This window comes from Podarcis raffonei, chromosome 10 (assembly GCF_027172205.1).
Source record: "Podarcis raffonei isolate rPodRaf1 chromosome 10, rPodRaf1.pri, whole genome shotgun sequence".
Classification (NCBI taxonomy): Eukaryota; Metazoa; Chordata; class Lepidosauria; order Squamata; family Lacertidae; genus Podarcis; species Podarcis raffonei.
Window position 1 is genome coordinate 29,162,829 of NC_070611.1, and position 144,179 is coordinate 29,307,007.

The following is a 144,179-nucleotide window of genomic DNA, read 5'->3' on the forward strand; positions in this document are numbered from 1 at the left end:
GAACTCAGCTCAGCATTGTTGAACAAGCAAGTTGCTTAGGAACTCTCTCTCTCTCTGGGACCAGAGAGTGGAAAGTTGAGTGGTCTGTATTAAGGACTAAAAAGAAGGCTTCACTTGCTTGTTTAAAGCAATGTGTTACTTTGTACTTTGCAACATTTATTTGTAAAAATTTGTTTTAAGATTGTTTCCAGTAAAGCTTTGAAACCCATGAGCACGGTCATTTCTACACTGCACAAGGTCCAGATCAGGGATTCCTCTGGCAGCAACTTTAACAGCCCACAGATACAACTGGATTGGGAATAGTGCAATTAGGATTAATGTGTCAGCCTGCTTTGTCTAGGAGCAGAAATATTTCAATGAACTAGGAAAATAACACACACACACACACACACACACACACACACACGTTTATATTTCCTATTGGCCCATAGTAGTGATAATGAAGTGGGGGGCATGCAGTCAGTCACTGGAAGTTCAGCCAATGTGATGAAGAAGGTGGTATCTTGTTGCTAAATTGACTTGAACCTCGAAGGCATTGCTCCAGTTTAAGACTTGCCAAGGGGAAATAAGAGGGAGGGGCTATCTAGTACAGGGTTGGCCTCTGTGGTGTTCCCAAATGTGGTTTGACTACAACTCCCATCATCCTTGACCATTGGCCATGCTGGCTGATGTGAATTGGGTGTTGGAGGCTTCAGTGGTAGCAAAGAGGGAGAATCGAGCAACATCCTTTCCAATACTGGAGAGAGATAGCCGACATATTGGATCACCCAGAACCCATAGGATTGCACCCTTGGGTGGCTATCGAAATACCTCAGTTTCTCAGAAACTCATCCCTTTGATGGAAGTCACTTATATTCCCATTTTACAAATGAAGAAGTGAGACCGAATGGTAGCAACTTCCCAGGATAATTTGGAGGCAAGGCTGTGTTTGTGTGAGGAAACAGAAGGTGCGGTGCTATGACACTTGGTTGGGCGTAGGCCCCAGTCAACACAGTGGGTCATAGTTCTGAGAAAACAGGCCCAGGTTTGCGCCGCAAATTTCCAAGGCACATGGGTCCGCTTGCTGTGGAAATGTGGCTTTTGTGGTTTCGACTCTTTTTCACGGAGGAAGGGAGATGTGAGACTGACTTCCTTGAATTGTTCAGCAACACCATATGTACAACCGAATGCTGTCTTTGTTCAGGCTTGCAGCCATTTCACCACGCCGCCTCGTGCTTGATTCTAGACACATTGCACCAATCCGCTTGCTAAATCGAGGCTCGTTATGTCTCCCTTTAGTACTGTGCCAGTCTCCGCCTCGCCTCTGACAGAAGCTTGGCAGCTCCTGCAAAAGACCCAAAAGCGGGGGTAAAGCAGAGAGACCCGCAAGCAGGATCCAATAGCGAGGGAGGAGAGCTGGCAGGCAGAAATGGAGCACGGATAATATCACCAGCAATCAAGGCTTTGCACCGGGTGCCAGGGACATCTCACTGAATTCCACCAGGCAAGTCATTGCTGGATTTCACATCCAGAAACACAGCCTCTGTATTCCTCTCCCAGCACAAAATGGTGGCTTAGAGCCACAGCAAAACATCGTGCATGGCTCAGAAGGTCAAAACCAAATTGAGAAAGGAAGGTAATTTCCAAGTTGTTTGTTTCACCCCGAGAAGAAGTCTGGAAATCATTAGCTTAAAAGAGCAGTCTGGGAGAAAACTATTTATATACGGTATTTTAAAATTGGAAAACAATGCAGCATCTTGTATTTACTTGACATTGTTAACCTAAATAACAGAACAGGTGGTACACAAAGCCTTTAAACCGGATTTAAGTTATGATCCTATACCGACAACTTATAATGTAGTGTGACTTGGAGAGCTTTGTGACTTACAAGTCTAAATAACAACAACAACCTGAGAGTAAGGCTCATTAATTTAATGGGGCTTACTTCTAAGTAGATAAGACTACACTGTTGCATTAGTAAAATGCTTTCCTGCAATATGATTCAGTTCACCTAGAGAGTTACAGTCTATACTTACCCAGTGAAAATTATTGATGTATTTACAATTATATCCCATTTTTCATCCATCATGGAAATCTATTGTTTCCCATACAGACGCTGACCAGACCCAGACCTTGGCTTCAGCAAGATAGTGACCACATGCATATTTAAGATAACAATTCTGAATATTATGAAGCAGATTCTCAGCAGTGGAATAATAAAACCATTTCTACCTGAAATTTGCAAGCCTCTTGGTACATCTTGCTTCAGGCCTTTAACAAACACAGGAGTTCTGGCAGTAAGCAGAACAGAGAGCTAATGAAACTTCATGTTCCAATAGGTTCCACATTGAGAAGAAAGAGTAATTGAAAAAGCAAGCCAATAGATTTGTTTTTCAGAATCTGCTGGCTGCATTTACAGTGGGGGGCATGAACGGTTCTTGATGATACTAATTGTCCCCCTTCTACATATTACAACTCTAGACTAATTTCTTTTGCACCGCAGGTCTAAAGCATATGTTTACAGAGATTTGAAATGTGGTTAGATGACAAATTGTCAATCACAAAATTTGAAAAAGTTCCCAGTTTTTGTCCATCCATCCCAAGCTGAGGTACAGTCTAATGGCGAGGAGCCTGATCGATCATTGTCCCACCTACCCTGCAGGCCAAGTACAGGTCATTTTGAGGTTAAGGTCCTGAGGAGGAGATTGCTGATGAGTCTGCAAGAGGGACAACCAGGCTTTCCTTTCTCTGTTTCAACTATTACAATTTGATCAGGCAACAACCATTTGCCAGAAGGTCAGGTAAGCATATCTGGTTTTGACCTATAAAGCCTTAAACGGTTCAGGACCGCAATGCCTCTTCCCATATGAACCTACCCGGACCCTAAAATCATCTTCTGAGGCCCTCCTTCATGTGTCTCCTCCTCAAGAGGTTCGGAGGGTGGCAACACAAGAACTGGCCTTCTCTGCAGTGTCTCCCCGTCTGTGGAATGCTCTCCCCAGGGAAGTCCATCTGGCGCCTTCATTATACACCTTTAGGCGCCAGGTAAAAATGTTCCTTTTTAACCAGGCCTTTGGTTGACCTGATTGACATCCTTTACCCTTTTAAAATGTGGTTTTTTTTGGGGGGGGTGTTATTGGGTTGTTGGTTTTATTCTTATTATGTATTTTATGGTTTTATATCTTGATTTTATTCTGTTCTGAGACCCTGGGGAATAGGGCAGTATTTACAGTGGTACCTCGGGTTAAGAACGTAATTCGTTCTGGAAGTCCGTTCTTAACCTGAAACTGTTCTTAACCTGAGGTACCACTTTAGCTAATGGGGCCTCCCGCTGCTGCCATGCCACCACCGTGCGATTTCTGTTCTCATCCTGAAGCAAAGTTTTTAACCCAAGGTACTTTTTCTGGGTTAGTGGAGTCTGTAACCTGAAGCATCTGTAACCTGAGGTACCACTGTATATTCTAGTAACAACAACAACAACAACAACAACAACAACAACAACAACAACAACAACTTTTTGAAGCATAGGTTCTAGAAAGACTGGGCAAGTTAAAGACCACATAAAGTGAGGGAAGGCAAAGCTCAGAGAAGGAACGAAACTGAAGCCATGGATTTGTACCTATAGCATCTCTGCTTACAACTGAGGTACTCTCTCATTTTCTGAAGATGTCCTTTATGTTCCCAATATTCCCCGCTGTCCTGTCCTCGACCCTTATGTATCCTTTTGCACAAAAATATGTTTGCTGCATACACAATGCGCGCTAGCATTTGTGCCTAAATATATCCACAAATGTCGGGGCGGATTCTGAGGAGCAAATGGACAGAAGAGGCAGAACAGGGAGCGGAGAGCAGTCAGGGAGAACAGGGGCTCAGAGATGGAACCACCCAGAGGCTTGGGAAGGAAGCTCAGACTGAGGAAGGGAGGGGGCTTTCACATCAGCACAGACAAGGAGGGAAATGAAACGGAAGGATCAAAGATGTCTCGTGCGATTCCCATGCCTAATTTGTTGGTGCAGGAATTGTAGGAAGCCACTCCCTGAATCACACTCAACAGATTCGGGCGCATAATGCTGAACTGTAGCTGTTCTTGTATATATGTAATAAAGACTGTAAATATCATGCTGATTGGGCTGGAGTGTTACTGCGAAGGGGAAACATCACCTTTACAACAAACAAATTTGCAGCCTGAGGCAGCCAAGGGCACCAAGATGGCCGCCACTGAGCCACAGAATTTCATGCTAACTCATGCAAAATATTGTGTTAAAAGAAAGGTCCAAGGGCCTGTAAGCAAAGTTCACATATGAAAGACCTGAAAGTAAAAGAAGCTTGCTTCTGACTTCAAGTGGTCAGCGGTAAAGAATGATACTTTAGAAATCAGGAGATAAGCAGTCAAATAAACTTAGTTCACAGGTGATGTGCAATCAGTGTCATTTATGACACATTCCCATGCTTTAAACAAGGATCTTGAAATGAGAATGTGCGGAAGCAGAAGGAGAAATGAATCAGTTTAGGAGGCAATGAATCCAGAATCTAGCCCTGCAGTAGTAAGCAGGCTGTGTTCCAATCCAGCCACAAATATTAATACTTCTTAGGTTGTTAAACTGAAAATAAGAAGGCACTTCCCACTGGTAGCTAGAGCACTGTTTTAAAAAAGAAAAGTACAGGCACACAGGAAAGACTTCTCTGATTCATTATAAAAGTGATCATGTTACAGGCAAGACAATCACAGCATTGAGTTTAACATAAAGCTTTTTCCAGCCTCCTCACCTCTCTGATACATCATGCATGGAAAATCTCCTTCCAGTAAATGGCATACCTGTTCCACATATAAGGGGAAAGTGTTCGTCTGTGTTTTATCCACCCCAAACCACCTTGTCTTAATCATTGTACTTACTTATACCAAGGTAATAGAGATGTGCCACAAGAGATTTTCATCATGGGCTGTGAAACATAGGAAATTCTACTGCATAAGAACATAGTCAATTAAAAATGCTTATCCACACTCTGTGTTTCATTTGCAAAGTTTTTTAAAAAGCATTTGTTTGTTTATTTTTGAATGGATTACTTTAATTTTCACTAGTTTGGAATAGCATACTCTACTTTACCAGCTTACTATCTGTTAAAAACATATACACTTGGCTTCTGTAAAGTAAAGGTAAAGGGACCCCTGACCATTAGGTCCAATCGTGACCGACTCTGGGGTTGCGGTGCTCATCTCGCTTTATTGGCCAAGGGAGCTGGCGTACAGGGGTCATGTGGCCAGCATGACTAAGCCACTTCTGGCGAACAAAAGCAGCGCACGGAAACGCCGTTTACCTTTGTAGCAACCTGCTTGTGGTTAACGCTTAGCTGGAATGAAATATTCAACGCAGCAATAGAGAAATTAAAATAATAATTTGTCAGACAAATAAATGAGAGACACAGTGGTATATGGTTACCAAAGCTCTGCCCACTCCAGCCCTGATGGCCAGCACTTATATTTCCTCAGCCCAGCCCCCTTGCTCCTCCTTTGGCTGCCTCTGTCCAATCAGCCTGGTTGAAATTCCTATTGGCTGTTTGCTAGAACCAATCATAAAAGATACACCCATTTCCTATTACCTTTTATGGGAGACAAAGAGCTATATTTCCTTCTATCTATAAATGGCAAACAAGTAGCCATATATCTTACATTTGCCTCAACAAGGCACCTTAATTACCAGATCACCTCTTGCCCTTCTTGCCCTATTGCCCTCCAAAACAGATGGTTAATGGTTTTAAATTTTTATCTTAAACAGAGATCAGAGATCTTGGGTTCACATTCTCACACACCATCAATGAAATAAGAATCTAACATAAGAATCTAACATTTCTTACTTTCTAAATCCTTTGCATAATTACATTTAAGCCAATATATTTCATACATAACATATATAGATTTTTAGAAGCAAAGGCCTTTTCAAAGTAAAACTTCTTCAGTTTACACCCCCCTTTCCTGGCCAGCTGCTTTTCCCATTAGCTCTTGCCCTTTAACCTTAGGAAAATATGGCTCAAGTCTAATGGGAGGCACCTAGTATTATTTTCTGTTAAACAATAAATCCTACTATTTACCAACTCTTAATTAGTGCTTTTGCAGCTTGATTGTATTCTGTAGGGTCAGTAACCTAGTAACCTTTGCTCCCAGCCTGTAATTCCCTTTTTACAACTTTGAGAATTTTGGCTCCTGCTATAAATAAATCAGGGGGGCCTTTGTCCAGGAGGATAAACATCTGCCAAAGCCAGCTGGTCTTCTGCCTGGCATAAAAACATCTTTAAGCTCATTTTTAAAATACAAGTCTTGATCACATGCCTCAACTTCCCGCCGGAGCGGTACCTATTTATCTACTTGCACTTTGACGTGCTTTCGAACTGCTAGGTTGGCAGCAGCAGGGACCGAGCAATGGGAGCTCACCCCATCGCAGGGATTCGAACTGCCGACCTTCTGATCGGCAAGTCCTAGGCTCTGTGGGTTAACCCACAGCACCACCTGCGTCCCATGCTTTACCAGCTTACTACCTGTTAAAGACACATACACTGGGCCTTCTGTAGGGCTGGGCAAATCTTCAGTTCCACTCTGTTTCTCATTTTTCCAGTCTTAACATCAGCTTTTCATCATTCTACATCAGTTTATTTGTTTAAGTCCTTATGCAAATTCTTTAGCATTTAGCACAAGTGTATCCTGATGTACATACTTTTCTATGCAATTTTGGTTTGCAATTTTGCCTAATACACATGGGATTATTTTTGCAAAGAGCTTCCCCTGATATAATGTATTTTTCTTTGTTTTCGCAAACAGAGGCATTTTTATGCACCCTTTAACCTAGTGCAGAGCTTTCCAAACTGTGTGTTGCGGTGGTGGCTGTTGCAGGGAATCAGCAGGATGCTGAGACAGAACCTGGAGAAGAAGAAAAAGGAAAAGAAAGTTATGTGAGGAGAGGGAGCTTAGGCAGTTCTCAGCGGCAGCTCCCCTTGCCTTGGTTGCCAAGTAGTGCTATGATGTGGCCAAAAATAAAAGAGCTCAGCAACTTTGGTGTCCGGATTTTCACTTTTCAAAATATGGCAACCCTATAGTTAAATGCATGCTATTAAGATAAGTAGGATCTGGAAACATAAACTATGGTGGGGACCCCTGCTGCTGTTCTTCTTTTATGAAAAAAAGAACAATAATTGGATTATATTATTTCATTATCTTTTTATTTTATTTTCCCTTTTATTATTTGCCTTGTGGTTCCCATGTTGTAGGGAAAGGAAAGGAAATGAGTTAAAAAATATTTTAATAAAGAAAGAAAAAATAAATGAGCTAAGTAATATTCTGCTCTGCATGCCATCAACACCAACACAGTGGTACCTCGAGTTACAGACGCTTCAGGTTACAGACTCCACTAACCCAGAAATAGTACCTTGGCTTCAGGATGAGAACAGAAATCGTGCAGCGGTGGTGCAGCAGCAGCGGGAAGCCCCATTAGCTAAAGTGGTACCTCAGGTTAAGAACAGTTTCAGGTTAAGAACAGACCTGCAGAACGATTTAAGTTCTTAACCCGAGGTTCCACTGTACCTGATAAACTACAGGGCAGCAAAAGCACTAGGTTCCATGCTCCAAGGCCAATGAAAAAAGTTCAGGAAGCAGCTGCAAATGGCTCTTCAGGTGGAACCTTGTGAGCATTGCCTACAATTGGAGCTTATATTGCCATAGCTTTCAGGCTGTGCATCACTACTCAGATCTGGCCAAAGAAGCTTTGGTGAGACTATAGCTACAAACCAACTTGTTCACAACAATAGACTAGACTAGTTCAGGTGGGGGGTGGTCGATTTAGAGCAAACAGGGCACTGCCTCACCAACCTCTGCCTGCTCTTAGCAAGCCCCTTCCTGCTTTATTTGCAACTGGTCCATGTTGTAACATGGCCTGTCAGCTTCCTCCACCTCCATCTCAGTAGGGAGTAGGATAGGAACAGTAATTTTGCTGGTTCTGGCTCCATCTACTCTGTCTTGCCTTCTAACCTAGTGCTCCTAATGGGCACCAGTCAACCATGGTGATAACAAACCTGGGGAACCTGTGGCCCTCCAGATACTGTTGAACTCCCATCAATCCTAGATTGCATGGCAAGTGGTACAGGCTGATGGGAGTTGGAGTCCAACAGCAACTAGACCAGTGGGCCCCCAGATGCTATTGGATTCCATCTTCCATCATATCACTCACTAAAATGGCTGGTGCGGATAGGGGTTGTAGGCCACCAACTTGTAGGACCCAAGCCTGCATATCACAGATTAAGATGGCCACAGGCTGCTCCCCACTGTGAGAGAGGTCCCTATAATGTCTCTCAGGCCAGTCTCACTTATTTGTCTGGCATCTGAGCACTTCAGAGATGCTGCTATTGTCCTGGATAGAAACAAAGTTGGACCTCCCCAACTTTGCTTACCTCACAATCTGAATGAAGCCAGTTATGCCAACATTTTGTGAATAGGACAGCATCATATCTCTCATATATTGTGAGTATATTAGGAAGAGCTTCTCTGGAGCAGCCAGATTTATTAGAGTATATCTCTATTCCTATAAACAGGCATTGCTTAATGCAGCTTTAAAACATAGCAAGTTGTTGAACTATCCATTTATCTGCCAACTGTGGAAATCTCAAGGTTAATATTAGGACTATTGTAAAAGACAGAAAGTAGCTACAAGTGCAACTAGCATCTTTCATTATCGTTGTTTGACAAATGCACCATGAGCTCCTTAATGACACTATGATAAATCAATGGCAAGCTTCCTAAAAGTATTTTTAAGGAAATCAGACGTGACAAATGTCACAACTCCACCCCCACCCCCCCTGAACTGTTAACTCACAGAACAATTTGCTTACTTGCTGCTTTTCTCCAAATGAAATTCTTGCAGATTCCCTTTGATTTACTAGTCTAATTTGCAGCTATAGCAACTGCCACTATCCGCCTTATTTATGCTGCTCTGCGTTTGTCACCCAGGAATCTGTAATTGCCAATATTGTGCTTCTTTGCAAGACAAAAGGTTTTTATTTCTCCCGGCGGAAAACTACTGAGCTGTAGTACAGTTGAGCATGTAACATCTTATAGCTCAATCCTATTGCTTTAGGCCAGAATTCACCAGGAAATTCCCTGGCCACATTTTAAAAAATAACATAAAATAGAGATTGCACAAGATCATTCAGTTCAATGGGGTAGGTTCAAGAGATGTTTGCAGCGGTTTTTGCTCTTGGCTGCAATGCTTTGTGCACTTAGCTGAGCATAAGCCCCAAACAGCAAGATTTACTTCTGTGCAAGCATATATAGAATTGTACTGATAGAGAAAAATAAAACCACTCTTGCTCAAAGCAATAGTATGTAATGGAATAGAGACAGACCAATGAGGCAAGACATAAGAACATAAAAAGGGCAGAAGGCCAATAGCCTGTCTAGACCAGCATCTTGTTCTCAGAGGATATTACAGGATTTTTTTCCAGCTGGAACTCACCGGAACTCAGTTCTGGCATCTCTCAGGTGGGCACCACTGTCATTCTAACAGAACAGGGATGCAGGTGGCACTGTGATCTAAACTACTGAGCCTCTTGGGCTTTCCGATCAGAAGGTCAATGGTTCGAATCCGCATGACGGAGTGAGCTCCCGTTGCTCTGTCCCAGCTCCTGCCAACCTAGCAGTTCGAAAGCAGTGCAAGTAGATAAATAGATACCACTGCAGCGGGAAGGTAAACGGCATTTGCGTGTGCTCTGGTTTCCATTACAGTGTCCCGTTGTGCCAGAAGCGGTTTAGTCATGCTGGCCACATGACCCGGAAAGCTGTCTGTGGACAAACGCCAACTCACTCGGCCTGAAGCAAGATGAGTGCCACAACCCCATAGTCACCTTTGACTGGACTTAACCATCTAGGGGTCCTTTACTGTGGGTTAAACCACAGAGCCTAGGACTTGCCGATCAGAAGGTTGGCGGTTCGAATCCCCACGACGGGGTGAGCTCCCGTTGCTCAGTCCCAGCTCCTGCCAACCTAGCAGTTCGAAAGCACGTCAAAGTACAAGTAGATAAATAGGTACCGCTCTGGCGGGAAGGTAAATGGCATTTCCATGTGCTGCTTTGGTTTGCCAGAAGCGGCTTAGTCATGCTGGCCACATGACCCGGAAGCTGTATGCCGGCTCCCTCGGCCAATAAAGTGAGATGAGCGCCGCAACCCCAGAGTCGGCCACGACTGGACCTAATGGTCAGGGGTCCCTTTACCTTTACCTTATAAGAGAATAAGGGAGGTGTTCAGGGTCAGTTTCAACACCCTCTTTTTCTAGAAAAATAGCACTGGGGTATTATACCATGCACATGATACTCCCCTGTCTCAAAGGGGTGATAGCACTGGGCACCAATAAACTACCAGACCAGGTTGAAGGCCTGGAGTTCAAGACTCTTTACAAACGTTTCCTGTGCTATACCATATAATAGACTAATATAGCAGTTCCCAAAGTGGCTGGTCCCACCCCTGGAGGTGGCAAGGTTACCCAGGAGGAGCACTACGAGACAAGAGGACAGCAGGGGCAAGTTGGAGATGTAAGTGGCTATTAGATTTTGAAAAGCTGGGATCACTGGATCAAGTTCATTAATTTAGTTGCCTTAATCAAACTTATTAGTTTTAATTGGATTTTGAATAAATGTGGTGATGATGATGATGATGTTCGGTGTTTTATGGTGTTTTTATATTTGCTGGAAGCAAAATAATAAATAAAAATATTTATACCCTGCCCATCTGACTGGATTGCCCCAGCCACTCTGGGTGGCTCTTTTGAATTTCTCACGTCAAATTTTATCGTGTTATCATCTTCTTTTATCGTGTTATCACCTTAGTGGGTTGTGCAAACTGCTATTCCGAATAATGCTTTTTATAGAGTAGGGTAGAGGGCGCTGGGAATAGGCTTACTGAACTAAAGGGTTGGTGGCCCCCAAAAGTTTGTGAGCCACTGGACTAATATTCCCAGCAAAGTACCAAGGCACAGTGGCTAATAATAACACATGTCAAATACTCGCCAGAATCAGGTAGACTCTTTATAGGGAAGCAGGTCGCCACAGCAATAAGAATAGACTGCCAGCTGCATAATTAGCATTAGCTTTGCCAAAAACCATCCACCTCTCCAAGAGTTCTATTATGGATGGGAAATAATAGCTGAAATGCGCCAGATGAGCCAAAAGGATTCAGGAATAACCCGTGTGTGATATTTGCGTCTCATTTTCATTATTTGCTCCAGCCTGATGAAGGTCTTTGTTACTTTTTTCTATTAAAATCTGCGCGCTGGCTGGAAGTCTTTAGCACACACAGGCCATTCCTTCAGAGGCAAGAACAAAGACATTAAATGTGATTTTTTATTTTTGTTTTCACAAAATCGTTTCACTGTTTATTCTATCTCGGTGTTTTCAATGGAGCCACTCAGTCTACTGAAAGAAGGCTGCCAATTTCTTAACCATGAACTGACATTTGAAATGGTTTATTAGACGGGAAGGAGAAGGGGGGGGCAGAATACTAAAAACATAGCGATTAATTTTCAGTATGTTTTAGTTAGTAGTACACCTCAGAGGATGTGCTAAAATGTTCAGCTCATAAATTTGGGAAAGGTTAATTAATATAAAGTGTCTAGGTTTGTGGACAATATAAACTTCATCAGCTAGCGGCCGGTTAGCTGAAGAAAAGCTTCAGCACTAAGCCAGCACTGTCCCTTGCTTGGTGTAAAGGATACGTCTGGGGAGGTGGGGTAGAAATTATGACACAAAGCACACCTTTCTTTTTAATTCTGTTGTTTTTAGTTTCCCTTCTCTTCCAGTTCCTTCACTTCCTTCCGGTTCCTCCACAGCAGAAATACAGTGCACCCTCTAAGCACGTAGAAAGACTCTCTGAATAGAATTTGGCTTACTTTTTGGTGAGTTCAAGATGGAACTCTTCAGTCTTTCCCCCCCTCACAGCTGTAAGCAACAGTGACGAGCCTCTAGATCAGGGTTTCTCAAACTTGGGTCTCCAGCTGTTTTTGGACTACAATTCCCATCATTCCTAGCTAGCAAGACTGGTGGTCAGAGATGATGGGAGTTGTAGTCCAAAAACAGCTGGAGACTCAAGTTTGGGGGAAATTGCTCTAGATCCTGGTGGCCAATGTGCTGCTCTCCAAATGTTGTTGGGCAATATCCCTCACCATCCCTGGCCAATGGTTAGGGTCACCTTCAGGGTCCACCTTGTGCTATCCCTACCCTACTAGATACATGTTGCATTTTCTGGACAGGTTATTTTAGGTCATCTAGAGCAGGGATCAGAAACTGGATCTAGCTAGCAGGCTAGATGCGTTGGCTGGATCCTACCTGTCAACTACCTCATGTCACAATCATGTCAGATGAGCCATTTTTGCCAACACAGCATGAAATCAATCAGGCTGTGTTCACAACCTTCCGTTTTGGCCCAACCCCATGTTGCATCTTGCCTCAGGTCAGTAGTGGCAGGTGTCCACTGGGATATGGGGGGGTGGAATGCATGAAACCCAGCAGTAGGTGGAGTCAGAACCTACAGTGGGCGGAGCCAACTCTTTATCATTTTGTCCTCATTCTCCTCTGGCGAGTTTTAGAAGAGCAACGCTGAGGCTAAAAAAAAGGAAGCAGATAGCCAGAGCCTGTTAGTTTCTGTTTGCCACTGAGCAGTGCTTTGGAGTCACAAGACTCTGTTTACATTCCACACATTCCATACTGTTGGAAGTCTCATGGGAGACGGATGTGACGTTACTGGTTTCCTGTTCCTTTGTTCCTTTGTTTTCAGTTGCTCTCTGCTCTCATAGAAAGAGGATGTATTTCTTTCTGTCTGCGTAGCTTAGTAATAAAGCATAGCATGTAGCCATAAATCTCATCACTTCTGCGTGCTGCTTTGATTCTCTGCTGAGTGGTATGTGCCTGAAGCCTTATCAGAGGCTCAGGTCGTTAATTATCATCGGAGGGCGATTCCGAAGGACTCAACCGGAAGATGAGCTTTATCAGCTCGGTCGTAACGGAGATTCTGACAGAGCCAACCTCTGGACTGGTTATAAGTAAGTAGGCAGGTAGGCTTGGATGAATTAAGATGGAGGTTGGTGTGGTGGTGCCCCATTTGCCCCATTGGACCAGCCCCCATTGCCTCAGGTTAAAGGCAGGTGGGCGTGGCTTGACAGAAACAGACTTGCAGTTCGAACAGGGAGGTCTAGCCTATAGACTGGAGGGTCCTCACTGCTGAGGTCATTCTGCCACTATTCTTGGGCAGTAAGGGGATTGAATGAAATGAGGTGGCAAGGCTGTCCTTTGCAGAAAACTCAATGGGAAGGCAGGGCTTTCTTCATAGCCAGGCACACATTGTACCACAAAGCCAATCTTGTAATGTTTAACACGCCTGCTTTCTAGCAGCAGATCTCATAGGAGGATAATTACAGCAAGACAGTTTGTGACTGCCTAAGCCAATGGCTTCGAGCTGTTTCAAGATTCTTTGCCAAAAGGCATTTTCACACATGAGGCTTAAAGTGGTGGTTGCCTAAACCAGTCGGTAATGCAAATGCTTAATCCTCATGTCTTTAGCTTTTTGTGTTTTTTTGAAACCTACCTAAGGTTTGTTCCAAGTCGACACCACCCAAACACTTTCCACTTCTTTCTTCCCCACCCCTTTTCTTTGTCCTGGATCGATGCTTTTTCGAAGCTCACTGTATCTGAGCAAGTTAGAGCCCAAAGATAATATAATGGCATGATCCTGGCTTTGTGTCATATCCAAATGTTTCTGAAAGAGATCAAAGAAGAGTGAAGCAACTCGGCTCATTTGATCTACAGGTGATGGTGCTCTTAGAAATTAGAGCTTTCACTCTATTATCACAGTGCTTAGGGCAGCCTTCCACTTCAGGAAATCTTGGGAATTGTCTTAACACTAAACAAACTATAACTGGTGGAAGGGTGGAGGAGATGTCAAGAGCTGGCAGGCTTCTCAGCATGAGGCTGCCCCATGTGGTGAATCACTGAACTGCAGATGGAAGGCTTCTCAGTGAAGACTCCAGAAGACTAACTCCACCCACCCAGACTGACCATTAGATCCTTCTAGGAGCACTCCTACATCCTTGGTCATTCATTGGTCCTAACTTGTTCCAGAGCATCTGGTTCCAGCTCACAACTCATGTCAACCCACTTCTCCACCAGCAATGGAGGCAGAGGGTGGCTGCCCAAGGCTCAGCAACAGGGAGAGAGGGCCCAGTAGACTAGTCTCATTCCCTCCAACATTTTTCTAATGAAACTAGGGGTGTCATACTCAATAACTACTACTACAACATTAGTTTCATTATTTGTACCCCACCCATCTGACTGGGTTGCCCCAGCCACTCTGGGTATCTTCTAACATATATAAAAACATAATAAACATTGAAAAACACCCCTATACAGGGCTGCCTTCAAAGGTTGTATTGTTACTTATCTCCTTGGCTTAGGAGTCTTATAACCCCATACCCTCCAACATTTCTCCAATGAAAATAGGGATGTCTGGATAAAGGGGAAACAAGGAAACCATGGAGGGGTGAATGGGAAGTAAAATATTGGGGGGAAACCAAATATATAATTAACTTTTGAAAATCAAAATAAAACTGTGAAAGAAAAGGAAAGGAAAGGAAAGGGGGAAAGGAAAGGGAAAGTGGAACATTCTGGAATCAGATCAGAAACTGGGGCAGCTTCTGTAAATCTAGGACTGTTCCTGGAAAACAGGGATACTTGGAGGGTCTGGCTCTGGGGGGAGGGAGTCCCACAACTTAGGGGCTACCACAGAGAATGTCCTTGAGGAGGACATGGCCCATGTGCAGTTTGGGGTGTGCCCTGGGGAGCGGGCAATGACTATGGAGAATCCTGGAGGTCATATAGGGAGGCCCAGAAAGCTGCATTCATCCCTTGAGCCTGCGGCTCCCCTCCCTTGGCACAAACCCTATAGCTGCCATTGTCAAGGACACAGCGAATGGTGTTTTTGTCAAAGCATCTATATTTCTACTTTGCTGATCATTCAGTACTGGCCCTGGAGGCGCCCAGCTCCTGGCACACTTGATCTTTTACAAGGGGAGGGGGGAAGTATTTTGATTCATCTCCAGGTGCTGAACAAGGAGTTTGAGTTGGTTTGCTGCATTGTCAGGCCTTCGTTTTAAAACTTCAGGTGTTTCCAGATGAATGTAGAGGCAAATCAACCAAAGGCTGGAAAAAAGAGGCTGGGGTGGGGGGGAAGTGTCAATCAAATATATAAAATATTATGATGAGCTTGGCAGACTTCTGAAGCTGAAGGCAATGAAATTTCACCACCAGAGAAATTGCATAGATCTCGATTAAAAAAATAAAATGGCTTGCAAATGGATGTGAATAAAATTATTGATTTGCTTATTTATTTAGTAATAGTTTTGCATTTGTGCCCTGCTTTTGCCATTACAGTGGTAACTCAGGTTACGAACTTAATTTGTTCCAGAGGTCTGTTCTTTTTTTAAAAAAGATATTTATTGAGTTTTTCCACCTTTATACATTAAAAAATCAAAAAAACAAAAAACAAAAAAGTTAAAAACACATAAAGTTTACAATCCTTATTTTCAATAACATATTTCCCTGACTTCCCCACACCTCCCCTTCTTATATTCCAATTCAAATTGTTAATTCAACAAGTTCTTGTCCCCAATTTTTGACCTTTTCATATTTAATTCATTTTTAAAAAACCAATTTTAACTTATAAACATCAGTATTTAAACATCAGTGCTCATTCTTAAAACTTTTTTCTAAAGTCGACCCAAATTCCCTTCCACGAATTCCCCAATTTTCATACTAATAACAAAACAAAATAAAAAAAACAGATTATAATTCTGCACCCTTTGGATTCCCAAACCCCACCCCCACCCCTTTCCCGGTTTCAATCCCCAACAAATGTCCATCAGTCTTAGTCTACTATCAGCCTGGAGACCTCACGTCCGAGGCTCTTAATTCTCTTCAATTCCTCTCTGCCGGTTTTTTTGGTAGTCCTTAATATTAAACACCAGATCTCGGAGAAGCTCTGTCCCGATAGGGTCCATATTTCTTCCAGCCAGACCTCCATACTTAAAAGTGGAGCCCGAATCTTGTTTCTTACTCCTTTTAAGTCCAAATATCTCAAAAGCTCCAACTTTCACCTTAATCAAATTTGTAATCCATAGGTCTTCAGATCTCCACATAAGGAGATCTCTCCATTCTTCAATCTTCAATTCAAAACAGATTTTCATCATCCAGTACTTATTTTCCTTTGTAGCCATCATGTCATGCCTCTGGCTCTCCTTTGTCATCTGCAACATTACATCTCCTCCTTCCTTTTCCTCAGAAACAACATATATCTCTTTCTCCACACTCTCAAATCTTTCAAGTTTCTCTTCTTGTCCAGCTGCATGGACTTCATGAGTCAAGTCCTTATCAAATTCAATGAATTTGTTTACTGTTAAGTCCAGAGTTGCAACATTTGTAGCCAAAACATCAATTTGGCCTTGTAACTTTCCCAAGAGAAGAAACACTCTGTCCAATTTAGCTTGAATTTTTCCTCCTTCAGCCATTCTTGTAATGTCCCAAAATCCCCTCTAGAGGGATTTTGGTTACTTTATCTTCCTTCCAGTTCAAATCCAAAAATCAAGTTAGTTTGTATCAGTTCTTCCTTGTTTTCAACAAAATATAACCAAATTGTAGCAAATATATCCAGCAGAGACAGCAGAAACAAAGTTCTCTTTTTCCTTCTTGACAGCTAATTTGACAGCTGTCAAACTCTTCTATATCTCCTCAACAGGCTCTCTCGCGGATCACTCCCGGGTCCGGGGGGGTGGCACTTCAGCTCTCAAAATTAGCTCTTATCCTCCAATGAAATTACTTATACTGCCAAATCGTGAAATTAATGTCTTTTACCCAATAAAGAAGAAGAAATTCTCTCGACCTTAGTTAGCTAGTCCTTGCTTTAGATTATTTATAAGATGGGGAGACGGACTTCCTGTTTGCGCCTTCCCCGATCGTGCCTAATTAAAAAAAAAAAATTTCTTTACAAATCCAATTTCCGTATTACTCACGGGTTGTTGCTTTTAGAGTCCAATTGTTCACAAGAAGAAGTCAGCACTCTCCGACCATGGCATGCGGCTTCACTCCGCAGGAGAAGCAGTCGACTCTCAGCACCGCGCCGCTCACCCCGTCCCCCGTTCCGAAGCCTTTAAAAAGGCTCCTTCGCGGGTCGGGGGGGCGCAAATGGTGCCCGCTGAGTCACCAAGTTCACAGGCTTCAGCGCCTGTGATTTCTGAGGGTCCCCACGTCACCGCAGCGGCAAGACCCGGTTCCTGCGGAGCCGATTCCCTCCGGAGCTCGGAGGGAATCCGCCATTAGCCAATGGCGCTAACCCGGAAGTCTCTCCAGAGGTCTGTTCTTAACCTGAAACTGTTCTTAACCTGAGGCACCACTTTAGCTAATGGGGCCTCCCACTGCCGCCGGCGCGCAATTTCTGTTCTCATCCTGAGGTAAAGTAGTTAACCCAAGGTACTATTTCCAGGTTAGCGGAGTCTGTAACACAAAATGTTTGTAACCCGAGGTGTTTGTAACCCGAGGTACCACTGTATTTCATCCTGCAAATGTAAATCACAAGCAGGTTGTTCGTTTGTTTTTATTGAATTTATATACCGCCCTAAACCCGGAGGCTGTACCAGGCCTGCTGTAAGAGGAGCAAGAGATCATATGTAGCAATGCAGGAATGAATTCTAAGAGGTTGTCCACACTAGAGTTTACTGTGTGGTTGCCCTCTCGGTTAATTTGCATAGTCCACATGACATTACCTTCAAACAATGCCAGTCTTGAAGCTTTCCCCTTGTAAATCTGAGTTTATCTAAATGGGGGTTATCCAATAAATTGAGGGAAATCGGTAGGGGAGGAATTTTGCTGCCTGAGGAGAAATGGGAAGGTGCTACCCTCGCCAAAGCCTTCCTTACCTGGGCCACGCATGGGAAATGATATAATGTGTAATGAATTGAAAATGATGTTGAAAATAATGTTTGTAAAAAAAAAAATCAGAAGCTTTTCTTCTGCGAATTATAGGGACAGAACTACCTAAACTATATAGGAATTTATTTATGTACACTATTACAGAGGCAAGAATGCTACTTGTCCCAAAATGGAAAAAAGCAGAAGTCCCAGCAAAGGAAGAATGGATACAAAAACTGATGGAATATGCAGAAATGGCGAAACTTACCAGAATAATAAGAAATCGAGCGCTGGCAGGATTATTGTAATAACCTGCAGTTTTATAAGAGTATATATTTAAAGAAGGTGAATAAATGGGCAAATTAAGTTAATTTGGATATGCTGAAGATATTAAAAATAAATTTAAGGACCGCAGAAGGAGGGGGAAGGAAGTCAAGCTTTGAAATGTTATAATGACTGTAAACTTAGTGAAATGTATAAAACTGAAAAGTATAAAAAATAATTAAAATACCTGAGCCACACAGAAGCAGCAGAAGCAGTAGCAGCAGCAGCAGCAACAGAGGTAGAGGTGGGGTTCCTTCAGGAGCAACCCCTCTTGCAGTTCTGCCACATGGGCAGGCTGGCCCTGGAAACCAGACTCCAAACTACTCCACTCAGGGTCACAGACAATTTGGAGGGTGGGTGGTTCAATTGTTACTTTCAGGTGCTCCTCTTTCCATGTCCACTATTTCTTCAATTCTTTCATTTCTCTTCTGGCTGCGCTTGTAACTATTTCCAGTAGACTCTTGAACTAATGTTCTCTTCTTCTTCTATCCCCTCAGATTCGCACTAATGCAAAAAACCTGCACATACAAACCAGTGGTGTAGCGCAGGTTGTTGGCGCCCGGGGCATACGTGTGTGCACTGCTCTAGCCCAAGTCTTTACCACTGACCGAGTCACAGCGGTCTGAGCCAGTGATGAGTGAGGCAAAGCAAGGGAAGGGAGAAAGAGGCTCAAAGCTGGCCCGCGGGGAAAAACTGTGTGTGTGTGTGTGTGTGTGTGTGTGTGTTGTGTTTTCTCAAACCTAATTAAAAGAAGTTTGCTAATTCCCATTTAACTATGAGCAACATTACCCCTCAACAACCCCAAAAAGTGCTTTCAGGCAGTCGCCCCCTTTTAGGATATATAAAATTATAAAACAGGGTGGGCTCAATGCTGCAGTCAATTTAGACGGGTTGCTGATGCAGTCTGCCATTTGTACAAAGAGGGAATATGCAGTAGGGGTATGCTTTTGTCTGGTAATGAGTGGGACAATGAAACAATTGGGAACCATTCATTTCATTTATTGCTAGTAAAGAAATGAATGTAAGACTTTCAATATTCCATTCATTAGGAAACAAATGCCATATATTCATTTGGAACTTATTTGGAGTCACTTTAATTTTAATTTTCTTCTAGCCTCTGGAATAGCTCACAGGAGAGACAGGGAGTGGAGTGAGGGGAGATCTTTAAACCAGGATGGCATAATTTGTGACCCTGTTGCTGGACAATAACTCTCCCCTTTCCCACTGGGAATGATGGGGGAAGTGTGATCCAGCCCAGGGGTGTCTTGCTCATAGAGGCAAATGGCGCGAGGCTCCGGGGCGGCAAGTTCTGGAGGGCACCAGGGAAGAGGCAGAGGCCGGGCGCCTTCCGGCATCAGCTCACCACCCTTGCCCGCCTCACTGAAGCAGCGCCTGGAGCCTCCGCCTCTTCCCCGCCGGAGGAGCTGCCCTCCAGCTGCTGCCCGCCTCCTCCAGCCCTGCAAAGCTGCCGGCAGTGCCGTAAAATGTCGGCAACTGGGAAATGGGGGGGGCGGAGGGATCTTTGCACCACGGCGCCACATATACTTAAGACGACCCTGATCCAGCCCATTCTCCTTGACCTCTCAATAGTTTTCAGTACCATTGGCCACAATATCCTACTGGAGTGGCTCAGGGAGATGGGGTTGCAGGCACTGTACTTCAGTGATTGAGGGACGCGGGTGGCGCTGAGGTCTAAACCACAGAGCCTAGGGTCGGCAGTTCGAATCCCCGCAACAGGGTGAGCTCCAGTTGTTCAGTCCCAACTTTTTATCCCACTGTACCAGGAAATTGGACGCGGGTGGCACTGTGGGTTAAACCACAGAGCCTAGGACTTGCCGATGAGAAGGTTGGCGGTTCGAATCCCCGCGATGGGGTGAGCTCCTGTTGCTCGGTCCCAGCTCCTGCCCACCTAGCAGTTCGAATGCACATCAAAGTGTAAGTAGATAAACAGGTACCGCTCCGGCAGGAAGGTCAACAGCATTTCCGTGCACTGCTCTGGTTCACCAGAAGCAGCTTAGTCATGCTGGCCACATGACCCGGAAGCTGTCTGCGGAGAAACACCGGCTCCCTCGGCCTATGGAGCGAGATGAGCACGCAACCTCAGAGTCATCTGCAACTGAACCTAACGGTCAGGGGTACCTTTACCTTTACCTTTTATTTCAGTGATTCTTCTCCTGCCTCCAGGGCCATTGTTCAGCACCATAGAAGTTGTTTGGTGACTCGCAGGATCCCACTTTCAGAGCTTCCATCTCAATCTGAAAATGTCTGAAGAGAAGCTGGTGTGAGGAACGATGTGGGGTGGGGTGGGGTGGGGCTTGCATGTATGCCTCCACCCTGCTTTTAGTCCACATGCATCCAGGCAAACATTGGGTTTGTGAGTAACTTCAGAATAAATAGAATTATTTTTAGAGGCGCAATTCACAAAGACCTGGCCTGAAAACAACAGCCACTGCCACTCATTTTCAGAAGATTTGAACATTCAGATACCCTCCCATGCATCCACCCCCACCCCTCCCAAAAAGACCTTGTCGTCCTATCCTTTTCACACTGGAGTAATAAAACATTTCAGTAGCCTTTTTTTCCAATGTAAGATTTCCAAACGCTGACTTTCCCTCCCAATCCAAGAAGAAAATGTGTGAGGCTAAAGGGTCAGACTTCCTCAGAGGACTGGAAATCCATTTCTTTGGCAGTCTTGCAAATGCTACAACCCTGTTTTCAAAAGGCTGCTTCTTCCCTTTTAGGTTGGTATTGGATTCCCCCTTTCTTTCTATTTTCTTTCTGTGCTTTCACACTCTGTTCTGTTTTTCATATTGCTAGAACCACTCGTCACTTCTCTGCATGATCTTTCTATTGGTCGTTAAGGGTAGGGCATCAATCAATCTTGAGGTCACTTCAAAAAAAAAACACACCACCCCAGCAGTCCTGTGTGGAGTTTGTATTTAATAAATCATTTACCGTAGCTGTGCGCTCAGCCACAGAGGTTCTATAGTTAGTTTACAAGCATTAAAAAATAGTATAAAATAATCACAACAATTTTTTAATGGCTGTGTTAAAATAATTACAAATGTCTAAGGTCTCCTGCTTCTGAAAAGATGATGATGTAGATGTCATGTTCTCTTCCTGTTGAGAATATTTCAACATTTGGGTACTGCAGCTAAAAAAGGTGGTCTCTGGTTGATAGCCTACTCACTTCCAATGGCAGAAGAGCCCCAGAAGATGCCCTTTGTGCAGGGATGAGAAACTGTGGCCCTTCATCTGTTGTTAGATTCCAACCCCTATCAGCCCAAGCTAACAAGGAGTGATGCTCATCCAGCAGTGGTCCCCATAGTGAATGGAAAATCCACTAGTTCTGCACCTCTGCTGTAGATGCTGCAACTTTCTGGTGAGGAAGGAAGTAACCTGGGCTTTATTTTAGGTGGAGTTCATCAAGACAAACAGAGGGGAAGTTCCATTGAGGAGCCACTTCTCATGTAAATGTTTTGGGAGGAGGTTCCATTGAGGAGCCACTTCTCATGTAAATATTTTGGGAGGAGAGCTAGCATTCTTCAGAGGGGTGTGTGTGTGTGTGTGTGTGTGAGAGAGAGAGAGAGAGAGAGAGAGAGTTCTCATTTTTATATTGCAATATATTTACAAGAAAGGGGATGCAGCTGGTGCTGTGGTTTAAACCACTGTGCCGCTTGGACTTGCCGATCAGAAGGTCGGCGGTTCGAATCCCCACGATGGGGTGAGCTCCAGTTGCTCGGTCCCTGCTCCTGCCAACCTAGCAGTTTGAAAGCACGCAGTGCAAGTAGATAAATAGGGACCGCTCCGGCAGGAAGGTAAACGGCGTTTCTGTGTACTGCTCTGGCTTCGCCAGAAGCGGTTTAGTCATGCTGGCCACATGACCCGGAAAAACTGTCTGCGGAAGCAGACAAACGCCGGCTCCCTTGACCTGTAAAGTGAGATGAGTGCCGCAACCCCAGAGTCGTTCACAACTGGACTTAACTGTCAGAGGTCCCTTTACCTTTACTATATTTACAAGAGACTTGGTGGGGGAGTATTTAATTTTTAACAATAGACCATGGGAAGCTCCAAAAAAGTAATAAATATAATTTGGATTATAATTTGGTCTTTCTTATTTTAGTTTTTTTATTTTAATCGAAGTATTATGATTGGATATATTAATTGGAGGATTCTTATAGGAAAATAAAAAAAGATTTAAAAAATAATAATTTTTAACAATAGAAGTGAAAGGAATGGTTCTGCTTCCCCCCTTAGTTATGACAATCGATTTGTATCAGTATCTGCAGCTCAGTAGAAACACTGGATCCTTTCTCTAGCTCTATTCCCATTTCTTCGAAGCATGCAGGCCTTTACACCTGCATACCTGGGTAGCTGCTTAATGTGTAACAAATGGAAACCCTCAGTGGAAGTGAATGGAAGCAGGGCTTGGACTATCTACCCATTACATTAAACAAAACACTGTTGAGAGAATTACTGTAATGTAATGGATCCTAAATAAAGCTACTGACATAATTCAGCCACTCTTTTCTCTTCCAGATTAAAAATAAACTAAAAAATAAACAACCCCTGTCCTCACCTCGTATAAATGTCATTTAATTCTCACGAGGGGCACACGATGACATTGTTATTGTTTCTTTACTCTCAACAATATGCCTGGTGCTCACATCACTCAACTGGAGACATGGGCTCAGGAGTGCTGTTCCCTTCCATGGGTGCAGCATTCTCAGAAATTAACACCTTGCACTTGTCACATCAGGTTGGTAATCTGTTATTCTGGTGTCGCCTGTATAGGCACCGTTAATCACCCCCTCCCCCTTCTTGGCCTCCATTCTATTCGTGAGAGTGACACCAAGGGAAAAGTAAGTTGTTATGGCATGACAATTCTGGGCAAAGATAAGTTATAGTGCCGTAAACACAGCCGAGAAACGAGATTATGTTCCACACAGTGATGGATATTCTGCTCCATGTTTCACACAGCAGGAATATCTGAAGTGCAACAAGGGTGGATGGAAAAGGCCTTTCTGTTTTGCTGACTTTAAATAACGTGCTATAAAAGGTTTTCAGTGTTGTTGCTGTCGTGTTTAATTGCTATCTCTTTGTTCCATTTGGGGCTTTAGAAAACGGGATCCCCGTCTTCCTGTTTTGGGACAAGTCCAGTTTGAATGGGAGACTGATGTCAAGTATTCCTCTGTGAAGCTGTATTCCACAGAGAAAATGAACGTTTTGCTGAAGCCATTACCATAGCCCAATAATCACAGTACTTCAGTTGAAATACTTGATGCATTTTCGACCTTTCCATGGCTGATATTCAACTAAGTTTTACTCAGCTGCTAAAATTAATGGTCCTAATTTATGGTATCTTCACATTAGAAGATTGGAACTCTGTGAGGTCATTTCCTCCCGCTGTGTTTCTAAGCTGCTTTCTTCTGCCGCAGTTCACACCAGATCGGGGGCAGGGATGTCTTCACCCAGTGATTTCTTTCCCCACATCAAGCTCCAGTTCAGTGAAGATTTCATCTGTACACACGCCGACATCTGCACATGCGCAAAATCTACCCAAGCAGTTCACACCAAAATGGAAATGTGGTTTCCATATTGGAACGGAATGGAAGCTGCTTTGAGGGGGGAAAGCACATCATACAGGCATATTTCTCTAAAAGCTACGGGATACAAACAGGTTGCAACTACAGTGGTACCTCAGGTTAAGTACTTAATTTGTTCCGGAAGTCCGTTCTTAACCTGAAACTGTTCTTAACCTGAAGCACCACTTTAGCTAATGGGGCCTCCCACTGCCGCCGCGCCGCCAGAGCACGATTTCTGTTCTCATCCTGAAGCAAAGTTCTTAACCCGAGGTACTATTTCTGGGTTAGCGGAGTCTGTAACCTGAAGCGTATGTAACCTGAAGCATATGTAACCCAAGGTACCACTGTAACATTGTTTGAACCCAGTTTAAAATACTGTGGTGGCAGCACACTGGAGCCACAGTATGCAGTAATGTGAACAACACCCTTAGTTATGTTCATTAATTTCAGTGGGTCTACTGTTCGTAAAATTTAGTGGAATACCACTCCATGCTTTGGCATAGATCTCATTAATTTCAAGGAGAACTGCCCTGTGGATTGTACCCCTACTTTTGCGATCATGTTATTGCACAAAGCTAGCTAATATTAAGAGGGAATGGGCTGGTTCTTGTTCAACTATCCTGCTGCTTCTAGATAATTTCATTCAACTGCAGCTGTGTGCTAGTTGCCTGTAACTCAGATAACCAAGATGATTCTCTGCCACCTTTCTCAAAGCAGCTGCCACCCATCTTGCCCCTTCATGTGGCACGATGAAAACCCGTGTAAATTTACCCAGCTGGGGGGGGGGGTAAATGTGATTAAAAATCCTCTCAGAGACTTCAACCTCTTGAGGCAATTTGACTGCCCTTGAACAAACTGTCAGTAAGTTCTCGCTCAGAGATTACATTACACAGATAAATTACTTCACAACACATGCATCCTAGATTTTGTGTGTGTGTGCTTGAAATAGCTTGAAAAAGGGGGCAGGAAATCAATCCTTTTCTATCTGGTTTTTTTAAAATAGCACTGGCCCACCTGAGCTCTGGAGCTGTTGTAAAAGAAGGGAGAGGAAGTGGGAGAATCAGATAATACTCAGGCCTGCAAGTGGTGTCATTTAATTACTATTGATAGGAAAGAAAGGAGAACACATTGCTGTGTCACACAATCAGATTTCTTCCCTCTCTGAACTGTTCTGTGGGCGCCTCCCCATCAATTGGTCATGTGGAAACTGCATCCATCTGTTGGTCATGTGCCTGAATGTTGAAGAACAATTTCCAGAGAGTGGAAATGGGACAAAATTGGATTCGGTTCACACTTAAAGGCAAGCCTTCCTAATTCCCACTTCCCAAAATTGAAAAGCAGTGAAAACGGCGCTTTGAAATTCGCAGCCTAGTAATGTGTACAAAAATGCACACACTATGGCGACATGTACATATACATTCACATATTAGTGAAAATAACATACAAAATGCATTATATGAGGGGAAATTGATTTGCAAAAATGTGTATATTAGTGGAAATTGCACATAGAATTTTGCATTAAAATGCTGGTGAATTTCCATTTAAAAAAACAAAACAAAAAATTGAAACTGATACGGAGATGTGGAGAAATGAAGAAGGGGAAAATGAGAAACAGAGAGAAACTGAAATTGACATATCCAATTGTCCCTCCTAAAGGGTAGTCTATGGCAGCAAGACTTTGTAGCACCATACAGAGTAACAGTGGAATTCTATAATCTCAACTCAGAAGTCCAGTGGTACCTTGGCTTTCGAACAGAATGCCCTCCGTTCGACTCCCGGAACCGTTCAAAAACCAACGTGCGGCTTCCAATTGGCTGCAGGAGTGAAAACTGGAACATTCACTTTCGGGTTTTGATCGTTCGGGAGCCGATTTGTTCGGGAGCCAAGGCGTTCAGCTTCCAAGGTACGACTGTAAATCCCATTGGGTTCAGTGAGCTTTACTCCCAGCCAGCTGAGTGAGTATAAGAAGGCAACCTTAAACAACTGAAGCATAGAGTCCACCTCTCATTGGTAACTGACAGTATAATATTTACTGGCCCTAAAGGTTGTTCAGAAATCATTGCTGATATGAATAACATGAGCACTTGGCACTCATACAATAAGTTCCATACATAGATTTTTCAGAGTGTTTTATGAGTTACTTTAATTAATTCAGTGCTCCCAGCAAATAAAATGTATAGAACGAACAAATCCTGGAACGCCATCAAAGCCGACAAAGCCAGGATTCTTTAGAATTAATTGGAACCTGTTGAAATTTGCAATTAGCCAGAAGGACTTGTAACAAAATGTTGCAGTATATTCTCATCCCTTAATAGTAGAGCTTCTTTCCAGGGTCCCAGTCAGCTAGTCATGCCCATCTGCATGATATTCCATTTCATCGCTCCATGTTTTCTTTTCCCAATCTCTCTCTCTCTCTCTCTCTCTCGTGTGTGTGTGTTTGTGTGTGTGTGTGTACTTCTGCAAACTTTGTGTTGTCCTGAGAACATACCCTCCAGCATTTCTCCAAATGAAAATAGGGATGTCCTATAATCATTCCATATCTTAGTTTGGATTTGAGAACCTCAAGCCAAATTCTCATGAATTTTCAACTCTGCAACTGACTGTCATTTGCGGTACTAAAATCATGTTAAGGTCAAATATAGTATGTCCAAAACACTAAAACGCCTCTCAGACCAACCATCTGCTCTTGTCTTTAATGTTCAGTCTTTTTTCATTCATCCATACTTTTGAAATATACATTCTCAATTTGACCATGTAAAAACAAAGGGTTAGTTGTGCTCCAAGAGTCCTGAACTGACCCTCATTCTGTTGGGACTTTCCATGCAACTGGTTGAAGTGAGAACCAATTCCATGGATTTCCTATAGGAAATGCCACAGTACTTTGAGACTCAACTTTCTCAGTTCAGGGTTCTCAAAAGAAAGAAATGGAGCAGATAAGATTTCAAACTTTGGAGCTCAAATCCAAACCACTTTGGTCTGGAACTTGAGACTAGAAATAACTCAAGCAGGATTTCTTGAAAGATTTCCAGGACGTTCTGGGGTTTGGCTTGTCCAGTAAATACTCCAGGAATAGCCTTTTGGAGGGATATTTTTCAGCAATGTTTGACTTCCTGTAGCATGCTGAACCAGAATATTCAATTTATTTTCTCTCCCTTTCTTTTCTTTTTCAAAGAAAGAACTTCCCATACTTATTTTAGAATTCTAGAAGGTTCATGCTCAGTTCAGCTAGAGGTTAGGCCACAGATTCCTCTTTGGTCAAAGGAACTGGTCTGCTTGTATGTGCTGCGTGACCTGAAAGCAATTGAGAACATTGCTGAATAGTAATATTTCCAAGATTCAAGACAGGAACAGAAGAATGAGAAGGCAGCTCAGTGCACTTTTTGAATACTTTAAATATTTGGATCCACCACACAGAGTCATTGAGGGGGAGGAACCACATATCCATTTATAGAGCTGTAAAATACAGCTATATAAATAACCAGTTCATATAAACAACAACAGCATGGATTTCCTGCCCCTTAACTGTAATGATGACTCAGTTTCTAAAGCTTGTGTTATTCTGATGCAATGGGACAACTCCCACATATTACATGGTTGTAGTCCTACACCTCAGGACCGATATCTATAGGATCATCAAGGAACTTCCGCAGAAGCTTGAAGTGAAGCCCAGAACACCAATAAAGAGGACAGAAGCAGGGAATAACCAGAAGCATCCAAAATCTGAAACAGGACTACACAGTTTTGTGGCCCACCATACGCTCAGGAAAAGCCACTTCCGAGCTAGAGAGGAGGTGGGGTTGCGGGCTACACGCTGTCCCCACGTGCGTAGGGGCTGAATCACAGCCCCCACAAGACTGGGGGAATCCTCGGATGTGTAATCTCCCTGGCCAGTCAATTGGAGGCATGGCCCGGGCTATTCAGGGCCAGCGCGGCCGAGGATTTCCCTCTCTTCTTTGCTCCAGCTGCTCCGGTTTCCCACCCCGCCCTTAGGTTTGGCTCTCTGACATTGCTATGGACTTCGGTTGGTCACTGTCAAGGGGCCTGGTAGAAATTTTTTCCACTTGGCAAATTGGCAGCAGCCATTTGGTTTTTCGCCTACCTCATAGCAAATCGTCACAACTTCCTCGGCATTGGTGGTTAGGCATTGGTAAGGGTATTGTTATGCAGATGAGGGGGGGAGGAAGCGCCATCACCTTCCCCCAAATCAAAGGGTAGTCCGGTAAAGGATTCCGGGGGACATTGCCCTGTCCGAAGCCTATGGAGGTGTGGGCCTAAGGCACACCCCCAAGTGGTGACCCCGGGGGAGCTCCTAGTTGATGTACATCAGCAGGACTCCCCCTGCTGGCGGTTAATGCTTGCCAGTCTTCAAGCAATCAGGCTGAAGCCCGTTAGTCAATAGGACCAATGCCTAAGCCAATACCGCTCAATTCCTGCAATCAATAAACTTGTGGCCTTTTTTCGCCCATTAACCTTAAATGCTGTCTCTTGTGTCTTTATTTTCCAAGGGGGGAGGCGGGTACTCGCCACACAACTTCCTGGATCTCATGTGCATGCAGAAGGTCCCAAGTTCAACAGCTGGTCTCTCCAGGCAGGGTTGAGAATGTTCTTTGTCTGAAGCCCTGGAGAAGTGCTGAAACTGCCAGTCAGTATCAACAATACTGAGCTGAATGGACCAATGATCTGACTCAGAATAGAGCAGCTACCTCCTTTTCTATTAGGAGGTTACAGGCAAGTGTATCGAGCTCTGTTTTCATCACTGTCACCTTTCAGGAAAATACCTTTAGGCAGCTTCCGACTTGGCTTGTTGCTTCTTCACCTGGGTTAAGCTTGTCCTCCAAGTTTGAGCAGGTCCTAGCAAAATACCTTCTGGTGGACCTAGTGATTGAGCCCAAGCATCACTGTGATCTGCTGTGGGCTGCTCAGATTATCCACAAGGCTCCTGGCTTAGTGTTGCTACCAGGGCGTTCTGGGAAATTTAACTTGCAGCCCCCTTTTGGAGGTTCTGTAGATGACTGAAATGGTGGGCAACTCACAGACTGAACTGCTTGGTGTAGATCAGGGATTGCCAATGTGGTACCCTCCAGATGTTGTGGACTCCCATCGTTTCTGACTGTTAGCTAGGATGGCTTGGGCTGATAGGTGTTGCAACCCAAAATATATGAAGGGCTATATTTGTAGCACGGGGACCAACTCCTGTCCAAAGCTGATAGTTTGCAGTATTTCATCCATTTACGTTCAAAGAGCACCATCTTCTGCCTCTTGGGAATGCCCGTTCTCACAGAGACTTTTATTTGCACCTTGAACAACTCTTTTCTCCCATAGACTGCATCCTTCCTCCTTGTTTTAGTTTTGTACAAGAGAAGTGAAGTAGAAGCAGAAAAATTATTGCAGGTTGACATGCCTTTAGAACAGGAGGTCACCCTGCTTTTGAATATGTTCCACTGAAACCAACAGGTCTGCCTCTTGAAGGACATATATTTAAAATACCCCCAAGCAGGAAAAGCCACACACATGCATCTGAGGGCAGACTTTTTTCTTTTTCTTTTTTTAAAGCAACCCTTACCACATGAATTCTACAGCTGAGGTACCACTGAGTATTAGTCACAGGCTGACGCAATGTGTGGCATTACACACACACACACACACACACACACAATCACATATGTACAACTTTGGGGGTCGCTGATAGTACCCTTTCTAATTTCCAGGACAGGAACAAGAATAAGAGAGGATGGGCTGTGCAGAGGTCTTCAGAATCAGAGCTGCTCTTTCTTGAAGTGAGCGAAGGATAATATTGGCACCAGGTTTCCTTTGACTTGAAGCTAATTAACACACCCACGGCCACACACAAAGCAAGCCTGGCAGCGGATGAGCTCATAAACCACACTCTGTAATCGACGTTGCTGGCAGCGCTTTGCTCTCGGGTTATGTTTGCAAACGGTTCTCTTGCTGACTCGGCTGAATCTTTCTGTGGCTGCCTTGGATAACTTAGCGGGCCTAAACTGCTTTTATTAGCTATAGCTGCCAAAGGTCTGTTCTAAGGCTTCATACAAAGTGCATGTGTGTGTGTGTGTGTGTGTGTGTGTGTGTGTGCATATTTATTGTGTGTTTGTAATTAATTAATTTGTGTATCACCTTCTGCATTAGTCTTAAGGCAATTCCACAAAACAATGGAGTCTAATTCTAATACTATTTTAATTCTATTTGTATTTAATTGCATTTTAATTATGTCTTCTCTATGTTTTTAGCTTGTTCTATTTTATATGTGCATACCGCCTGTTTTAGCTTGTTCTCTTTTATATGTGCATACCGCCTTGCATCCAGACTGGGGAAAAGGTGGGAAAGAGGAAGAGGAAGAGGAAGAGGAAGAGGAAGAAGAAGAAGAAGAAGAAGAAGAAGAAGAAGAAGAAGATCCTCCACCATAGGACAAGGAAAACTAGGTTTAAATACAATACAAAATGACCTTTCCAGCCCACTGGAAAATCATATTTATGTGCTTCTTGAGGTGATAAAGACATAGCATTAGAAAACAGGCATGCTTTGCTGAAGATAGAGGAATAATCCAGATGTTGCTAAACCACAACGCCCATCAGCCCCATGCAAGTCTGGTGGGAATTGTGGCCAGAGGTGCTCCACACCCAATCTGTGGGATGATGAAGGAAGCAACTTTCAGGAGGCAATTGGTGGCCTTAGAAATGTCAGTGCTGTGGCACCAAAGTATGATTTCCCCCGGCCCCCAAAGCAAACTGAAGAGGGATGTTCTCCAGGATCACAGCAGGGAAGGAAGGAGTAACCTCATGACCCATCCTTGCTGTTTATCAGTTTTCCCTCAGTGGATGCATCTTACATTTAAAATAAACACACACCCTGGACTTTAAATGCAAAACCCCCCATTTTCCCCCTAAAATACTTTTTTAGAAGTCCATTTGCTTTTAATGTGGCGGCGGGAGGGTGGGGGAGAGAGAGAGAAGCTTTCAGTTTTGCAGCCTTAGCAAGTAGATGAAGTGGAAAGATGAAATATTTGCTGCAGTGGCAACTTAGACTGGAGAAGGATTAAATCCAAGGTAAACCCTTTATCTAAACAGAACTGGTGTTTGATGCCATCTCCAGCAGTAGCTGGCCTAATCTGGTGTGTGTGTGTGTGTGTGTGTGTGTGTGTGTGTTTCCTGAACTGTTTCCCTCACTATCTGCTTTTGCCTCCAGAAGATTTAGTCAGTGGGTAAGTTTGGCTTTTCCAATTGCCTTTAATGACATTTATCTTCATTTATACCCAAGAACAATCAATGGCTTCCATCCCCTCTGATTTTTCATTATAGTTTTGGAGCACTTATTATATGAGCAGTTAATGACACTTTGAAAAAGCCCCACCTGGGCCTTCAGTTCATACCAATAGTATTGCCCTAATAACAAAATATCAGCAGTGTCTGTATAGATGCCAGGGCTAAATAGATGGCAGGCTGACTGGAGAGATAACAGGGTCAATGCTGAGGGAAGAGAGGCTTTGGAGATGACAACATAATTTGAAAAAAGTAAAACCCGTAATCCAGGATTTCTGCCCATTATTTTTCTTTCCCCTCCCAGAATGCAAGGACATTCAGCTGTCTCTCCCCTAGCTAACTTTGAAACACAGGATGACAAATAAGAATGGTGGCTGCAGAGATTTACATCGATCTCCTTACCATGTCATAAGGACACCAATCTCAAAATATAAGGGTGTCTTCTCTGCTGATCAATCGTTCCCTACTACATAGTGAGAATATGAACGTATCCCCTTACAGACATGTGTGTGAGCATGTCCAGGTCTGAGAAACACCACCCAAAATATTGCTGTGACTTTGCATACAAAAGCATGGGAGTGATGGGATCCATTGTTAAACTCCCTCTTTCTTTTTTGTTCTTCTCTTTATCTTTGTTCTGTTGCATCTCAGGTTCTTTTTATTTATTTTTAATTGTTTTTATTAGATTGGTCCAAGGTCTCATACACACCTTGTGTGTTGCTGCGGCGGAAGCCGCAAACTTCGTTTCCCACGGAAAGGTCAGCCCAAAGTAATACGCAAGTTAGCAGACCTGATGAATCTCTCGTATCATCGAACTGCAAATGAGAATTACAAATGGGGAACTGGATGTAATATAAAGCTAGCTGGCCAACCAGAGCTTTGTAATCACATATGGTTCCAACATGTTGCTCTGCGAAAGACATTTTTAAAATATAACTCATGGAGGAAATGTAATTTCCAAAGCAGAGTCCATTTTATCTACAAATCAGTGTGGCATCTCTCATGGACTACTATACAGTGGTACCTCGGGTTACATACGCTTCAGGTCACAGACTCCGCTAACCCAGAAATAGTATCTCAAGTTAAGGGCTTTACCTCAGGATGAGAACAGTAATTGCGCGCCGGCAGCAGCAGGAGGCCCCATTAGCTAAAGTGGTGCTTCGGGTTAAGAACAGTTTCAGGTTAAGAACGGGCCTCTGGAATGAATTAAGTACTTAACCCGAGGTACCACTGTACTTAAGTGCTGGTTGACTTGAAAACATTCAGATTATGTATCACAATTTGGACCAGGGAAACAATATTAAAACCCATTTCTATTGTTCCAGCCCCCTTCAACGTTCATGAAAAAATGAGAACTAAGCTCCATTAAGTTCCAAATGAAGATAGCATGCAAAAATAAGAGACTCGGGGCCAATGCAAGACCTTTTGCAGTCACTAACTTCACCCTACTCATAGCCCCCTCTCTTCCGGTCACTATCTGCAGGTGTCTTCTGGGGCCTTCCATTCAGCAATGGAAGCAGAGGATGTTTTAACTAAGGGCTCAACCACACTTACATATTGCCCCACACTTTCCAGACACAGGTCTGGGCTTTAAAGCTCTGTGTCGAAACCCCAGATCTTTCCCCGTGAAACTCCACTCTTTAAAGCTGCAGTGCAACAAATGTCAATTTGGGCTTTTTGCAGATTGCAAAATTCAGCAGTAAAGAGGGGTTCAGTTCAGACTGAAACCAGGGACAATGTGCCTAATGGCTAAACTCTCAATGCCCATATGCACATAGGTCAACCTACTGGATCCTTAAGGAAGACATCAAGACCTAATCCTTTGCAGGAATCCCCACTACATTCCTTTGTTTACGGGCACAATTCAAAGTGTTGGTGCTGACCTTTAAAGCCCTAAACGGCCTTGGTCCAATATACCTGAAGGAACGTCTCCACCTCCAGCGTTCTGCCTGGACACTGAGGTCCAGCGCCGAGGGCCTTCTGGCGGTTCCCTCACTGCGAGAAGCCAAGTTACAGGGAACCAGGCAGAGGGCCTTCTCGGTAGTAGTGCCCGCCCTGTGGAATGCCCTCCCAACAGATGTCAAAAGAACAACAACCAGACTTTTAGAAGACATCTGAAGGCAGCCCTGTTTAGGGAAGCTATTAATGTTTGATGTATGACAGTATTTTAAAAAATTTTTGGAAGCCACCCAGAGTGGCTGGGGAGGCCCAGCCAGATGGGCAGGATATAAATAATAATAATAATAATAATAATAATAATAATAATAATAATAATAATTAATATTATTATTAATATTATTATTCCTGCCCATGCCTCTCTGTGCTTCTCTTCTCTGTGGCCCCAAAGCACAGGCCACATGCTTCTCAGATTCCATGCAGTCCCTGCCTGCTCCTTTCCTCAGGCCACCCTGGTCTATTTTTCTGCAAGCATTCAGGCATCTCGCTTTAGTTTGCACTCTCGACCACACATCTAGGAGGACGCCAGTTCAGTCACTAACTGCTCCTCGACATGCTGGACTGCACTCTTCCTACAGTGCGCGTAGAAATGCTAACTATGAAAAACAAGAGTTGCCCTCAGAGTGACATCACCCCTGGAAATCCAAGCCTAGCAGGACGCACCATCTGCGATTATGGGTTGCCCAGGCTTCGTGTGTATAATTATGTAACCCCGGGGTTTTCCACTGATTCGTTTTAGAATGAAAAATCCATTTTGTCACTTTCGTACCTCTAGCCAGTGTATAATTATGAGGGGTGGGGGGAGAGATAGTAGTGGAATCCACAAGCCCTACTCCCGACTTCCCTTAATTTTAGCCCTATTACGTTTCTAAAAACTCAGCAACAAGGGGGAGGGCAGCCCCCTCTGCCCCCACCTGTAATTTGAGCACTGCCACCAAGCAACTTTCTCTTTAGTCCAAAAATGTTGCATTAAAATAGGAAAGCACGCAGCCATCACTAGAAACAAATGCATGAATCTGATGGAATTGTCTAAGTTGCCATGTTCCTATACTACTATTTTATTTTTGCTATAACTGCACATATAAATAACTAAGGGCAGTGCTTTTTTCTGGGGGGACGCAGGGGTATGCATGCCCCTAAACATTTTGTGAATCTAATGGGAGAAGAAACTAATATATATATATAAATTTTTAGTTTCTTCTCTAGCACAGTGAATTGTCAGTTACGTTGCTTCCCGCAATGGCGGCCTTATTTCCTGTCACAGTGTTTCCTGAGACTCAGATGGAAGCAAGTGTTTAATGTGTCAGCTGTGTAATATGAGGTAATGCATGTTCTTTGTACTTTTGTCCATTTACTGTATTTATTTTTCCTGATTTGAACTATAAAATGGTGATTTTCTTCAGTCAAAATGAGAGTATCCCTAACATTTTTAAAGAAAAAAAGCACCGATTAAGGGTATGCCACAAAATTATTGGATTAATTTAACTCTCTGCCTATTAGCTGCTGCCCATAACAAACTTAAGGTATACCAAGGAGAAGGGGGATTATTTGAAAGCTACCTTCTCTCATCCAGCAGGCACATAGCATGGTTAAAAATCTAGACGATTTATGGTCACAAAGAGACAATTGCTAGCTCAGAATGTATAATCTGGATGCCCTGTGGTATGCTTAGGGCCCATGCTTAATTTGTCACAAGTTTATTGTAAGTAGCTTTTCCGCTACCCTGCCCAATTTATCACATCCAACTACACAGTCAGATAATGGGGAAGGGAAAAGGGGAGAAGGAAGAACATAAAGGAGTTGCAGCCCAATGGTAGTTTGCTATAGGTATGACAGTATTTGACAGCAAGGCCAATTATGTGCATTTGGTCAATTGAAAACACTGGGGGAAATGTGAAAGATAATAGCAGATTTTAGTATTGTGCTAGACTCACACACACACCCCTTGCTCCACACACACTTTGTTAATTATGTACAAAATTAAAAATGGAAGACACTGCCAGAAAACATAGAGAAAATACAAAAGATGGTGTGTTCTGAAAAATGAAACTACCTTTAACGACAAAGGATATAAAAATTTAAATAAAATACTATCTTATGGAATATGGTTGTGTCAGCATGAAATATTTTATAACCAAAGAGAGAGGGGGAAATTGCCACATAAGCCAAAAGGGAGGATTTATATTTCAGCATTCAAGTCTCTTCATAAGTGATATGAAGTTGTACAAAAAGCTCTGTTAGCGACACGTGTTGATGACTTCCTCTTGGTTCCCATCATGCCCTGCTTTGCTGCCATGATGGGGTGAGAAAAATCACATGTGGGCTGGGATGGGTACAGTGGGATATTCTGCTGAGGCACTATGTAATATTGCTTGAAATTCGTTTTGGCATTTGAAATCAGATCTGGGGGCTGCACTTCAATTCAAATTAAGATATTGTTTCTAACAGCTTTGTGATGGTATCAGTTATTCCTGGTTGCTACTCAGCCTAGTGGGTCTGCTCGTGCAATAGGACCTTCCTTCCTTCCTTCCTTCCTTTTCCTCCCCACCTGCTGCAAGCCTCATGTCCCAATCTGCCCCCGAGGGTTATGGGAGCAGAAATTCATTGCATTTGTGATGAACATGATTGGATGACACTGTCCTCATTGCCTTGGGAGGCATAATTAACTAACAGCTTTGTCACTGCTGTGTGTCAGAATTGCTTGAAGCAATGTATCAGTTGCTCCTGGTTGCTGATATCTAGGTCCTAACCCAAAGTCCTGCCACCTTCTTTGATAATCCAGCCCTGGCTAAAATGGCCTCAATCACCATTGAGTGAAAAATGAAACTAAGTGCAGAAACAAGTACAGTGGTACCTCGGGTTAAGTACTTAATTCGTTCTGGAGGTCCGTTCTGAAACTGTTCTTAACCTGAAGCACCACTTTAGCTAATGGGGCCTCCCACTGCCACCGCGCCGCCGGAGCACGATTTCTGTTCTCATCCTGAAGCAAAGTTCTTAACCCGAGGTACTATTTCTGGGTTAGCAGAGTCTGTAACCTGAAGCGTATGTAACCTGAAGCGTATGTAACCCGAGGTACCACTGTACAGATAATCTCAACTGCTCCTCAGCCTTCCACCTGGACAGAGAACATGGACCACCAGTGGCCCATCACCATGTGAAAATCTCAGAGGCATCGTTGTCATCATTGGTTGAAATCACAAACAAACCATGTCAGTGGGGAGAAAAAGCAGTGCATAAACAATAAAAAAATGAAGGCAGTATATGATGAAGTGCTAGCTTCAGAGAACAAAAAACAGGGATTGTTTCCTTCATGTCCTGCTTACAAGTTTCCCAGAAGCATCTGGCTTGCAACTGTGGGAAGCAGAATTCTGGACAAGGCAAACCTTTTCCCTAGCGCTGAGCTGAACATTCTCAGCCAAGAATTTCAGTTCTAAAGGAGAGGTGGGGGAGAGAAGAGAAGTGAAATGGCTCCCCTTTCTTCACCATTTTCATTGCAGCTAGTTTCACAGCAGTGGTTGTGACAAAGAGAGCTTTTCTTAGCACAGGGACCAGCTGGCAGCTGACATTTTCCCCACCAGAAGGACCTGAGAAGCATGTTAGGATATGATGTAGCCTCATTGCCAGTGTACTTTGGGAAAGTGTGTCTGCATGTGGTGAAATGGGCACTTTCCATCCAGTGATAATAATAACTTTCTTTTCAACCACCACCAAATCTGATATTTTAGTTGCATTTTCACCACCCACTTTGATGCCCATGAAACTATTATTTTCATAATGATTAGATTTGAAGTTGGTGGTGGTTCTTCAAGGTTTTCTTTATAGATTTGGATGCCAAATATTTGCCAGAAATTCTATGATATGACACACACACACATATACACACTGTTGTGTATATGGTGTATAATTTATAATTTAATAAGTTAATTTAATTTATCATTTAATGTTTTATTATGTTTTTATATATGTTGGAAGCTGCCCAGAGTGGCTGTGACAACCCAGTCAGATGCACAGGGTACAAATAACAACAATAACATTTTTTATTATTAGCATTGAATATGTATTGTATATTGATTCCTGAAGTTCATATTGCAAATATTCATTTAGGGTGATATTCAAATCTATACTCAGAATAGACCTATTTGAAATAAGTGGGACTATGTTACAAATCATTTTAATCCAATGGGCCTACCCTGAGTATGGCTATCATCTATGAGCTATAAGAACTGTCATTTCACGAACATTTCTTTGCCAACGTTTAGCACAGTTCTAACTTATTTAGCACATTTTTTTTAAAGGAAGGTGCATTGCTAAGCTCTGAGAAAAATATGGATTGCACCTGGAGCTTCTTCTATGAGATCGGCACACCACATACACAACAGTTTAAAGCAATCATTAAAGATTTTGACTGGAGTCATAAATACAGAGAAGTCAATCAATAATTCTAAAATATAGCGTCCTTTTCTTTTATCAGCCAAGGGTGAAACACAGGCACATCCACTGAACATGGCTTTAATTGAATCACAGTTGCTTAAGTGTTCTCAGGAGGTGATAAATTAAAAAGTGTTATGCATGAAGGAAATAGGTTTCCACAAGCTGGAAAAAGCAATAAGGCCTGAACTTGGTAATAAATTGCTGGTTATCCACAAAAACCAAGTTGCTACCAATAAAAATTATCTGTGCACCTTTTTCCAAGAAAATGAAAAAAGAAGGCAAGAAGAACATGTTTGCTTCTGTTCTCAAATTAACAAGGCTATCTATAAAAGAGGCAGAATTATTTTCTGCAAACGAATGTTGCCTTTTCTTATCCTTTGTGTTGTTTACAAGAACACCATTTAAATCAAACACAACAACACCATTTAAATCAAGCCATAATTCGATTCAACTGCTGTTCTTTTTCTGAAGTAATTCTTTGTTTAATGATGGCATTGCTGGCTAAATTGTCTGGCATTTGCTATCCAAATAACACAGTCGGTTACCAGAATCTTTTGACATAAAACAGTAAAACAAATACTAAACTATGTGTTTTTATGTTAAATTTCTGTTTGAGAAGGAAATCAGGACATACATTTCAAGATGAATCAATGCAATAACTAAAGGATCTTCCACACTTTAGTTTGCCCTTCCACTTCCCCCAGGAAAACCTGCAGTTTAATACTGAATTGGAACAAACAGCAATGGGATTTTCCGTGGATTGCTGTTTGTTCCGATTAACACTAAAGAACAGGTTTTCCAGGGAAAAGTGGTGGGGCAAAATCAAAACCACGTGAACCTGTGCCTAGAAAACCATTTGTACCCATGCTTTCTAGGTATGGGACAAGTGGAAGTGTGAATGAGCCCTTATACTGAGCAAAATTGTGTACCAAAATAAACAAATTGGGAGAAATGTGCATGAAAATGCATATGAGATTTGGCTATCCTGTTATGAATAGCATCAGATCTTTCCTCACTTTACATATGGAATCTATGTACTATTTACTTGTTAAATTTGTATACTACCTTTGAACCCAGAAGCCTACTTTTCCTCATGGTCAATGCAGGAGTTGCCTGTATGCTGATGATTTGGAGTGGAGTGAGCAGCTAAAAATTGCAGGAAAATGTCTCAAAACCATTGCCTACTGTAGTGTGCCCCCTCCCCTTCTGGCTTAAAATACAGTGGTACCTCAGGTTACATACGCTTCAGTTTACAGACTCCACTAACCCAGAAATAGTACCTCAGGTTAAGAACTTTGCTTCAGGTTGAGAACAGAAATCATGCTCTGGCGGCATGGCGGCAGCAGGAGGCCCCATTAGCTAAAGTGGTGCCTCAGGTTAAGAACAGTTTCAGATTAAGAACAGACCTCCAGAACGAACTAAGTACGTAACCAGAGGTAGCACTGTAATCATAAGAAAAACCTGGCACTTGGAGTCTTAGGGAAGTTAAACAGAAAAAGGATCTATTTCACAATAAGAATGGTAAACAGAAATATTTTGGGAGTTAGAGACTTTCGAAGAATCAGCAAATGTCACAGACTTTTCAATAAGATGCTAAGTGTACACCTTAGATTTACTTTGGTTACTTAAACTTATCACAGAGATGTTCCAGCTTAGGTTTCAATAACTTGTGGGTTCTGAAATAGGCTGGTACTTTCTGTCAGGCTAGTATTAATCTGCCTATTGTCCTTCTGATTCCCCACCTTTAGAAATCTCACACCTGAGGCTCCTCTATTTGACTCAGCAAGGTTTATTTCTTTTAGCTGGAATTCACCAGAACTCAGTTCCAACACTTCTCAGGTGGGCGCCATTGCCATTATAAGGAGAACAAGAGTGGCATTCATGGTGAGTTCCAGCACCTCTTTTTTCTAGAAAAATAGCACTGTGGCTTGGTATATTGGACCAGGGAGACCAGTGCACACTCCCTTTCTAGCTGGTTTGGGATTCTTCTTCTCTCACTAGGAAATCTATCCCCTTCCTATGGAAGTGGGATTTAAGTAGAGTGTTCCCTCAGAACTCCACTTTTCTTCTCCCAGAATTCAGCTTTCTCATGTCTGTATACCCTTTGAAAGACAATAACCACTGTCTTTCAATCTAGCCCCCAGTTCAGAGACTGCCTTCTCTGGCTGCAAATATCCCCTTAGGGTTATACTGTTTTCCCAGCCCAATGCATGAACAGAGTCCTGTCTCCACCCTCCTTCTGGCTAGCTGTACTTTCCGCCAATCAGAGTGAAGCTCTAGCTCAGCATATTCCACTCTGGTGGAATTCCACCTGCATTGCTTTTTCCTGGACTTTCCATCACACCTGCGCATTTGGAAACTAATGCAAACAACACCATTACCCATATGTGTTAACATGTTCAGACGTAGGAACAGAACAAACCATCTGCTTCTGTAAACGAAGAAACAGTAAAAAAACACACCATAGAAATGCATGAAAGGGTAAGTAGAGCGAACATCCCAGCTCCGCAGTAACACAACATACGGGCAACCCAAGGAACAGTAACAGCAACTCATGGCATACTACAACTCTGGAAAACCACAAGACCACCCACCGTCATCGGCAGTGCTGAGCTTAGCACACATTTTTAAACTGGCAAGCCTCTCCTCATTTCTCAGATGGTAAGCTGGTAATTTGTATTCAGCCCATGCACCTCCCAAAATATTCTTTAAAATGCACATGATCGTATGAGCCTAGAGGAGGAATGGAAGGTGAGGGACTTTAGTTGTTTAAAAAGCAAACAGAAATTATTAAGGTTGTTGTTGTTTTGTAATTGCCTTACCCAACTGAGGACATCTCAGAAGTTCGCTGGTAGTGTGACTGACTGGTTCGTTCTACTTTTATGTTTCCAGGTAAAGTTCAGAGAGGTGTGCATTTCTCATGTAGGGAAAAATATCTAATGCATGCATCTTTGTGGAATTGACTGAATGCCAATAATGGGGGCAAATTCACTGTTGGAAGTCTTAGGTCCCATCCACATGGTACATTTGAAGCTGCATCATACCACTTGGCTTTTCCCAAAACATCTTGAGAACTGAGAATGCTGAGAGTTGTTCTGAAACACCTGTTCCCCTCATGGAGCTACAGTTTTGACAGGGTTTAACAATCAATCCTCCTTTCCCAGAGAACTCTTAGAATTGTAGCTGACAAATCTCTCCACCTTTAATGAACAACAGTTCCTGGGATTCTTTAGGGGAACCCATTACAGTGGTACCTTGGGTTACAGATGCTTCAGGTTACAGACGCTTCAGGTTACAGACTCCGCTAACCCAGAAATAGTACCTTGGGTTAAGAACTTTGCTTCAGGTTGAGAACAGAAATTGTGCTCCGGCAGCGCGGCAGCAGCGGGAGGCCCCATCAGCTAGAGTGGTACCTCAGGTTAAGAACAGACCTCCAGAACGAATTAAGTTCTTAACCAGAGGTACTACTGTACTGTTTAAAGTGGTCTGTTACTGCTTTAAATGTCTATATCAGCAACGTGACATCAGCCAACATGACATTCCTGAGCTAAGTTCAATGTATTAGTGTTAGTGTACAAAGCCCTGAATGACCTAGGATCAGGTTACTAGAAGGAGCACCTTGCCTCCTTATACACCAGTCAGGTCATTGTCATCATGCAGAGAAGCTCTCCTGAGTGTCCCACAGGTGTTTGTTTAGCAGTCAGTGGTGTAGCATGGGTTGCCTGTGTCCGGGGCATGCAGGGGGTGGATGGGAGAGAGAAAAATGGATGGAGTACACATGCACATTCAACTGCCTAGCAGAGATTGCAGCCAGAGAGATACGAAGAGTCGTTCTGTTGTCTGAAGAGGTCACTTCCTGATTTGCAAGAAGAAGCCATTTTTAATGGAGCCCGATGACGGAAGCGCGCAACTGTATTGAGGCAGCACCGAGTGTTGAATTTTTGCACCCCCTAACAATTTTGTGCCTGGGGCAACCACCCCCTGCCCCCCCATGCCACTATTAGCAGCTTCTGCTGGAACTAAAGCTTTCAGAACAGTAGCACTAACCCTTTGGGATACACTTCCTGTTGAAATTAAACAGGCACTTGCAAATCCTGATCTGTTCCATTGTTTGCTGAAAACATTTTTGTTCTGTCAGGAGTGTTTAGAGAACGCACTTAATTGAATTCCTTGTTGGATCACTTGATCCTGTCCATTTGCAAAATGAAATGTGACTGTAGATTTTGCTTTAATTTGGGGGAACACTTCCACAATATTTTATTATAATGAGCTGCTGGTTTAGAAATGCCTTTATAAGTAAAAGTGAATATTCACATGTAATGGCGTCAAGGTAGCAGTCACCTTTCCTGTATTTGTGCATTTGGTTCTTCCTATCAAATTTCAAGTCACGTTGACACCACTTTGGATTCATAACCAGTTCAATATAAGCTTCAACATTTCTACACTACCACTACCTCCACAAGTCTTAAAAGCTTGAAAAACCTCTGATATGACAGCATGGGCACTGCCAAAACACGTCTTGTTTTAGTTATTCCATACCAGGACTAGATGTAGGTTTGATGAGGCCCTAAGCTACTGAAGGTAATGGGGCCCTTTATATGCCCAGCTGTCCTTTGTCAACAACAAATTGTCACTGTTTTCTTTGTTGAATATATGCTATATGGTAATTTATGGACCTAACAGGTATCTAAAGCCATTTGCACATAACAAAATATGTATTTTATCAAAGTAATAGTTGAACTGAAATACAATGAAGAAGTATATTAATAGTGAAATAATTATTAAGCTCCAACATAAAATGATTTTTTATTCATAACAAACTTAATAATGCAAACACATTGGCATTACATCATAGGAGCCTACACAGCACAAAACACTGTTGCTGTATGTAGGTTTTATTTGTTTTTTATCTTGTATTTTGGAAATGTACATCCAGTTATTTTTCCTTTAATTTTTTTTAAGGCCCACAAGAGAAGTAGGACCCTATGCCAGGCATCCTCATCCTCGGCCCTCCAGATGTTTTGAAACTACAATTCCCATTATCCCTGACCACTGGTCCTGCTAGCTAGGGATCATGGGAGTTGTAGGCCAAAAACATCAGGAGGGCCGAAGTTGAGGAAGCCTGCCCTAAGCTATAGCTTGTTTAGGTTATACGTAAATCTGGCACTGTTCCATACTACATGCACCAAATTCAAAACTTTACCCATTTCCTTCGTCCTGCAGTATATAATTCCCATAAAATGCTTGGCAGGTTAAACCAAGCTATTATTATCCTAGAATTATCAATGTCTCTTAGCACATTAAAGCCACAGACAATTGCAGAGTTTTCCCCCTTCCTTATCTGTTGGATCTGTCCCTCCTATCAAAATACACAAAGCTCTTGTTTATTTGTTATCATTAATATTTTTTGCTAGGACACCAGTCTCGCCCCGTCTCTTTCCCATGCATGTATGTTTCTAAGCAGGGCAGTATGGATGCTCATCAGACATCCAATATACATTGTAGACCATTTCTAACACTAAAAAATGTAATTAAGATAATGCTAATGACTTTATCAGATTTTTTTTCTTTTTAAGTATTTGAATGAAGTCATGGAATTTGGCTCATAGCAAGAGATCTCTCTATACACTTTTTATTTATGACTTGCTTTCCACCTACGCTGACACAGCTGGGAATTTACAACGGCACCAAAAGCATTACAAGTAGTAACCTCAGAAATTCCACATTTTTATCGGGCTGCATTATTATGGAACGTTTGTCATGCAGCCCAAACGCTGTCAGTTCTGTAAGTGATTTACGGCAACATCTGAAGGAGAAAAAAAATGAAGCAAAAAACACGGGGGAAGGGATAGAAACTCATCCCTGTATTGGACCCTACTGCTTCAGAAGATATTCCTGCCACATCACATTGAGGAACACACAGAACTAGAAAACGCAGCATGCTTACAAGTGCATATCAGGAAAATGTGGCTGAAGAGGTCTAAAAGCAAAGCCCATCTTATGCCTATCTACCCAACAAATTCATTGAGACTTGCTCCAGAATCACAAGTATAGGATTGTGGCTTTAGAAATGTCACACACTAGTTGTATAAAACATCTGTTGAGGGAAATATATTGATTTTAGGTCCTCCCTGAAAAGTACACACAAAAAAGATGCAGCCTAGGGTAATTATTTAACAGGTGGGGCTCAATGAGCACACTGGTTTAATTTTTGATAATATACAGATGCACACAAATCAAAGCAGCAACAAAAAAAATGAAGCAGTGTCTAAGCAGTGTCCATTAAAGCTGGTGAAATTCTAGGTTGCATCCACCGAAGTATAATGTCCAGATCAAGGGAAGTAATAGTTCCACTCTTTGCTGCCCTAGTTAGACCTCACCTGAGTACTGTGTCCTGTTCTGGGTGCCACAATGTAAGAAATGTTAAGTTGTGAGTGAACATATCAGACGACACAGCGATTCTTCAAACAGCTCTTGTTTATTCACAGGCCCAAACAGAACTCAACTGAAGGGTTCAGTCAGCCTGCTTATATAGAGCTCCACTACAACGTAACTGTAACAATTTTCTAAAACTATCCAATCACTGAACGTCACTTTCGATCCCTTATTTGCATAACTATCTACAGTATCCCCCTACGGGCCCAGAGTGAGAACTTCAGTACATAACAAGAAGGATATTGACAACCTGGAAAGTGTACAGAGGAGGTCGAAGAAGATAATAAAAGGTCTGGAGACAAAGCCTTATGAGGAATGGTTGAGGAATGTTTAGCTGGGAGAAGACTGAGAGGTGATATTAAAGCCATCTTCAAGTATCCGAAGGGGATTCAAATCGTAAGAAAAGAGCTTCTGATGAAACATTCTGTCGTTTCAAACTCATGTCTTATCACCTGCACTACACCTGTATGAATATCAAGCCACAAACTTTATTTTATATCTGCGTCAGAAGGAAAAATAGCATAACATAGCTCTGTGTTCCATGAGCGCAGAGTGTCAAGGTCAACTGTTTAGCCTCTTTCTAACTAATAAAACTCAGATGCCAGAAACTGTGTGTGGAAGCAAACTAAAAATATATTTTTGCAATGTTTCTACCTCCAAAAATGAATGTGTGACAACATGTACTCTGGAACTGGTTCCTCCATACAGGCACATATCAGAATGAAGGGTGCCTTGTGAAGAAATCATAGTTCTTCCTTTCAAAATGTGCACAAACAGTGTATTTGTCCAGAGTCAGCCTTCACAGCCAACACAAGCGGCAAATGTTTTTTTACTCAGGAATTCCATCTGTAAGACATCTTAAGAGGTCCTCAGTGTCCAGCAATTGGGAGTTGACAATTGAAATTGGAGCTCCTTTATTAGCTGAAAAGTGTTGCAATATGCTTAACAGCATGATACACTTAAGCACCATTAAGGCCCATTGATGTTAATAGGAGATTTAAGTACAGTATATGCCTATTTGCTCTACTTAAAATCAATGGAAATCAGAAGTGCCCAACTTTGGGTAGACTGGGCCTTCTGACAAGATGTAAAGCCATAATACGAAAAGCAGAATTTTACACTTGTTCGGGTCCCACCCTCCTCTATTTTGGCTTGGTGTCAATTCTTTCTCCTCTTTTCTGGAATTTCCTAGGATTGGAAAGCCAACTTGTTGAAAGCCCTCTTCTAGGAAGAAGAGGAAAAGAATCCAAAAGTCTGCCTATCTGTGCACATCTCACCATGCAGATCTTTAGCTCTTTAGTCTAACTCATGGGTAGGCAAACTAAGGCCCAATCGCCTTCTAAATCCGGCCCACGGATGGTCCAGGAATCAGCGTGTTTTTACATGAGTAGAATGTGTCCTTTTATTTAAAATGCGTCTCTGGGTTATTTGTGGGGCATAGGAATTCATTCATCCCCCCCAAAAAAAATATAGCCCGGTCCCCCACAAGCTCTGAGGGACAGTGGACCGGCCCCCTGCTGAAAAAGTTTGCTGACCCCTGGTCTAACTGTCTATAAAATTAAACTCTGATCTGTCATTAGTGTAATTCTAGACAGAAGTATTGAAAATTGTTGAGTATGAGCATCCGATGAATAATGAGCTTACTCTTAGGAAAGTGAGCATAGGATTGCAGCACTAACAAGCAAATCTAATTTAGGGTTTCTTACATTACTGTCTCGGAGCTGTGTGTCTTAACCCTGGAAAAATTAATTTCTCCCAAAACACCGTTAATTATCCCCAAATGCTGATATCAGTGTCTGCCACCACATAACCACATCTGGCAACAATGAAGACAAATTAACAATAACAGTCAGAAAACCTGGCAATTTGATAAACAAAAGCATGAAAAATCCATTCTGTACAGTTAGACCACCGGTGACTGAAGATGGATTAGCTTCCTGTCTCCAATGCTAGGGCTGAAATTAAAGAGGGAAATTACACTGCAATCTGGATGCCAGGTTCCTGGATGGGGAGAAAAAGAGAGCGCTTTGACTTCACTGGGAGGGGCAATGGGGAGGGGAAAGGACCTTTTGCTCCAGACTTACTCTCTGAAAGATGCAGCCTACAGAGTTCTGTTCCAACAGCTGCTTTCAATTAAGCTTTAAAAAGTCTGACAACTATATAAATTTGCACCTTCAAAGTGAAGGGATTTTTTATTTTTTATTTAAAAAGAGACTCATAATATTAGCCTACAGGGAGCCACATGGGTCTGAGCACATTGTTGAGATTCACAACTTTCAGGAGCCCTCGAGTAATGAAAACAGATGAGGGTAAATTAGGCTTTCAATACCTTGATATACATTTCTTACCACTCCACCATTTTTGCTTAAAAATGGTGTGGTTGCAGGGTTCCCCCACTTAAAACCTGGTCTAGATGAATTGTACCATTTAACTGAAGAATACTTAAATATGTATCTTTAAGACAATAGGGAATTATGTGCTTCCTCCATAAGTTGGCCTCCAATTCCTATCAACTGCAGCTACCATGGTCAATGGTCGAAAATTGTAGTTCAGCAGTATCTGGCGACCACAGGTTAGCCACCTCCACTTTACTTTAGAGTAATACATGGATAACCTCCACTTAATATAGGGCTGCAAATACAATGGCTTCTCTGTAATATATGAACTTTGCACATGCAGGGAGAGTAGAGAACGTTTTCAAGTAAGCCCTCTACTGTGTGCATATTTGGAGGTGATGAAAATTGTATCACACACCCTGAAAAATATTTGAGTCCCCCTTAACGCATTATACACAGGGACGCGGGTGGCACTGTGGTCTAAACCACTGAGCCTAGGGCTTGCTGATCAGAAGGTCGGCAGTTCGAATCCCCGCGACGGGGTGAGCTCCCGTTGCTCGGTCCCAGCTTCTGCCAACCTAGCAGTTTGAAAGCACGTCAAAGTAGATAAATAGGTACCACTCCGGCGGGAAGGTAAACAGTGTTTCTGTGCGCTGCTCTGGTTTGCCTGAAGCGGCTTAATCATGCTGGCCACATGACCTGGAAAAACTGTCTGTGGACAAACGTTGGCTCCCTCGGCCAGTAAAGCGAGATGAGCGCTGCAAGCCCAAAGTCGTTTGCGACTGGACTTAATTGTCAGGGGTCCTTTACCTTTACCGCATTATACCCAATCATTTTTAACAATATACTGAGTGCGGGTGGTCAAATCCACAGGCATAGGATGTGGGATATCTGGCTTGGCAATGCTATATGAGCAAAGAACCTTGAGCTTGTAGTCTCAGGATGATCATGCCAGCAGTGTTAATGTGGCTGCAAAACACAATTTTAGGTTGCATTAACAGAACCATCGTTTCCAAGACTCAAAAAGTAATAGTTCCAGCCAGACCTCGTCTGGAATACTGCATAAAGTTCTGGTCACAGCATTTTGAGGATATGGACAAATTGGAAAAGGTTCAGAGGAAGGCAACAATGCTAGTCAGTGGTTGTAGGAAGTAACTTAAGTCTCTAGAGTAGCACCGAGGAATCTCTGGCCTGCAGGCCAAATGAAGGCCTTGTTTGGTCCATGAGGTTGCTTAGGCCAAACCATGCTCACCTGTCCTGCATGATCTCAATGGGGGACAAGTAAAGACGCAGCTCCCTACCAAAAGGGACCAGCTGACCATCATCACCTTCAAAACCCTGTGCTTTCGCCCTTTCGGTTTGTGGAAAGGTACTTTCCCCAAAGGTATTGGGACCTGTGATTTTTAACTTGTAACCTGGAATGCACTGTGGACATCAAAACTGTTCTGGGTCTTCCCAAACTGGGAAGCATTGAAACGGCAAATGTGATTCAACATAAGCAAGTGCTAAGGGAAGTACATCAGGGCAAAACAGTCTAACTTTCCATATACAGTGGTACCTTGTGTTGCATAACCTCCAGGTTCGGGTTACGGGTATACTTCCAGGTTTTGCCGCTCATGCATGTGCAGAAGCACTCTATTGCGCTGTGCATGCGTGCAGAAATGGCGCCTCTAGTTACGGATTTTTCAGGGTGCGCATGGCACCCCGGAATGAATTAAATCTGTAACCAGAGGTACCACTGTAGCTTTGGAGTCTGAACTGACAGTGACTGATGGTGAAAGTGTTAGGATATGTGCAGTGTAGCCCCACCACAAGTACTTTGCCCATCAGAGTGTTTTGGCTCAAACAGAGCAGGGTGGCTTTTGCTGTTTTCGAGTGAGGATACGTAAGAAGTAATGTTCCCAGTTACTTCTTTACAATTAGAAGACTTCATCAGCTGTAAGCTTTGTTCCGTTCCTAGGTAGGTAACCTTCTGAAAGTGTTATGAAAATACTTTATTGGGGTATGTTTTCATAAAGCAGGGTTAACAGACTGTTGAATTACTTGGTAAACAGGGTTTTAAACTATTTTTCGATCTTTGGCAAAAAAATAATAATTGGACATTGATACATTTTGAGAGATGATTTTGTTTGGGAAACTGAAATGGTAAAATAACAAGCATAAAATGATTAACTCATATTCGTTTGGGAATGTTTTCCAGTGGCACGCAATCAAAGATTCAAACAAATCAAACATGTCTGCCTTAAGGAATGCATCACATGTGGATGGGCTGTTCCTTTGCATGTGCAAAGCTCTACATACAACTTGGAATTAGGCCAATGTATGGTGGGTTTGAATATGCTGTTGCTCATTTCGCTCTGCAGAGCTGTGATGCACATTGGCGAAGCTGCCTAAATCAAAAGTAGCAGCTCAAGTAAAATAATGAACACTATCTTGCAAAGGAGACTCACAAGTGCCTTTGTTCAGATGCCAAATATTCTGCTATGGGCGCTTATGCACTGTACTGCAGACAAATTGGTGAAAAGATGGTTGGAGGAGGGAAACGACTTTTTCATTTCTCTGAACATAAAAAGCCGGCTGTATTTTTCTTTTTATTACAGTGCTTCAAGTGCACAAGGCAGCCCAATGTATTAAAAAGTGATATGGAAATATGACCATTTTACCTGCTTACAACTTTGGAATGACCATTAAATGCACGCACACACACACACACACACACACACACACACCCCTTGGAAACAAAACATGTACATATGTTGGTATTCCTTTAGAACACTTTAGCACCCATTTCAACAAAATGAAATCTGTCTTAGTAACAAATGCATAGTTATTATTCACACCGTTAATTTACAAAAAGGTACCATTCAGTTAAAACAAAGCTATAAAATTATTAGAAATATATTCTATAAGGAATGTATAATCTGCATAAAAATGTATAATGTTTTGGCAATAAAACTGCATCTGTATAAAAAAAATGTATTTCTTTCTTTCTTTTTGAATCATAGCCCTAATAAAAAACAAGTATGGAGTGTCTTCTTTCCTCTCCTTTTTTAAATAATGTCCACTTTGAGGTAGTATATTCCTTTGGTTCATAAATCAGCTTGCAGGGTAGAGGGGGAGCTATGTATCCAACTCAGAGAACCGAAAAGCAGAAGTCCTAAAATTTTCAGCAGCCTGTTTGTATATACAATTGCCACTGTCCCCTTCATGAAACGTCCGGTCTTTTCTGTTATCATCCTCAGACTCTGAGTCAAAATTCAATGATTCATGAGGATGACTTTGAGAAGCTCTTGGCTGCCAAATTGAAGGCTGCCTACAACTTGAGAAGGAATCAAGCTGGTGTCTCCATATAGGTTTCCCAAACGTTCCTGAAAGACACACAAGAGAGAAAATATGTTTGTCAACTGCTCTCCATTAAGAAGGGACAAAAGGCCAAACCACAGACCAGTGAAATGTTCTTAAATCAGATTCACCTTTCTACCTCTGCCTTTTGACACAGTTAAATGTTGAAGTTAGTGACAAGATGCATTTTTAAAATAGTCAGCTCCCTGAGTTTAGCCAGAGGCGGTATACATGTGGCTGCAGATTTTCATTCAACACTGTCGCCAGCAGGTTGGGGAATTCTGTGTGCAAATGGGTGCTGAATGCTGAATTTCCCAACCCAATGTTGAAATAATAATAATAATTTATTATTTGCACCCCGCCCATCTGGCGGGGTTTCCCCAGCCACTCTGGGCGGCTTCCACAAAGACCAAAAATACACTAATAATGGAGACTGCATGCCCATGATTCACATTTATTTGCTTTTTCAAAGCTATTTTAACCACTGAAAGCATACCCATGAAAGTGCCGCTTGTAGTAAGAGGAGGCAGCTCTTGATTTCTGCTCAATTCACATGCATCCAAATTCAGATGCAAGCTTCTTGTTCCACTGTCTTCACGCTGAGTGTAAGCAGAGGGGAGCAATTTACTGCTTGGAGGGTGTATTCCAGAAATGCTGATATACTGGTCAAAAGGATCTTCAGGCGGGTGGGGATAGGGGTAGCATTCCTTTTCCTTCAAGCAGCTTGAGTCATACAGGTCCGCACACACAGTCCTTTGCTCTGGATTGCAGTCTTAAACAAACACCATAAGCAAAAAAACAAGGTTGGGTTAGCTTCGCTAAGCAAAAGAGAGCCTTCAAAAAGAGACAATGAAATGCAGCAAACTATTTTATATATACATATGGAATGAAGATTACCTGCGTGGTATACATCAAACATATCTGGGCCACATATATTGCTTTTCAAATATATACTTCCTGAAGTTCCCAGATAATGACATAAGAATGGATCTGTTACAGCTTCCAAGTCATTTTCGCTGCAGTTATCTGTATGACAAATTCCTTCAAAAGAGAAATGGTGTATAGGTCAGGATCCCTTTAACAGTTATATATGAATACATATTATAAAAAAGCTATGCAGTGAATAATTTTTTATTGATTTCAAAGCAATATTATTTTGAGGTACAGTGGTACCTCAGGTTACATACGCTTTAGGTTACATACGCTTCAGGTTACAGACTCTGCTAACCCAGAAATAGTGCTTCAGGTTAAGAACTTTGCTTCAGGATGAGAACCGAAATTGTGCTCCGGTGGTGCGGCAGCAGCAGGAGGCCCCATTAGCTAAAGTGGTGCTTCAGGTTAAGAACAGTTTCAGGTTAAGTACGGACCTCCAGAACGAATTAAGTACTTAACCCGAGGTACCACTGTACTCGTTTTTTTCTTTATTAAGTGTATTTAGAGTCCACCCTTCACCCAAAGGTCCCAGATATCATACTAATTTGAGAACTTAATGAGATTTTTCAGAGTTAGTGGTTTCCAGTGTTAAGAGTTGTGCACCCTTAACATCCAGTTCCCCAGAGTCTATTTAGATGGTGTAGCACTGACCACGCTGTGGGACATCTCAGCTTTCTGTAAAAATGCCCCTAAATTCTAGAAGCAGCTTGTCAAAGGTATGGAAAAGCTGCTGCTTGGGCAGCATGGCAGCGGAGAGGATCTCCTAACAACATTCGTTATAAAGAACTGACTGTGCAGCCCTCTAGATCACAGTCATTCGCAGGGTCACTGTCATAATGTTCCTTGTCAAGTTAGGTGCACTTATTCTGGCACAAGATTTCCTCAACAGCGAGAGCTAGAACAAGGGTGGGGAATCTGTGGCCCACAAGCTGTTGTCCCATCATCTCTGATCATTAGTTGAGGCTGATGGGAGTTGCAAGATGATGATGATGATGATTTACAGTAATACCTCTGCGAATGTCCGCCTTGTCTAGCGTCCATTCCAGTGAATGTCCGCAGCAAACCCGGACGTACCAGAATGGGTTACTTCCGGGTTTGCCGCTTGAGCATGTGCAGAAGTTCTAAACTGCGCTTCGCGCAGACCACACCATGCATGCGCGCAGATGTGGCGCTTTGCCCTGTGTCCTTTTCGGTTAGCGGCCGGGGCTCCGGAACGGATCCCAGCTGCAAAACGAGGTACAACTGTATTGTTTATACCCTGCCCATCTGGCTGGGTTTCCCTGGCCACGCTGGGCAGCTCCCAACAGAATATTAAAAACACGATAAAACATTAAACATTAAAAACTTCCCTAAACAGGGTTGCCTTCAGATGCCTGTGGCCCCCCCACCTCTGATCTACAGCGTTAAGTAGGGCACAAAATACGGCTGCCACACCAAGTCCTTCTGTTGCATCCCACAGAAAGAACCAGTGGATACAGACTTTGCCTTCTGGATATGGAAGACTTGGGAAAGTACTAACTTGGAAAAAAAGCACCTCTGCTTGATGCTGGGGAATGGGGCAAAACAGAACTTATCCTGTCAAGACAGAAAGGGCTCAGCTGACTCTCTTGCTGAAAACACTTGGTAGCATTTGGATCACTACTGTATTGATGTCCTTGGCCAGTGGTTGAAAAGCATAGCTCCAGGTGGAAAATAAAATGAAATAAAATGCACAAGAAAAATCTCCAATCCATCTCCTGGAAGCACTCTTCAGCAGGATAAAAATGTATGAATTTGCATCTGTATACACCGGTGATCTACTACTGAATGCTAAAAGATGGCAAGTGTTTTGATATTCCAATACCCTTTAAGGGACCATAGCCATTGTTGACAATTTTCTCATCAACAGAGTCTATCTGTCGAAGAAGCTACCCTCCATGAATTAAGGACAATAGTGACTGGATCTCTAGCTTTCGGATGGTACACTTCAACATTTTGAATGCTTACCGCCGCTGTCTCTTTGTTGTAAGAAATATCCTCCCATGGATGAGGATGAAGATACAAAATGATGTTGACTTCCATTCTCCAATGACCCATATCCATCTTGCCTTTCAGCTAGAGTTCCCTGGGATGACAGATAGCTTGGAATATCAGCAGGCAGATTTGTCTCATCTGCGATTTAAGCAAACACACGGAGCTATCAGCATCGAGATTCTTTGCTGCATTTTAAGGCTAATGAGCAACAGAGGGATGTATTTGAAAAGCTATTCGCTCTTCTGAATCGGAGTCAAGAGACTCAAATAAGCCTGGAAGAAAAACTTCTGTAGGTTAACCACAAACATATTTCAGTCTGCTCTTCCGGTGCCAAGTTTCAGTTTACACACCTGTGTTTGTGATGCTGCAATCTTCATTTCTCCTTCTTGTGTGGTATATGATGACCACCCACACGAGGGAAGTGCCCACCACGCAGCACACCACAGCTATGATCACAACGCCCACAGTGGCCCATCCATCATCGTCCAAAGACGGGGCAGCGTTCTGAGGAGAGTCACAGGTTGGCGTGGGAATTACGCTGAGGCGGATGTTGCCTCTCTCTGTCCCAAGAGTATTAGACATTTCGCACGTGTACTTCCCAGCGTCTTCAAAATCTGTGTCCACAATGATGAGCAACTGGTTTCCTGCTGCAAAGAAATGTCTCTCAGTCACCATCAGAGTGCTGTCGTCTTTGGTCCAGTTAAGCCGAGGCGGGGGGCTACCACCGGCGATGCACTGCAAGACGGCCGTTTCCCCTTTCGTCACCGTCCGGTCCAGCAAAGGCCTCAAAAATGAGGGCGTTTCTGAAGGAAAGAGGGGGAGCAGTAAATATATGAATGTTACCAAGAATGAATCTTTATTTGCGTCAGCCATCAGCAAAAAAACAACAATATGATATACAAAGAATAGAAAGAAAAAGTCAATTATATAAAATACATTTTAGGGTTTTGAATCAATAGTCAAATAGTGGATCTTATTCTGATTGCCCCAGCTAAAAACCTTGCAACCTTTGCTGTCACCTGCTCATCTTGATCTGCCAAGAGAAAGGACACTGTGGCAGTGGCTGGGTGACCCAGAAGGGACAATAAAAGAGGGGTGATAATCTCATTCCTCAAGTCTTTATAAAGAGTGCAAGCCAGAAGGGCATGCGCCACCAATTCAGTACTGCCATCTCCGCAAGGACATAAGCGTTTTTCGTGTGGAATCTGTTGGAATTGTCCCTCAAGTACAGCCAAGGGCAATACATTCAATCTTGCGAGAGTAAAAGCACGTCTGTATTTCAGAATTGCTAGGTTATGCAGATAGGGTGCCAGAGAGTCGAAATGGGAAGGTGGAAAATAGTCATACCATGGGCAAAATTTCCTTATTGTGGCCAGGTTGTTCTGACGCTCAATATCATTTAGGCGCTGACAAATTAGACTGTTTGCTTTACTAAAACCCAAAGTGAGTAGCTGTTGTGGTGATAAACCACAAGTGAAGTTTTTGACAGACAATTTTAGTCCAGGCGCTCCTGTGACAATCTTGCAGCACTAGGGATATTAGACTGGGGGGGAGGGATTTAAGTCCAAGTCCAAAAATATCTCTAAAGCTTTAATCATGTTACCAGCAAGCAAAGACAAAGGGGCACCCCCAGTGTTCAGTTGGCAATCACATTTTATCTTACCTAACACTGTTAATGTTGCATTAGCAGAGATGCTCCCAGCAGTGTTCTGAGCTGTGCAGCTGTAGACACCAGTATCTTCGATTTTGACATCCACTATAAAGAAGACATCGTCCTCAGGCATCACGTGCATGCGTCTCTTACGTGCTGCGGGAAAGTCAGTGCCGCCATCTTTCTGCCAAGCGATCTGGGGCACCGGGTGACCGACTGCAGCACATTCCAGCCGTGCCATCGCCCCTGCACGGATGGTGAGGTCCATGGGCATCTTGGTAAATGAAGGAAGCACTACAAAAAACACAAAAGATGCAAAGAGATACAAGTGAGCTTTCTTATTAGATAGCATAAACCACAGTTTTCAGTATGCCCATACAATGTAAGTGGAATCGGTGTCACCATTGATTCATGGATAATTGTTTCCCCTGCTCTCTACCAGCTCAACTGGGTCTAGATTTTTTAATGCCCAACTCCGAAGGAAACATCTGCAAGCTGCTTTTGAAATAAGGACTGATTTCAGGGAAGAACATACAGAAGAAGAAGAGAAGAGTTTGGATTTGATATCCCGCTTTGTCACTACCCGAAGGAGCCTCAAAGCGGCTAACAATCTCCTTTCCCTTCCTCCCCGACAACAAACACTCTGTGAGGTGAGTGGGGCTGAAAGACTTCAGAGAAGTGTGACTAGCCCAAGGTCACCCAGCAGCTGCATGTGGAGGAGCGGAGACGCGAACCCGGTTCCCCAGATTACGAGTCTACCGCTCTTAACCACTACACCACACTGGCTCTCATACAGGGCAATCATTTCCTCATCCCAAGCACTAGCAGCATAACATTACGAAGTGGCTGCTTGCTATGCTATCAATTCCGTTGCTGATTCTCTAGTTTATTTGGGGATAGATGAACCTGTCAATATCAGTTTCTCTCAGTGTGCCTTGTTTCTTCATCATATTTTTTTTATTTAAAAAAATGTCTGCATGAAAATCTGTATTCAATTCCTGCCGATATTCACAATTTGCATTCATACTGTGATTTGAGGCACCACAAAATTTGTAGATGTGCATATTTTGAATGATTGCTGCCTCCTGGTTTACACATTAATTCTGGCAGTGTGAGCTGTGTGAATTTCTCCCCCACGATACTGTATTTCATTTTACTTGAATATTTGACTGAATGGTCTCTTTAACTGGGTATATCTTGGATGGCAATTCTTTGAATCTTTGATGAACCAAATGCAGTCTACTTTATATAAATAATTTCTAAAGAATCAAATGAGGTTGAACAAGTTGTGACATACACAACTCGGGAAAACATATATATGAATTAATCTTATTTCAGACAGACCGTATTCATTCACATTTCACTCCAAGGTTAATTCTGAGACAACTTTGTTGGATATAACCTACTGAATCCCAGATATATATATATATGGTTTTGGTGCATTCAAATATAATGTGCTTTCACATTTGTTCCCCATGCGTCCAGAGAAGGCAGCCAACAGCATCTCAACTTCCAGTATCCAAATATTTCGGGTGATGCCTTTTGGATTACATATCATATGATTTTTGTTTAATATACAGTTAATCTCAAGATGCTTACTGTTCACTGTGAGTTTAGCTTTGACAGAGTAGGATGAGCCAAAGTGATTTGAAATAACACACTGATATTTCCCCTCGTTGCTGAATTCCACATTGCGCAGCCTAAGAATGGTGGTATATTCCATCACTTCACCGCCCTGTGCCCTGAGATGTGCGTAATTCTCCATTTCAGCATCATGCAGCAATTCATTGTCCTTCTTCCAAGCAAAAGTCATCGGGGAATCGCTGCTGCTGGCGGCTGAACATATAAAACTTAAATTGGAACCTTTGATTGCTGACTGAGTTTCAGGCTGTACAGTTATCTGTGGCTTCGGAAAATCATCTGTGAATATAAGAGCAAAGGGGGGGGGGGAGAAACGAATTGCAATAAGCTCAGAGACGAAAGTGAGAGACCAGACTAGACCTTTAATTATAGGTTTGGAAGAATCAAGTACTTAAAAGAGATATGATGCAGATTTCCAATCAGCAGTCTAAATCATGGATGGCGAACCTTTGACTCTAACTCCCATCATCCCTGACCATTTGCTATGGTGGCTGGAGCCTGATGGGAGTTGCAATCCAACATCATCTGCAGGGCCACAGGGTCCCTCATCCCTGTTCTAAATGAGGGAGTACTCTTGAGGGAGGTTCTTTTACCAATAGCTGGGGAAGCAGGTGACGCTAAACCACTGAGCCTCTTGGGCTTGCCAATCGGAAGATTGGCAGTTGAATCCCCGCGACAGGATGAGCTCCCGTCGTTGCTCTGTCCCAGCTTCTGCCAACCTAGCAGTTCGAAAGCACACCAGTGCAAGTAGATAAATAGGTACCACTGTGATGAAGATAAACGGCGTTTCCATGTGCTCTAGCTCCTGTCACGGTGTTCCGTTGCACCAGAAGTGGTTTAGTCATGCTGGCCACATGACCCAGAAAGCTGTCTGCGGACAAACGCCAACCAACAGCATCTGGTGGAACACTAGTTCTGCATCTCAGGTCTACAGAGTAACTTTGTTTGTACTTGAGTTCATCTCAGAAACTGTGTCCGCCAAAGGCACCATCGTTTCCCAAATAAGGAAGCAGCACACATACACAAATGGATCCTCTGTTTCTTGTCTACAGAAAGAGGACGTTGCTGGATTGGCTGGGGCAAGCAAGCTCAGGCCTCCCATTCCCTCTGATGTTTGGCCATGCTGCTTTCGCATGTGGTTGGGGGTAGATGGGGCTAAGAGAAGATAAACAGGGCTCTACTGAATCCCATCGGGAAATTGTTGTACTCCGAAAACTATAACGTTTTGACCAATCAACTAATGTTTAACATTTCACTCATGAAGCAGAAGTACATTCCAACTGCAATTCTCTATGCATTTATCTGGCAGCTGAGTCCTACTGAACTCAATAGAGCTTGTTTCTAAATAGCCTAAGATTGTGCTGCCAGTTTCCACTGCTTGTCAGCTATTGGCTTAGCCACTGTCAAGGGAGTAAGAGGTGGCATGTTAAAAATCAGGTTCCTGGCCTGGTGTAAAATTTCATTGCTTATAATCGCAGCAACTTCCATATTGCCTTTTCACCTTTTGGGTTGTGCAGCTTTGGCCCAGGGAATACCAGCTGACAACTTCTATTGCATAACCATATGGTGATCATACACAACAATGGATCAGCAAGATTATTTTATATTTTAAATCTCATTTTCACCTTCTTCTTCTTTTGAAAAAAAAATGCCTTTAGGTCTAAAATTTATCATCTTTTGATAGCTGGGAGAAGTACAAATTACATCAATTTCGAATTATAAGGACAAAGGAACCGGTAAGCACACAATTTCATTTTGTTAAAATGCCCCGTTTCTGTTTCCTCGGTTTCCTTTCTTCCCAGAACTTTAACCTGGCATGTTGAATTAGCTTCTAAAACCACATACACACAGAGAGAGTTGTTTTCATTAAATTTAGAAAGACATGTGGTATTTTTCTCCTGCTGAGCAATCATTTTAATGAATGCAAGGATGAATATTTAAATTACTGTCATTCAGCTGCAAGATCTGAGAATTAAGGAGCACAATTCTTCTTGACTGAAAATATATCTTTAAGCAACATTTCCCACTGAAACATTAACGTGATAACTAGGCTATGGAGATCAAAAAGTGTTTATTCAATTCAATTAATTTGTTTAGTCCATTAAAGAAACCAAATTTTTGTCCAGTTCTTGGTATATGCTGCAAAGAAAGTTTAATTCAAACAGCAACTCTCTCAATTAGACATGAGGGATTTATTTTAAAAGTTATTAAGAAGCCGTATTGCAAAGATGCTATAGCATATATATTTGTAATGTACTGCATTTTGGGGCTTCCCAGTTGAATGCTTGTAACATTGGTTCAGCTGAAAGCATGTCTCTTTCTTGTAGAAGTGATTTTTTGTGGCTTAATTTCCCATCTCTAATAATGGGGTCAATTATGCTTTTGGACCTACAGTTTCATTAGTTATATTTTACAGCTCTTCAGAGCAAGCCATGGTAGGTTTGTCTTTTTACAAAAGCTGCATTTCTGCTGCCCGTTATGCATTCATAAATCATTTTCTTTTAATGCCAGTGTTAACTGTGTACAAAACTCCAGCCCAAGTTTGCTTAGGGCCACCAACTATGGCCATTAACTGTGGCTATGAAAGAACACTTTTGACAGTGGTTCAATGAGCAGCACATTCATGAGCAGCACAAAAATAACAGAAATTCTAGACCTGAACCTTCCTGCTATTCAGTACTGGTGTGTTTTTCACTGTAAGAAAGATAAACCAGAGTTAACCCCTCAAAAATCCACAATGCATGGCAGATTGTTTGCTCTTTCTGGTCAGTTCCTGTTACCACAGGCTCCCTGCTTCTTTAAAACATGCTCACATTTCATTGGCTGTCAGGGTTGGACAACCTCCCTCCCTTCCATTGTGAACCGAGAGATGCAAAGATATTCTCACTGTGAGTGAGGTGATACAGCTGCCCTCCAATAGGTCTAATGAGGAAAGTGCCCACATCATTAGGGCTGGGCGATATATCGTCCAAAATCAGTTTGAAGTCCATATTAGGATATCCGTTTCATAATTTTTGACCTGGCGATATATCGCGAATCATGATGCGTGTGCTATGCCAAAAACGTAACTTGAGAAAAACCATGAAGACAGGCAATGTCTCCACATAAAGGTAAAGGTAAAGGGACCCCTTACCATTAGGTCCACTTGTGACCGACTGGGGTTGTAGCACTCATCTCGCTATATTGGCCGAAGGAGCCGGCATACAGCTTCCAGGTCATGTGGCCAGCATGACTAAGCCGCTGCTGGCGAACCAGAGCAGCGCACGGAAACGCTGTTTACCTTCCTGCCAGGTATTTATCTACTTTATTTATCTATTTATCTACTTTATTTATCTACTTGCACTTTGACGTGCTTTCGAACTGCTAGGTTGGCAGGAGCAGGGACCGAGCAACAGGAGCTCACCCCGTCGCGGGGATTCGAACCGCCGACCTTCTGATTGGCAAGTCCTAGGCTCTGTGGTTTAACCCACAGCGCCACCCACATAATTCCATCCTTATTTCAGACACTGTGCTATATCAGTATATTGTGACGTTTAGCTGGTGATATATCAACAATGCTGAAAACGAGATACTGCCCAACCCTACACATTGTTTTGTGGTCCAATCTCTTTCTACTCTCTTAGAAATGAAACTATGCCCAAACAAAATTGATCGTGGAAAAGACATTGGAATTCCCTAATTTTGGGGGTGGTGGGTGGAATAATTGTGCTGAGTTGCAAACACAGAAAAGTGAGTCTGTGAGAAAATATTTCCCTAAAGACCATGAGCTCAATAGAACTTCCTGGGCAGCTGCTAACATGCTGGTCAAAATAGAACGGATGGCTTTGTCCCACCTCTGACTCTTCTCTTAAGGAGGTGGGAGCCAGGAATGCTGGAGCTTTGCTAGAGCTCTCAAATGTTCTTAGATGTAGGAGTGCACAAAGGCCATAAAAATGAAATATTGTGCTTAAAGATGACTATGTGGATTTTGTATGTTAACAAAACTCCTGAAGAACGTCTTAACCTCTGCACAATGAAGGTGCTATTCATATTAAACATATTCCTGCATTTTTGCATTTAAGAACACTAAGCATGCATCTGTCTAAACATTTCACAGCATGCCCAAATATTTAGAACAATGCTTACCTAAGTGGCATTCACATTTTAAGCCTAGCAGCATATATGCATTTGCCACCACAAACAACTGAGCCTTCCTTTGTACACAATATGCAACTATGCAGTACACAAAACTTAATCCTAAACTGTCGTCCCCCATCTGAAATAAAACCACAAACTTGAAATAATTGCAGTGCAGAGCTCATGAACAGTGGAGGGGGGGGGAGTATTTTAAACAAACAAACAAAACTATTAACCCTCACAGTTCAGGTAATATAGCTAAAGCTGTTTAAATCTGCCCTGAAACAATAATCTAGACGTCAATGAAAAAGGATTAAAAAAAACAACAACCTTACCACACACAAAATCTTCTAGGCTGACAGCAAGCACATTCCTCCCTTTTAGTATCTGAGGGTGGGCACAAGTGGCATTGACGAAAGCCTGGAAATTGTTGTCCATCAGCCATTCGGGTAGCCATTTCAGCTGGCAGTCGCACAAAAGGCTAGATGTGTTTAGGTACCTATAAAACAAAACAGGAGCAGATTCCATTCATAGGAAGCAGAACTTCACAGCTTCCAGAGCAGGAAAGCAGTATTAAATCAAACTCGAAGATAAGTTAAGCACCAAAACTGATCACAAAAATCAACAGCGTTGCACTGATTTATTTATTCCGTTTGCAGCCTGGCCGGTCTCAACATCTCAGGGAAGGTTCATAGATAGGTGGGATTCATGGGCTATCAGGTGTGCATGTGTTGGAGGGAACATATTACAGGCTTCTTCCTCATTCTGGTCTAACACATACATAAGAACTGAGTGTGTCAGTGTGTACAAGCCTCCTGCCTCACTCCTAACCTACCCAGATGTGCTACAAAGCCAGCACAGAAGGATTAACTTTTTATACGAACATAGAAAGCTGCCTTATACAGAAGCAGACTATTGGTCGATCTAGTTTGTATACGGCTGTATACCTGAAGGAGCGTCTCCACCCCCATCGTTCAGCCTGGACACTGAGGTCCAGCTCCAAGGGCCTTCTGGCAGTTCCCTCATTGCAAGAAGTGAGGTTACAGGGAACCAGACAGAGGACCTTCTTGGTAGTGGCACCTGCCCTGTGGAATGCCCTTCCATCAGATGTCAAGGAAAAAAGCAGCTATCTTATTTTTAAAAGACATCTGAAGGCAGCCCTGTTTAGGGAAGTTTTTAATATTTGATGCTGTATTGTTTTTAACACTTGATTGGGAGCCGCCCAGAGTGAAACTCAGCCAGATGGGCGGGGTATAAACAATAAATTTTTATTGTTGTTGTTGTTTATTATTGTCCGCACTGAATGGCAGTAGCTCCCCAAGGTTTCAGACAGATGCCAGGGATTTAACCTGGGATCTTCTGCATGCAAGGCAGATATTTTATGGCCCTTTCCCTATACTTAGAGGAAAATGAGGGGGACAGAAACAAAACCTTCCCATACCTTACCTCACTGAGCTAAATCCTGTACTGGCTCCCTGGTATCAGAACCAGGGTGGAGGAGGAGGAAATGACTTAAAGAAGCAGAGCCCAACGTGATTAAGGGTTTGGTTTTGCATCATGTACATGCAGCTGAACAGGCAAGTGTCTAGTATAGTCAGTGCCGGATTTACGTATAAGCTAAACAAGCTATAGCTTAGGCCCCCACTCTCTTGGGCCCCCCCAAAAAAAATTAAAGAGAAAAAAAACTGGATGTACATTCCAAAATATAAGATAAAAAACAAATAAAATAAAACCTACATACAGCAACAGTGTTTTTGTTGTGTAGGCTCCTATGATGTAAGTAATGGGCCCTGCCTGCTAGCCTGTTCCCTAAAATATCACTGGTTTGTTCCTTTCTATATATAGGGTGCCTACATTCTGCATGTGCAAATGGCTTTAGATACCTATTAGGCCCATAAATTACCATATAGCATATATTCAACACACAAAATAGCGACGATTTGTTGTTGACAAAGGACCCCTGGACATAAAAAGGGCCCCATTACCTTCAGTAGCTTAGGGCCTCATCAAACCTAAATCCAGCCCTGGTTATAGTTCAGAGTAGCCCTTGCTACTAGGTGGGGAAAGAATTTCTGTCTTATAGGACCAAAACAGAGTATTATTACTTGTTGAGCATGAACTTCTAGAATTATCATTGCCTTAGCTGTATCCCTCAAAATACGTACAGTGGTACCTTGGAAGCCAAATGGAACCCGTTCCGGAAGTCCGCTCGACTTCCAAAAGTTCGGAAACAAAGGCATGGCTTCCGATTGAACGCAGGAGCTTCCTGCAGCCAATCGGAAGCCACACTGGATGTTCAGGTTCCAAAAGAACGTTCGCAAACAGGAACACTCACTTCCGGGTTTGTGGCGTTTGCGAGCCAAAACTTTTGAGTCGCAAGGCATTCCAGAACCAAGGTACGACTGTTATTTCCTTTTTCAGATCCACAACACCTTTTTTCTTAACTATGCCCTATGTTGTTCGACAACGACGTGAGAAAGTTGCTAAAGGTACTGCTTTTCAAAATAAATGCATCGTCATTACTACCAATGTCCATGGCTATCATCTGATATATTCAAACATAACACACGTCTCATTGGGGCAAAGTAGAGACACTTACAATTCTTTAAGTTTCTTCATTTGTGAAAACGTGTTTCCTTGAACTGACATGATGGCATTGTTACTTAGATCTCTGGGGGTGGAAACAAAAGGAAAAGGCAAAATGTAGGATCACAAGGCAAACAAAGTCAAAGCAAATTCTCACATTCTGCTCCAAGGCTGGGTGTAAAATAGAACGTGAAAAAGAAGCAGCTTGTACCGTATAAGTACCACTACACAGGGGCTCATTTAAAAGATAATAAATCATAGAATTGTAGAGTTTGAAGGGACCTTGGGGATCATCTCATTCAAGCCCTGAAGTATAGGAATCTTTCACCCAATGTGGGGCTCAAACCCATTGGGTCTCATGTTGTACCAGCTGAGCTACCCCAGTTGTATGATTTGACTATATTTCCTAGATAACAATGCAATTTGGCAGGGGAATGCCATCTATAGACCCTATGCTGCAACACAGAAAGTCGTCTCATACTCAAACCATCTCTAACTCAGTCTACACTGATAGACAGCTCCCCTGGGTTTCAGAGAGGGCTTTCTTCTCAGCCCTTACTGGAGATTGAAACTGGGATCGCAACTGGGAACTTGGGCGTGCAAAGCTGTTCCTTTGGAGGAAGAACTGTGAGGGGAGAGACTCCATCAGGCAAGGCCTCTTTCCACCTGCCTTGCCCCACCCTCCGGTCCAGGGTCTCCTCATAAGGAAGCTGTTCCTGGAGGAAGAACTTTGAGGGGAGAGACTCCATTAGGCAAGGCCTCTTTCCACCTGCCTTGCTCTACCCTCTGCTTCTTAATGTGTATTGTATTGTTTGATGCACTGTGGCTTGCTGTTGTTTTATTGATTATAGTTTAGATATTATTGTAACTGTTGAGTGGATTTCTGTTTAACTTTTCTATGTTGATATTATTATTTTATACTATTCTAATGATTGTTGAATGTTACTTTTTTGATGGAGGTTGCCTATTTTAAAGTTATGTTTTATTATCACATTTCTGTATTGCATTAGATTGTTATAAGATGTACACTTTTTGTTTCTTCAGCTTGTAAACCGCCTTGAGTATTGTAAGATAGAAAGGCGGTATACAAATTCAAAATGATGATGATGATGAAAGCAGGAGCTCTACCACTGACCTATATGCCCCCTTTGAAGGTTATCATTGAGTTGGCATCATTGCATATTTTAAAAATTGTCTGGTTCAATGTGATTTTCAACTACTTACAGGTGTTCAAGTGCATCCAGACCAGAAAACGCTTTCTTAGTAATTGACCTAATCCGGTTTCCCTGGAGTAGCCTGGAAATATAAAACACTTAACATGTAACAGATGAAAATAAAATAGATGCATGATTTTTAGAACCGTTAGGAGAGACTCTTGATAATTGCTTTTAAGGCATGTTTTACTGCACTGTGTCTGCCTACCTCTCAACACCTTCCTCTCCTAAATATATACAAGTATTTTGCTTCAGTTACTGGAGAGATGAAGGCATGTTCAAAGCCTTTTAATGTATATAATTTGGTGAAGCTTTTTTATTGCAAGGGCTGTCAGCCAATTTATTTCTATATCTGTGCATTGTGAAGAAAATCTTTGCATTCTAACAGAGCCATTGCCTCTGAATGCTGGATTGCCCTGCCAAACATCTGCCACTGCCTGCCTTATGTAGCTTTCCACTAACATGACTGCCTCTAATTTTGACTCTGAAGAACCCTGGGTCTTATGTGAAAGGTATAAGGACTGATTGCACGACACCATGCATGCAGTTAAGATAATCAAGTCTTTTCAACCTAAGAGTATTTGGAAACTTTTTTTGTATTTAATGAAAAGAGAGGTGTACTGAAAAAAAGGCACACCAAGGAAGGCCAGGTTAAATTAAGGTGACTCCAAAGAGCAAATCAAGAAAAAATCCTGGTCTTTCTGGACTTTTGCTCCAAGGTTTCATAGGATGTGTTAATTCCTACTCTGCCTGCCTCCACTTTAGCTACCTTTGTCTTTCCTGATTACCCTTCTCCCTCCAACTATAAGCTAAACAAAGCAGATTAATATGAGAATCAAGCTTCTGGTAGCTTTGTACTGTTGCAGCTCAGACCTCAGCAGAGAGGGCTGTGTCAGGGAAGAACAATGGTACCCTGGAAGTTGACCGGAATCCGTTCCGCAAGTCTGTTCGACTTCCAAAACCTTCGTAAACCAAGGTGTGGTTTCCGATTGGCTGCAGGAAGCTCCTGAAGCCAATCGGAAGCCAATCGGAAGCCATGGAAGTCGTGTCAGATGTTCAGGTTCCAAAGAACATTCACAAACCGGAATACTCACTTCCGGGTTTGCGGCGTTCGCGAGCCAAAACGTTCAACTCGCAAGGTGTTTGGGATCCAAGGTACGACTGTAACTGTTAACGTACAGTCAAGCACCCTAGTGGCCAAATCCACCTTACAGATGACTTCCAGCTTCCCTCAACCACCAATACTAGCAATCTTTTCTTTCCCACCCTTCCTGCCTGGTCCTTCATTAATCTTTACTTTTGCCTCCACTGCCTCTCTCTAATGTGCGAAAGCGGAAAGAGATCTGGAAGGTCAATAGCAGCTGGGGTGGGATGGGAATACAGAATCTGCATTTGAAGATAAAGCAGTAAGTTGTACTTACAGCCACCTAAGTTTGTCAAGTCCGGAAAAGGCACCATTCATATCTTCAATTGTCCAGGAGATTTCATTGTTTTTAAGATCCCTGTTGAAAGAAATGGGTAAGTCAGATCCAGGGTCTTCAAAGTGTACAAGAACGTTTAAATCACAAAAGCAATTGATTCCTAGAAGGAAGCACATTGGGAACCCAGTGGCATGTTCACCCCAAGCCTAAATGTTTTACCCAACTGGAAACCCAGGAAATTGGTTACTCTTTCCACACACAGTGCTTAGAAGCACCCTCTTAAAAGTCGTTTTCAAAAGCAGCAGCTGCATGTCATAAAATCAGCAAAGTAAAGCAGCCCTGCTATGCCATGATTTTACTTTTTGTTCAACTGATCGTATGACGTTTTTATTTTTTTCAGGCCTGTTGTGAGGAATTATTCTAAAATGTGAGGGGTGTGTGTATGAAATAAAACTGAAACAGTTAAAGTAGCTTCAACAGTTGTTGTCAATGCATATCAATGTTAGCAGAGACGAAACCTTCCTTATATCAAGATGTATTCATCGTTTAGAATTCCTTCACATTCATCTACACTAAGATAGTCTTGCTACTGTAGAGCTTTCTGAGAGAAAAACCCTACTATGAAACTTACAAAGTCTGCAAACTCGATAGCCCTCGGAAGGCACAATCAGCAATGTAGCTCACTCTGTTGTTCCCAACATTCAGCCTCACAAGTAGGCTTAAACCAACAAAGCTTGAATCGTCTAGCCGGGTTAAATGATTATAAGTTAAATCCCTGCAAGTTTGAGAGGGGGAGAAACGTTTGCTTTAATCAGAATTCATAAGGAACCCAAACCCAATTCACAATTCGTCCCCTGATTAATTTCAGCCTGATTATTTTTGATATAAGCTTGCACATTATTTTCCATTGCACAGAAAATAGCAGAATGGGTTTCCTTATTTAAAAAATTACAATAACAAAAGACCAAACACAACTTTTACGAAGAGGGGAGGAAAACGCAGTTGGCTTCAGCTCCTCACAACAAAATACCATTGCATTAACTAACACACAAACAGCTGTTGCCACCTTTAGAAATCTTGTTACAAAAAAATTCACAGCTCGCTGGTAAGCTGCTCATGCTTTGGCTAGTACCCTGCTCTTAAAAATGGAAGGGTTTAAACACAAAACTACTACTCACAGCTCACTGAGTTTTTGGCAAAACTCCCAGGCATCAGGGCTGATTCTGCTGATAGCATTTTGGCTAAGATGGAGCTGCTGCAACATCAGCAAGCCATAAAGCCAGCCTTTGGTAATCTCTGTTAGGTTGTTATGATCCAGCTGCCTGTACACACACACATACATACATAGAAACAAAAAAGGGGGGGAAGACCTCAAGTTTCATATGAAAACTTAAAAATCAATACATAACAAGAAGAAATTAAGGCTCTTCCTACTGGAAACAGAAGCCAGAAAAGTTTTACAGGTTGGTGGGTTGTACATTTATATATTGTTAGCATCACAGTTACTCAAAATAAGCAATGAACTAAGGGATTCAAAACTGGTTATTTTTCGAAGACTATGGAAGCGTATACTTACAGGATTTCCATGCTACTTAATCCCCAGAAAGCTCCATCCATGAGCCTAGCTAGCCCATTTCTTTGTATTCTTAAAGATTTCAAAGAAGGAAGTCCTTGAAATGTAAGCCCATCTATTTTTTTAATTTTGTTACGGTTCATTTCTCTGAGGGGAAAATAAAAAGAGTTCCAAGTTAACTAAAATAAGCTCAGACTTCCCAGCATATATATATATACTGAGGTCCAGCACCGAGGGTCTTCTGGCGGTTCCCTCACTGTGAGAAGCCAAGTTACAGGGAACCAGGCAGAGGGCCTTCTCGGTAGTGGCGCCCTCCCTGTGGAACGCCCTCCCACCAGATGTCAAAGAGAACAACAACTACCAGACTTTTAGAAGACATCTGAAGGCAGCCCTGTTTAGGGAAGCTTTTAATGTTTGATGTATTACAATATTTTAATATTTTTTTGGAAGCCGCCCAGATGGACGGGGTATAGATAATATATATTTATTTTCTGTGCAGCTCCTTTCTTGGTACAATCAGAACGTCAAAGTGTGGCCCCACAAATTGTTGATTACGTACGTTGCTAGCGAGATGGAACAGTAACAAATAAAAGCCAGATCTTCCTGATGTACCAGGATAACATTGTGAGCTGCAACAGTATGTTAGCATTCTGAGGGGCATTACTCAGGGCAAAGCAAGCAGATCATATCAACATGAAACCTTAGGACAGGGATGGTGGAAATTGTGATCTCCATTGTGTTGTTGTTCTACAGGTCTCAGCATCCCTGACAACTGGCCACACTGACTGTAGCTGTTGGGAGCTGGTGTCTAGCAACATCTGGAGCACAACCAGTTCCTCATCCTCGGTTTAAAACATGAATGCATCAGGAGAACTATGCCTCTGTTCTATCTAAAGCTCTCCTGCCTTTATGTGGTTACTACTGAGGTTGATGCTCAACCGCTGCCAGAAGCCTGCAAGACTAATTTAAAACAGTTAGGCTGTACTCACAGATGCTGGAGATGAGGGAGTTTAAACATCTTCTGTGGGATGGCTGAAATTCGGTTCCTGTTCAGCTTTAATACTTGAAGTGTGCTAGACAGGTTGTCAAAAGTGCCTGGTTCCATGGAGATTATTCGATTATTATTAATGTGGCTGTGGAAACAATGACAGTTAGCAACTATGGAAATTGTAGCAGAATTCGTACCAATACCTCATTACCGACTACGTGGTAACTGCTAATCCTAACTTAAGAACTTAATAATCGCTTTAAAATATCCCCCACCTCTGTCAACCTCCAATCGGTGGTTAAGGGGAACTTTGAATGGAAACATACGTTTTGCCTTCAGCCAAAGTCTATGGTTCCTAGCAGACAGGAAATAACCAGCACTGATCCAATAGCAAATAGAATTTAAATTCTCAAAATAATATTTCAATGACTGAAAGATATTCTGTCCTCCCACTCGTCGAAGGGACCATTAGATTCAACCCAATGTCTTTATAGGACTATTTTTTTAAAACAAAACAAAAAACACACATACTGAAAGGGCTGTTTTTACTTTAGTCTACTACTTTAACTATGCTTATCAGACAGTAAATTAATATATGATTTTAGAACTCAAGATGTAATAAAAGCCTTGTCTTAAATAAAGTTAAACTTACATGTACTTGAGCATCAGAGAAGGAAACGACTCCGCCTTAAGCACAGAAATATTGTTGTTGCTCAAGTCCAAAGTTTCTAGAGACTGGAATGGTTTCAGGTCTTCAGGCAAGATGTCTGTAATCTTGTTACTTGTCCTAAATTAAAATTTACATGTCAAATTTAAGGCAGTTTCCAGACAAGCAATGAAATGATTGCACTTCTCAATAATTTAAGGAAAAATAAAAAGTTTTGCCAGGATGAAGGTAGCAATCCTATATTCATGCTCCTGGCCATAAGTCCCATTGAACTCCATGGAGCTTATTTCTGACCAGACATGGAGAAAACTGCAATGTCAGAGCCACCCATGAAAGCAAAACAACATAAAGATTATGGAGGGTTGGTGGAGTCTCTGGTGCACATTGGGGCAGGGGGATGCAGGGGGAAATGAATGGAGGGGGAGTCTCAACATTTCCACCCCCCCCCAAAAAAAAATCACATACAAGGAACCATGAGCAATAGAGGCATAGCACACAAAAAGAGAAGAAGAGAGAAGGCAACTATTAAGATGCAGAAAGCTCTGAACACATGGAAAAGCCAGAGAAAAATGATAAAGACATGACAGAACAGAGCAGCTAGTCAGACGGATGAGATTGAGCAATGTGCAAAGAACTAAACATGGGGAGGAAATCAAGGAGAGGAGGACAAACAAAACACGAACGTCTTTGGAATTAAGAAATGTATAATTAATACCACCAGGAAAAGAACAAAAAAAGGAAGAGGTGATTATAATGTGAGACAGGAGAACAAGTTAAGAAGCAGACTTCAGCAGCCAAAGAAGGGGAACACTGTGAACTTGGGAGCCAAAGAAGAAAAACAACCAAAACCTGAACACAACAAGAATAAGGGCTTCCATGTACACATCTAATAACAGGGTATGTGATCATTGCAACTTTGCTGTTCTGCTACAGTGTTCATTGGCATCGTATCTGAAATTAAAATTTAGTTCTTTTGAGGAAACAAATTATTCATAATGACTATTTCTTTATTTGCTTCCTTTGGAAGAGTCAGTTCAGCACAATAATTGTAGAGCTGACCCGGGAGGTATCAGGCACTAGGTCAGTCCCAGTGTCAAACATGCTGCTCTTATTCTGTCAAGAGCACAATTTAAAATAACCACAAGCAAAGCTCTTTTCTCCTCAGCTATCAACCCAAGAAAAGGGCCACCAGTCGCCCACTCTGAACAAAATTATAACAATTTGATCTCATGTTTGTGTGTAGGACAGGGTGCCACCAGCAAAAGAGATACCGTGTGTCACGCTTAGGGAAATAGAAGGTGCTTTAAAGTTTTCATAAAGACTGCATTGTTTCATCCTTCCACATAATTTCAGGATGTTTTTCTCCATTCAGGATCCAACCACGACCCTCTGAAAATTCCTGTCCAAATTGGCAAAGGTCACACAGCAGCAACTATTCCATCAGGCTACAGAACAGATGGGGGGAAATGGAAACACAGCTATCCCATTGCCTCTGGCCTACCCTCAACAACAGCCAGTTCCATCCTACTTCCATTCCAGCTGGTCGTCATAAGAACTGTGTCTTCAAAAACTGGTACCCGAGTTTGCTACCAACCCTTCCTTCCTTCCTTCCTTCCATACATACATACATACATACATACATTCCTTTGGCTGTCAAGCCTGAAAGCAGCAGGGATGATCTTACTATTGATCTTGGTAGCTTCTCTGGGAGCCTTTTCAGCTAAAGAATGAGGGTAAAAATGCTTGAGATCAATAAATGATTGGCAATCCTTGTTGAGATGCCTGCCAGCGGAGCCACCTCCAGGCTTGAGGGAGTACTAGGCAAAGATCTTTCTGCTGGGCCTTCTCCTACATGTGGCCCTTTGGGTATTGTTGGGACTCCCATCAGCCTCGGTCAGCATCACCAATGCCCAGGCATGATGCGAGATGGAGTCCAACAAACATCTGGAAGGCTGCAGAGGTTCCTTGCTCCTATCCTTCATAGATAGATTGTTGGGCTTCTGAGGCAAGATGCCATGAGCTGCCTCTTTTAAATTGCCTTCAGTACTCCAGAGCAATGTGGGAGCCCTCTGGTAAATTAAAAATGGTGGTTCAGAGCCCTAGCTGCCTAAAGCAAGAAACCCAAAGCAGACATTGTTGCTGGCGACCCAGTTGCTGGGCACTGGGTTACTAGAAGTTGCTGGGAGCTGCTAAGTACTGATGCCAGGCCCGTCAGGCTAATTTATGGGGCAGATTAGAAAATATGAAAGGGCAGAAACGTAATGTGGTTTATCATGTTTTAAATCTAAGCAGAGGGAGAAGCTGGCTTGCCCACCTCAATTCTGCTAAAATTATACCATTTGAGGGTACTCTGAGCACATCAATGGGACTGTTCCTTCAAAATAAGTTGTTTCTATTTAAAACAGGATGTCTGGCAACTGAGGTACCCATATAAGCACTTAAGGGAAGTTAGAGGCTGAGATTAATCACCACTCATTAAAACCAAGAAATTGGCTAAAAAGAGAAGCCAGAAGTTGTGGATTAACTAGCCCTCACACCAGATGTGTTAGAAAGAAGTGATATTTTGTTACACCTCAGACATTGTTCTCACTCAGCATCAAGTTTCAGCCCTTGGCCTGTCGAGTCTAGGCTCTTTAAATTTAACTCTTAGCTGCAAGGTCTTATTTAAATCTTTTTTTTAAAAAAACAACCCAACGGATGAGCCATGCGGCAGATTTATGAGTGAGCAAGACAAAGTTAGATAACAAGTTTAAGAGGCTTTAGTTTAGACGTTAGTGTTCATAAGGTAATTACTAATAAGGTACTAAAAACTGCCAATTACTTGAGTGACAAATAAAATTTTCCTTGCAGTAAAACTGTGCTTCAGCCTAAGCCAGCAATTTCCTGAACTGCACGCCTCCTAAATTGCAGTGTGAAAGTATTCAGTTAGGGAGAGCGTACACACTGCAGTCTTTGTGTCACCATTGCTTCATAAAAGAGAAATTTCTTACAACTGGCTGGATAATAGCCCCCCCCCCCATCATGAATTTCAGCTGTTCCTAATGGATCTGAATAATCTCACCTTCAGATCAGATGTTAACTAACTGGCAAATTACTCCAAGGCAGCCTCCTTTACAGATAAGGCTTGCTGGAGCTTTATTGTGGGAATACGGGAAGAGAAAGAACATTCTTTGTTAACTAACAGCGGGCAAGACATTAGTAGTTTAATTACATCTCAATATAGTTCAAAGGCAGAGTAAGTAATTAAACCACACTAAATTTTTGGTGCTGGTTATCTGAAAGATGCACTTGAAGATAAAGCTCTCTCTGCACCGAGTGTTACACTGTCTTAAAGAACTTCATACCTTCAGTCAGAGGTCCTCAATCTTTCTAGGCCCACTGGCCCACACGGAGTTTTGAGAGCATGTCACAGGCAAAAAACCCTTTGCTCCCTTTGGTTCTCCCTCCCCACAACAGGCAAGCTCTCTGCCCTCCCCCTTTCTTTTCCATGGGGCCTGAATAAAAGTCAAATCCAGCAAAATGAAACTGGATTTTAGTAAATTCACGTAATTCTATATCCTCCCCTCCAAAAAAAGCCATAAAATTAAAACTTATACAGTGGTACCTCGGGTTACATACGCTTCAGGTTACAGACTCCGCTAACCCAGAAATAGTACCTCAGGTTAAGAACTTTGCTTCAGGATGAGAACAGAAATTGTGCTCTGGCAGCTCAGCGGCAGCGGGAGGTCCCATTAGCTAAAGTGGTGCTTCAGGTTAAGAACAGTTTCAGGTTAAGAACGGACCTCCAGAACGAATTAAGTTCTTAACCCAAGGTACCACTGTACTGGTAGACTGCACCATTAAAAAATGTGAGTAAATCACAAATCCAAAGCTTGCCAAAACCACAAAAACACTGATCCAATGCAGAGATCCATATGTGTCATCATGATTTATTTATTTATTTTGCAGAGGATTACATCAAAACCTCCAATGAATTACAGAATGCATCTGCGGACACAGAGGTAACCTATAATTTGATGACAGTTTTGAGGGGATCCTCTGAAAAAATGAGGAAAATTCAAGCTCTCACATAAACTAACCTGAGTTAAATTAGATTTGAACATCTCTTATTAGCAGGAACACCAACAAAACTTTGAAGTTTCCTCAGACCTCAAATATTTCCTTATATATAACAAGTATGTAAGAGCACTGTCATGCCATAGTTTGCATAAGTGTCAACAGGTGGCGCTACAAACTACAGGGGGCAACAAACTGGGCTGTCAGCACTGTTGAGCCATCACAGACCAATCAGAGAATGAGGAAGAAGCTTGAGGTATAAGGACGAAGACTATCAGGACAGGGCAGCTTCCCAGCAACCACTGTGCTCTGCTACTGTCCGTCTCACACTGATGACGCCTGTTAGTGGGCATCCTATGAAGGGTCAGGGTGGTTTGGTTGAGCTGTAGGTAGGGGGTTGGAAATTGTGAATGGAACAAGCACAGATACAGCTCTTGGGGCTCCCAGTATCTACACCTGTCTTTCTCTGCCTTGAGTCCTCCAATGCTGTTGGGCTACAACTGCCATCACCTCTAAACTAGCAGAACTAGTGGTCAGGGATGATGTGATCTGAGGTCCAACAACATTAAGGACCGAGGGCTGAGAAAGGCTCATCTATACCGAATATAGCTGGGAAACCGGGGGCATCAACTGAAGTCAATTGGTGAGTGCAAAGGAAGAGGAACCTGAATGACAGACACAAATCCCCAGACACTCTGATTTAATTGTATACGTTTTGTTTCAAAATTAGCATTATATCTGAAACACAAGAATGTGCCAATCATGGCTATAAATCACATCAAAGCTCAGAAAGATTATCAACAGTTGTGACCATTTACAGGATGTCTATCAATACCTTGAGCTTGTAGAGAGGAAAATAATGATTTGCCTAACATACTATAAATAAAACAAATAAACAAATTAAAACATCTTTTAAATCAGGGTTGGGCAACCTTAAGTCCAAGGTCCTATGAGGCCCTCTGTATTGTTTCATGAAGCAGAAAGGGCAGAAAAAAACTTCATGACAGATGAGTGGCAAAATACAGAATATATATACTTAAAAGCAAAACTAAAACCACACAACTATTATGAATGTGCTGATGGTTACTGTATCCTTAATGTGAGCTGGTAATTTATCAGTAGCAGATATTATTTCTTTTCCTTTATTTTTTGTAGTTGGTCCTAACAGGTTACTCACACTTTTTAATAAAGATCAACTCCCTTCTTATTGCATTACGTTTTGCTTGGCAGGCATTCAGATTTGATGCCAGAAAATTTGTGGCTCTACCTATGCATCTTACTGAGAGAGGCAGTGTTGTATATTTTTAACTACTAATCTTATTTATACTTGGATTTTTGTTTAGGCCAACTTGTTTTTAACTTCTGACTTTTACTGATAATTTTAATGTATCTTTTTTTTGTTTCTAATGTATATTTTTGTTCTACTTTTTGTTTAATGTATATTATTTTTGTTCTAAAGCTTAGAGATTTCAACAATTAAACAGTGTATATATGTTTGTTTGTTTTTTTAAAAAAACCCTTAAAAGTAAAGTCATACCTTGGAAGTCAAACGGGATCTGTTCCGGAAGTCGGTTCGACTTCCAAAGCATTTGGAAACCAAATCGTGGCTTCTGATTGGCTGCAAGAAGCTCCTGCAGCCAATCAGAAGTCACGGAAGCCCCTTCGGACGTTCGGATTCCAAAAACCTGAACAGTCACTTCTGCGTTTGCTTCCTTCGGAAGCCAAAACATTCGAGAACTAAGCTGTTTGAAAACCAAGGTACAACTGTACAGTGATTAAATAAATAGAAATTCCAAGGTCCAATAGTCTATTTGGTTTAGGACAGCCTTTCTCAACCTGTGGGTCCCCAGATGTTGTTGAACTACAACTCCCATCACCCCATCTAGCAAGGCCAGAGCTCAGGGATGATGGGAGTTGTAGTCCAACATCATCTGGGGACCCACAGGTTGAAAACCGCTGGTTTAGGACATTGAACATCTTCTATTGGATTGTTTCTCTTGGCAGGGGACTCTCACTATTGTGCAAACAACTAATGTCGCATCTTTCACCTCCACTTCTCTTAAACGCCAAATGGCCCTAGCCCTTTGACAAGGAGGCCTCCAAGCATGACTGGATTTCTTTGTGCCTGGAGAAGGGAAGCAGCAGCAGAAGCAAGAGGAAATGTCAGGAGAGACTGCCGCTGTCTCCTTTCTCATCCAAATTATAAGAGAATCATAGAATGAATTGTAGAGTTGGAAGGGACCCCAAGGGCCATCTAGTCCAACCACCTGCAATGCAGGAATATTCAACTGTCCTACACGGGGATCGAACCTGCAACCTTGGTGTTATCAGCACCACTCTCTAACCAACTGAGCCATCTCTCAGATTCTCTTCCAGGGCTTATATGTTTCATCTGCCTAAGTCCAGAGAACTGCAGAAACTATAAAGTGGACCCCAGCTATATCTTTTGCCTCCACCAACTTCAGCACAAATGAGAGATGCTCAAATGAGAATAAGAGGAATCCTGGTGGACCAGATCAAAGGCCTGTATCCCAGTATCCTTTTTCCCATGGTGGCCAACAAGCAGGACAGGAAGCCAAGAGTTGTTGCTCAGTAACTGGTCCTCAGAGGTACATGGGTGGCGCTGTGGGTTAAACCACAGAACCTAGGACTTGCTGATCAGAAGGTCAGTGGTTTGAATCCCCACGATGAGATGTGCTCCTGTTGCTCTGTACCTGCTCCTGCCAACCTAGCAGTTTGAAAGCACGTCAAAGTGCAAGTAGATAAATAGGTACCACTCCAGCGGGAAGGTAAACGGTGTTTCCGTGCACTGCTCTGGCTTCACCAGAAGCGGCTTAGTCATGCTGGCCACATGACGTGGAAGCTGTATGCCAGCTCCCTCGGCCAATAAAGCGAGATGAGCACCGCAACCCCAGAGTCCGTCACGACTCGACCTAACGGTCAGGAGTCCCTTTACCTTTACCTAACTGGTCCTCATGGCCATACTGCCCCTGAAACCAGTAGGAAGCGTATAGTCGTCATTCCTTACTGATGAATCTTCACTTCCTTCGCAATCCTTTACACTTCTGTGACCTCATCTATTTGGCACGCGTCATACACACTGGTACTCCCAGATCAGCCTTTGCTTTCTGTTACCATTTTCCCTTCCAACTTGCTCTGCCACAGACCAAACATTGAACACGCAGGCGTATTCTTCAGCTTTACCGTGAACCACATTTAAGAGCTTGCAGAACCTGCTCCTTCCTCCCTCTGTTTGCAGTCCTTTGTTTGCTGCCTCCCCCCACAAGTAACATTTTACCACAATTTTCATTCCTGGGCCTGATTCCAAGTGGATTCCAAGAACGAAACCTTGCCTGTAATTCAATAGGTCATGAATGCACCTTCGTCTCAAGTTCACAACTTCTTTTTCAAGGCTCACGTACGCTTAAGCCCATCACAACAAGTTGCTAGTACATGACCATTTAAACATCTGATAAAAACAGTTTTGCTAGTTTCAGATACAGAAGCTTATACTTTTAGGCTTGCGGTCTGAGATCCCACGTATTTCCCCCACCCCAGTTAGCCCAGAAGACCAAAGCACTGGTCATGTTCGCAACACTTGTACAGCTGCAAGAAATGTGACTTCCATATGTGTCACAGCGAACATACAACTTTATACCTTCTCAAAACACACCGGTTGACAAGGAGTTCAGGTTATATCTTATGGCTCAAAAAAACCCCCAAAGGAATGAGAAACCAAGTTTATATATATAAACAAGGGACAAGCTTCTATGTGCACATTCATCACACAAAAACCATGCCATCAAGGAATGACTAACATGTGAGCAATCATCAACAGATGAAGCAACACAGAACTTTTGGGCTAACATCATTTCACTGGGGGTAGTTCATATATTATCTCCAACCCCTCAGGTGGTGAATAATTAAATGCTGCATATTTTAGGGTGTGTCTTTTTAATTTGGGGGGTGGTGGAGAGGGATAGCAGCTAGGAGCAACCTGGAAATTGCTGAGATTTGCCCAGTGCTCATAACCAATGATTGCACATAGTGATCAATATCCACACAACACAACTAGTCATCTGGTCCCCTCCCAAAACAATTTATAAGCAAACACCAGAAGTAACCAAGGTGCCACATCAGATAAGCTCACATGATTAAATAAATTATTTGAGAAATTATTTAAACAGCCTAGATGGTTGAAGTGACTGTGCCAAACTTTGTATTGTAAGGGAAAGACAAATATTAAGTGGGGGGGGGCATTCTTTTCAGCCTCAGATGTGAAGGTTATTTAAATATAAAGTAGTATGCATTCACACCAATGCTCTAGCACAACTGCAGATCAAGGAGTTGTTGATATTAAGTTGTGACTAGCTGCAGCACACAAAGGGAACCAGAGTAGCAGTTACACACTTCCAGCAGTAGGGGAGCTACGCTCTCTGAGATGGGGTGAGGTTGAGAAAGCTCTGGTTTCACAGTGGTGGTACCACAGCCCCTCCACCCATGCTCTCATGTACTGCTGTTGGTTGTGACAATCTCCCAATGTTGCACTGGGGATAATAGGAAAACAAAGTTATGAGGATGAGGAAATGGTTGCTGAACTCTTCAGGTTCCAACTGAAATAGAAAGTCAAAGAATGCCAATCATTAACCAACTGGGCCAGTCAGCTCAACAGCCAAACTCTTGGGCACTTTCTTATTTCCAATGCAAGGGGTTCTTCCAGTTTTTTCTAGGACAAAATTTGTCAGGCAAGAATAGTCTAACATCTTATTTCCCTACCTGGTGCCCTCCAGCTGTTTTGGACAACTTCCATCAGCCCCAGTTGTAGTCCACAACAGCTGGTAGACACCATGTTCCCATCGTTCTGCCCGGACACTGAGGTCCAGCTCTGAGGGCCTTCTGGCAGTTACCTCACTGTGAGAAGTGAAGTTACAGGGAACCAGGCAGAGGGCCTTCTTGGTAGTGGCGCCTGCCCTGTGGAACACTCTCCCAGCAGATGTCAAAGAAATAAACAACTATCTGACTTTTAGAAGGCATCTGAAGAAAACCCTGTTTAGGGAAGTTTTTAACGTCTGATTTTTCTAATATTTTGTTGGAAGCCACCCAGAGTGGCTGGGGAAACCCAGCTGGATGGGTGGGGTATAAATAATAAATGATGATGATGATGGTTTACTCTATACAGAAAGGTGTCCCAAGGTAGCTGCTGCCTCCCATCATGCAAATCTTGTATCAAGAGCAAAGTTAGGATGGAATCGCACAGCTATTTACAGCACAAAGTCCCCTTGAAAACTTAACATGTGGTGACTCTAATCGTGCAACAATCTGACCACTTCTAAACTTCTGTAATGTTCAGAGGCGACATTCTCATTTTCGATGAGGCACGTGGAAGTGCAGGAGACATGGCAATACCCCAGCCCTCAAGGTGTGAGGATACAATGGACTAACTCTACACAGTTATCACTACCATGCAGAGTGTTTCGGCAACCACCAAATTATAGCCATTATATGGTCTGCTTATCTTAACTCTACCACCACAAGATAACTACCAACCGTATTACATGCCTTTCTCAGACATTCATTACCAAGGCAGACATTTCATCCCATTTATGACGGTTAGCAAACAGTAAACCTCACAGAAGCTGTATCTGCCCTCCTTGAGAGAGTATCACAAAAGTATTCAGGAGCAAGAAGACAGCCAGGAATGCATGAAGTGTTTTATGAAATACTTAAAACCACACAACAGATGGCCTCACAGGTGTTTTGTTTCACTCATCACCGTTCTTATTGCAAAACTCCCTTTGTTCATAGGCTTTGTTTGCCGACCATTAGGTGTCTAGCGCACACGGTAAGACTCCAACAAACAATATCCTATTACCTCACAGTCCTCCCTCAGGCTTGTATAAGAAGTAGACTGGACACAAAAGCCAAGTGGGCTGAAATGCTGAGCCACTGCTATGTCATTTTCACAGAGTAACCTTGTGCATGTTTATTCAGGAGCAAGTCCCACTACGTTCAACGGGGCTTGCTGCCTAGGAAGTGTAGGACAGCAACCTCAAGTTTAATGGGTCATCTCATACAACACATATATTCACATCACATTCCCAGCTCTAGCAAGAAGTCATGGTGCAGAAGAAAGTGCATTAGACAACCTAACCAACCTGTGACAAACAGGTCTAATTTATGCAAGCACTTAAGAAGGAATTCCATCAAAAGCAATCCCACGGATGATGATAATAATTATATTTATATGCCACCCATCTGACTGGGTTGCCCCAGCCAGTTTGGGTGGCTTCCAACCAATTAAAACATCAAATGCAGAACATCAAACATTAAAAACTTCAAATGTCTTCTAAAAGCCATATAGTTGTCTATCTGTTTGACATCTGACAGGAGGGTGTTCCACACGGCAGGCACAGCTACCAAGAAGGTCCCTCTGCCTGGTTCTCTGTAACAGTATATTTTGCTAAGAGGGAAGCTCCAGAAGGCCCTTGGAGCTGAAACTCAGTATCTGGGCTGAACAGAAGATACAGTAAGATTTCATGATATGGCAATTTGTAAGTCATTCATTCACAAGGGAGCTTTTTTAAATTCAAAAATGGTTCTGTGCATGAAAATGGAATGGCAAAGACACTACATGAGGACCTTAACAGAGTCAAAAATAAATGAGTGAATTGACCTTTAAATTGGTGATTAACTTGCACAACAGATTGTACTATGCTGCCTATTGAACCACTCGTTGACTCCAGCTTATCTACAGCAATCAGAAGGTCAACACAAATGTTAAATGTAAGGCCCTGGAGCCTTATTAGAACCTGTGGGATTCCTAAAACAAGTGTCCACTCCTGTGCTGCCTGTAACACACAATTCAAGCATGTAAAAGGCTGTCACATGACATGTTTGAGGTGCCCTTGCAACACCTTGCTTTCCTTGTACTATGAACTAAGTCAACCAGACATCACAAATCAGATTTGATAGTGGACATATTTCTAAAGCCTTGTTGCTTCCCTACCTTTGCAGGAGTATCTCTTCTCGAGATATACAGTACTCCAGGAAGAGAAAAACTTTCCACAGTTAACAGCAAAAAGAGAATTTTGGGGAAATGCTTTCACCAAAAGCGCAATTGATTTTTTTTTTCCATAGCAAAAAAATACAGTGCCACTGAACATCTGTCAGGTACAGAATTCTGTTCTTATGAGCATCTGTGTTTTACACCCTACTCCAGGGTGTAAATCCTTTCAATGGAAAAAAAAAGGTCCTAGAGTCATCAAAACACAGCGGCTTTGATTGTGAGAATATATTATCTATCTTGAGTTGTTAATTTACTGCTGGTTAATTGTTCTGAAGAAACGCCATGCGTTCAGATAGGCAAACTACTCCTCTGGCAGGAAAAAATACTGTGCACACTAATTTGAATGAAGATCTTCTATACCAATAGCATACTCCATGTGTGGGTCATTATCAGCCTCCATCACAGGCTGAGCGGGTTCTAGCTGCTCAGCCCCACTCTCTTGCCTCAGAGGACCTCAGTGGGAACTGCTGCCTGCTACCCGCAGAACAAGTCTTGTCTCCATCACCAGCTGAGTGAGTGCCACTTATTTAGCATGACTCCCTTGTCTCAGATGTCATCAATGAGCTCTGTTGCCTAGTAGGAAAGACCAAGGAGGAAGACAGGGAATGCCACCTGCAACCAGGACCGGATTTAGGTTTGATGAGGCCCTAAGCTACTGAAGGTATGTCTAGCTGTCCTTTGTAAACAACAAGTTGTCACTGTTTTTTGTGTTGAATATATGCTATATGGTAATTTATGGACCTAATAGGTATCCAAAGCGATTTTATTTGTTTTTTATCTTAGCTTATATTTTATATACATCCAGGTTTTTTTCCTTTAATTTTTTTGGGGTCCCCCAAGAGAGTGGGGCCCTAAGCTATAGCTTGTTTAGCTTATATGTAAATCCGGCACTGCCTGCAACACTCTCTTGGGAATCTCACTTGCCCTACTGATTTCAGTAGCACTAACCTCCAAGTTTAGCAGGCCTGAGCTGCAAACTCTCTGCAAAGTTCCTAGGGAGTAAGCTGCATTGAACCAAGTTTGACTTAGGCATATTTTTGCACAGCTCAACTCTAAAATCTGTTTTTATCTGTTTTACATTCTTTGTTAGCTACTCCAATAAGAGCCATACTGAAGGGCATGGTATATATATATATTCAAAATAAATAATATAAACAAGTACTCTCACTTCAAGGTAATTTACCATGTGAGGAAGATGACAGCACAGTAATTACTTCAGACTTAATGAATGCTGGCAGCTTGTACCAAATTCATTTGTGTCAGTATTTAACCCCAAATCTCTGGGTCATAGTGTTAAGATACACAAATAATAATAATAATAATAACAACAACAAAACCTAAATTGCTCTATTTTACTGAGTCATAAAGTGGAAAATGAGGGTTTTTTTCATATTGCACCAGATTACAGTAGCCTTTTTATTCTATATATAGTTATTCCAGTCATTTGCAGCCTAAAAGCAAAAAGAGCCCATTTCATTCTGAAATTCAGCAACCTTTGCCACCTCAGAAGTGGTGACCCTGGCTGCAAGTTACACCCATATCTGGCAGAGAATTAAAAAAAAGGTCACACAGACACTGCTTTTAAAGCTGTGCTGCATGAAAGCTCCTAGATGTATCTGCCTACAATCTGGCAAGCTTCATCCACTCTGGAGGGGAGGCTGTGCTTGCAAATTTTATCCACTCTTATGAAAAGTTTCTCAAAAAGTTATAAACCACTTTTAGATTCCCTGTCATAGTATATTTGGGGGGGGGGGGAGTAAACGACTTTGTTTTCAACATATCTAATTCTGTTCTGCATGAGTCAAAATGGAAAGACACAGAGCAGCCCCAAAACAGACTGGGCTGTTTCCCAAAGCTACAGATATAGATACAAGTCAAATCTTGTTGCTGGTGCACACCCCTAGAGAATATTGTCAAAAGATAACAAACTTTCATCCTTATGATTCATGAGCAGTCAACAATAAAGAGATATAATTTAAAGTAGCCTAAGCCACTGAGAAGCATATTACCAGGAAATAAGTGTGTATGGGGATTTGCTCCTGCCTCCAACATTTCTATCAAACAGCCTTTTGCAAAAACCTCCTTGGAGGGACAGGGCCACACATGGGGCTCCTCTAGCAACAGCAACTTCTATGAAATTACTTTAGCGGAAGAGAAAGCTCCATGCCTCGTGGGGCAACTCACAGAGAGTGAATTGGAATGCACACTCACTGAAAGCACCTCTGGGTGTGAACATCAGAATGCACAGCAAGTTCCATGTCAAGTGTCCAGAAGCAGGGGAAAAGTGGCCTCGCCATTAATATAACTGGTATGCACATGGAAGAATGGAGTGTTTATTTTACCATTTACTCAACATTGTCAATCACACATACCGTTGCAAGACAGAAGGCAACTACCCCCTCTTATGCAGTGAAATATAGCACGGATCTGAATTGAAAGCCAATACAATCAAGAAGTCAAATGCTCTCGGAAAATGACAGCCTATTGGATGTACTGCAAGGCTTTCCATCATTCTTCACATATTGGTTGGCTATGTCAAAGCTGAAGGGTGAAACTTATTCGCCGATGCCCTCCAACTAAAGTTTGAGAAGTAGCAGCCAAACTGCACGGAGAAGGCAGTAGGCTGATCTTGCCAGTGCCGCAACGGGCTCTTGGCAAAGCACACTCCATCACTTTCTCTGTAGGACTGTATGAGATACAGGACTACTGAAAAAGTGCAAATTTTCATATAGAAATATAGAGGCAAGCCCCTATTTATGCAGAGGTTATGTTCCAAGGCACTGTGCGCATCAGTGAAATCGCGCATATTTGAAACACCACTGAAAAAGCCTGCAAACGCCCTGCTCCACACTTGTTGAAATATATTTGGAGTCGAGAGTGGATTTCATGCTCTTTATTCAGCTCATAGTGGTGAGGAGGAATGAAAGTTCCCCCAAAGTATCTGCTTTATACACACTATGTACACAATGGGCTGCACGTGATTGGCTAATTCCGGAATTCTCCTGTAGGCCAATCAGGTTGTGGATTCACTTCCATCTGGAGCTGGATTGGGTGGCTCCTGCAGACCAATCAGACTGCTGCATTCTGAATCCTATTGTTCTAGGACCAATCAGACGGCTGCATTTTGGATCCTATTGTTCTAGGATCAATCAGACTGCTGCATTTTGGATCCTATTCAACTCAGTACATAACACTTGTCCTGCCTCCATGCCACTCTAATATTATAAGAGAAGGCAAGGAACATGTCCCAATCCACTTTCTCCCCACCACACATGATCTTATAACACCTCCACCAAAAAAAGTGTTTCTCTTCAAAAACTCGCACCATTTGTAATCATGATTTCTTCAGTCATAACGCTGAGGAGTTGATTAATGGGTTGGGAGTTACCAGAGTTCTTATCATGACACATATTGCATCCCATTCTCATAGAGGCTGTCTGTGTTATGAACCCTCCATGCATATCTAATGGTGGATGGCTTTGAAAGCAGGTGGGGTAATGGCAAGAGAACCCCTCTCCTTCCACCACTCTCAGAAATTTATTGTGTCCAGACAGGGAAACCTTTCCTGAAACTTTTTAAAAAATAAATAAATAAATCAGAGAATAACTTAGGACTGAAACCACACTTACAAAGGAGATTGTCATGGACATACACTTTTAATGAAACAAAGGAAGTGGCCCTCATATTGCCAAAGTATAACAGAAACCAGGTGAGCATCATTCATCTCACATCCACTTCTCAACTACAGGACCAAGGGAAGCCTACAGAGCAGGAGTCAAGCTTGTCCACATTCACAAAAAGTGCCTTTTCCCCAATTCAGAGATTTCCATTCAAGCACAAAAGTACAGAATGGAGAGAGTGAGAGCCTGCTTCTGTGCAGAGAAAAGAGCGTAATGTGCAGAATCTGTTGTCACGCTTCACAAGTGCAGAATTAAGTACCGGACACGGAATTTCTGCATGCTAGAAATCTGCGGATATGTTTGTTTACAGCAACATAGAATGGAATGCAGGTGGTGAGGGCAGGATGGGGTTTTACTGCCCAACATAGACCTGAGAGCGGCAGAAACAGAATTATGCAACAGATGCATGTGCAAATTAGCTTCATTTCCCTAACCGATGCAGGCCACAGACTCCAGCACTTCTCAACACATTGTTTGGGGTATCCTGCTTCAGATTCTGGATTTTTCTTATTAGAACATATGCCACGCCGGTAATGGCAGTCTTGCCCCAGAGTCAAGCTACAAAGGTGCCAGCTGCACTCCTATCCTGCTCCAACTCATCGGAGGGATTAGTAGTAGAGAAAGGAAGAAAGAGAGGCTGCCAGATATGGAGACAAAAAAGAAGTCCGTCTGCTTTCCAAAATAAGCCAAACGTGCTCTGGGAACGGGAAAATCTGACACAACGATGGCAGGCAGCCCAATGCTACACCCATTTCGAGGAGCAGTTATAAAAGCTCACTCAGTTCAATTCCCAGCCCGTATTTACCTTCCTCCCAATTGAAAAGGCCACTAGTCGGACTGGGTTGATACAAGCCATGCAGTTTTGAGCAGAGCGGGGCTAATATTCTGCTCAAGACAACACTGACACAGGAAAGGTACACACACACACACACACACACCTAGGCAAGAAGGAGGTCAAAGGACAATTCTACATATCTGTTCCAAGAATGGGACAACATTGAGTTCAAAATGTTATCTATTATGAAAAACTAGCCTGTTATTCCAGGCAACAGCCAAAGAAAATCCACATGCAGCGGGTGCTTCTATAGTTTTCTTTAGGATGCCCTGATCTCTGGCGGCAAAGTGAATTAAATAGCTTCGTAGAAGCTCTCTCTTTCTCTGGAACAGATCCTCGTCTGGGAAAACACTGTGTGCATTCATCATCCTTAAGATACTCATGGAAAAGTCAAGCAAGGTACAAGCAAGTCAAGCTACGACACAGGTGCCATTATTTAGACTGCTACAGTGCACTCTACATGGGTCTGCCCTTGAAGGTGGTTTGAAAGTTGCAGGTAGTGTAAAATGCTACCGCCCAAGTCTTACTGGGTCTGGCACCTTGCAATCATATAACACCAGGCTTCAAAGATCCACATTGGTTGGCATCAACTATTGACCCCAATTCAGGGTTTGGGTCTGAATTGAAACCCCAAATGACTTGAGGCCCAGTTATTCAAAGCAGTGACAACCCATCCATTTTAACCTGTCCACCCCTTTAAGGGGAGGTGTGGGGATGTATGTGCAAGAGAGAGAGGTCTATTACTTGTTGAAAGGCCTTTATAGGAACAGCACCCAATTTGTGCAATGTGCTCATCCTAGAGTTCCAACTGGCACCAACACTGTTCAACATTAGGGCAACTGTATCAGTCTTGCCTAGATCTCAGACAAGAGACACACTGTGTTTAACTGTGTTTCGGATAGTGTATTTTGTTTCACTATTTTTTATTGTTTAGCCTATTTATTGCTGTAACCTGCCTTGGGAGGTCATAGGACAAAGGGAATACAGTCGTACCTTGGTTTTCAAACAGCTTAGTTCTCAAACGTTTTGGCTCCCGAACACCGCAAACCCGGAAGAGTGTTCCGGTGTGCGAACGTTTTTGGGAAGCCAAATGTCCAATCAGAAGCCGCACTTTGGTTTTTGAAAGTTTTGGAAGTCAAACGGACTTCCAGAACGGATTCCGTTGGACTTCCAAGGTACGACTGTATATATAGACATTTAAAATAAATCAATAAATCTCAAGAATGTTGACCATAGTAGCAAGTTCTGGATGGAAGACCCAATTCTCTTTCATTGTGGGGGGTTTTTTGGGTGGACAGGTGATCAGACACCTGTGAAAGATGCTGACAATCCAGGTCATTCATCCCAAACTCTCATCACTCAAGTCTCAAAGACTGCAATATTGTGTTGTATGCTAGTAACACGCGTTTTAAGAGAACCCTGTGTTCACTGTATGTGGTCCTTCAAATATTTAAGGAATGCAAATAAGCAAATATTTTAAATATCTGTGTTAAGGGATACAGAATATGGCTATTGATAGTCAGCACAACCATTTATAGCAGTTTAAATCCAGAATCCCCAGTACTGTAGGGTGTGGGGGACTGCATTCATTCCGTGCTAATTTCTTCCAAAACAGTTTTGAATTAAATAATTAAATTCTCATTTGTCAATAGTTGAGTGCATAAAAATGAATGGGACTGTGCTGAACCAAAATCTTTTATGGCTAAATTTTAAGTCAAGCAAGGCAACACATTAGTATTTCCTTTAAAATTCCCCCATGAGGTCTAAGAGAGGACATATCTACAAGTACTAGTCAAATAGAAGATGTGGGTACTCTGCCTTGAAAGTAATGCTCACTTTTCAGCATTCCCAAAAAAAAAACTCCCTAAAAGAGGGTACCTACACTGCCAAATAACTGCACTGATTATCTACCCCAGGGGTCAGCAACCTAAGGCCCATGGGCTGGTAGTGGCCCACAGGGCTCGTCTATCTGGCCCAGGACAACCCCTGCCGCCCCCTACTCTTACCGGCACGGGGACCGACTTCCGGGTTGATGGCGCCTGTGTGCATGCGCACAGGCACTCCTCCAACCCAGATGTGTGCTGGAAATAGCATGTGTGCATGCATGTGGCATGGAGAAGCACCCATGCGCACATGCACAAGCTATTTCCGGCGTACATACAGGTCAGAGGAGCGCCGGAAATAGCGTGTGTGCACATGCTCCGGCCCATCCACCAATGGACAGAGCGTAGACCGGCCCATCGTCCAGTAAGCTTGTCGACCCCTGATCTACACAAATGCCCAGCTCTGGGAACCGGAAGCTGGGTATATTTTTGCCTAGCAAAGGTCCCTTGTGAATTGGTGGTTGGGCAATCCAGAAGACAACTCACAGAAGAATTCAGTGTGGCCTCCCCTCAACTAAGTGGGGTACAGCTTTGTCATTTGATAAGCAGAAAAGCCATTTGCCATTTTAATTTTTATTTTGAAAAATCACCAGCATCTATTTTTGCAGAATCGTGGAGTTGGAAAAGAGACCATTTAGTCAAGCCCCCTTCCTCTATCTGCAATGCAGGATGTTTCTATAGCATCTCTGTCAGATGGCCACCCATCCTCTTCTTAAATATGCATAGCAAAGGAGATCCCAGAAATTCCTGAAGCAGTCTGAGGAAGCCTCACCTAATATTTAGCCAAAATCCGTTCTCCTGCAATTGCCACTCGTTGGTTCCAGTTTTGTTCTCTGGAGCAAGAAAGAACAAGTCTGTTCCATCTTCTACTATTCAAACACCACTGTCATATCTCTCTTAATCTTCCCTTCTCCAGACTAAATATACCCAGCTTTTTCAACAATTCTTCATAGGATTTACAGTGGCACCTCGGGTTACATCCGCTTCAGGTTACATATGCTTCAGGTTACAGACTCCACTAACCCAGAAATAGTACCTCGGGTTAAGAACTTTGCTTCAGGATGAGAACAGAAATCGTGCTCCGGCGGTGTGGCGGCAGCAGGAGGCCCCATTAGCTAAAGTGGTGCTTCAGGTTAAGAACAGTTTCAGGTTAAGTGCGGACCTCCAGAACGAATTAAGTACTTAACCTGAGGTACCACTGTAGTTTACATACCCCCCCCCATGCCACCCTAGTCCTCTGGACACATTCCTGTTTATGTAGTAGCCAAACAGAGCACAGATTGACCAATGCAGAATAGAAAGAACCTGCAATCTCGATGATACTGCTTCTGTTAACATACCCTAAGATTGTCTTGGTTTTTTTAAATAAAATCTGAGCATAAAACAATCGCTCAGAACAGCAGACAATACGTGCTGAGTACAATTCACTGCAGAACTTCCTAGGCACACAAGGTAAAAACTTAAAGCCTCAAACTTATACAAGGGTTACTCTTGTATAAAAGTGGGGGGGGAGGGACATTGCCATAATGCAGCCACACTGATTCATAAGATGTCTCTTCCAAAGTGCACAACCTCAAAATCACTTCCAACTTGCTAGATACTAACTTGGCACAACATATGGAAAATTTAAGTTCTGCGATGTCAGGAATTTCACAGTACAATCCCATACATGTCTACTCAATATTAAGCACCGTCGATTACAACAGTTCCTACTTCCAGGTAAGCAGGTACAGGATCACAGCCTCAGCCATTCCTGCAGATTCCAAGCCGTGAGCTCTGGAAGAATCAGCTTCATCCTGGCAGGCCACAGGGTCGATTCTGCTTTGCAGGGGGTTTTGTGTGCCTGTGTGTGGCGGGGAACAGTTAGCTTGCAGAATGTAGAGCGAACATCCCTGATTACATACTCAACTGCCACCTGATCCCTGTCCTTTGCCTTTATTTTATTTTGTGCTCATCCCAAAGTTGGGCCCATGCTGTGCTGACCTAAAGGTGGCTTTCATGTCAAAGCAGCCATAATAAATTGCTACTATTTCTAATTCCAGTCATTCTCTGCAGAGGTCAGGAGGTGGGTGGTACATACACTTGTAACCTCAGCCGAGTTCTGTTGAGCATAATCAGAAGCCTTCGGAGGCCATTCAGAGGCACTGTGTGAGTTTCAAAGGACAATGGTAACAAGACACCTCTTCTCAAGCAGCCCAACTGTGCCGCATAACAATTCCACATCTTTTCAGAAAGCACCTTAAAAGAAATGTGTACTTTTATTTTATTTATAAGGGGGGGAAAACACACCATACACACAACCAAAATCAAATAAAGATCTTTATATTTGGCTGGCTGGCTAAACTAACATAAACTCTCAACTTCAAGATTGTGAGACTTGACTTTTGAAGTCTTTTCACAGCTGCAGAGGAATATTTTTAGGTTTTCCTGAGCTGCAGTGACACTTCCTTGGAATGTAAAAAGTAGAGGACACAACAGAAAGCCGTGGTGGCTGGTGCTGATTGAGACATGGTAGAGTGGAAAACAGGGAAACCAACAGTGGATGAAGCCAGCACCAAACGAAAGGCATAGCCAAGCAATTCAAGTTTTGTCCCTCATCTTCCTCCTTGTGGTGTTCTGTTGCAAGGGCAACTCTGGGAAGGAAGCCAATAGGCAATGCTATTCACTGGATTGGTCATAAATAATGAGGCAAATATTTGAGGCCTTGCTAAGGGCAGATTGAGGTTGGTGGGGCAATGTCCCATTTGCACTAATGGAGCAGCTTCCACTAGCAGAGATAAATACAGGGCTACCTCGGGTTACAGATGCTTCAGGTTACAGACGCTTTAGGTTACAGACTCCACTAACCCAGAAATAGTATCTCGGGTTAAGAACTTTGCTTCAGGATGAGAACAGAAATTGTGCGGCGACCGCGTGGTGGCAGCGGGAGGCCCCATTAGCTAAAGTGGTACCTCAGGTTAAGAACAGTTTCAGGTTAAGAACGGACCTCCAGAACAAATTAAGTTCTTGACCCGAAGTATCACTGTAATAATACTAATACTACTACTAAAGGTAAAGGTAAAGGGACCCCTGACCATTAGGTCCAGTCATGAATGACTCTAGGGTTGCGGCACTCATCTCGTTTATTGGCCGAGGGAGCCGGCATACAGCTTCTGGGTCATGTGGCCAGCATGACTAAGCCACTTCTGGCGAACCAGAGCAGCGCATGGAAACACCATTTACCTTCCCGCCGGAGCGGTATCTATTTATCTACTTGCACTTTGACGTGCTTTCGAACTGCTAGGTGGGCAGGAGCAGGGACCGAGCAACGGGAGCTCACCCCGTCGTGGGGATTCAAACCACCGACCACCCATCTGACTGTGCTGCCCCAGCCACTCTGATGGCTTCCAACAAATCAAAACATCAAACATTAAAAACTTCCATATACAGAGCTGTCTTCAGATGTATTCTTAAAGTTGTATAGTTATTTATCTCCTTGACATCTGATGGGAGGGCATTCCACAGGGCAGGCGCCACTACTGAGAACGCCCTCTGCCTGGTTCCCTGTAACCTCACTTCTCACAATGAGGGGAACTGCCAGAAAGCCCTTGGACCTCAGTGTCCAGGCTGAACAATGGGGCTGGGAGACGCTCTTTCAGGAATACAGAAGATCTAGCCTTGTTCTTCAGAGCCCATGTGATAAGATTTCATGGTATGGCAATTTGTAAGTCGTTCATTCACAAGAGAGCTTTATATATATATATATATAAATGATTCTGTGCATGAAAATGGTAAGGTAAAGACACTACATGAGGACCTTAACATAGTCAAAAATAAATGAGTGAATTGATCTTAAAAATCTTGATTAACTTGCACAACAGCTCAGGCTGAATGATAGGGGTGGAGACCTTAGAAACCGAACTTTTACGCCACAAGTTGATATTTTACCTATGGAATTCTATAGTAATTGGCTGTTGTTAATTTTATGGACCAGCTCTCCACTTCTTCTTCTTTCCCCCCCATAAACCATCTGCCTTTCCTTTTCAGTTCTCTCCTCCACCCAGCCTAATCTATAAGAAAGCCACACCAATATCAAATGTCATCCAGCTCTTTCTCATATAGGAGCAGAGCAGACACAGCGGCTGCAACCAGCTGACTTAGCTGACCTAGGCTCAGAGTAAAAACAGCAGGATAATAAGTCACCAGATGTAAGCAATTGAATACTGATCACTTTCATTAACTGAACGGCTTCCCAAAATTTACCATATTATTTTAACCCTTTAGCGTCCTCTACCAACAGACACCGTGCAACTTGTACTTAGGTAAGTACAGATTTTCACTGTTAGAAAAAACGAGACAACCGTGAAGCAATCGAATGGCACTTCCAAATCACACAAAGAACAACATTTTTTACTTACTAAGGATCAGAAAACTTAAGACTGAGAAGTTCTTACAAACATTCCATTTCACAGGAGCAAAAGGTTATGAGTTGGAAAGTTGCCAAATTCTTGAGAAAAGGGAAATTATTGTGTTCAATATTCAGAATTGGATGTTCAATTCTGCTTTTCTGAATTTCTAGCTAAATATACAGACCTAGAATTTTAAAAACAAAAATATGGATCATTAGAAAAAGGTAAAAGTCTTGACAAAGAGGTGCTCTGTTCAAACACTCAATTCAACTGGTGCGAGTTCAGCCTTTTTTTTTTAAAAAAAAGAAGTACTTCATGTATGCAGATCCATATGTTCTGTTGGACTGAAGTCTGCATGTTTCCCATAATCTCTATCTATGACATATTTTTGGAAGAAGCCGCTCTACGAAAGCCAGCAACCAACTCCAGGCAAGCAGCAGCATAGGAAGCTAACTTACACAAAGTCAGAATGTTGACTCCCAGTCACAGACTATACAAGTGTAGGCCTGGTTTGCACACAATGCTAAACCATAGTTTAGCTCTACATGCACGAGTTAGAATGAGCCCAAGCACACCCAACCCTCCCCTCTACTCCCACGCAACTAGAAGGACTTCTGCAATATTTAGTTTCACTTGTTATGAATCCTAGAAAGTGAAATTAAGCTGTACTGAAGTGCTTTTCCTAGTGGTCCAGAAAGGAGAGGGAAGTGTGCATATTCAAGGTTTCATTCACTGGAGCTCATTTTATCTTGTCGGCATAGTGTTAAATCATGGTTAAACATTATGTTTTCAAATATGAATAAAAATATTTTTAAAATCGACTTACAGAGTCAGGAGAGTGATGTTTGCTGAAACAGGTCCCAAATTTGGTATGGCTTCAAATTCATTACTGTTTAGTTTTCTGTCAACATTAAAAAAAACCCCAAAAACACAAGTCAGCTGACACAGAAACAAGAGCCGATTGGTATTTGCTGATTTCCCCTTGACCATTTTAACCCATCGCACTAACTTAAAGTAGCCTCCCCAAAGGGAAGTGGGGACAACCTACAGCAACACTGACTTACAGATACCCTCTGAAACACCACCCCCCTGGTAAGTTATAGCCTCATTTCACATTGTATAATTTTGTGCCCATGCATCGCTATGAATACCACCACTCAAAATCATTTAAAGGAATGTATCTTACATCATGCATATTATAGTCAAACAGAAGAACATGCAGCCACTTACATTTCTCGTAGTTTACCAAGGTGACTCAAGGAACTAGGCTTGATTGAAGACAATTTATTGTGGCTCAGATCTCTACAAGGATACAAGAAGAAAAAAAGCTCTTGTGTCAACTTTCACCAATATCAGGTACATATCAAAGAGAACAAGCAAGTAGCTTGCACAGAAGGAAATTGGCTCATATATTGAAATATAACACATAAAATGCACACTGGTTTTGTTGTGCCTCTCCCCTCCATCTACAGATAACCTTGTTATTGTTCTTCTAAGGCAGGTGTGAGGAACTTGTGGCTCTCCATATGCTGTTGGACTTCAACTCCCATCGTCCCTTACCAGTGCCTTTTCATTCTCCACCATCTGATCCAGGGGTGAGGAACTTGTGACTTGCCCAACGTTTCAGGTCTACAAGTCCCATCACCCACAATCACTGGCCATGCTGACTGGGGAGTGTTGAAGGCCCACAGGAAGATACTTTTGCATCCGCTTAAGTTAGCTCAATTAATTGCCAATAAAACACCGTCACAGTTCTACATCTCCTATTCAGTATATGAGCCAAACTTTTTTTCCCCCCACCATAGAAGTCTAGGGGGCCAAAGACTGTTGTTATAGTCTTGCGACATCTGGCAAATCCAACATAAAGCTGTTGCTCAATTTATGGCTTTCACCTGGTAAGTCTAAATTTGCAAAGTCTAGGTATATTGACGGCTGGGTGGTACGGAAACCTCTCCTCTCCTGTGTTCACGTGTCTTTGCACCATTAATTCTCACACATAAAAATGTTAATGCAAGCCATATGTGAGTAGTGGAAAACAGGCCTGGATAAACACTCCAGCCTCAAGGCATCGACATTTCGAATGCAAAGCTGAACGAAACAGCCCCATCTGCCACAGATGTGTCTATCCTGCAGCATCCTAAGCCCGCTTCCTCGTGTGCATCAACCATAATGGATGGAGGCATAAGTCTTTCCAGGGCACCCTTGACGGAACTGAAGAGATGTAGGCCAACTAATTCAACAAGACTGAAACGGTGATCTGAATTAAGCTCACTTTAACACAGAGAGAGGCCTTTCTGCTGCCTTGCGCCTCAACTGGAATATTTGGCCTTGGCTCACAGGGATTAGAAGAAACTATGCAAACCCACAGCCAAAATACTATGAAGTCATGGCTGTTAAAAGTCTAATACATTACTGTTCATCCTGCATTAGACAAGAATCAGCAATTATTTCAACAAAGAGCTTTCAAAATCCTGCTGCAAAAAAGTGCTGTTTCCAACAACCTGCCTTTCTTCAGTTCACCTAAAAAGTAAGAAGGCAGGATGGGGGGGGGGAGAGAGAGACACCCTATGAAAATTTATTTAAAACATGCTTGTTTGCCTTAGGACCTACCAGACAGTATCAGACATGAGTGGATTTGTTCTGCTGTAGTTATAACATTGGGGTGAGGAAGGGGGGCGGGAGAGAGAAATCTGGCAGAGCCTTTAAACTATAAAAATCCTGCAATTACAACCACTGCTGTGCATGATCACCAAACTGGAGCCAGACACTTTCACTCAGAGCTCAAGCTCACCATCCATCTGGAGTCCATCAAGGCAACCATAAGCATAACAACATGCATTATGTTTCAGACTAAATTTGTGTTTTCTGACACTGCCGATATCCACAGATTTTCCATGCACTGTGCTGCTTTAAAACGGGGGGGGGGGGGAGAGAGATGCAAATATCCCTCAAAAGCCCTTAAGGTTTTCTTAAACCTGATTCGGAAAATTATGACTCCCATCCCAAAAAAATTACAACGTGCCTTTATTGCTCAACAGCTCAAATCAAACAATTACCAGCGCTTTAATAGGTCTTCTATTTATAGCAATTTTTTACACTATCTAGAATCATCAAGGAGAAGATGACTCTTTTGAAGAGATGAGCATTCCTGCAAAACTGCTAGAAACAGGATGGGAGCTAAAATAATTATATAATCCTTTCTCCCCTGATGTAATAGGTTTTTAAGTGTGCACATTTGTCTTTTTAAAAGGGCAGGAGCAACAAATACAATTTCTTAAACCAGTAGAAAAAATAATGTGAACAGACCTCCTCCTTATAATTTAGGAGCAGAAGCTGGAATCACAAAAGTGGTGGAAACACATTTTCCACTCCCAATTGCCTCCTCCCTCTTTGCCCTTCCCTTAAACCACAGTACATGGAAAGAAAAATCTCTACAGTGGTTTAAGCTTACTAGTAGCACTTTGAAACTTATAAGGCGGCTGGATTCAGGCATTTCAAGCGCAAGCTTCACTTTTGAAAGCAGAGCACATTTTAAAATGCCATGGTGTTGGTACAAACTCAAAAGTGCAGCTTGCACACTCTTCTCACCTTAGAAGTGGACTGCTGGCCTGAAAGCTTTTTCCTGCAAATGGAAAGCTCAGGAAGACCTTCTTGAGGGGAAAGCTTCTGCACATGAAACTTCTGGTGCAGTTTCGCTTTCAAAACAGAATTCCCCAATGCTCTCTCTGTGACGAATTATGAGAACCAAGTGTGTATAACATAAACTTAAAGGACATTTTAACAACCCTCTGCTAAAAGATAGCAATACTTGCTGCTTTAGTGTATAAATGCAGAATTTAAACTCATCAGTTAACATTCTTTTCAGTTCACAAATGAACAGAAATAAATATTTATCTAGAGTCGACACTTGAGTCTGATTGAGGGAGGGATTGACATTTTGGGGGGAGGTACATCAGATAAACAGAAGGGTGTTGTATGCTTTCTATCTCCCTTCTCTACTGCATTAGCAAGGAGGAGAGCATTTGCTTCCAGTTTCAACTAACTATGGTTTGTTGGTATGTGGGGATCTGGTTAGTCTTCAAACTATGGTTTAGTGTAGCAAGTCATGATCAGAAGAACCAAGGTTTGAACTCTGCTTATTTCCCAAAACTGTGGTTAAGGCAAACCACAGTTAACCTGGTTTCAGAAATATCGATAAACTTCAGTTAGTTAAAGCAAAGGCGCTTTTAAGAGATAGCTTATAGGAGGAGGGAAAGTCAGAAAGCAGGACAATCAACATACGCCTAAGGCACTGAAGTATTCCACAGTTCCAACTTTTAACAATCCTTGGTTTACGGAATGGTACTAAGCTGTACTAAATAAGGTCTTCCAAGCCTGTGTTTCTGTGTTTGTCCAAGTAATTGCTCACCATGAAGGGTAGTGTTATCAGCAATATGATTCACAAATAATCTCAACAAAGTGAAGTGGTGAAGAAACAGCTCTTTGGACGTTTTAGAAATGTGTATGTTAGGGATCAGCTCCATGTGTGCCATTTAGGTGCAATCAATATGGTCTTTCTTGGAAATGCCTGAAACTTAATTCAAAATTTTAAAATGCAAATCCAGCAGCAGCTTCTTAATCAATTCCCATTGGGGCCTTTATAGCTGCTAATTCAGCAAAAAGAAGGAAAGCTAAAAAACAAAGAGGCAGGCTGTAGCTGTTTTAAGACACAGATCCAAAGTGACTCATAAATCAGCATGCTATGTTCAGATTTTAGTCTGGAAAATGCTGAAGAACAGCTGTGAAAACTATCCAAACTTTTTTCCTCTGGCAATTCTGGTAAGAACTGGAAGGTTTAGAAAATGTAAATACCAAGATGTAATACAAACATTAGCAGAAACCATCCTTTAGATTTCCCCCTGTCTCAGTGACAGCTTCAACATTCCTAGACAAACCCTGGTACAATAATCTAGAATTCCAAAGAGAACTGAAAAAACAGCAAAGATGTATGGCGACTGTTCAGAGTCTCTCTTCCTCTCCCATCCTGGCTGCTAAACTTTAAACCTAACAAAAGCGAAGTTCTTAAACTGTAGAGTGTTTCTCTTGAGCAACTAGCCTCCTGCCCTGAAAGCAGAGGCAAACCGTAAAGAAAATTTGTTGATAAACTATTACAAACACTCACTAGCTCTGAACAGTCTTGGTTTTATTTAAGTCTGTGAATACCTCTTCAGTGAAAGCCTGTAGTAAAAAACTGTGTTAAAATTGGCCACTTTCCCTCACTCGGAGACTTTTGCTATGTCAACTGCAATTACAAGAGTAACCACAACTCAGACAACACGTACAGATAATACAATTTTGGTCCTTCATCAGCCAGTTCAGAAAACAGGTCTGGGATTCGCAGTTGCATCATTTTTCCAACCCACCACCCAAAATCACATCCAGCAAGAAATCTGAATGTAGGGGGGGGGGGTAGGTTTTTCACTCAGATGGCTACCAGTGTTTAAGATAGCAAGAAAAGCCTGCTGGATAGCCCATCTAGTCCATAATCCTATTCTCACGCGGACAACCAGATGTCTGTAAGCAGCATTTGTGCACAAGAGCACTCTCTCCTCAGAAATGGGGTGGCTGCCTTGAATGGGAAGAACTAAAGGGGCACATGTGATAGGGGAAAGCTCTGGTCAAGTGAGAATTAATCAGCATCTCTCTATAGCATGGATTAAGCACTTCTAGCCCTCCAGATGTTGTTGAGACTCCTATCAGCCCCAGCCAGCATAACCAATGGTCAATGAGAGGTTTACTCACAAAATCATAGAACGTAGTGTTGAAAGGGACCCTGAGGAACATCTAGTCCAACCCTCTGCAATGCAGCTGTCCCATACAGGGATCGAACCTGCAACCTCAGCATTCTCAGCTCCACGCTCTCACTAGTTGAGCAACATCTGGAGGATCCTCACCTCTGCTCTACAGAAGGACCTAAAATTCACTTCAAAAATTTGCACTGCTTAGGGCAGGCATCCCCAAACTCGGCCCTCCAGCTGTTTTCGGACTACAATTCCCATCATCCCTGACCACCGGTCCTGTTAGCTAGGGATGATGGGAGTTGTAGTCCCAAAACGGCTGGAGAGCCGAGTTTGGGGATGCCTGGCTTAGAGTAACTAAGTCTATGAAAAATCTTACTGGAGTTAGCCTGCCATCCCACCACCCTTGAAGTAAATTCTAGTAGACTACACTAAGCTTACTTCTGAGTAGACATGTATGGGGTTGCACTCTTAGCATGCTATTTCGATCATTTTTACATACAGCCTTTTCCTTAATATGTTTGCTCAAAAGTAAGCTGCATTCTGGGAAAGCAAGCATAGGATTGCTCTCTTGAAGTCCACACCCCAAGACTGCATTCCTTACACATTTGGAAGTAAACACTACTGAACTCCGTGTGGTTTGCTCCCAAGTGTGAAAAGGAATGCAGTCTTGGGCCGAAATGCTAAGCACTCTGGAGAACACATTCCTCTGCACAGTTTACTCAGAAGCAACCCCACTGGAACTTACCTCCCAGTAGATGTGTTTAGAATTACAGACTTTCTGGAAAGTAAGATCCTCTGAAATCAGTAGGAACTCTTCCCTGGGAAATATATTGATGAGGTGCCAGAGATTTAAGATTTTTGAAGCGAGTAGTTTTGGTTATATAATCAACATGAACTCCCATCATGAATATTTCGGCAAACATGCTTGCAGCCTCATATTATTCACAGACAAAACTATCTGGGACAACAGTGATCTATGCTAATAACAACAAACTATTTTGTTTCCTTATTGCCTCTTAACTGCCTAGAGTTCTTTAGCAGTCTCAGTTCTGCTGCATAAGAACAACAGGAGGCAAGAGAAGAAGGCCACATGTCTGCCTGCACGCTTTTTAAGGGGGGTGGAAAAGCAAGTAATGAACAGGAACTTCTAAAGGCATTTAACTCAAACAAAAGAAACATTTGCACAAAACCTAGCAGACCACATGGTCTGGTGACACCTACAAAGATGGTAACCCTGTGAGTATAAGAACAAGTGACACAGCTGCCCAATGAGTGATCACAGCAGGGTTCCTTACAAAAGGCCAAGTGCTTATTTATACAAGTGGAGCCCATTTTTCACACTTCTTTTAAAGGAATGCGAATGTACATATGGACAATTTACGTCTCCAGGGGAAATCCAATTAGAAAGCTTCCACTGTGCTAACTGAAACAACAAAAGATCTGTTTGTTTTAGTGGCCACTAAATTAACTGTCACAGAGATATCTTGCTATTATTTCTGTTGACCCAATATCCGTCTTAGAAAACAACCCTTTAAAATCAGTTTTAATTCCTAATTAGCATTTTTTCTATAAATCACTTGCTAGGATTTCCTATGGTTCCACTCGTTTGTTAGATTCGTACTATTGCACCTTTAACTGAGTGTCCTGGAAAACTACCATCATATTTGATAAACTTTTGTTGAAAAGTTTACTGGATATTTTTTTGTTTTGTTTAAAATCAAATCTACAAATAAAAATTGTGACAAATGTTTCTTGTCAAATAATAGCTTGGCCTTTACATTATTCAAATATTTGTGGCTCCAATCATATGCACAACTTAAAGGTAAAGGTACCCCTGACCATCAGGTCCAGTCACTGACGACTCTGGGGTTGCGGCGCTGTCTCGGCTCTATAGGCCGAGGGAGCCAGCGTTTGTCCGCAGACAGCTTCTGGGTCATGTGGCCAGCATGACTAAGCCGCTTCTGGCGAACCAGAGCTGCTTCTGGCGAACCAGAGCAGCACATGGAAACGTTGTTTACCTTCCCGCTAGAGCGGTAACTATTTATCTACTTGCACTTTGACGTGCTTTCAAACTGCTAGATGGGCAGGAGCTGGGACTGAACAACAGGAGCTCACCCCGTTGCAGGGATTCGAACCGCCGACCTTCTGATTGGTAAGCCCTAGGCTCTGTGGTTCCCAACTTACCTGGGAGTAAATGCCATTGAACTCAATGGAGCTTACTTTTGAGTAGGGACTGTTCTGTTAATGTTCCACAGAGTCAAACCCAGGTGTTATGAATACAACAGTCACTTTTTCTCAGTAAGGAAGACCTCCAGAGGAGGCAATTGAACAGAATTAGCCAGAACTAATTCAAAGACTTCCTGTTTACTTTAAAGTTCTTATCTGCACTTGCTTCTGAAGTGCAACAGAAAATTAATAAACCAATTGAGATGTGATTGAAATGACAAGACGTTAAGCTCAATCACACTATTCCAAAGTTTTTCACCTTCTTTCTGACTTTAGAAAATTTCCAAGTCTTTGTGGAGGAATCAGTGTGGATACTAGATAAGAAAATACCAGCTCAATCATGTCCATCTCTCATGCTTGTGTTGATGAGTTAATTTAACAGCCAGTGGAATCAGTAACTTAGCATAAGAGACTGAAACCCACAGCACAATGAATGAATGCTTGTCAAGTTACAACTACTTTACTGTGTCAATAAATCATCACGTGAACAAAAGCACAAGAGACCACAACTTTTCTAAAACTGCTCTCAGCTTGGAGGAATGTTGCTCAGGGACCATACTGGGTCCCATATTTGCTTAAACAAGTATCAGCCAGAGCAGTTCTCAAAAATACACGTTTTTTATATAGCCAACATTTGGAGAAAGTGGAGTTGGAATGTAGGATGCCAGAAACCCTTGTTTTAAAGCAACATATTTAATATACATTTAATTAGCAGAGAGTCAGAGTCCCCTGCCTATTAACACAATGACATTTCAATACATATTTGTATTGCTTTTAATTCTCTATGGAGTCCTGTATTGTTTCCAAGCCATATTTCTGCATCATTCTCCCAATAACAGAGACTCCCAGGGCAATGGTTTCTGCACATGCACTAAAGATGTTACCAACTGTAGATCAGCATCCTCCTTGTGTAAAAAGAAACTATGTTTGGATGCTTCCTAGTGAACATAGCAATTTTCATTGTGTATTAGGCTCAGCATACATTAAGTTATATGTACATGATATAATAATGCAAATTTCCACATAAAAGTGCCACCCATTTCTTTGACTTTTTGATGTGTCATTATAGGATAACGGCATTGAGGAAATGGAAGGGGGAACAAAATTGCATCATTTTTCCAAGGAAAGGTACAGATCAGTGTTAGTAACTGTGTAATGAAAGCTGGGAGCTACATGGCACCTTAAACCTAGGTTATGGGCGCAACAACGGAATGTCTAGGCGCACTTTTTTATAACAGGAATACAAAGCTGAAAATGAACGAACTGCAGCTAAAATATTATGTTCATTTTTCACATCCTCCTCCTACCCACCCCCATAATATTCTTAAGAGGGTCTCTTCTTCAGTCTTCAGAGAGTAGCTGGAAGCGGGGAGGCAGAAAAAGATCCTCCTTTCCTTCCACTCTGCAGTTTTAATCTGAAATCTTAGGCGCAATACTGCGCCGAGCTCAGAAACTGCTCACGCTGATGAAATTCCCTGTCGCAAAATGCGCCTAGAACAATGGGAGTTTCAGACAGAATAGGCCTGGGATATTAACCCTGCCCACTACACTCCTATATGATGTCCATTCTAGACAGAAGAAATCCACTTTGCCCTACAGACACACAACTAACCACATTTACACATCCCTCTGCCTCAGATCCCACCCCCCACTCAGAAGTTTCAAGTTGATTACTTGCGCCAGTCAAGACTGACATCTGGAGCTGGTACCCTTAGGCAAGGCCCCAGCATCTCAAGGCCCCGGCACCTGCCAACATGAGAGGTTTGGACCCGCCTCAAGAAGATGAGCTTCCACCCTCTTTGAAGCAATCGTTCCTCTTCACCTCCTCCTCCTCCTCAGAGGAGGCAGAAACCAAAGCAAGTGGGAGGTGCAAGGGGCAGCCCCTTTCCCTCTCTCTCTCCCCCACCTTTCCCTCTGCACAGCAGTGGGAACAGAACCTAGCCCTGCTTCCAGATGGAGCACCTAGGCAAGGGGGCCGGCCTGTTCAATGCCACCCTGGCTGCTCCTTCACCCATCCAAGCCCTCCCCTCAGGACCACAACCTTCAAAGGAGCATTAGGCAACTTTGTGAAGGCAACCAGCTAATTACTAGTTACGGCAACCGTGCGCTACCTCCAGGAACAGAGGCGGCAGCAGCAACAGAAGAGAGCTATTGCTTTCCTTCCACGCTTAAGGGTCTCCCAGAGGGAGCTGATTGACCACCGCAGGGAACAGGATGCTGGAATACATAGGCCTTGGCTCTGAAGTTCTTACAGTGGGTTGGAGTTGCCCCCACCAGGGCCCAACTTCACATGCTGGCCCAAGAGAAGCAGTGGTATCTGTTTTGCTCACTGATGACCTCCCCATGTGTAGTGCAGCAGCTTGGAGGCACTCCCTCTAGGAAGGCCCAGCAGATTCCACCCATACCTCCCTATTGCATGAGAGAGAGAGGGTAGGGCAGGGCCTCTGCCTTATCTCTCACCTGCTCTCTTTCTAGCTGGCCTCTGGGCAACGCAACAGGCTGAGATTGAGTGCAACAGTCCCAGTTCCACGTCCCAGAGAGAAACAAAGCGAGGGGATTGTGTTGAGGGAGTGGGTTTCCTCCAAAGGAGAGGTGGCTCTCCATTATGTTGGTGGGGCTCCCAACTCCCATTGGCTCCAGCAGCGTGGTCTATGGTCGGGGCTGAAGCACTGGTTTTACACCTCTGCTTGGAAGCCATCCCTGTCACCTGACAGCTCACCCATTTTGGAGCCAGGAACTTCGCTTGGACGCCCTGCCATTTGGGTGGGTTCATCTTTCCCCCCTCCTCTAGTGGCAAAGCACAGACAGTGTGTGGAAGCCACTAATCTCTAGGAATCAGCCTGCTAAGAGAATGGGGAACACAAGGAGGGTCACTCAAAACATGCCACTGCCCCTATGTGCAGCTCAGGGGTGCAGCATCTGTCTTGCCCACCACACAAGGTTCAAACAACCAAGTTTTATTGGCAGACGGAGAAGACAGGAATATATGAATCGAAATGTAGAATTGGCATCTGTTCACAAGGAGGAGATGCTTCGAGATAAAACTATACAGGCCTAATAAGGTGAAAAAGCACCACTCAAATCTAAGTCCTGGGTTCTCCAAGATGCCCAAAATCTTGGTGAGCCGCTGTCAGCCCGCGCAGACAACACCGAACTAGATGGGACTCTGCAAAAGGTTCGTCCCTTCCACACTCCAGCCCATTTTAAACTTATTAAGCGGTGCAGAAATCAAATGAGAACAGGAATAAGAGCACGCGAAAGAATAAATCAAAGCCATTCGCTCCTGGGACGCGGGGAGCCCGGAGCGCCCCCTAGCGTCCCCAAGCCCGCCAGGAGCGAAGCCCGCTCGCCCGCTCTCGCTACTCACAGCTGCACGACCCAGTCCGGGAGAGGCTCGGGCACTCGGCTCAGCTTCAGGCGGCTGCAGTCCAGCAGTTCCCCCCGGCAGCGGCACGGCAGCGCCGGGCACCCTTCGGCCAGCGCCGAGGAGGGGGAGAAAAAGGCGACCAGGCAGCAGCAGCGCAGGAGCAGCAGCGGCGGCAGCAGCGCGGCGCCCATGGCCGGAGCTCCCTTGGCGCGCGTCGGCGCGCCGCGCTTTCCGACGGGGCGGTCGGGCGCGCTCGGGACGCGCGGAGCGAGTCCCGTTTTGGGGGTGCTGGGCCGGAGGCTCCCTTTCATGGCCGCCTGCCCCCGCTAGACCCGCGGGCGAGGCTCCGCCGCTGCACAGCCAACTCCAGACGCCTCGCCAAACTTTCCGCCGCCGCCGCTCCTCGTCGCGGCAGCGCCTGCCTGGGCCCGCCCCCTGCCATGTGATGACAACAAGGCGGAGGGCGGGCGCTCGGGAAGAGATGCTCGACGGCAGAGGCAAAGCAGCCGGCCTCGCCGACGGAGCTGCGCCGCGCAGACGAGGCCAGCAGCCCCGCTGCTGGAGGGACGGGGGGCCAAGACCTCCAGGAAGCGCTCCTGGCTTCCCCCTCTTTTCTACCCGCCTTCGAGGCTTTCTACCAAGACCCGTCTGCAGAAAAGAAACGCGCGCAATTTCAAGAAGTCTCCCAGTCCGCAAACAACTCTCTCTCGCAGCACAGGAGCCAGCTAGCAAAGCCCAAGCTATTTTGCTAGGAACTCACCACGAACGCCTCCCTTGTTTTCTTATCATGGCATTGGCACCCATCCGGCTGGAAAAAAAGAAAAGCCCTGCAACAACGGATGCCACCAGTGCCGGATTTACTTATAAGCTAAACAAAGCTATAGCTTAGGGCCCCACTCTCTTGCCCCCCCCAAATAAAAAATTAAAGGGAAAAAACCCTGTACAGTGGTACCTCGGGTTACATACACTTCAGGTTACAGCCTCCGCTAGCCCAGAAATAGTACCTCAGGTTAAGAACTTTGCTTCAGGATGAGAACAGAAATTGTGCTCCTGCAACGCGGCAGCAGCAGGAGGCCCCATTAGCTAACATGGTGCTTCAGGTTAAGAATGGACCTCCAGAACGAATTAAGTACTTAACCCGAGGTACCACTGTATGTACATTTCCAACATATAAGATAAAAAACAAATAGAATAAAACCTACATACAGCAACAGTGTTGTGTGTTGTGTAGGCTCCTATGGTGTAAGCAATGTGCCCTGCCTGCTAGCCTGCTCCCTAAAATATCACTGCTTTGCTCCTTTCTATATATAGGGTACCTAAATTCTGCATGGACTGGTTGCATGGCAACATGGGCAAATGGCTTTAGATACCTATTAGGTCCATAAATTACCTATAGCATATATTCAACACAAAAAACAGTGACAATTTGTTGTTGACAAAGGACAGCTGGACATATAAAGGGCCCCATTACCTTCAATAGCTTAGGGCCTCATCAAACCTCTTTGAAGACTTAGGGACAAAGTTTCATGGACATCTACTGCAATTTTTGGGGGGAGGGGTTTGAAGTAAATTTTTCCAAACAAAATGATTCCTCTCATCAGCCCAATCCTGTTACACCCTTACGGCCTCCTTACCAGGTCACCCTTTTAGCTGTGAACAGGCAGTGGTGCCACTATTGAGCAGGGGCTCCTGCCATTTTAATTTGCCCAAATTGCAATGCTCCAGCTCATAGATCTGTGAAATACGGTGTTTACTAGGCGTAAACCCTGCTGAACTCAATTTGGTTTACTTCTGAGTAAAATATAGATTAGGATTGTTCTGTTAGGGGGACATATACACCCATTTTTGTCATGTATATGAACAGTAAACAGTCTATAGAATGCTTTCCCCAGCAAGGCCTGCCTGGCACCTACATTAACATCTTCTTGGTGCCAGTTTAGACTTTCTTTATTCCCAGGTATTGATGGCACCTGTTGGGTTTTATAAGATATTTTTCTATTGGGTATTAGCTTGCTCCTCTGCTGAGAGATAGGTATTTGTAATGTGGGATATTGTTCTGTTCCTGTTGCTCTGCTTGAAATTGTGTGTTACTTTTCTGTAAGTTGTCTTGAGTCAGTCTTGATATAAAGCATCTAAGCAATGATACTATGCAGCAATGAAATGAAATGAAATTATGAAAAGCAATAATTATTATTTGTTTACATAATAAAGTGATGCAAAAGCATGCAATACATGTTCTCTTATATCTTAATTGAATGAAAATAGCATACATCAATGAAAAAAGGCTAGCCTACTGACTGCATAATGCTCCAATTCCTGGAGTTCATAGGGAACTGCTTTAAAAAAACAAAAAAGCCACCATTTTTTCCCTTCTTATCTAGAATGTTGGCAAGGGCAGTGACTCACATGCAAGTGTTAATAGAGGCATTAAGCTTTCAGCTTTCACTTTCAAGAAAAAACAGAAACAAAGCTTGTCTGAACTTATCATGCCGACTGAAACATTTTGCATAAGTGTAAACTATAAACGGGTGGGAAGGTTTCAGAAATAAAGAATAAGCATAAACAAACTCTGATCTTTAAGGATCATTTATAATAACAAGGGCTTAATAAAGTGATATATGCATTACAGATATACTATTAACAAGGCATAGAACTCTTTTAACATGCTTAAGATGGAGTGGGAGGCAGCACTGGTAGTTATTACACACTCAAATTAGTGGCTTCAATAAAGTACAATGAAACCCTTGTGCTAATTCAGTTCATGCCCCCCTGATGGAATGACAGTACCATAATCTACAAAAAGATGCAGGGTGGGGTTCCTGTTTAGCAGCCATGAACCATCTCCAACACCAGATAATAATAATAATTGTTTTGGGCAAAAACTGTGTGGCCCAGAACTGGGCAAACACTGGATGTGTTTGGAACTTGTAACTATTTTTGTTATGATGAAATATGGCATATGTTAATTCGTTTCGAAAGCTGTGTTTTGGTGTATGGGGGCAACATCTTCATTAGGCCTACCAAAATGTCCACAGAGTAATGTGCAGGTTTTCAAGTGCGCCACAATTCTTCATCAGGCTAGATGTAATAAATGTAGTCGGGTAAGGGAGGAGAGAGAAAGGCTGTTCTAACCATCTGGAGTGAGTCTTTAAGATTGAGTGTGGGAGGAGGTAGCAAGCATTCAAAGGATGCTTTGCAGTTCAGGTGGCACCCAGGCCTCCCAGGAAGAACAGAAGATAATGGCAGGTCCTCTCTGTAAAAACAGCAGCCATATGTTAGTTCTGTATCCATTTAGGCAAAACAGAAACATCCTTTTGTAGGTGACAAGCAAGAATAAAGAGAAACTGGACTGTAAAGGTAGCCATATTCACCCATAAGGAATTATGGCACACAACATTTTTGTGATTCTATCACAGGTATTGACCTGATGATGCATTTTGGAAGTTTTCTCGTGTCTCAACATAGCTACTTTTACCTTTTTTTGTAGCATGTAAACTGCAGGTGGTGGGAGCAGGGGCAGAGGAAGGGGAGTGCGGTGGGGGCAGGCGTCCCGGGTGTCACCACTGAGGGGGGTGGCAAAATAGCGGGTGGCACCACCATGGGGCCTGCAGCGCGCCCGAGCCATGCGTCTCTCTTGGGAGTGACACGGTGGCTTGGGCGCCCGCAGGCTCCGCGCTGCCCCAAACGGTCAGCTGTAGGGCAGCTGAGTGGGACGAGACAGGCAGACTCCTCGAAGGCCCCACGGAGGGTCCTGCCCTGGCTGGCCCTGCCCCCACAAGTGGCTGGCTTTGCTCCTGGGCGCAGTATGCACGCGCCACCCCAGGCACCTGATCGACTTGCTCCGCCGCTGGGTGGGAGGTTAGTGGGATGCGATTTAGAGAAGCAAATTGCCTGTTCGGGGGATCACAATTTCACAAACACAAAACCATGAAATCAATATAAGCAAAGGCTATTTCCTAATCGTTTCTTTCCTGGTTTCCTCCGCACAAGAAACAAATCAAATTTAAGCTGCTTAGGTCACCCAGTGTGCCATGAGGCACAGAATGTTAACTTATGTTCTGCAAAAGCTGAGTTCAAATCAATGGAAGATCATGGGCTAGTTGATCTCTCTCAGTCTATCCAGGGTAGGGCACCTCAGATCCAGCTGCCAAGTGTGGCCCTCCAGGCCTCTCTACCTGGCCCTCAGAACTTTCCCCAAAGCACCTAAATATCCTCCTTAAATGATTTTGCTTGGGTGCAATGGCCCTTGATAATGACTCTTCCTTGCCTGGATGCAAGTTAAGAGGGGTGTGTGTAGAAACTAGCCTAGTGTACAGAGGCAATGCCCCTGAAATGTTGTCTGGAAGGAAAAGTGGTCCTCAGGCTGAAAAAAGGATCCCCACTCTGGACTAGCCTATCTCACAGGATTTTGGTGATGATAAAAAATAGAACAACCTCCATGCATATCCATTCTGAAGTCCTTGAACTAACAGGAGTGAAAACACAGAGCAAATTATGTACCAATTTGTTTGGAGAGGATTTAGTTCCTTATTCTACTCTTGAGAAAATAAGTCATTTCTATTTGAGTTCAACAGGAAGCTTGAATGCTATGAGAGACTTGCATGGAATATAGCACATTCCTAGAGCAATCTACAGAAATGAAAGCTAACTACAAGCTAAGGATGAAACAGCTTGTCCCAATCATCTTCAGAAGGGACTTCTACATGCAATAGATGGACTGACTTTAATCTTATGTGATGGACTTCTTTTAAACTAGAACCCCTTTCCTAGCTCCCACCCAAAACATGACAACAGAGGCTCTTACTTGCGAGTAAGAAAGATAACTTTATTCAGATAAGTAATGGTCCAGGCTCAACAGCAGGCTTAGGAGTCAAGAGTTCAGGAGAAGGGCAAAAAGTTCAGAACTGAATGAAAGCAATAGAGATGTCCCAACAAGTTTCCGTGCTCCTCCCACCAAACTTTTTAAAATGTGGGAATGGTGAGGATGTAGATACACATTGCATCTGGGCAGGTGACTCATGTCCCACCTATGGAGCCAGTGCCTGGATCTTGGCAACAAAGCTGAACCTTTGCCTTCTGCTGCTGTCTGCTGCACAGCCCTGCCCCCACAGTGGTTGGTTGAGGTCCTCCCCAGGCCCCCATGATGCTCTGCATTCTGAAGGAGTGGTGGAGGGATGGCCAGGGTTCCTGCTCCACCTTCCATGGTAAAGGTAAAGGGACCCCTGACCATTAGGTCCAGTCGTGGCCAACTCTGGGGTTGCAGTGCTCATCTCGCTTTATTGGCCGAGGGAGCCGGTGTACAGCTTCTGGGTCATGTGGCCAGCATGACTAAGCCGCTTCTGGCAAACCAGAGCAGCGCATGGAAACGCCGTTTACCTTCCCGCCGGAGCGGTACCTATTTATCTACTTGCACTTTGACGTGCTTTCGAACTGCTAGGTTGGCAGGAGCAGGGACCGAGCAATGGGAGCTCACCTCATTGCAGGAATTCAAACCGCCGACCTTCTGACTGGCAAGTTCTAGGCTATGTGGTTTAACCCACAGCGCCACCCATGTCCCTCCCTTCCATGGTAGCTGGAGTCAAAAGGAAAGAGCCTCCATTTCCCATCCCCAGTTTCCACAATTCACCCCCTTTCTCCCTCACTCATCTGCATCTGAGACTGCCAACTCATGCCCAGTCCCAAAGAGGCCACAGGGATCATGACAGTCCCCTAGGTCCATTAATGCACTTGGAATTTTAAAAGAAACATTAACAACCTAACAACTATTTTATTTAAAGCCTTAGGCATCTATTGCTTTTTCCAGGAAAACAATATTCTCTGTTACTTTCTAGTTCCTTATCTATTACTTTCTCCAAGAAGGACCCACAGCCGTTCCCATGGTGGCTCTCCATTTAAGTTCTGTACTATCCAGAACCAGATCCCGTTAGCATCAGAAGTTCAACTATACCATGTGCTTTTAGAATATTCCCAGGGATGCATTTAAATTAATAAGTGACCCTGAGTATATACTCCTATGTAAGAACATCCCAAGTTCCAGATCCCACAATGGTGTCACTTAACTTGCCAGGATGTAGATGAGGCATGGCAGGGTGGCAATGAGATCAGAGCTGTGCGGACACTGGTGGAGTCAATCCACTATTCCCACGGGTGCACCAAAATAGACCTGTCACCCTTTGCCACAACCCTGACCCAAGCCAGCCCCATAAGCTGTAGCAATAGCAATGCTGGGAGGTTAGCTCCATGTCTTCATCACCCCCCGCCCATCTTCTTTTTCTTCTTCTTTGGCGATCACTCGTAGCCAAGTACAGTTTGGTCAGGCTCATGTTTGTAGCTTCGAGAACACTGTCCAACCATCTTGTCCTCTGTCGCCCCCTTCTCCTTGTGCCCTCCATCTTTCCCAACATCAGGGTCTTTTCCAGGGAGTCTTCTCTTCTCATGAGATGGCCAAAGTATTGGAGCCTCAACTTCATGATCTGTCCTTCCATTGAGCACTCAGGGCTTATTTCCTTCAGAATGGATGCGTTTGATCTTCTTGCAGTCCATGGGACTCTCAAGAGTCTCCTCCAGCACCATAATTCAAAAGCATCAATTCTTCGGTGATCAGCCTTCTTGATGGTCCAGCTCTCACTTCCATACATCACTACTGGGAAAACCATGGCTTTAACTATACGGACCTTTGTTGGCAAGGTGATGTCTCTGCTTTTTAAGATGCTGTCTAGGTTTGCCATCGCCTTTCTCCCAAGGAGCAGGCGTCTTTTAATTTTGTGACTGCTGTCACCATCTGCAGTGATCATGAAGCCCAAGAAAGTAATATCTCTCACTGCCTCCATTTCTTCCCCATTCTATTTGCCAGGAGGTGATGGGACCAGTGGCCATGATCTTCGTGTGTTTTTTTATGTTGAGTTTCAGACCATATTTTGCGCTCTCCTCTTTCACCCTCATTAAAAAGTTCTTTAATTCCTCCTCACTTTCTGCCATCAAGGTTGTGTCATCTGCATATCTGAGGTTGTTGATATTTCTTCCGGCGATCTTAATTCCGGCTTGGGATTCATCCAGTCCAGCCTTTCGCATGATGAATTCTGCATATAAGTTAAATAACCAGGGAGACAATATACAGCCTTGCCGTACTCCTTTCCCAATTTTGAACCAATCAGTTGTTCCATATCCAGTTCTAACTGTAGCTTCTTGTCCCACATAGAGATTTCTCAGGAGACAGATGAGGTGATCAGGCACTCCCATTTCTTTAAGAACTTGCCATAGTTTGCTGTGGTCGACACAGTCAAAGGCTTTTGCATAGTCAATGAAGCAGAAGTAGATGTCTTTCTGGAACTCTCTAGCTTTCTCCATAATCCAGCGCATGTTTGCAATTTGGTCTCTGGTTCCTCTGCCCCTTCGAAATCCAGCTTGCACTTCTGGGAGTTCTCGGTCCACATACTGCTTAAGCCTGCCTTGTAGAATTTTAAGCATAACCTTGCTAGCGTGTGAAATGAGTGCAATTGTGCGGTAGTTGGAGCATTCTTTGGCACTGCCCTTCTTTGGGATTGGGATGTAGACTGATCTTCTCCAATCCTCCGGCCACTGCTGAGTTTTCCAAATTTGCTGGCATATTGAGTGTAGCACCTTGACAGCATCATCGTTTAAATTTTTAAATAGTTCAGCTGGAATATCATCACTTCCACTGGCCTTGTTATTAGCAGTGCTTTCTAAGGCCCATTTGACTTCACTCTCCAGGATGTCTGGCTCAAGGTCAGCAACCACACTACCTGGGGTGCACGAGCCATCCATTTCTTTCTGGTATAGTTCCTCTGTGTATTCTTGCCACCTCTTCTTGATGTCTTCTGCTTCTGTTAGGTCCTTTCCACTTTTGTCTTTTATTATGGTAATCTTTGAACGAAATGTTCCTTTCATATCTCCAATTTTCTTGAACAGATCTCTGGTTTTTCCCATTCTATTGTTTTCCTCTATTTCTTTACATTGCTCGTTTAAGAAGGGCTTCTTGTCAAGAAGGCCTTCTTGCCAAGTAAGATGGTCTTCCATAAACACAGTTTTAACAATGAGTCCATAAGTGGCTGTGGAGGCCAATTCTGGATCCACACGTCCTTCCATAGTGGGGACATTTGTTTCTGGGCGGGAGCTGATCACGGTGTGGATTTGCCAAGTGTGCCTTCCTCCTAGCACGTTTCTCCCTTGCATCCTGAGTCTGAGCATCTTCAAAGTCCACGACACCTTTGGCAAAGGCTGTTTTCCAACTGGAGTGCTTCCAGGCCAGTGTTCCCCAATTGTCAGTGTTTATTTGCCTTGAGAGAGTCTTTAAACCTCTTTTGTTGACCACCGGCACTATGCTTTCCATTTTCAAGTTTGGAATAGAGTAGCTGCTTTGGAAGACGATCATCAGGCATCCGCACAACATGACCAGTCCAACGAAGTTGATGTTGAAGAAGAATGTTGATGCTGTCTGGGGAAGACAGGCGAACTATTATCAGTGTACTGGAAGAAGCAGAGATCAACCCCCACACATAGGATGCTACTGGCTGATACTAATTGGTTCACTATAAACTGGATAGCAACTCACAGGTTAATTGTTGTCTACCACCAATAGATACTCTCTATGCAATCTCCCTCCATTTCCCAGAAAACGTGCCATTGTCTTCACAAAGCCTGAGGTGCTCAGACACGGAAAGTTGTAAGGGGATCATAAACTCTACGAGATCTTGCTATCTCAGTTAGATGAAGAGTGGCACCACGATCTGAGGAAGTGCTTTTCACAATTTATTTACCCTTGCATCTACAGTCTCCTGAAAGAGATAGCGATAGCGATAGACACTTGAAACAAAACAAGACTGGTGCACTGAGCCAACTTCAACAGCAGTTTTTTTCTACAACATATGTGGTATATAATCATTTGTCAGAACCATTGCTGTTGTTCATTTTTCCCCCATAAGAAATCTTGCCTTAGAAACTGGAATATCTATGAAACTATCCTTTTACTCATATATACTCATATATTCTCTAGCCAGAGCAAGGGATACTTTGCTCCTCCTGTTATTCCTGCCTCCTCTTTCCTTACCCTTCCCAACATCTTTTTATATATAATCAAAATAATGCTTTTGCCCCTGCCAGGCATGAAAATATCAATTGATAATCCTTTTTATTTTATAATAACACTAAAACCTGATGACCGTTTACCACAGTTCCTGTGATTACTCATTGCAATTTCACATGCCTTTGAGGAAAAACAATAAAACGTATTTAAATAATTTCCCAGTAATTGCAGTTCCTTTTCGGAGTGTGTCATAGGTCCACAGTGAATGCCCTGAAATGCCTGTAGAATTCTCCTTTGTGGTAGTAATTATACTTGACTTTATGTGATCCAAGACCCAACCGTGAAAACCAAATTATGCATAATTTGAGCTGGGCTGATTACAACTAGCAAAACCATATGAACTCTCTCTGAAAGATTTGCCTAGGGCACCAAATATTCAGCCATTTGTAGCGTTCGCCCAAATGTGGAGTGTTTGTCTCCATTACAAATAAACTCAAGTATCCTTCTGGCAATTCACATTTCATAATGATTGCTAATGTCTTCAAGATATGTCCTGCATATGGTAAATGGCAAGCTAAATGTAAGCTTGTGAGGGTGCTGCAGAGGGAGGGGCAGTCAATTAAACATTCATCATTTAAGATTATGTAACCATATATATTTTTTAATATAGGTCACAGTCCTAAAACCAGGCCCTTTCAACAAGATGCACTGAATTTGTGTGTGTTTACTTTCTGATCCTATAAAGATTTCTTGGAAGCGAGACCCATTAAAATTGGCAGGTTTATGAAAAACAGCAAGATGCCATGTTTTTCGAGACACATAATTTAAATGCAATAAACTTTATAATGCTCCATGGCAAGAAGACACAAATAAGCCCCCATTAATTACAAACATTGTATTATAATTATATCATGTCCTAGCTCTGGTTTTTGTGATAGGAAGGTTGACTTCTGGGTCCCTAAATTTTACCCCTCCTCATCTCCAGGCTGACAATTTCTCCTCCAAAGTCTCAGATCATTGCAATACACTGAGCAATTGGGAAAGAGCAGGGGCCTTCTCCAGGAAACCGCAAACGCAGCCATGGTAGAGACACTTGTCAAATTTTGAAGCAAATTTTGGGCTAGACGGAAAACGAAGGTCAACGAGATTTGCAGACTCATGCGTGTGTTGGGCACCTCAGCAATGACCAGTTCATACCCCGCAAATGTCCTGGAAAAACCATGCCATCCTGTTTTGTTGTATCAAGAGAACAACAGCCATTTTGGTTGCTGTGATCCTGGCATGATTTTTGCAGCGTAATTCCCCCTCCCCGAAAAGCACTTTTTCCAGGGCTGTGATCTCACATGGCACCCCAAAACACATGCTGGGAACTGCTGGGCAAAATTGTGCGAGATTACAGCTACCAATATGGCTACAGTGCGCTTGCAATTAAAAAAATGGGAAGATGGCAGCAGGGAGATGGCGTCCTGAATTTGGACTTCAAAGGGTTTTAGGGTATGTCAGTTAGGTCAGGTTCACATTGGTGGCTGGTGGCCATTGAGGATGGTGGAGCAAAGTTTGGGAGGAACCAACAGCTGGTGCAGTCAGAGCCAATGAGAGGGAATGCCAACTGATTCTAATATTATCCCCATCCTCCTTTGTGCTGAGTTTTACAAGTGCAACACTGAGACTAAGGAAGAGAAGGAGGCTGACAGCCAGTGGCACCCCTGGGCTTCTGGAAGTAGGAAGGGAGAGCAGGTACGGCCTGGCTGTGGACAGACTGAGGGTGATGGGGTGGTGCCTCATTAGCCCCAATGGACCAGAGAGAAAGTTGCTTTCGGAATTACCTCTCTCATAACCCAAAGCAGAATTATACTTTGCAAGCAAGGTGGTACCTTGGTTCTCAAACTGAATCCATTCCAGAAGTCCATTCCAAAACCAAAGCATTCCAAAACCAAGGCACGCTTTGCCATAAAAAGTAATGCAAAATGGATTAATCCGTTCCAGACTTTTAAAAACAGCAATTTAACGTGAATTTTACTATCTAACGAGACCATTGATTCATAAAATGAAAGCAATAATCAATGTATTGTACTATAAAATAAATAAGAAAGTATTGTAGATGATAAAAATTAAAATTATTTTTTTCTTACCTGCACTGATGATAGTTATCGTTTGGATGGGGGGCTTTTATCCATTTCCACAGTCATCCAATCAATCAATCAATCAATCAATCACTCAGTAGCTGAACTGGGTTCCACACAGTCACAAAAACAAATTAACCGAAAAAGCCTCAAAAACAAAAAGGCTAAATAAATAGCGAAAACAAAATCGTGATACTTAATCCGTTCCGGAAGTCCGTTTGACTTCCGAAATGTTCAAAACCAAGGCGCACCTTCTGATTGGTGCAGGTGCCCCGGAAACAATAGCTGACAACTGCATCATATGTTCGGCTTCTGAAAAACGTTCAAAAACCAGAACACTTATTTCCGGATTTTCGGCGTTTGAGAACCAAGGCGTTTGAGTACTAGGGCGTTTGACAATCAAGGTACCACTGTACTGTGCCTTCCTGTATCAACATCAAGAGGTGGGGAGGAGGGAGAGACTGGTCCACTGACTTTCATGAAGCACTACAAGACATTACAAAAATCTATTTTGGGGAAAAATATGAATTCCAATTGATCTGGCATACAGAACAGAAGCAGAGTGAAGAACTGCAGATAAAAGGTAATGGGTCACAGGCGGGGGGAACAGAGCTTCAGAGAGGTACAGTAGTAATTAGTACAATAAAAGATTATTTGCTTTAATTGTTTTCTTCATTATAAAAAAGGATAAGCCACAAATTGCATATCTAGTAATGGAACATTTTATAAATGTGAAACAGCAGCTTTAGTAATACTAATACAGGAAATAATAAGGGGCATGCATCCTGTCCTGGAAAATTAATTAATATTATTACTATTACATTAATTACCCAACACTTCAGTAGCAGGTCCCAGGACGGGTTACAACAATTTAATTTTCAGAAGTCAAAACAGATTACAGTTGTAGGGATACGACTGGTTCTGAAAAAACACAGGCTAGGGTATGTATCTGCTTCACATACATGTTGCTTTGACCTACGGTCAGCAGATTGCAATGGCAACAGTAATCCTCTGGTTTTGATAGTTGTTTGAACAATAATTTCAACCAGAGCTTTCCTCACCATCATAGCACCATGACAGACAAGCTACACTGGCCAAAATACCGTAAGCATGTTATTGCAGTTACTAGAAGACAGGAAAGTTTCCCTCATGGTTCTTCTTTGTTCTTACACGTCAACTGAGCATATTTGTACTGCCATGGCTTCCTTCAAGTAACCTTGATAGTTTTGTCAGGGTATTCTGATCTCTGTGTTATGGTTTGCTAACACAGAACCCTCAGAATAATCCTGTAAGGTAGGCCAGACTGAGAGGTAGTGAAATGTCTACTATTATTCCTGGCTTTTCAGTCCAACACTTCACCAGGCCCTTTGCAGAGAAGCCCCAGAGACAGATCAGGTGGGGAAAGGCCTGCAAGGTTTTGAGGATGTCAGCACTGATGGTAAAAAAAAAAGTATATTAAATGATCCAGCAAGATTGGCAAAAATTTGCAAGTGTTCCCTGGAGCGGGGGAATGGTGACTGTGTTTGAGAATTGCTGTCCGGAGGTAGAATGTGGCCCTTAAAAAAATTCAACCCAGAGACTCTTTTCTCATTCTGTGGTGCTGTCGTGAAATATAATTTGAGCATATAACTTCTTACATATTAGCTTAAATGCTCACTTTAAGTCTAATTTCAGAGCAAAGAGTGAAGTAGGAGTAGGGTGCTGCTACTGAGAGTTCACTGGGAAGCAGAAAGCCCTTACACCAGGGGTGGCTAAACTGCAGCCTCCCAGATGTGGTCGCAACTCCCATCAGCCTCAGCTAGTGTGCCCTATGGTCGGGAATGACAGGCGTTGTCATTCAATGACATCAGGAGGTCCACAGCTTAGCCAACCTTGCTGCAAGAAGCAAAGATCACCACTGTTGAAGCAATGATTTTTCAACATCAACTTCGTTGGACTGGTCATGTTGTTCGGATGCCTGATCATTGTCCGCCAAAGAAACTACTCTATTCCGAACTTGAAAATGGAAAGCATAATGTCGGTGGTCAACAAAAGAGGTTTAAAGGCTCTCTCAAGGCAAATAAACACTGACAATTGGGGAACACTGGCCTGCAAGCGCTCCAATTGGAGAACAGCCTTTACCAAAGGTGTTGTGGACTTTGAAGACGCTCAAACTCAGGACTAAAGGGAGAAACGTGCTAAGAGGAAGGCACGCTTGGCAAACACTCACCATGGTCAACTCCTGCCTGGAAACCTATGTCCCCATTGTGGAAGGACGTGTGGATCCAGAATTGGCCTGCACAGTCACTTACGGACTCAATGTTAATGAGGAAGACAATCTTACTCGGCTACGAGGGATCAGCAAAGAAGGAAAGACAGCCTTCCTGTGGAGAAATGTGAGGTGGCATTGGAGCACTTGCCTGGCTCTGAGCTTCTCTACACCTTCTGTCCACTATCACCTTGTATCTCCAGCCTATGAGAGTGTGAGGGCTCCCATCTCCTTTGGTCACCACTCAGAGGCAGAGAGGTACCTCTGCTGACCCCGAACCTCAACACTTCTAGATACTTCCATCTTTCAGTAGCTAGTCATTAACCACACACTTCTCCATTTCTATTAACTTGGAGAGGCTCACACAAGCATAGTTCCCAGTTAAAAGCTGATTAATCAGCATATTACAGGGGGATAATATTTCTTTTAAAGTGTCCCTTTGTAATTACTGTCTCATGCTGTCTTCTGGCAACGTTTGCGTCTGTTTACTCCTGCAGTTTGACACATTGGAAAGAGCTTTGCGGAGCGAGGGCATTTGGCGCTCTTTTGGCCTCTGCATATTTTCATGAAAGTAGCAATAAAGGATGTGTTATGACTAGATAAATGAGAAATTGGTTAACGAGTTTCAAATTGCTTATTGCCTCAGGAAAGCTTTAAATAAACCTTCCTTAGATGTTACTTCATTTGTTAGGATTCCAAAATCAAGTTTAATACAAACAGTGGAGTGGAGCGAAGAAAGTACAGCCGAAAAATATTTCCTTTGAAGCTTAAAGAACATATGAAAGCACATATTAAGACAAATATTTTTCTTTGATTTGCGCATTCTTTCATTTTTAAGATGGGGGAAACAATCCTATGAAATAAGAACAAGGCCAGATAGCAAAATGTGAACCCCCTGTTTCCCTATATGTTCTTAGTTTTCAGTTTTCTAAACAAGTAAAATGTACAGTTTAATTCTCTCTGTCTTTACTCAGGAGTAAAACCCCATTGTTCTCAATGGGTTTGCTCCCTGGTAACTATTGTCAGCTTGCTGAAAGTTGCTAGAGTATGGTCTTCTTTAAAACATTATACTGCATAGCAGGGGCTGCAGGACCTCAGACCTGGTGAATGAATGTGACCCTCCACAACCCTCTACCTGGCCCTTGAGACTTTCGTCGGGCCATACCCACTCACCAGTCTACTTTGCACCCTCACTGAAAGATTCTGCCTGACTGGAATGTGCCCTTAAACTTTGATAATGATTCCTGTCTGCCTTGATGGAGGTAGAGGGGTGTGTGCATGTGCATAAACCAGAGAGCCTCTTGGGCTTGCCGATCGGAAGTTTGGCTGTTCGAATCCCCACAACGGGGTGAGCTCCCGTTACTCAGTCCCAGCTGCTGCCAACCTAACATTTCTAAAGTGCAAGTGCAAGTAGATAAATAGGTACCACTGTGGCGGGAAGGTAAATGGCATTTCTGTGCACTGTGGTTTCCATCACAGTGTTCCATTGCACCAGAAGTGGTTAAGGCATGCTGGGCACCCAGAAAGCTGTCTGTGGACAAACGCTGGCTCCCTCGGCCTGAAAGTGAATGAGCACCACAACCCCATGGTTGCCTTTGACTGGACTTAACTGTCCAGGGATCCTTTACCTTTACTGTAGTGGCCCCGAAAAGGTTGCTCAGAATGCTATGTGGCCACAGGTTGAAAAAGGGTCTCCACCTATAGGATATATACTATAGTCACATGAAAGTGAGGAGGAATTAAAGAACCTCTTAATGAGGGTGAAAGAGGAGAGCGCAAAATATGATCTGAAGCTCAACATCAGAAAAACTAAGATCATGGCCGCTGGTCCCATCACATCCTGGCAAATAGAAGGGGAAGAAATGGAGGCAGTGACAGATTTTCTTGGGCTCCATGATCACTGCAGATGGTGACAGCAGTCACGAAATTAAAAGACGCCTGCTTCTTGGAAGAAAAGAGACAGCATCTTAAAAAACAGAGACATCACCATGCCAACAAAAATCCATATAGTTAAAGCTATGGTTTTCCCAGTAGTGATGTATGGAAGTGAGAGCTGGACCATAAAGAAGGCTGATTCCCAAAGAATTGATGCTTTTGAATTCTGGTGCTGGAGGAGACTCTTGAGAGTCCCATGGACTGCAAGAAGACCAAACTTATCTATTTTGAAGGAAATCAGCCCTGAGTGCTCACTGGAAGGACAGATCTTGAAGTTGAGGCTCCAATACTTTGGCCACATCATGAGAAGTGAAACTCCCTGGAAAAGACCCTGATGTTGGGAAAGATGAAGGGCACAAGGAGAAGGGGACGACAGAGGACGAGATGATGGTTGGACAATGTTTTTGAAACTACCAACATGAATTTGATGAAACTGTGGGAGGCTGTGGAACACAGGAGTGCCTGGCGTGCTCTGGTCCAGGGGGTCACGAAGAGTCAGACACAACTAAATGACTAAACAACTACAAACTATAGTCACATGGACTCTTACTGTAGCATGACAGGAAGGAAAAGAGATTCCAGTTGCATGAGGGCCAATTCCAGGATTTTATAGGTCATGTAAGGCAATGCCAGGGGACTCCCTTAACTTCCAATGTACTTAGAACTGCCTTCAGCTTTGTCAAGTCAGACACCAAGCCAGTTATGTGGTTGTCTGGGAGGGGATAGTGGGCTTCTTGCCAGATTTGTAGTCCCAGCCAATGACCAACCATGCTGCCTTCTGTAGCCAGCAATGCCTGGAGACTATGTCACATCTATATCGCTTGGTTTGCAGTCAGTCTTAAAGAAACACAGCCCCTGCACCCACTCCAGGGAACACTTGCAAATATGTGGATCATTTAATATACTCTTTTTTTACCTTCAGTGCTGACACTCAGCAACCCCCTCTGTAGGGACAACCAAGCAGTCAGATACCAGGTTCATAGCCAAATAAGCCAAACCAGGCAATAAATGCAAGAGCTTACAACACTAAGCAGAAGTCTTTAACCTAAAAATTGCAGAAGAGAGATACAAAGATGCCTTTGGGAATCGAAGTACAGGCCAAAAATAGCAAGAGGTAGTTTGCCTCACCCTAATACCAACCACAGACCCCACCAGCAAACTGCATGCAGGCATTGTGGTTGTTGCAACATCCAAATGGGGGTTATTAGACCCAGGTCAAAAATCAGTTTTTATACAGAAAGCCCTTGATACAGGAGGGTAGATTTTCCTTTAGCCAATCTGGGTTTAGGGCCTGTCTCCCAGCTCTAGTGAGTGTTCTTGCTGGAAGATCATGCAGCTACTAAGTGGATTTCTGCACTGTCTCTGCGACCTTGACACAATATTGCATCAAACACCCCACACGTTGGTAAGTTGGACTAATTAAATGGAACTTTTAATTAAACGGAAGACCATAGCCAGAACCCTAAGTAAAATGAACCATAGAAATTGGAATTTCTTTACAAAAGCAATGTGGTTTATTTACATTTTTTGCTATTCTTTTTTTTTACTTGTGTTGAAATAAGTTACTCAACAAAATCAAAAATCTCTCCCACCTCTTGCATGGTAAAGGAGCACTACAGAAAACTTGGTTAAATTTAGGGCCCACTGTGGGGTAATTTGAACTTGTCTCATAATAAAGCAGCAATTTCCATAGCAGGGACTGAATCTGTGGAAATACTTTAAGGATTTAAGCTGTCCAAAATGTCTGGTATTTTGAAATGTCTGCTAATCATTTTGCTTTTCATAGTCCTACTGTCACCTTCTTTCATGAAAATGCTTTTTTATAGCATTTTTCTCCTGCAGCTTTTTATATCAATTTTGTTCTCAGTGTGGAATAAAAGTGAATGTCAGAATGCCATGCACTTTGGAAATTTCTTTCTTTCTATCTGAAGCACACCTTTCAGCAATGTACGATATTTTCCAAAGACCAAAATTGCCCATGAATCAGCTAAACATGCAGCTACTTGAAGAAAACTTCCTTTCCAGTATATTCAGTAAACATATTGCATGATTGTACAGGGTTTGTTCTAAGATGTTTGGCAGTAGAGGGGATGTGTTGAAAATATTAGTTCAGAAAAAAACAACCTCACAAACTTCTCCATTTCCCCTCAGGAGAAAATTTGATGCAAAAGTGATCCCATGCAGAAATGGGATTCTATTCATTATTTTAACCTGTTGTTAGGAGGGTGAAGAAAACTTGAGGAACAGCTACAGGCCGGTGTGATAGTGACTTTCTAGAATTGTAAAAAGGCCTTATGTTCTTAGTGGAGGCCTTTTGCAGCCATTGAGGCTTCTTGGGTGCAAGACCTGGACCCATCTGCACTAAACAGTTAAAGCAGTATCATCCCACTTTAAACATTTGCGGGTTCCCACAAAGCATCCTGGGAGCTGTAGTTCGTTAAGGGTGCTGAGAGTTCTTAGGAGACGCTATTCTCCTTGCAGAATACAATTAGGGTGGTTTAATCATCAATCCCTCTTCCCCAGGAACTCCAGGAATTGTCACTTTGTGAGGGGAATAGTGGGTTTCCTAACAACTCTTAGTACCCTTAACAAACTACAATTTCCAGGGTGCTTTGGGGGAAGCCATGATTGTTTAAAGTGATATGATGCGGCTTTAAATGTATAGTCCAGATGGGGCCTTAAGATCTGAGATAGTGGCAAGACCTGACATTTACTTTGCAAAGACTTTAAGACTGAGTATTTGTTATTTATTGTTATTCATTACATTGATATCCTGTCTTTCCTCCAAGGAGACAAAGGCTGTGTATGTGGACCCCTTTGCCAGTTCCCAAACACAACACAACAAGTACGGCTGCTGCTGGGATGCTGTCTCTAAAATGCCTTGCTGCTCAAAGGAATGACACCCTCCTGGTCCTTTCTCAGAGAGAGCTGAGGCAAAATATTACTGTTATTTATTAAATTTCTATACAGCCCTTCATCCAAAGATCAATATACAGTGGTACTTAGGGTTAAGAACTTAATTCGTTCTGGGGGTCTGTTCTTAACCTGAAACTGTTCTTAACCTGAGGTACCACTTTAGCTAATGGGGCCTCCTGCTGCCGCTGTGCCACCACTACACAAGTTCTGTTCTCATCCTGAAGCAAAGTTCTTAACCTGAGGTACTATTTCTGGGTTAGCGGAGTCTGTAACCTGAAGCGTCTGTAACCTGAGGTACCACTGTAAAAACAAAAAACCCCACCAAAACAAACAGAAATAAAACCCTCACCACAGTTTAAAAGGCCATAGATTAATTAGCCAAAGGCTTTGGAGAAGAGGAATGTTTTCGCCTGGTGCCTAAATAGAGGAGGAAGAGAGCTCATTGGGTGTTTCCACCACACCAGCAGAACCAAAAGTAAGCAGGCTCCGATAGCAGGTAGAGAGGGAGCTGTAGCAAAGATGAAAGAAGCCATGGGGCAGGTGGAAGAGGAGGCAATGTGGGGGGAAGAGATAGTGGTGGCACTTACAATGCACACAAGTGAGGATGGAACCCACTGCTTACAACCCATAGTATATAACATATATTTTCATGGATCAACTAGAGGAAACGTGATATGACTTATAGTCTGACAAACCATCACCTTAAAATCTGCCTAGGATACGAAGAACTGCTGTATGGTCTCCTTTTCTTTGTGCAGCAGTGCAGATCCCTGAGCCAAATCACAAGCTGCTTTTCAGTTTCAAAAAAAGTTGTTTGCATGAAGCATGGGCAGCTGCTGTTCGAGGAAGACACCCTCAGAGCTTCCTTGCTGCCATGGAACTAGATGCTTTGGATCCTGGCCTAAATCTTTTAACTTGGACAGTATGGCGATGGGCAGCCATTGAGAGACTTGCCATCCACCCGAGCTGTTTTTAAATACTTGCCAATTTAAATGTTAAGCATTTTGCTTTCTCTCTCTGAAGCGGTGGAAGACATCCAGATGATATCCAGATGATTAAATGTCTTTATCCTGTTAAAATCAGTCTGAAGCTCAGCTATAATTTTCTAGATATCCTTTCAGCTTTTCCTGTTTATAAGCCTTTTATGTCCATTCTGGGGAAATGCAGAACACCTGGGATTGTTCATTATTAAAATACTTAATAAAATACATTTCTAAAGTTCAGCAGCATTAATCTTCCAAATGACTAAATTCAATAATTTCCTTGACAGGGCAATCAGCTACTTTGTTCCCAGTGGGTGAGTGTTAATGATTAAAATAAAGACATTTGCAATAATATATAGTTTGTCAAATAAATTACCCCAAATAATTTCATGTAGAGACAAGGTATTCAGCCCAGCAATGACCAGCTGGGTGCAAGAAGAAACCTTCCTCTTAGGGTGAAAATAGAAAGGATGACAAACATGGCATTGGCTTCAAAACCAACAAACCTGTGTCAGGTTTGGTGAACTTAGCACAGTGATATGCTTTACTTGCAGAGGGTTCCAGGTTCAGTCCCTAGAGAGAGTAGGGAAAGCCTTCTTTGAAATATTGGAGAGTGTAGACCAGGCATGGCCAAACTTGGCCTTCCAGCAGTTTTGGGACTACAACTCCCACCATCCCTGACCACTGGTCCTGTTAGCTAGGGATGATGGGAGTTGTAGTCCCAAAACAGCTGGAGGGCCAAGTTTGGCCATGCTTGGTGTAGACCATCGGTGGCCAACGTGATGTTCTTCAGATGTTCTTGGATTCCAACTCCCATCAGTTCCAGCCAATATGGCAAATGATCAGAAACGGTGGGAGCTATCATCATCATCATCATCATCATCATCATCATCATCATTTATTAAATCTCTATACCACCCTTCAGCCAAAGATCACAGGATGGTTTACAATAAACACAAACACATAACATTATAATTACAAACTAAATCAACCCCACCACCCCAGGTTTAAAAGGCCATTGATTGTTTAATTAGCCAAAGGCTTAGGTAAAGAGGGATGTTTTTGCCTGGCACCTAAAGATATCCAACAAAGGGGCCAGGTGAGCATCTTTGGGTAGAGCATCCCACAAGTGGGGAGCCACCGAAGAAAAGGTCCGTTCTTGTGTTGCCGCCCTCTGGACCTCTTGCAGAGAAATGAGTGTAAACAATTATGTATTTCAGCTTGTGATTTTTTAAAAAAACCACACCCTAATAAATATTAGTATCCAACTATACCATCCCATCAGTATCCAACTATATCATCCCATCAGTATCCAACTATATCATCCCATCCAACTATATCATCAGCACAAGGATTGTTATTAGAAGGACACAACTTCCCCCTGTGACGTTATCATGTATGAGAGAGTGCTGGAGGGGAAATAGTTAAATAGGTTGCACAGACAGGACCCAGGGGGGTGGAGTCAGTGGGTCTATAAAGGAGTTCTGGGAGGAGTTCTGGGGGATAGTTCGTTGGGAGTTCTGGGTGGGTAGTTGGTTGGTTTGAGTGGGTTGGCTGGTTGGGAAAGGCAGTTGGTAAGAGAGAGACAGTTAGGGCAGTTGGTCCTTGAGTGTGGGGTGGTAGCAGAGATAGAGAGAGGAACATAAGACTAAGAAAGTAAAGAGGAACACTGTTTGGAATGCTGTAATAGTTTTGTTTTAAGTCTGAAATAAAATACACTCTTCTTTATGAATTGAAAAGCTGACTGAGACTGAAGTGATTTTACCAGGGAGGACCTGGTTGGTGACAGCGGATTAGTGGTGTACAGGTCAATAGTCCGTGAGACGACCGGGGGCTCCATACGAACGCCACTCCCCCTCCCCCTGCTCACCCTTAATCTGTAAAGGGCTCCCCACCCTCCACAACACTCCATACCAGATTTGGGGAGCACATGAGATCTGCATGGAGAGAGGAGAGTGGAAGTGTAGATCCTTGTTTTGATGTAACCACCCGGAAGCACAAACACCATTCCAAATTTATTAGAAGCCAGTTGGGAAATCATGAGCATCCAAACATTATTGCTTATATTCATTCATACACTTATTTCCAGCTTGTCAGTTCACCATAGCTGGAGAATCAGATACTTTCCCTTCTGTATTGCACACCAAAATGTTTGGAGCCCTTAACAGATGCTTGAAGCATTTTTTTTTTAACGGCCTTTAATCTTTCTTATTTCCAATGTAGTGAATTGAGTTTTAAACTAAACTTTAAAACCGTCCATTTTACGTAGGGGAAATTATGTTTTCCATTAACATAAATAATAACATGCATTTAGGAACGCTTAACTTTTAATGATGGTTAATTTGCTCTATCCTTTATTCTGACACATTTCAGTGTCTCTATCATTGTTATTGATAGCGCCATTGTTCTGAGACATTCAGCAGTCAATCAAGGCAGGAAACAAAGACTTGAATATGTTTTTTTAAAAAATGAAACATTCTTCTCATTAACTGAGAGACTTTCACACATGAAAATGCATTGGATGAAGCTCACTGGTTCATTTCAGACCTGGGAGAGCAAAGGTGATAACTAGATTGCAGTCAGAAATGAGAGTTGGGTTTCACAATGAGCTTCGACTAATTTGTAAACAAACACAAACACAAATCTTTTGGCAGCCTGCCGGAGGATGGGGGAGAAACTGTTCCCCAGCCAACCATCTCATGAGAAATATAGCTTAGCTGATCTTGAGATAAAAAGGTTTTTCCAAATATATTCAGCACTGATTGCCACCTCTCTCTTGGAACAGAACCAGGCAGTGATCCTTGAGGAACTTGCAACACAGTAACTCAAGACTGTCTAATGTTTATGAGTGTAGCGGTTCTCCAAAGACCTTCCTAAAGGAGCTTAGCAAGAAAAAGCTGCCTTTGCTCTAAGCGTCAATCCAAAGACTTGACCTGCAAGTCATTTCTCCTATGCAGCACAATCTGTGGCCTGGTGAGACTGGAGCCGTTCGATTTATTATACCAGTGTAGTCAATACAGTTGTTGTTGTTGTTTAGTCGTTTAGTCGTGTCCGACTCTTTGTGACCCCATGGACCAGAGCACGCCAGGCACTCCTGTCTTCCACTACCTCCCGCAGTTTGGTCAAACTCATGCTGGTAGCTTCGAAGACACTATCCAACTCTCTTGTCCTCTGTCATCCCCTTCTCCTTGTGCCCTCCATCTTTCCCAACATCAGGGTCTTTTCCAGGGAGTCTTCTCTTCTCATGAGGTGGCCAAAGTATTGGAGCCTCATCTTCAGGATCTGTCCTTCTAGTGAGCACTCAGGGCTGATTTCCTTAAGAATGGATAGGTTTGATCTTCTAGTCAATACAGTGGTCGATAATAATTCCTATTTTATTGTTGGCTCATATTTCTTCATTGGTTTGGTAAACTCTTGTCTGTTCACGTATCTGCCACTCTGTGAAACTGGGAAGCAAATTTATTGACTTCTTATTCATTTAGAGCTATATTTAGAACTATGTCGAAGCTATCTACGCACATCTGAAAGAACAAGTTGGACAACTCCCTACCCCAAGGAGCATACCATCTGAAATAGATACAATGGAAGAAAAGCAAGCAGGGATAGGCAGAGGAGGAATATGTGATTATTGCATCATTTCAGCCTGCATGTGCTACTAATGCTATAACACCAATGAGCAGCAGCATCTCTCTCTCTCTCTCTCTCTCTCTCTCTCTCTCTCTCTCTCTCTGTGTGTGTGTGTGTGTTGGGTGGGATGGAGGCATAGCAGTGCCAGCCTGCGACAAAGTTGAGGAACCTCTGGTTTGTATCATGGCAAAGGCAGCACCATCACTGGGAGCTGGGCTTTTTTTCAGGGGGCAATCACAGGAACTCAGTTATGGCACCTCTCAGGTGAGCGCCATTGCCATTCTAAGAGAATGAGGGAGGTGTTCATGGTGAGTTCTGGCACCTCTTTTTCTTGAAAAATAGCACTTACTGGGAGGTTGCCATTGCCCCGGTGCTCTGCCATCTGCTGCCGCTGCTGGTAAATGATAGGGGTTTCGTGTGAGTGCGTGGCAATTCCAGAGGGAACAGGAGAAGTAAAGTAGTGGTGATAGGGGGAAGAGAAGAAAGAGAAATTAATAATAATAATAATAATAATAATAATAACAACAACAACAACAATAACAATAATAATAATAATTTATTATTTGTACCCCGTGCATCTGGCTGGGCTTTCCCAGCCACGCTGGGCGGCTTCCAACAAAGATTAAAAATACATTAAAATGTCACACATTTAAAACTTCCCTGAACAGGGCTGCCTTCAGATGTCTTCTAAATGTCAGGTAGCCACTACCGAGAAAGCCCTCTGCCGGGTTCCTTGTAACTTTGCTTCTCGCAGTGAGGGAACCACCAGAAGAACCTTGGAGCTGGACCTCAGTGTCTGGGCTGAACAATGGGGTGGAGAAGCTCCTTCAGGTATTCTGAGCCAAGGCCATTTAGGGCTTTAAAGGTCAACACCAACACTTTGAATTGTGCTCGGAAATGTACTGGGAGCCAATGTGGGGGGGGGGGAGAGAGAGAGAGAGGGAGAGAGAGAGAGAGAGAGAGAGAGAGAGAGAGATGAAAAGGAATGAGCAGTAAAGCCTTGAGACAAATTGGTACATAATGTGTGGAGGAGAGTGGGGAAAGAGACCTTCTTGGAGGCTTGATTTGGTCCCTGAACCTGAATTTGCTTCTCCTCAGAGTACAGCTACCACCCCAAACACAATTCCCGTCCCAAAGAATTTACTGAATAATCCTCAAGGCATGTTTCTCTTGATTACAGCTCCTATGGTTTTATAGAGGGGGCCACTTTCCGTTGTCATCAAGCAACAGAAAGAGCTAACATGATTATTGTGCCATTAAGTGTTTAGAGAAAGTCCTAGAACAATCAAAACGTGCTTAGCGAGACAATTTGCACTTACGCAACGTGTCTGCCTCAAGAATGTGTCCTTAATTTGGCTCCTCTGTGATGATCGGTTCACACAACGTGTTTGGCATGGGCAAATGAGGGATGTTTACCCGTTGTCTGCTCTGTTATTCTAAGTTACCTCCTACAAGAAAGGCTGTGTGGCGTAGTTAATGGTGTCACAAAACACTTTTGGAAGAGTTTTCAGAGTCACAAATCCATCAATTAATCTGCAGTGCGTCACCATGGCATCACAAACAGTTCAGTGGTTTTTAAAAATATTGTTACACAGCACCCCAACCTCCACAGCAGTGCGAGATTCCAGTGGTCCAGGCACTTACCCAGGGTGTTTGCTTTGTCTCGTACACTTCTGAGTGTGCCCCACCTGAGGGAGGTGCAGAGAGTGGCCAGGGGACATGCCTAGTGCCATTATTGTCAGTCTTTTGCCACCAGTCTCATATCTCTTTGTTCACTCAGTTGCTTATCTTTTAATGGGGTCAGTTGTCCTTATTAATAAGTTTTTGGATGAGCATTTTATGTATTTTGCATTGTTCATGGTTTTTTAAAAATCCTGGTCTTAAATTGCATTTATTTATTGTATTCTGCCTTGTTAAGTTGCTATGAGAATTCTTTTCTTTGGCATAAAAGCTAATGACAAGCACAATAAATACAAATTGAATGTGTGCATGAAAGGGACCAAAATATCTCCCAGGTCCCATTTTATCATGTAACCTTTTCTTTTTGAATGGGATTCTGGCACCAGAAGTTCCATGTTGCCCCCAAGATTGAGGGACAACGGTGTGCATTGCACATGTGTGACCTCACACGCATCACATGTGTGATGTCACGTGTGTGATGCACACACAACATCACGTCATCTGAAGGAGGCCAAGCACTCCGGAGGAGTCAGCCAACAAAGCTGTGCCATGCTTGGCTCCCTACTCAGTCTCCTCTGCCCTCTCAACAATGAAGAGCCACAGCCCCCTTCCAACAAATTTTGAGGGGGCTGAAGACTCTTTGGCTCCCAAGAGTTGGCACACCTGTCTGGCACCATTTGCCTCCTGCAACCAATGGGAAGGCCATAAGGTGTTTGTTTCCTTTGCTAATTTATGAATGGATCTGTTGACAAATTTTGACTTGCTTGATGGCTTCTCCCCATGTCTAAGCAACCTTAAAATCTCTTGAATTTCCACGAAACTTGCTCATTTAAGAGGAAGAAGTGACTCTCCTCTGAGTCTAGGCCAGTTCCTTGGTGCCTGTAATGTCTTCTCTTCCAGTCAGCCTGTTACTCTCCATCTGATTTTAATAGGAAAGACATCTCTATCCTCCCCTCAAAAAAAGGAAATACTTCTTTAATGTTCCTCAGCAAAGTCAACATTTATATTTCCAGACTTCATTGCACACAATCCAATGCACCCCCCCCTTGCCACCGCCCCACCATGCATGCTTTAAAGAAACACCCAAACGGTTTTGAGTATCCTACTTCAAACAAGATACAAAGCTGCATAAATGGGTCACCGCCAAAATTATTCTTACAAAATAAAAACCCAAGAATGCCTTGGAAAATAGTGTGGTTATTGCCTCATTGTTCCAAGCAAACAAGGCATGAAAACATGGATCAGGCCAAACCGGGTGGCAAGGACCCACGACTTCCTGCTGGTGCTGCTGCTCCTGCCCTGGGCTCCCTTTGACGGTACTCACTTGTAATTGACCACAATGCCCTGTAGTAATGCAACGTCGATTGGTGCCAATAGAAGCTTCTCTCCTGTGGCTAATAGCAGTATTGGAGTGTGTGCATGATTTTCATTAAGACTCTTCAGCAGGAGGGGAAAGGGTTTAACATTCCTCCTGAGATCTTACTGTCCCAATGTTGATTGCTGACTCACCCAATTGTCCCAGAGAAATATCTTATATGCATCCATACATTTAAAATCATATATAGTTCCTTCCCCCCCAAAAAAACCACTGTCTTAGATGCAGAACAGCTAATGACAACAACAACAACAACAACAACAACAGCAACAACAGCAACAACATCCCTGCCATCTGACTGGGTTTCCTCAGCCACTCTAGCTGGCTTCCAGCAAAATATAAAAACATATTAAACCATCAAACATTAAAAACTTCCCTGAACAGGCCTGCCTTCAGATGTCTTCTAAAATTCAGAATGTTGTTTATTTTCTTGACATCTGATGGAAGGGCATTCCACAGGGCGGGCACCACTACCAAGAAGGCCCTCTGCCTGGTTCCCTGTAACTTTGCTTCTCGCAGTAAGGGAAACTGCTGGAAGACCCTTGGAGCTGGACATCAGTGTCTGGGCTAAACAATGGGGGTGAAGGCACTCCTTTGGGTATACAGTGGCACCTCAGGTTACATACGCTTCAGGTTACATACACTTCAGGTTACAGACTGTGCTAACCCAGAAATAGTGCTTTAGGTTAAGAACTTTGCTTCAGGATGAGAACAGAAATTGTGCTCCAGCGGCACGGCAGCAGCAGGAGGCCCCATTAGCTAAAGTGGTGCTTCAGGTTAAGAACGGTTTCAGATTAAGTACAGACATCTGGAATGAATTAAGTACTTAACCCGAGGTACCACTGTACAGGACCGAGGCCATTTAGGGCTTTAAAGGTCGGCACCAACACTTTGAATTATGCTTGGAAACGTACTGGGAGCCAGTGTAGATCCTTTCAGACCGGTGTTATATGGTCTCGGCGGCCACTCCCAGCCACCTGTCTAGTTGCCGCATTCTGGATTAGTTGTTGTTTCCGAGTCACCTTCAAAGGTAGCCCCACGTAGAGCGCATTGCAGTAGTCCAAGCGGTGGATAACCAGACCATGTTATCTGTTCTGCATGGAAGTCAATCCCTGACATCTCCAATTAGGACTGGGAATGTCGCCAGGCAGCAGCCCTGTAGAGTTGATGCCAATCAGTGTGGACATTACTTAGCTAGACAAGTTTCACTCAGCATAAGGCAACTTCCCGTGTTCCTACAGTTAAAGCAGTTTTATCTGTGGATGGCTATTTTTGAGTCCATGATCAAAAGATAAGGCCCAACCACCCACTTCCTCCTATTCCCACCACCACAGGTATTGAGTTCCATGTGTCTAAACTTTGGGAAGTACCTGTATACTGCAGAACCACATTTTCCTGCTTCCTCCATCTGTTGCATTTACTTTTAGACTACGGGAGAATGGATGATGAAAAGACATGCCAACACTCCCTGCTGCCTGACCGAATTTCTGTATAGAAATCTCACCATGAGCTATGTTAACACCCACTGTTGCCGTGTCATGTCTATCACTGAGCGCCAGGAAATGGACTTCAGTGGCAAACCATATTAAAGCAGTCGTTCAATTTATTCTGAACTAAAAAGGAAGGGGGGGGAATCCCTCCATTTCAAATGAATTGCAGCGCAACCCGGGAGTCGATCAACATTTGTCACCGCTGGAAGCGCACCACCAAATCAAAGTGCAGTCCCTGTTCCTCTGAACAACGTCCTGCTCCTTTAGCAGCAAATCCAGCAACTCTACCTCTTAGCTAGACTCCTAGTTAGAAACATGTCTTTCATTTGTGGGAACTAAGTCTGTTATTACACAATTTAGCCCCAGAAACAGAAAATGGGTGAAGCAAGCTGTAGCTCGTTTGAACATGAAAGAAGAAATCACCTATTGCTAACCAAGAAGATTGATAGCATTTTTATTTTTTTACCCCTGCAGAAGTCTGTATTTGCATAAAAATAGTTTCTCCTTTCCTACTGGAGGAAATAATGAAGACTCTAGTAGTCCCAAAGAGATCTGTAAAAGAATCTAAATTACAGCCAGCTGATGCCGTGGAAGCCTATTTTTCTGAACTTTCAGGATTGCACAGCTTGCAATTCCACTCTGGGTTCATCTGTCATGATGAACGACACTGCCAACAAGTGATTTTTATAAGAAAGGAGGGAGCAATTCAGAGTATATCCCACTGGCAGCCTCTCCCAGTCTGGTGCCTTCGAAATATTGTTGGACTCCGACTCCCATCAGCCCCAGCCAGCATGACAAAGAGTCAAGGATGGTGGGAGTCATAGCCCAACAACATTTGGAGGACTCAAGCTTGGGGAAGGCTTTTCTAGACCACTGAGCAAAAAACAAACAAACAAACAAACAAACGTAAAGCATGGGAACCTGTGGAAAGACAGCTTGTTAAATAATCCTTCCCCCTGATACCTTTATTTTTAAAATCTTGAAGTTCAATTAGGGTAGACAAATCCATCAATAGACAAATCCGTCAATTTCAGTTTCCCTCAGTTTCTCATTTTCCCAATCTTCAGTTCTCCACATTGCTACATCAATCTGGATTAAAGAAAAAAAAAGTCTTCATGAAAATCAACCAGTGTTTTATTGCAAATTTCTTCAAATATGCACATTGCTTTAAACGTATCAGCTGTTTTTTGTGCTTTTATTTGTTTTCTGCAGGTTTTTATTGTGCATTGCCTCGAAACAATCAGATTCTCAGATTCTCAAACCTTTATTGACATATCTACAAAATTCCAGTAGGGTTTAATTAAAAAAACAACACCTCAACAAGCAAACAAACAAACCCCTGCATTTAACACTTAAGTTGTATAGCATCCATGAATCTTCACTGCATGTTGCAGAAACCTGGCTACTATCTCCATCATATCCACATCCTGAGTAAACATAAGGAAGGATTAATAAACTTAGATCAAATTGTCTGATACCGGGGCAGTGCAAAAGAACATGGATGACTGATGCCTTGAAACCACCATGTAGGTGATGGTGATGATGATTTGAATGAAATTTTGCCTAATATAAACATTTTTTAAAGCACTTCCCATTATATAATGCACTTTTATATATCATTTTCCCTAATAACATTTCTAGGCACACTTTACCTCCACATTCACATTTTTATACACATTACTTGGGCTTGAAAGCTGCTTTGCAAAATTCAGAGGTGTGCGAATTTTGAAGGATGGCTGCATTTTGGGTATAATTTCAGAAAGTGAACAAGAAGTAGATTCCCCTTTCAATGTGAACCAAATTCCTCTCCAATCCCTACCTTTAGTGCAGGATGGTTTGATACCTGTTGTTGTTTATACCCCACCCATCTGGCTGGGTTTCCCCAGCCACTCTGGGTGGCTGGCAACAGAATATTGATAATAATAAAAATAACAAAGTGATAAAATATCAAATATTGAAAACTTCCCTAAACAGGGCTGCCTTCAGATGTCTTCTAAAAGTCAGATAGTTGTTTATTTCCTTGGCATCTGATGGGAGGGCGTTCCACAGGGCGGGTGCCACTACCGCACATAGCACACAGAACCAGCAGTACAGTGGTACCTTTACTTACATTCGCCTCTGGTTGCGTATCCTTTGGGATTTTTCTGGGTTTTGCCCCACGTGCATGTGCAGAAGCGCTCTACCATACCACGTGCTTGTGCAGAAGTGGTCCCTCCAGCTGCGGAAACCTTGGGATCTGACTGGAGCTCCGGAACAGATCCCATCCGCAACCAGAGGTACCACTGTAGTTCCAACCTTCCAACTGTGCTGTGGAAGTTATTAGAACAAAAAGGCAGAAAATGAAGACATTTATGTTTAACCATTTATTTATATTTTATATTTTTGCAGGACAGTTACAGAGTTGAGTGTGCATGAGGGTGAAGACACATTTCTGCATCACTGTATAATTTTCAACTACTGGACTTTTTTTAAAAATGTACCTGAGTGGGGTCTTGAGCTCTGCCCATGTGAAAGTGTGAAGAATGTACAATTTGTAGACTGTTTCACAATGTCACCTAACATGCCTATGTGCAGGTGGAGAGGGATCTACATTCATAAATGGGAATAATCCTGCTATATGCACATTCACTTGGACATGTGAAAAGGCTCATAGTTTTTGAGAAGTGTGTGTGGTATTCTGCTAAGTTATAGTCAGAGTGGACCCCACTGAAATGAATATACAGTGGTACCTCGGGTTAAGTACTTAATTCGTTCTTGAGGTCCATACTTAACCTGAAACTGTTCTTAACCTGAAGACCACTTTAGCTAATGGGGCCTCCCGCTGCCGCCACGCTGCCAGAGCACAATTTCTGTTCTCATCCTGAAGCAAAGTTCTTAACCCGAGGTACTATTTCTGGGTTAGCTGAGTCTGTAACCTGAAGCGTCTGTAGCCTGAAGCGTATGTAACCCGAGGTACCACTGTAACTAAGTTAGGTCCATTAATTTCAACGAGTAAAACTTGGCTGTATACCATTCTATGTAGCACCAAATTATGGCACGCATACCGTTTTTTACGCAGTTTTGCCTGCACGATTACAGCAAAATATGTACTGAAAAGGCCTCTCCCGTCTTATCATGGTTATTAATAAACCACAACAGAAGCCTTAACCTTTCTGTAACCCAGAATATCCAATCCACACATTTCCTTTCTTAAGTGTTTTAATGAGGGAAATTAAGTTGTTGCAAGCTTTCAGTAAATAATGGCACATTTTAATTTCATAATTGCGGAGCTTAATTATATCATTACTGTTTGTACCTGCAGTTCAGCAAGGAGCACATTTGATGTTTTGTTGTTTCTGTGCAATTACAGGTGGCATAACCGTCAGAAATAATAATGGGCAGAGGAGCAAAGGACTCTGGCAAGAAAGTTGCTTCTTCAGAAGTCAGCGAAGCCATGGAAGAAAAGTATGTAGAAGTCCCAGCATTTCCGGTTCTTCCTAGAATAAACCACTCACTTTATAGTTCCTCTATCATTTCTTTGGAATTCCTCTGTCAATTGTATCATACACCCTCGACTTGTTCTGTGCAAGAGCTTTTAAAATAATGATTTATCATACATTTTGTCTATGATTCTGTTGGTTCTCAGGCCTGCAAGTAGTCCAAAATCCCAGTGGACACCAGCTGTCACTGCCTTACAAACATTTCTCAGTATCCTCAGGCATTTCAGTCTGTTGCATATGCTAGTCTGTTTTAAGGATTTTATCTTCTGTTTTTATAATAATAATTATTATTGCCTCCCACAGCTCTCTAATTGATCACTAATGACAGGAAGTATCCTTCCAGGAAGAAAATGAATATTTGCTAGGATGTGTACTGTGAGCAGATATTTAATAAAATACCATGTTAACAGAAAACATCGAAAACAAAGGCTTGACAACTATGGATTCCAGTTCTGACTAATGACTCTATTTGCATTTAATTATGATTAAGAAAATCAAACTTGCTGTGTGAAAGAATGACTTGTGGGACCAAGCCACAGAGTAATACTTTTCCAAAGATGCAATGAAGCCTTATGCAGGTGTAAATGAGAACAATCCTTAATGCCTGTGAGAATCTGGTTCATAAAATAGATGAATATTTATTTGGCAACACAGAGCCACAGATTTAATTTTATTTCAACCATCTACCTGAAACACTGATTTACAGGACAGTTCTGCAGTCTAACATTGTTGGAAGCTGTCACACCAGGACTAATACTGATGTAGATATAAGTCCACGCTAGCTTTCCCAACCTGGTGCCCTTCAGATATTTTGTACTACAGTTCCCATGCCCCCAAGTAAGCATGACTGTGGCTTCTGGGGCTGGTGGGGGGTTGCACTTCAAAACATGTGGAGGCCACCAGGTGGGGGAAGTCACATCTACGCACTTAAGGCTCAAAGAAAGCACAACAGCCAGAGAAATATAAAACATGAAAATACAAAAAGACAGGTTCTTTGGTAACTGCCATCAACCAACTGTGAGAAGATCATTTGTTCCTCCTCAGACACATGTCCACACCTGATATCACATATGTTGTCAACTGTGGGCCAGGTGGACATGGAATAGGGAAAATGGCGCAAAGGCCAAATTAGGACCCCTACTGGGTGTAGTTAGGCTGGTGGACCAGAGATCCCCCTCTGCTGCTTTAAAGGCACACAATTCCTGTCAGAAGTAAGGTGATTAAACATATAGTATGAGATTATGATACTGACATCTGGTAGTGCTTGACTGTGAATAGGCAGTAGTGATTAAATCTATCCATGTTATGTTATCTTGTTTATAGAACCCTAACAGTTAATGCATGTGCATCATTTGCCTCAGACACCATTTGTGATTTATGGTGCCCCCACAACCTCCCCATGTGATGCACCAGTAACTGTGCAGCAATTGCGAAACAACCCTATGTTGTACCCCATTCTCAGTACAGTGGTACCTCTAGTTACAAACTTAATTCGTTCCAGAGGTCTGTTCTTAACCTGAAACTGTTCTTAACTAGAGGTGTGCTTTCGCTAACGGGGCCTCCTGCTGCCGCTGCACTGCTGGCACACGATTTCTGTTCTCATCCTGGGGCAAAGTTCTCAACTCGAGGTAACTCTTCCAGGTTAGCAGAGTTTGCAACCTGAGACGTTTGTAACCTGAGGCGTTTGTAACTCGAGGTACCAGTGTACATATATTAGGCATGCCAGGCAGGCAGAATGACACCATAGCATTCTTCTCAGTAGTCTTTAATTCCCAGGATCCCTGTAGACACAGAATTGAACACAACAACAAAGCCACCAGGATCCTTCCCAGAGGGCAGCTGGTGGTGGCAGGAAGGGGATTGTCAACCTGTTGCAGACTTTGGGGCGGTCTTTCTCTCTTGTGCAAACCTTGCAGCAATAATAATAATAATAATAATAATAATAATAATAATAATAATAATTATTATTATTTTATTTATACCCCGCCCTCCCCGGCCAGAGCCGGGCTCAAGGAGGCTAACACCAGTAAAATTACAATAAAAAATAAAAAATAAACCAATTTAAAATACAGGTTAAAATATAATTTAAAATGCCACCTCATTTTAATAGTAGCCCGTAGATCAAAACCATAAGGGGAGGGAAACATAAGGGTCAGACTGAGTCCAAACCAAAGGCCAGGCAAAACAGCTCTGGCTTGCAGGCCCTGCGGAAAGATGTCAAGTCCCGCAGCCATAGAACAGTTGATGGTAGATTGCCCTGTAGGGGTGGGGAGACAGAGATATAAGAACATAAGAAGAGCCTGCTGGATCAGGCCAATGAACCATCTAGTCCAGCATCCTCACAATGGCCAACCAGTTGCCTATGGGAAACCAGCAAGTAGAACATGAGGACTCTCCCCTCCCATGGATCCCAGCAATGTGACCTATTTCACACTGAAGAACAGGTAGCAGTGATTCTGAGATGCAACAGAATATGGTGACTGGTTCTAGATAGTACTGAGGCTTGTGATGCTATCTTCAGAGCCCTGAGAGGCCTGTGTGCCATTGCTGCAGCTATGGCACTTTTCAGTAACATCAGAAAGTTTAAGTCACATGGATACACAATGCAACATCTTTCCATACCAGTGATAACTCAAATTCCAGAATGTAGGGTGCTACTATGAGAAAAGAGCCACAGCATTATCTCTTCCCATGTGACCTAGATCTCCTAATGATGCCAGGGTGGCATGGGAGGATGATACTGCCTCTTCTCACACCCAATGCCAAGAGGCACAAATGTTGGCATGGGAAAGAACCTTGGTGTGGGCTCCTCCACCATGACCTACATCTTCTGACAGCACCAGACATCAAAAGAGGTCCAAGGAAGCCTTTCAAGTAATCATCAAAGAGAAGGTCATCAAAGAACATGCCCTAGCTCAGTGGTAGGGCATGTTCCATGCATGTAGAAGTCCCATGTTCAATCCCCAACATTGCTAGTAGGAAAGAGTGAATGGTGATGTAAAAGACCTCTGCTCAAAATCCAGAAGAGCAATTGTTAAGGTTTCTCTGCTCCTAGATCAGTTATAGATGAATCAACCTGAAATACTGGTACATTCTCAAATACTTAGAACAGAGATATCTTGGCATCCACAATTGCTTTCATCAGTTTCCTGCGAAACCTCGACTCTTGTCATTCCATCTTGTATACAAAATTAAAATATGTGAATGATGTGCATTTCAATTGCAATCAGTGGACTTAAACTGCATAGTAACATGCTTAGGAGCACAACCCTTTATGTATTTATAAAATAATTTATTTAGCTGGCCATCAGTAAATATTCCCCGGAGAGCTTGCAAACGAGGCACTATTAGAAAATACAATATTTATTAATTAAAATCAACAAAAAGCAATAAATGCCAGTCCTTGTCTAAATCATTTCCTTGCAACAGACAGCATAAACAGAAATGGCTAACACCCTGGATTTGAAATGAAATGTAAAAGCCTGGATGAACAAAATAGTCTTCTCCTATACCTGTCTATTCAGAAGTAAAGCTGTGTACACACTATACTTTTAAAGAACGTTTATCTGAAGCACATTCTTTCCCTCAAAGAATTCTGGGCACTGCAGTTAGCATTCCCAGCAACCCTTAACAAACTACAGTGCCCAGAATCCTTTGAGGAGGGAATGTGATTTGAATGTGTTTTCAAGGTATAAGCGTTTATGCAGTGTAAGTCTTGCTAAGCTCAATGAGACTTAACTTTTTAAAAGCCTGCAGCCTAAGTCCCACTGATTTCAGTGGGATATAAGCATGCCTGCCTTTTGCAGAATTTCAGCCAGTCGTTGCTTTCAGGATGACAGCAAAGAAAGTAGGTTAGCTGACTTTGAAGATTTATGCAGATCTCTAAAGATTGTTTACATGGAGCTGGTTTTGTAAGGCAGTTATTTGTTGATCAAGATCTTCCTACCCTTATGGAAGAACTGCCAGCAGTGGGCGTGACCTGCAATCCAGATAGCAAAGGAAACGGGTGTTTTCCTTATGGGATAGGAGTTGATATAACCTGGCACTTGCTGAGAACAGCAAATTCCTTTTGCAGATAATTTGACCTTAGGCGTGAAGGGTTTTATGGATGAACCTTATGTTTTTACTTCTACAGCTTTATGCTATATTATTATTATTATTATTATTATTATTATTATTATTATTATGCCACTCATCTTACTGTGTTGCCCCAGCCACTCTGGGCAGCTCCCAGCAGAACAGTAAAAACACAATAAAACATCAAACATAAAAAACCTTTCCGAAACATGACTGCCTTCAGATATCTTCTAAAAGTCAGATAGTTGTTTATTTCCTTGACATCTGACAGGTGGGCACCACTACCAATAAGGCCTTCTGCCTGGTTCCCTGAAACCTCACTTCTCGCAGGGAGGGAACCAGCAGAAGACCCCTGGAACTGGATCTCAGTGTCTAGGCTGAACGATGGGGGTGGAAACGCTCCTTCAGGTATACAGGGCCAAAGCCGTTTAGGGCTTTAAAGGTCAGCACCAACACTTTGAATTGTGCTTGGAAACGTACTGGGTGCCAATGAAGATCCTTTAAGACAGGTGTTATATGGTCCCGATGGCTACTCCCAGTCACCAGTCTAGCAGACTTTAGAGTTGGGATGGGGAACCCTTGGACCTCAATACATTGCTAGACTCCAACTTCCACCCTCCATGGGATCGATGGGAGCTGGCGTCCAAAACCTGTGGAGAGTCACAGGTTCCCCAAACCTGTTTTAATAGGTAATTCAGGATCTATTCTTGAGTACTCTCAAGCTATGTAACATTCAATTCTATGATGGAAACTCACTATGATATATCTACTCTTGTCCACCTTTCCGCCTGATCTTTTTTGATACCCCATCCACTCTTCTCTGCATGTTCACTGTATACTCGACACATGCTTTCGAACTCCAGCACACCTGTTTACCTCAGCCTGAGAAACAACAAAAATGAACATACTGAAACGAAACAGGATGGGGAAAGATAACTTTCCTATACCTGCTGCTGCCACTACTGTTGTACACAGCGAAGGGCAGTGCTAAACTGCTTTGTTGCATGTAGTATATTATGCTCTTAGCCAAATATTTGGTAGCCAGTGATGAGAGATACGCAGTGTCAACTGAAGCTAAAAGCCAACAATATGTAGACCTGAACCAAGAGATACTGGGGAATAAATGGTATTACTTGCTGATACTTTGAATTTAAAACATTTTGCACCATGTTTGTTTGATTACAACATACGCAACCCACTTACTCTGGTCTAGCAAACAGTTAACTTGTATCTGCACACCCAGATAGGAAGGAAAAAGCAGAAGATTTCTCAAACACCTAACAGGCCACTGTAGACAGCTGGTGTGCTGCATTGGGCTTGGCGGGTTTTTCTAAGCTTGTAGTTGTGTGTGTGTGTGTGTGTGTGTGTGTGTGTTTTAAATAATAATCCCTTCTGCATGTTTTTCTGCAAAAGAGGTTCTCCCTCCCTGCTATATTCAACATATTAGCGAAAGTTAACTTCTGCAAGTGCCTGATTAAAGAAGTGCTTCCACTTAATGTTTGCTTGTTCTCCCGACAAGATCAAACATGTCTGTGAGAACTAATAACAGCAGTTACATTCCAAAAAACACAGATCTAAATTTTTCAGGCGCTTGCAATGTGTTTGCCTTGGCTCGGCCAACGTGGCATTATAGTCTATGCCGTGATGGAATGATAATTGGGTTTTGATGAAAAACATCAATCGCCATTGCATTGTGATTCGCGTTATATTTGCTTTAAAGTGAAGCTCAAAGTTGTTGTGAAATAAAACCGTTTGGTTTTGGCGATTGCATTTTAAAAGCTTCATCTTTTTTGCTTACAGGGGCTGTATGTGAGTCATGGCTCGAAATCAATAGAGTTGTGGGGATTTTCTTTTTGTTTTGTTTTGAAAACACATACACATACAGAGTGGGATTACCTGGGGGAAAAACTATCAAAGGGTTTGTCATTAAAAGAAATATAAAAGCCCCTGTTCTTTGTCATTCCCACCCCCAATTCCGTTTCACTCTTAATCCTAGTTACAGCCATTGCTTTGCCAGGACTGCTGCCAGGAACAGGCACCTGATTTTGATGAACATTTTAACAAAATGGTTTACCAGAGTTGTTCTCCTATCTGCATGAGGAATGATTCAGCTGCGGTTTGTGGCGAAATGAAATTCAAGTAGAACTTGCCCAGAGTGGTAGAGCTGCCTTTGGAATATATCTACATACATTATCCCAGCCAGGTGCAAAGACACCCATCTTTCTCCCATGGTGGAAAACAACTGTTCAATTATAAACAAACAAAGGGTGTGTGTGAGAGAGAAGGAAGGCGAGCTGGATACTGTTTGAGCATTTAATCTCACTGCTAGCAATGGCAAATGACTTTGAGCAAGAAGCAATATGGAATTAAGAAGGCTCATCTTCCTACACTACTATTAATACCAGTCTTAATAAATGATGTGTCAGTTGTACAATAAGCCCTAGTCATGCGTTCGAAGGAAGGTGTGGGCATAAAATGTGGATGGGGAGCAGACTCCACTCCTAAGGTCCCTGTTCCCACCTGCTCCATCACCCACACCCTTCCTGTGTTGAAAAAGGAAGTTTCTAAATGGATAGAGAAAAGTTTCTCTCCTCTCTCTTTCTCTCATAACACTAGAATTTGTGGACATCCAATGAAGTTGAATGTTGGAAGATTTGGGACAGATAAAAGGTTAGTTAGTTAAACTATAGAACTCATTGCCACAGGAGGCAGTGATGGCTACTAACATGGATTGGACCCATAGGAACCAACTCCTGGGGGCCGAGGTCCCTTCGCCCTGCCAATAAAATATTTGAAGGGGCTGGGGCATTGATGGGCATTGCCCTTCAAATGGTGTGTGTCTGTGTGTGCCACATCGTGGGATTGATTATGCAGGGCAAGGCTTTGCATTGTCAGGGGTTGGACAAGATGGCCCTTACAGTCCCTTCCAACTCTACAATTCTATGATTCTGTGATAAACATCTACAAGATTCCTGTGTGTAACAGTACATTGGTAACCTTAAAATGGCAATCAGAGCAAAAGCTGCAGGAAAGGGATGCAACATTTTTGCATTTAGGCATCAGGATCGGAGGAGGCTGAGTCAGACCCTTGTTCCTTCTAGTTCAGCATTGTCTATATCAGGCATGGCCAAACTTGGCCCTCCAGAAGTTTGGGGACTACAACTCCCATCATCCCTAGCTAACAGGACCAGTGGTCAGGGATGATGGGAATTGTAGTCCCAAAACATCTGGAGGGCCAAGTGCAGCCATGCCTGGTCTATATTGACAGGCAGAGCATGTCCTGGGTTTCAAAAAGGGGTGCTTTCCAGCTCTACCTGGAAATGCAAGGGGTTGACTTTAGGACCTTTTGCATGCAAAACATCTGTTCTCCCAAGAAGGTAAATTCCAGCACTTTACTCAAGAAGTTTGTATGATCAGACTGGGCTTACCCAAAGAAAACTTTAGCTTCTCACTCTAACTGCTGTAACATTCCTGTTTGGCAGTATTGTTAGTTTTGCCCAAGAAGGTGTGAGATGGTTGGCATCACCCTTCCCTCAGTGACTGTGTCATGGAATATTTTTACTCTTCTGCAAACAACTCATATTCAAAAGAAAAATATTTCTCCAAAGGCTTTATAACTTCTTCTAGTGCTATAGAAATCCCTCACAGAAAATAAAAAATGGGTTGCTGCTACCCAGAGGCACAAAGAGTCTTCGTTATTAAAAAATGCTTGCCTAATTAGTTTTTCTTTCAAGTCGAACCACTTTCTTAAGCAACAACTTGGCAAAGCGGCCCACATGAAAATGAACAGAGATCATTGTTTTCGCACCACCTTTGTAACTAAGCGAGCAGCAAGTAACTCTTAATTATTTAAAAGTTGCTCCCTTTTTTAAAAAAAGGAATCTCTCTTCATAATGGAAGTAAGAATGACAAAAAGCTCTGCAAATCACACTTTTCAATGCAAAGCACTACCTTAATTAGCATTGGTGCTGCCTGTGTTACCTGTAACAGTTAACTTCTTTTTAAGTTTCAGCAAGACATTACACACACACACACACACACACACACACACACACACACCCTATCTGTGACATTCTGGGCTACAAACTACTGACTTTATTGCAGAGTCAACCCCTAAAACTTGCTGTTTCAGCTGTCAAATGATAAAATTATACATCCTTTGTTTTAGATTTATTCTCTCACATTATGCCTTTACTGCAAAAAAGGGAAAAAAAGAATGAAAAACCAGCTCCATGCTGTATTAATGATGCATCTTTAAGAAAGAAAGGAACTAAACAAACTTTAAAAGAAACCCTAAAGTATACTTTCTAGCACTTCTATCCAGGGGTTGCTCCTGGCTTGAGAAGATGCTGGACAAAGTCCGCAATTATGATGATGATAGTGATTTAAACTTGTCAGTTGCTTGTTTGTCTCTGAGTGACTTAGAACACATTGCTATGGGTTTGTGGAGCAGCAGGAATCCTCCAGATCCATTGATGCTAGATTCTTGGATGCTGGGCAGTGCTGGATTTATGGATAGGCTAAGTAGGCTGAAGCCTAGGACCTCTAAATCTAGGAGGCCTCACCAGCCTGCCTGCTCCCCCGTGCCGCAGTGTCCCCTCTCCCAAAATGGCAAACCCAAGACTTCATGCGAGGGCAGGGCAAGTCAAGCCTCTAAATCTAGGGGGCCTTGCCAGCCTGCCTGCTCCCCAGGGCCACAGTCTCCCTTCTCCCAAAATGGCAAACCCAAGACTTCATGCGAGGGCAGGGCAAGTCAAGCCTCTAAATCTAGGGGGCCTTGCCAGCCTGCCTGCTCCCCAGTGCCACAGTCTCCCTTCTCCCAAAATTGCAAACCCAAGACTTCATGCGAGGGCAGGGCAAGTCAAACCTCTAAATCTAGGGGGCCTCACAGCCAGCCTGCTCCCCAGCAGGCAACCTCTCCTCTCCCAAAATTGCAAACCCAAGACTTCATGCAAGGGCAGGGCAATTCGGGCCCAGCAACTATGAGACTCAGGGCTAGCCAGTGGGGCCCAACTTGAATTTTTTTTGTAGGGCCCCAGTTCACAGCCAAAGTCTGCAAAATCTTAGAGATATAAATAAAATCCATCTAGATTGCCCTGGTGAGAGGGCCCCCTTAGGAGTGGCCCATGGGGCCCAATTGGCCCAATTGCTCCAAATGCCTTAAGGCCAGCCCTGATGAGACTGTACAGGGGTTGGACTGACAAGCCCTCAAGGACTTGATATGGAAATAAAGGGGGGGCACTTATTAGAAATCAGTTTGTCGCTACTCCCCCTCCCAAACCCCAGGACGATGAGCCCAGCCACCTTTTATTCACAGTCGCATAAGCACTACACTACAGCATGGCCATAAACCTGTACGTATACACCCAATATGTACCAACGGAGATTTATGTTACTGCTTTATGAATGAACACTATATTTTATGAATGGACTCTGTATTTTGTGAATTACTTAAGAGCCACCAATAGGGAGCTTTAGAATCTGACAGCTAACCAATTGGGTACTACCAAACAGCAACCCCTATTGCTGAAAGCAGGGAACCAGCAGGGAACGCTTCAGCTCAGCCTTTGCACTGTTGACTGAACACCTCCTGCCATGCAGATAATGGAGAAAGCTCGCAAATTGTATCCCTTCTGGTTTTGATTGGAAAAACCTGTTGCATTGCTGCAAGAAAGTGTCAAAATTGTATCCCGTTGTACTTGACAGTACTGATGGACTACTAACCTTTGAAAAATCACATAAAATCAATGCCATACTACAACTCCCTGGTAAGCAGCAAGCAAGTGTGTGCACTCATAGACTCTAGAGAATCTACAGTTGTTGATTGGTGCCTTCCCTGCCTGGCGAATGTGCCTCATCAATGTGCATAAATGTGGTTGGTAGGTAATGGTAGAATTTTGAAGGGTGCTATGCGTGTGGCTGTCGGTGCTGCTATGTCCCGACAGCTGTTGCTGTCTGCATTTGGATTACAACTCTATTACGGTGGTGTAAACCCGGGTGCAGCAGAAGCCCAGAATAGCAGCAAATAAAATCTGCTCATACGTCAGCGACTGATGACTTGTCAACCAGTTCTTCCAAAGTCTTCCTAAATCATAAAGCTCCAAAATACAGGCCAAAAGAGAGCAGGTCTGGGAAGAGCGAGCCATACAATGGGCACCATCAGTGAAAAGGCCTTGCTCCATGCAGCTCCTGCCCTGTCATTTGATAGGGTGCCCACTTGCCCTCCTTCTTGACATGGAATGCTCTCTGTTGGAGTCTCCAGTATAAAGACCAAAAGAAGGGAGAGGAGGGACCTTAAAGTTCCCAACAGCTGTTAATCAAGCAAGCAAGCACACAGGTCACCTTTGTCACAGGTGTGTCACGCCTATGTCCTGGCCAGGCCTGCACCCAATCTTGTTTTTGTACAATCTTGTTTGTTCTCAGTAACCAAAATTATATTATCAAGTTATACAAGCAGAAAAGTTGTTTTCCTTCATTTGCAAGGAATCGTACAAAACCAAGTGACACTAATAAAGAAAAGTTCCAGAGTGGCGACAGAAAGCAAACTAAAAATGCTTTTGTAGTTCATCAAAAATATCCAGCAACATCAAGTTATAGGAAAAATGCTGCTATTAACAGCAATCCTTCTAGTTGGTTACCGGTAATTGGTTCAGCAACTTCTATGCACATGACGTGTGATGCTAATTATTTTCCCCAAGAGTTAAATGATAACTAATCAGAGGCAGCTACAGTTGCAAATGGCAACAAAATATCTGTGAAAGGAAGAGGAGCGGGTTTGCTCAAGTGTGTTGCAGGTAGAAATACTGTTTGTAATGAAGTGAGAGCAGTAGTTTACTCGCTCAAATTAACAAATAAGAAAGTTTTGAGAATTTAAATTCTAGATTAAAATTGATTACTTCATTGAGAAGGGGACTGTAAGAAAAACACTGGGGCCTAATTTGAATAGTAGAGTGCCTGGTATCTGGTGAGCAATCTCATCCTTTATTTCCACACTGTGGCTGCAGATCAAATCACCTGTCAGGAGAATTATGAGATTCAGGTGAGGATCAGATGCCTTGTCAATCCCAGCAGGTATATAAGAGGATGATCGCCCTGGCCAGGCCTTCGCCTCCTCGAGAGAGAGATTTAGCGGGTGGCAACACGAGAACGAGCCTCCTCTGCAGTGGCTCCCCATCTGTGGCATGCTCTGCCCAGGGAAGTTCGCCTGGCGCCTTCATTATACACCTTTAGGCGCCAAGCAAAAAGGTTCCTTTTTAATCAGGCCTTTGGTTGACCTGATTGACATCCTATACCCTTTTAAAATGTGGCTCATTGGGGGATGGTGTTATTAGGTTATTGCTCTTATTTTGACTTAATATATTGTGATCTTTTCTGTGAACCGCCCTGAGACCTCCGGGGATAGGGCGGTATATAAATTCAATAAATAAATAAATAAAATGACCATCAGGATTCTCCACGGTGACTTGCCATTATTT

The 144,179-nt window shown here is 43.0% G+C and overlaps 1 protein-coding gene across 1 annotated transcript; it reads right to left on the reverse strand.

Moving 5' to 3' along the window:
• Positions 1 to 48,880: 48,880 nt before the first annotated feature.
• LRIG3 (leucine rich repeats and immunoglobulin like domains 3) lies at positions 48,881 to 102,197 on the reverse strand. Its single transcript, XM_053405262.1, has 19 exons — positions 101,729 to 102,197; positions 91,586 to 91,657; positions 91,182 to 91,256; positions 68,433 to 68,567; positions 67,782 to 67,925; positions 66,796 to 66,939; positions 66,398 to 66,541; positions 65,851 to 65,994; positions 65,220 to 65,300; positions 63,809 to 63,880; positions 62,598 to 62,669; positions 60,334 to 60,497; positions 55,841 to 56,161; positions 54,254 to 54,535; positions 52,941 to 53,393; positions 52,564 to 52,728; positions 50,542 to 50,685; positions 50,141 to 50,416; positions 48,881 to 49,670 (listed from the first exon to the last, which is right to left on the reverse strand). Exons 1-19 carry the CDS (start codon positions 102,037 to 102,039, stop codon positions 49,423 to 49,425), a joined length of 3,447 nt encoding a protein of 1,148 aa, XP_053261237.1. The 5' UTR covers positions 102,040 to 102,197; the 3' UTR covers positions 48,881 to 49,422.
• Positions 102,198 to 144,179: the final 41,982 nt, after the last annotated feature.

What these genes read in the sequence shown, in the direction of transcription:
- LRIG3 (XM_053405262.1), bottom strand. Translation starts at nt 102,039, where the DNA reads ATGAAAGGGAGCCTCCGGCCCAGCACCCCCAAAACGGGACTCGCTCCG. An exon ending in AACATCACTCTCCTGACTCT is followed by an intron (nt 68,568 to 91,181) that starts GTAAGTCGATTT and finishes ATTTTAATTTAG; the next exon opens with GACAAGTAACAAGATTACAG. An exon ending in TCTCTGATGCTCAAGTACAT is followed by an intron (nt 67,926 to 68,432) that starts GTAAGTTTAACT and finishes TTGTTTCCACAG; the next exon opens with CCACATTAATAATAATCGAA.